Source organism: Aulonocara sp. 'chitande type north' Nkhata Bay, linkage group LG9, assembly GCF_057382095.1.
Source record: "Aulonocara sp. 'chitande type north' Nkhata Bay isolate Kocher_YH1m ecotype deep benthic linkage group LG9, A_spYH_male_GT1.1, whole genome shotgun sequence".
NCBI classification, from domain to species: domain Eukaryota; kingdom Metazoa; phylum Chordata; class Actinopteri; order Cichliformes; family Cichlidae; genus Aulonocara; species Aulonocara sp. 'chitande type north' Nkhata Bay.
The window spans coordinates 21,686,742-21,798,855 of NC_141352.1; the positions used below are offsets into that span (position 1 = coordinate 21,686,742).

A 112,114-nucleotide genomic window follows, 5' to 3' on the forward strand; every position below is an offset into this window, starting at 1 on the left:
TCAGACCTGTTACAGATCGTCAACTTTTCTTTATTATCAGGTGTGTTTCCAGAATCACTAAAAACTGCTGTAATCAAACCTATACTGAAAAAGGACAATCTTGACAAGACACAAATGAACAACTACAGGCCGAACTCAAATCTCCCATTTTTAAGTAAGATCATTGAAAAAGCAGTTTCTCAACAGCTTAGTTACTTCTTAAAACAGAATAACTGCTACGATGCCTTCCAGTCAGGTTTTAGACAGAACCACAGCACTGAAACCGCTCTGACCAAAGTGTTTAATGACATATGTCTGAATACAGACAGTGGAAAAATGTCAGTCTTAGTTTTACTGGATCTCAGTGCAGCATTTGATACAGTTGACCACAACATATTACTCAAACGACTGGAGAACTGGGCAGGTCTTTCAGGAACTGTACTAAACTGGTTCAAAACATACTTAGAAAACAGGAAATACTTTGTATCAATAGGTAACTTCACATCTGAGCAGACAAGCATCACATGTGGAGTTCCCCAAGGTTCCATCTTGGGACCCCTTCTGTTTAACATTTACATGCTCCCACTGGCACAGATTATAAAGAACAACAAAATAAACTATCATAGCTTTGCAGATGACACACAAATATATATCACAATGTCACCAGGAGACCAAGGCCCTGTACAGGCTCTTGGTAAATGCATTGAGGAAATTAACGACTGGTTATGAAGTAATAGTCTTTGGTGCCAAAGAAAAACGATTACAGGTCACCAGAGACAGTCTATACACCTAAAAACCACAAACCAGGCGAGAAATTTGGGTGTAGTGATGGATGCAGACCTAAACTTAGAAAAACACATTAAGACAATAACAAAGTCAGCTTACTATCACCTCAAGAATATATCAAGGATAAAAGATCTGATGTCTCAACAGGACCTGGAAAAACTAGTCCATGCATTCATCTTTAGTAGGCTTGATTACTGTAACAGCATCTTTACAGGTCTACCTAAAAAATCAGTCAGACAGCTGCAGCTCATTCAGAACTCTGCTGCTCGAGTCCTCACTAAGACCAAAAAAGTGGACCACATCAGTCCAGCTCTGAGGTCTTTACACTGGCTGCCTGTCCGTCAGAGGATAGACTTTAAAGTTCCGATGCTGGCCTATAAAGCTCTGAATGGTTTAGGACCAAAATACATCAGTGACCTCCTGACCCAGTATGAACCTTCCAGATCCCTCAGGTCATCTGGATCCGGTTTTTTTATCAGTTCCCAGAGTCAGAACCAGACACGGAGAAGCTGCATTCAGCTTTCATGCTCCATATATCTGGAACAAACTCCCAGAAAGCCTCAGATCAGCTGAAACACTCAGTTTATTTAAATCCAGGTTGAAGACTCACCTGTTCTCAGCTGCATTTGAATAAAGCACCAAATCCACACTTTTAAGCTTAAATTTCAAAACTTACATTTAACTACTGATTTTATCTACTGTTGTGATTTTATGTGTTTTGATTTTATATACTGTTGTTTGTTTGTTTGTTATTTAGTTAGTTTGTTTGTTTGCTTGCTTTAATCAATTTTAAATCATGCTTTTTATTTGTTTTTGTTTCTAATGTCTCTGTAAAGCACTTTGAATCACCTTGTTGTTGAATTGTGCTATACAAATAAATTTGCCTTGCCTTAATCGACCTCTGCAAATTTTACTCTTGTTCATCTGGATCATTTCTGCTCTGTTTCACAACAAGAATTTCTCATGTTTGCTTTATTCGTCCGTGCAAACTAGAGCGGCGCCTCTTTAAGCTGGAAAGCCTGCATCACTCTGTATATTCTTAAGAGTACAATATGGAGTACAAAGAAGTATAACAGCTCCTTTATTTAGGCAGATACAGCAAAAAGATACACACAGCATATTGAAAAACAGTATGTGGTTATTAAAATACTACCATCCCATTTCATTTAGTGTAAAGTGGAATATTGTTATTATTAATATGTTATGATAAGCCCACAGCAAAGTATATAATGGGTTTATATTCATTCAGTGATTTCAGGTTGTCTCAGCCACTGCTTCAGGCTTCTCTGCACTGTCTGCAGGTTGCTCAGAAGCTTCTGATTGGTCAACAGGCAGTGTTTGGTTGATCAAATCTACTTTTGCCTCTTTAGTTTGATCTGAATCTAAAGCAGGAACTTCTGCAGGGTCCCCCGCATTTTGTGCCTCGCTTTTTTTGCCCTGCTCTCTGTCTTCCACATTTTTCACAGTCGATGCCTTTGAAACAGATTCTGTAAGGAAATATTTATTAGTAAGCATTTCAGCCCGTCATGGGAAAATTGCACCATTCTGTAATTTTGCCAGTGTTTAAACAACAAACGAAAACTCCTCACCCTTTCGCTTCTGCATTTTAGTTCCAGTAAGTGTGGTTTTCATCTTTTCCTTTGGTGTGTTTGAGCCAAACACTACATTTCCCTCTTCATCAGTCCAATATGAAGTCACCCCCAAGTCAGGTGTCCCCTCTGTGACCTCCACCTGAGTTCATCCACAGTGAAGGGAGACATTGCAGTGTGGTAAAGCTCTACAATCATGAACTAATCACCATACAGTCATTCAGAAAGTGAAATCAACTACTTACCCATGAAGCTCAGTGAGATCACACCTACCGCTGAAGGCTAAAACAGTATCATCTCATAGAGAAAATGATAAAACCTGTCATAATTAAGCTATTTAGGCTACTAAAGTTTTTGCAAAATGTTAAATTTCAGCTTCACCTCAGTTTAATTTACATTAACACAAAAGTTTTTGTATTATTGCAACTTTCTAAAAAAAGAAAGAAGAGATCGCAATGAGAGATTCGCTGATGTATTGCAAAGAATTGTGTCTTTAATTTGATGCAAAAATATTATTTAATCTTTTCTCTTTAAAATGCTCTCAAGCTGAAACGTTCAATGAGTCCAACTCTGGTGCAAGTTGAACTGTGATCTCTTAGGATTTCTTAGTTATACAGTTACCCTTTGTTAAGTTTTTTATGGTTATGTGATATGATATGCACTCACTGGACACTTCATTAGGTACGCTTGTTCAAATGTTCATCATCAAACTAAAGCTGTAGCTCACATGGGTTCACCAAAATTGACAGAACATTGAAAAAATGTTACCTCCATTTCTGCAGTAACATTTGGCTGGTAGGAACTGAAGTGGATTTAAATAACATTAAACCATGCATTAATCCTTGATTGTATAGACAGTTCAGGCTGCTGCTACTGTTTCTGTAATGATGTGGGGGATATTTTTTTTGGCACACTTTGATTTAGCACTAACTAAATTAGGCCCACACAGCCGACCCGAGTATTGTTGCTGACCATTTCCATCCCTTTAGTTGTTCAAATAGGTTTCTCAAACTGTTTTTTTCATCATGACGATGACTTCACTGTAATCAAATGGCCTTCCCGGTCACCACATCTTAATCTAATAAGCGTCGTTGGGATCTGGTGGAACGGGAGATTCCTTCATAAATGTGCAGCTGACAAATCTGCAGCAGCTGTGTACCTAAAAAATTGACTGGTAAACATACTTAACCATTTGGCATACAGCTGGTGACTTAATAGTGCCTATGTATATATATATGGTAGAAATAGATTTGATTTAAACTTGTATAACTAATAGTTTTGTCACTTCAGGTAAGTATAAACAAAATGTGAAGCAAGAAGGATCTCATTACCAACTTAATAATGAGCTAACTTAAAAACTAAAAGTTATGTATTTATACATGCAGCAACTGATGCATAAGAAAAATATCTGGCCCCTAGGCTCTGAAATACACCCTTATGTTCTGTTATTACATTTCAGACTGAAGAACATAATAGTAAAAATGGCTTTTATCTAATTAGAAATGTTCTGGATATTTGTGCTCTATGACAAAAAGACAATACTTTTTTCGTGTCCCTCTTTTGTGCTCATTGTAAAGAGAGTGTCACGTTATCCTGAGGATACGGCAAATGATTGTCCTACAACAAATATCAGGATTACAGTGAAGGGGGTGAGTTGTGTCCATGCTGGTGGTGGATCTTCAGGCTGTCCAACTTCTACAGAAATAGTGATCGGGAGTGAAAACGGAACAACTCGACTGAAACAAGAGAGTGAAACGTAAAAGGTGAAGAATTGAAATCAAAGTGACACGACTCAGAAAGGAAAGACAGAAGGTGGAGGAGGTGGGGAAATACATGCTTTTTTTATTAGTCTCATCAAAAAATGGGAAAAGGAAGAGAAACAATAACCTCTATTGTTGGTATTAACAGTGACCTCACAGTTTTCACTGCATCAACATCCAGGATAATTACTAATTATGGGCTGGGGAAAATGGTGTGTTATATAAATAATAGTGAGTAGACAGTGAGCTGACTTGTACTGTTTTCTGCAGAAGATAACATTTAGAGTGAATGTGAATAAAGTGGAACACACATAAGTTTAAAATTTCACTGAAACGCACATTTTTAACTGTTTTGCTACAAATTATATTTACTTCCAAAGCACACCATCGGAATAAACCCCGGCACATCTGTCTTAACTAGTTTATTTCTTGCAGGTTGAGAAAGATAGAATTGAAATTTGTGCCGTCTCTGTGAGATTTTTCCCACAATTTAATGACACGGTTTCAGTAAATCTGACAGCTGCACGCAGTCTGAAGTACTTGTCTTGTCAGGTTTGCTGGGAAATCCACATAATTTGTAGCAAATGTAAAAACATTTATGTTTTTAATAGACATTCCACACTAACCGTGACATTTTTTCATAGTGGCAGCCACAAATAAGCTTCAGATTTTCAGTGAGATTTGTAATTATTGGACCAAATGTTCACATACAGTATTAATCATAATCTTAAGTAACTCTTTTCTTTGTACTTTTTTTGGTGTTCAGTTTCATCACCTCGGGAGTTTATTTGACTGATTTCTACACAAACCATCAAACACCACCTCTTTTTTTAAAATCTTTTTTTCTTTTTAACTTTTTCCAGTACGCATCATTTTTACATATTTACGACAAGATTTGGACCGCTTTTACTTTTTCTTGCCGCCCGCCTCTTCAGGGATGAACACACTTACGGTGAAGTCCCCGCTCTCTGTGCCGTACTTGTTCTTCACCAGGATGCTGTACTTGCCCGAGTCTGACGTGTTCACGCCGGTGATGGTGAAACTGGCGAACTTGCCCGACTCGAACTTCAGGATGCAGTGCTCATCAGACGTGATCTCTCTGTCGTTCTTCAGCCAGGTGACCTCTGGCACGGGGTTGCCCGAAATGTTGCAGGTGAGATTGAGAGCCTGAATGGAAAATAAGGCACAACTCAGTTACACTCAGGGCAGTCACTGTAAAGGTTAAGACTCTTAGTTGAAGACGTGCAAACCACATGAATTCAGCTAAAACTGTTTACCTTGCCCTCTTGTATGGTGACCACATCAGGGAGGCCTCCTGCTACTCGAGCACGATCTGAAAAGTAACAATATTAACTAATGAAAAATGATTTTCAAAAACAAAGCATGTTGCACACAGTGCACGCAAACTGTGTTTTTATCTAACATGAAAGACTTTATGTGGCTCAGAACAGTCTTCGGGTTAGTATTCATGTTCAGGGCTGTTGCTTGTTGTTTTTAACACATTCCAATTTTATTGCAATGGACTTAAATTTGCAATAAATATGGTAAACTGGCTTTTTAAATTACAATCTCTGATTTTTTTTTTTTTTTTTAAAAGAGTTTTTCTTAATGTTTTTAGAATAAACTATAGTACTAACTGGAGTTAATTTAAACTTCACAGAATAGAGCTCACTTTGACCCACTGAGTCATGATAAAAAGAAAATAGCTACACCCTCTCACTCTCAGGTTTTATGTATCAGGACATAATAAAAACAGTCTGGTTCTTAGCAGGTCTTAAAATACAACCTCAAATGAACACAGTATATTCTACAGTGAGACTCTCAGGGACCTGGATCTAAGCAATCCAGGGTCCCTGAGCATTTATGGACTTGTACGTTATATGTTTTTGGTGTTGCTGTCCTTCATTCTCCCTGCTTGCAGGTGTGTGTGTGTGTGTGTGTGTGTGTGTCTGGGAGCACCTGTTTACAGGTGCCTTCAGGCCTGGTAGGTGTGGCCTTGCCACACCTGAAGACAATCACACAGCTGATGAAGCCCCGTCGGAGGAGCTACTTAATGGTTAATGGTTAATGGCCTGTATTTGTATAGCGCTTTACTAGTCCCTAAGGACCCCAAAGCGCTTTACACATTCAGTCATCCACCCATTCACACACACATTCACACACTGGTGATGGCAAGCTACATTGTAGCCACAGCCACCCTGGGGCGCACTGTAAGAGTGTGGTGGAGCTCTCGCCGACGCTGGATCATTGCGTGACTTCACGTTAGTCTCTCGTCCAGTCAGTAAGGTTAGTCTGCCGCATTGCGTGTGTCTTACAGCTGCCTGCCCGTTATTTCCCCAGGAGAAGCGTGGAGACTAGAGGGCAGTGAGCACGGGGTGCTCAAACACTGAGAAGCGGAGACAGGAACACTGGCACTGGGAAGAGGACATGTCACGGGAGTCTGGAACGCACTGAGTATTTATTGTTGTGTTTTCCACTGTTTGCATTCAAAGCTCTGCGCCTGGGTCCTCCTTCCTCACATCCCCACAGTTGGCCAGCGGCAACCGTGACAGAGACAGGTTATTCACAAGCAGAAAACATTCAAGATTATTGCCAAATTCATTGTAAGATCAGACCGTGCAATGCTCAGAGATATTCCAGAAAACTCAAGAGCTGCATCTCAGACTCTATAGGCTAAGACTATGGGTTGTTTTGAAGAATTGCCAAGAGGAACATGGCACCACAGCTGAGCAAGTTCGATCTGAACAAATCACAAGACTTCCTTGGATAGACAAGACCGAAGTAGAATTGTTTGGTCATAATGCAAAGAGCCACATTTAGCAATAATCAACACCTCATACCGACTGTCGGCACAGTGGTGGAGGGGTGATGATTTGAGTTTGCTTTCCACCCACAGGAACCGGGCCTCTTGCAGTCAGTGAGTCCACCACTAACTCTTTGTATACCGAAGTATTCTAGAGTCAAATGTGAGGTCGTCTGTCTGACAGCTAAAGTTTGGCTGAAATTGAATCTTGCAACACGACAATGATCCCAAGCACAGCAGCAAATCTACAACAGATCAGCTGAATAAGAAAAAATATCAATGTGCTGCAGTGGTCCAGTCCAAGTCCAACCTTAAGAGAGTTGTGCATATACCAGTATATAACCACAGCGATGTGATGCACTGATGAAGTCATAGACAAAAGAATTACTTCAATGGCATTAAGTAATATGTCATGTGTTGTTGTCCATCTAAAGTTGCATTTAACTCATTTTTAGACCTTTTCTATGGATTAGATGAGTTTTTAAAATTGACAGAGGGTGTTTCTTTGTATCATGTCAGCACGTGACTTATCCTTTGTTACTTCTATAACTCAGTTTAAATAGTTGACACAAATCAAATACACAAATGACTCTAACTAGGAATGTAAAAATTTTTGCTTTCTACAACATGTTATACTTTAAGTCAACGGAAGTGGAGGAAGAAAATAAATTGAGGAACTGAAATCATATTAATAGTCAAGTTACTGAGCCCTGGTTGTACTTTTAGTCACAGTAAAGTTAGCTACATAATTTGAAACTGATTTAAAAGCAATATATTTGCAACCCGTCTTCATGAAGATTCAGCATCTTCATTATCAGATCTGAAAAGGCCAAATATTAAAGAAGTGGAGCTATTGTAAACAGAGTACTACTTACTTCTCTCTGCAATAGCAGCAGCTCTGAGGAGAGAATGACAAATTAGGTCAAAGTTGAGAATGACAAGTGACATTCTTTACATCATTTTTCCTTATATGAGAAAAGCTTTGCTGGGACTGTGGCTACATACAGAAAAGAAATGTTAGTTATAGGCTGGTTAATGACTTACTTGAGTCTCTGGAATTCTGCAAAAGCATCATCAAATGCTGTAAAACAAAAGTTGTAAGAATCAGTTTTACAGGCCAAGACACATCTTTGTGTCGCACAGCATACAATAATTGCAAAACATCACGTTAAAGAAATCTAACTGATAACTGAGGTGATAATTCCTACAAAAGAAAATCAAACTTTTCACATCATGTAAACATGTTGGAAGCTGGCAAGATGAAAAAAGTTTAAGATGTGAAATCAGCCCAGTTATAAAGTCACTTAGACACTCACCTTGACCAGAGAGGTCAACGGTCCTCCTGAGGCCACCTTTTCCATCGTAGAACTCGATGGCATATTTGCCCATGTCTTTCTCTGTGGGCTCTGTGATCTGAAGCCACAGCTGCTCCCCGACCACGCCGCTCTTTATGCGGTCAGAAAAGGCAATTGCTGAATCCCTGTCAGAGAGACGATATGAAAAACGTATATGTTAAAGGCCACTTTGTGACACAAAAGCACAGAAGCGTCTGATAAGATGAACACTTGGTTTAATCCTGACAACTCACAACTGAAAATTGAATATACATCAGGTATAGATTTGATTAAAAGTTGCTTGTTTTGTTCATGTCAATCAACCAAGAACCTACTTGTAGTGCCATGTGACTTGGAGCAAGTCGTTGTAGTAGCTGACAAAGGTGTAGAGTCTAATGCCCTCATCTGTGCTTGTGATCTTCAGTGGAGTGGAGGAATTGGCTGCAAAGACAAACATCCTTATTTAATGTGTGTTGGGTTAAATATGTACATCATCTGTGGACTAAATATTTCCTCTTACCGATAACACTGAAAACTTCATTCATCAAGTCTTTGAAACCTTAAAAAAAAGACACATTTTATCACCCTAAGTGGTTCATTTGCTGCATTTGTTTCTGATTTCATTGTTGTATTGCCATACAAAGTTACCTTGGTCTGTCAGATTCAGGGTGGAGGTGTCCTGTCCTCTGTTATCCTTCAGAATCACCTCATACACACCAGCATCCTTCTTGGAAATCTGACAGCAAAAATGCAACAGCAAATTAGCTCAGGAAGGTTTTGCAAAAGGAAATTAAGCGTATTCGTCTGAAAAAGGCAAGCGCTTCTCTTCAGCTAGGGGCGCTGCAGTGCACACGTATATGACGCAAAAGCAAAAATAAGAGGCGAACAACAGCTACGAAAAAAAAAGAAAAGCATTCTCAGGCAAAAACGGGAAAACCAGAGGTGGCCGTTGGCCCACGGTCACAACAGATAACTGATCCCAACTTTAAGTCTTCTCCAGATCGGGCTGTCGACAATGTCTGCTGTGTCTGCGGGGAGGTCGCGCTGCAATGGGACACATGTGACATCATGTTTATATGCTGAATTACCTGTGAGGAAAGCATGTCATAATTGGACAGACGTTTACAGACAATACGACACGATGGGATGTGAGGGGTTCGTGAGTTATACAGTAGATAAGGGACAGAGATGGGTTAGATGAAAAGAGAAGACAGAGATTGTGACAGAGCAGTTCAAATGTCTGGCTTGTTTCCTGTTTTATTTTGAAAATATTTATTTTCTCTTGACTTTTTTTCACCTGTGCCCAGTCAGCCCTCCATGTATATAGTACATATTCCTGTCTCTGTTGGAAGGTAAGGACAGAAAGATCCACACAGAGGGAAACAGAGCAGCACATTTACAGCCATATATGCAAATGAATTCAAAGGTGGTTATACAGTACAGAAATATACACACATATATACGGATATTCACACTTCACTTTCTCACACTCTCACCTGAGCAATTTCCAGTTTCAGCACTCCCTCTGCAAAGCTGAGGTGCTCGTCCACTTTGATCTGGTGTCTGTCTTTGTGCCACAGTGCAGAGGTCTCCTTCTTCATGTTGCCCACCTGAATTCCAGCACAGCAGGATGATGTTTTCAGAGCTCAGTTACATTAAAAAAGAAAAAAATGTACAAGTAAAATCTCTAAAACACAGGCTCACCTTGCATTTGAGTACAACGCAGCATTCTGGTGTCACTTCCCAACTCAAGTACTCGATAAAGTGAGGGCCTGGAACAAACGTCGCAGGTAAAATGATGACAATCGGGCAAATAATGAAAACTCAATTCTGTGAAAATTTTCATAGAGCTGTTAATCTGATTAATGAATCTTCATCACTTTTAAGCAAAAATTCCAAATTTGCTGGTTTCAGCATCTTCTGTGTGAGTTACTGTCAGCTTTTATATTTTTTGTTCTGTTTTAAATGTTGAAGAAAAAGATTAAGCCTCTGAGAATAACACAGATCCATCAGTCATTAAAATACTCTTGTGCTCAGGCGCTTACCTTGTTTTCGGAAATACTCCTTTCTCTGGAACTCTGATTCCTTCTGCAGCTGCTTGAACACTGAAAAATACACAAATGACAGTTTTCATAAATTGTGGTTTAAAACAACACAGATACCATTAAGTGCAATTAAATGAAATTAGAATTTAGCTGGAGCTATTACAACATGATTTCTAAAATGTTTCAGTGCCCTCTAGTGTTTATATGTTGCAGATGTTGAGTTCTCACCAGACACTTTATGAGCTAAACCTGTTAAACTGCTCTATCAAAATATCAAATAATTGCAGCAACTCAATGCATTTAGGCATGCAGACATGGTTAAGAAAAACTCTTGTTCAAATCAAGCATCAGAATGGAAAAGAATGATTTAAGTGACTTTGAATGTGTGGCTCAGTATTTTCAGAAACTGGTGGGATTTTACCCAAACAACCATCTCTAGGATGTGAGATAATGCCACTTTGATCTTAGAGGTCGGAAGAGAAAAGCCACCCTGCAGCTCAGGAAGTAGAGCAGGTCATCTGCTAATCAGAAGATTGTGTGTTTGATCCCTGGCTCATCTTCTGAACCTTGAGTTGCTCTCCGATGCATTTATTGGAGTGTGAATGTTAATTAGAAAACACTAGAAAAAAGTGCTTGCCTCAATGGACGAATAAGTATGTTATATAAATGTTTTTATATAGCACTTTTAATCCTCAACTATAATAGAAAAGCACTATATAAGTCCTTTTACCAATAACTATTTGTTATGACCAAGGTACGCAAAAGAGCATCTCAGAACACACAACGCGTCCAGTCTTGAAGCAGATGGGCTACAGTAGAAGATGTGCCACTCCTCTCTGCTAAGAACAAGAAACTAAGGCTACAGTTTGCACGGCCTCACCAAATCTGGACAACAGAAGATTGGAAAAACACTGTTGGTTTGTTATGTATCAATTTCTGGTGCAACATTCTGATGGTAGGGTCAGAATTTGGTTTTGTGCTTCCTACTAAAAGCCACTTTAACCATATTTAAGTGATCATGCCAATGAGAAACATGAAGAGGACTAATTGGGATTCAATATCTGGCCTTAGGACACTTATTTAATAATGCTTGCAGACAGACTGGAAGGAGCAGGTATCAAACCATCCACCACCTGAGCCATAATGGCCTCTGGTACAGTCTGCTTTACTGCTGAAAGTAAAATCGTTTTGGTTGTTTCACATGAGAGATATTATTTAATTTAATTTGTAGGGTTGCCACTTTCTATCAAACCTAATCAAAATATACCCAGCGTGGCAGAGTGTTAAATTATTTTATATGGATAACGTTCTGAGCTTTTTATCCTTGACTGTACACATTCATTCACAATTAAAAGTCACGTTTTCTTTTTTCTTTTTTTTTTTTAAATAAACATACCATCCCCTATCAGTACCAAGCTGGACTGGTTGGTAGCTTTTCCATCCTGCAGCTGGAAGGTGTACGTGCCCTCATCCGCCGGGGTCAGAGACTCCATGGTCATCTCAATCACACCGGTGTTCTTGTCAAAGTTCATCTTATATTTCTACCACCCCAAATAAAGCAGCAAATTTTTTACTTTAAAACACAGGTAGAGCACACAAGTAAAATATCTGAACGCAGATTCTCACTGACCTCCCCCTGAGAGACAACATTATCATTGAAAACATAATCGACTTTGCCGTTATTGGACATCTTCTCCGCCTGCAGCCAAAAGCGAACGCGGCCCTTTTCCAGCAGCTCCACAGCTAGATCTGACTTCAGAGGAATAACTGGTGTAAAGAAAGTGATGAAGAAATAGTTAGAAAGTCCGTCCAGTTCATGACAAACCACTAAATAAAGCAGAAATACCATGTGAAGCACTCACTGGGGAATTTGTGGTCATGACTGATCTCCAGCAGCCTCTTTAACTCTGAAAAGAAAACAAGAAGAGATTCAGGATTCAAGATGAGAAAAGCAACACATCATGTAATATGAAAAATCTTCTTTTCTCTCAATTTTCAAACCCACCTTCCTCAGAGAGAGTGTAGCTGGATGAAGCACCGTCAGTGTGAGTGACAAGACATGAGTAAACTCCAATGTCCTCCTCCCCGGGATGATTGAAAACAACTTTAGACCTGCAGAGGAAACACAGCATTCGTGACATGAGAGGTGAGAGGGATGCTCAAATAGTCTTAATGTTAAAAATGTTGCCATCTCACTTGGTTCCCTTGGTCTCTGTGGTCAGGCGGGAGGTGTCTGTGATGTCCTCGTAGTTTTTGGACCACACAAACTTGGAGTCGGGGGTCATGTTGCCACATTCAAAGTTCAGGGAGATGACACCGTCGTCGTCGACATCTACGACTATCTCTTTCGTGCCTAAAAAAACAAGAAGGTAAAAATCTCATCTGCTCAAATTTTGTAGTGTCACCTTCACTTGTTCCATCATTTCATCCCACCTGGTTTGGTCAGAGCGGGAACCGGCTCTGTCACGTCTGAGACTTTTCCTACTCCAGCTTTATTCTGAGCACGCACACGGAACACATACTTCTCTCCCTCCTTAAGATCCTTAATCTGCAAAAAAAAGAAAGAAAGAAATGTTGAAATATATTTGTGATATCCTGCTAAAACTTGGGAATCTCTCAGATAAATGCACTCCTGATTAGCACCTTTGTATATGTCTTTTCTAAGGCTTTGGTGTTGACTCCTCTCCACGCCTCCTCTGGTGCATCTGCTTCCTTGATGTCAACATAGAACCCGTTGACAGGATCGCGGCCCTGGTACACAGGTGGTTTCCATAGCAATACCAGAGAGTCGTTCCGCGCCTCTCTAATCTGCAGATCATGTGGAGGTCCTGCAGCCCAGAAAGATGACTGAGGCTAAATAACAAATCCTGTTTACTCAGTCACTTTCAAGGTTCTGTAAATCCCTAAAGTGATAGTGTTGTCAGAAACCGTGTCTATAACATGTAAATATTCAGTTCACAATTCCAATAGAATAGAATAGAATAGAACTTTATCGTAATTATACATGTACAACAAAATTGTGGGTACAGCAGGAATAAATGGCAAACAGGAGAAATATGTACAATTAAGACATTTTCATGGATGATGAACATTTGTTTTGGTATTTTTTCTTATATTTATAACATAAAGTGACTTTCTTCAACATTAAAAGTTACCAAATTATCTAATAATTCATTTTTTTTGTATCATTTACCATATTTCTCTGATATAGTTGTATTTATGTGCAACATCGGTGACAGAAAAATAAAGCAGTGTGCATTGGGAGGTTTTTTTTTTGTTTGTTTTTGTTCATCAAATGGTTCATTAAAATATTCTCTCAGTTGGTGAAACATGTGGCCCAACCAACCTGGGACAGCAATGGTCCATTCTTCACACAGGAAGGTATTACTGGGCAGCGACGGGATGCCGACACCAGCCATGTTGGCTGCTCGCACCTGAAACTGGTACTTCTTATTCTCCTTCAGATCGGACACCTGGAAACAAAGACACAAAGACACTCGCCCCTTGCACATTCAGCACATATAACTTCAGGCTCGGATGGTGTTTTTTCATATCAACCCACCCTGTAGGCCCTCTCGCTGACAGCCTTAATGTTGGCCTCGTGCCACTTTCCCGGCACGCCATCGATGACCTCACGGTAATCCACAAAGTAACCGGTGATGTCAGCGCCTCCGATGAAAGTTGGCTGTTTCCAGGCCAGCACCATGGAGTCGCGCACGCACTCCAGGATGGTGATGCCATAGGGTGGAGCGGGAGAGGCTGAGACGCAAATCGCAAATTAATACGGCAAAACCTCGGCGTGAAAACTGACGTAATGGGAAACTGAAGCGCCACAAAAGATTTGATACTTTTAATTCCCACACCTCTTTTTTCCCTGTGAAGAGCTTCAGTGTCCCATTATTGGAAACAGTTTACAGCAGGAACTCACCAGCAGTTACTCTCCTTACAATGTTAAAGATTACTGGATAGTGGGTTCAGAGACAGTTGTAGGTTAATACCTGCTGTAACAACATCTCGTCCAACCCAACACATTTGTAACCTTAATGCTCAGTGACATTGAGATTTTGGGAGTTAATTGTTATGTCTGCACTCTAACTATGAAGTCAGCAGCCGTAAGATTATTAAATTATTTTTCTCTAGTTCCAGATTCAAAAGATAAATACAGATTAGTCTAATTTAGAAACCACTGTTTTATACACTGAGTCAGAAAGTGTGCAGTTACATGTTGCTTGTTACACTGTATTCCTGGTAACAAAGGGCACAGCGATTTCAGAGACCAGGTTAAAGGAATGACTGGGAGCCAAAGGTCTCCACAAAAGCAGGATCAAGTAACACTGTGATAATAAAGCAGCCTGTCGAGTACAAATAGTCACATGAACTTTATACCCTCTCCTGATTAGGAGTGAGAATGTGGTCAAAGCGTCTGGGAGGTGTGTGTCTGATTAAGTCCAGAGTGCACTCCCAAAAAGGTCTCAGGTCACAAGTGTTCTCTTGGTTGGATGACCCACTTTTCGAGTACAGGGTGTGATTAAGGGGCTCCTGCCATGAATTGCTTTGGTGTCTTTGTGTGTTAAAGTGCTCTGGGTAATCAGAGGAGTGGCAGGTCCTGAGGTGATTGACACTACACATATAAGTTAGGGTTTTGGTGGCGGCCAGAAAGCATGAGTTAAACCCAGGTTTGGCGGTGAATTGGATTGACTTACCTTCAAAAAGAGCCAAGTTACTATTTGTACCTACAAAACTGATGTGAAGTCAAGGCAGAATATATTTTTATGGCTCTTAAGTGGGTAAAAACTGTACTTTTCTTTGTGGTTTTATTTGGATTTGACAAAAGGTTTTCCTCGGTGCTCACCTGCTGACTCTCTCTGGGGCTTCGCTTTCTCCCGATTACCATCTACTGAGAACTTACGTGCCTGCGAGGCGTCAGGCTCATCAGCTGTCTCCACAGCCTGATCCTGAGCCTCAGCAGTTACTGGGTCACAGTGTGCAGCTGTGATTGTGTCAGTATGTGATTCAGGAATTGGGCCTGACACAGGCTCTGAGTGCATGTCTTTTGCCAGCTCAGGGGCCCGGGACCCATCACCTCTCTTGCCCCACTTGTTTTTAGTCTCCCTGGGGTCAGGGTCTGTGAGGTCTGAGCTAGCAGCCCTGGCCCCTTCCCTGGATTCACTGTCAGCTTGAGCTTTATTGCGCTTTTGCATAGTGTTGGGAGGGAACTGGACAGTGTCATGCGTTCCCGTCCAGCGTGGCCTGTGCTCAGTTAGTTGTCCCACGTTACCCCCCGGCCCCATCTTCGGCAACACACCGTGTAGGATGCCGCCCCCTACGGGTGTTAGCAGAGAAAAGCAGAAGAAGCTTTTTAAAAAACAGGCACAAATCCATCCACAGCTCATTTCTCAATCGCACCACATTAAGAGAACAGAATAAGAAGAAACAAGCACAAAAACATTAAAAAGCAATATTTGCTGAACTGGCAGTCAAATACAGAACAATGTCTTCATCTGACTGGGAGTGGAAATGAAGACAAGATGACCAGCAGGTGACATCCATGTTAGCAGGCTTCAATTGGGATTATGAGAGCACGCAGGCACGTAACACAGAACAGCCGGCCAATAATGTGGGTGCGCGGCTTTGCTCTGGCCCTTAATGAAAAAACTCATGACTTTAGAAACAATGCCAACAGATTCCATCATCTCTTAGATTACAGCTCCAAAAGTGATGTAAGTTGTATATCGAGACCAAATGTAACAGCACACCATGATCTAATTCACGGGTGGTAGTGCTGTGTTTTAATTACTCTGAGTTTTCCTTCAGTTGCAAGTGAACTCAAAGGTTATTTCAGTGTTTTGGTGGCACATTGTAAAATTCCAGTACCAAAAAATGTAAATTAAAAGCAGAATGCATTGATTTACAAATCCCATAAATTTGTATTTTATACACAGTAGATCATAGTCTTCCTTCTCTCACCCCAACTGGTCGTAGCAGATGCCCCTCCCTGAACCTGGTTCTGCCGGAGGTTTCTTCCTGTTAAAAGGGAGTTTTTCCTTCCCACTGTCCCAAAGTACTTGCTCATAGGGGATCATATGATTGCTGGGTTTTTCTCTGTATGCATTATTGCAGGGTCTACCGCCTTGAGGTGACTGTTGTTGTGATTTGGCGCTATAAAAATAAAACTTAATTGAATTGAACTGAACTGAATGTCAAGTGTTTAAACTGAGAAAAAGTGCCTTTTTAAGAAGAAATAAGGTCAATTTGAATTTGATTGTTGCAACACATCTCAAAAAATTGGAACAGGGCCATGCTGTCCCATTCTTGTCTGATAAAGAACACTAGCTGATCAACAGTCCTGGGGCTTCTTTGCTGTATTTTTCATTTCATGATGTGTTGAATATGTTTTGACTTGGTGAAAGGCAGCACCTCGACCCTTCTCCTATGAAGCCATGCTGTTGTTCAGTAGATGCAGTGTGGGGTTTAGCATTGTCTTGCTGAAATACACGAGGGCTTCCCTGAAAAAGAATCTGGATGGGAATATTTGTTGCTCTACAACCTGTATATACCTTTCAGCATCTATAGTGTCTTCCCAGATGGGCAAGACGCCAATTCCATAGGCACTAATGGACCTCCATACCTTCACAGATGCAGGCTTTTGAACTGAGCACTGATAACAAGCTCGCTCTGCTTAGTGACCTGTATAACAGACAGTGATTTCAGTGAGGCCAACCCGCGACAGAATTATGTCTGTTTTTAATGCAGTGCCACTTGAGGGCCTGAAGCTCGCACACATCCAGATTTCTCCACACTCTCTGAATCTTTTGACTTCAAGTTGTACACCGATTTATCTTACAGATCTGACTGACTGACCCATCTCTATTTTTGAGAACCTCTAACTCTTTAAGATGATCTTTTTATACAGTCATACTACTTACCTGTTACCATCAAACTCAAAATGAACTAATATTTTTCATGAAATTAAATGTCTCACATTAAACACTCATTTTTTTATGTTCTATTGTGAATAAAATATGGTTTTATCAGATTTTAAAATCATTGCATCCTGTTTTTAATGGAGGTTTTACACAGCATTCCAGCTTTTTGGGAACTCGGGCTGTATAAATTTATAGGTTTGTCATATAAAAAACTGCTGATTGTTGTGCTGAAACAATCTATTTGCATTTGCTGCATCGGTCTGTGTGGTTTCAGTAACAGTTGTAAAATACCCCCCAAAAAGAATTTCCTTTGGAATCTCATCTTAGTTTTTTTGTTCTAAGAAAGTAAAACTATTCTGATTGTGAAAATGCCCAAATCTGACGTTTGTGTGCAAAAGTTCATGGTTTCCTTCAAAAACCAGCATAATCCTCCTCTTATGGGCACAATTTAGTTAAGCAGCAAAGTCTCAGGCACAGTAAGGCATCTATTTGTTAAACTAAATGGTAAATGGCCTGTATTTATATAGCGCTTTACTAGTCCCTAAGGACCCTGAAGTAACTGTCTCCTTGCACATATGAGCATCACAACTCGTTTTTCTAATGATGAATCAGCCTTGAAGACTGTGTTGAAGTAACACATTATTCCAGCAGAAAAGGATGTGTCATCAACAACACATCTTTCTTCTTAAAATATATGTGCACTGGCATTCTTGCTAAGAGTGTTTCACAAGGGATAACAAAGCATGCTGCTCAGCGCAAAGCCAGCCAGTGAATGAGTGACATCCAAAGGCTGAAAGTTGTGTTAGTATTAATGCAGAGAGATGTTACTGTTAGGGAACACGTGCAGGAATTTAGTAACAGCATCATTATTAAAACAGTAACACTGTTTCTGTTGCTGGCATGCAAAGTACGTGTTAGGGTGCAGTTTATTGACTTTGAGTTGAATGAAATAATGTAAAAATATTGAGTTATAAAGAATCAGATCAACGGAACAATAACATTGCTAGCTGATAACAGGGGGGGTTCGAATGGTGGTACCTTTAGCTCTAATGTGGGGTTGCCGACACATCCTGTGCCCGAGATAGGATAGGGGAGATGCAGGGAGGTGGTGGTGATAGTGGTGATGTGTGACACTGAGCTACTTTGTAACGACCGCTGAATTGGATCGCACTGACCCAAATTAGAGGAAGTCTACAAGTCCTGACCCCCAGCCCCGCCTCAGGCTGTGCAGGGAGGAGGAGGCGCTAGAGGAGATGTGGCCAGACAGGGTAGGAGGTAGGTAGAGCATACGACAGTGCAGAATAATGTGACAGGGTGACAGAGTGGAACAATGGTGGAGAAAGTGTGGGAGCTGAAGACATGTTTCAAGAGAACCGTAGCCTACAACACAATTCGTGGTAAAATATCAAGAAAAATCAGCTTGTTGCATTATTTCTTCCACATAGAGAGTCTGCTAATGATAGCAGTGATCAGTCTGTGGTGTTCAGTGCGTCCAAGAGGTGTGCCTTGTTGAAATTTCCAGCACAACTGGCTCAGAAATGCACAATATAACACCAACAGTTTAGTTTTTTTAACATCTCTAAACAAATCTTAATCTAAATAGCAGTAAACTGGAATTATTAACGTCCTCTGATTACTACATTACTTTGTTGTATTTAGATGTGATGGATCCACTGTACTCACCAATAGCAGCCTTCACCTCCACAGCCTCTGACTCCTGGGAGAACTGGCTGATCCCTGCAGCGTTCACCGCCCTCACCCTGAACACGTACTTCTCTCCTGTGATCAGACCGTGGCAGATGAACCTGTAAATGCAGAAAGTGCAGCAGCCATGAATTTGTATCAGAAATTGCTGAAAGAAAACAAGAGGGGTCATTTTTACCTGGTGACATTCACGGGCTTGTTGTTGCAGGGCTCCCACACGTTGCTCCCCACAATGCTGCCCTCGATGTAGTATCCCACTAACTCTTTGGCATTGCAAGACGCTTCCCAGGACACAACAACTGATGTGTCCGTGTTTCTGGTGGGAATAACCTTTCCTGGGGCAGATGGGATATCTGCACACAAGAATAGTTACATTTTGGGGCTGAGTCAGTGCTAACATAATATATTTGTACCGTGCAAATGTTCAGTTTCATCAGATCTGTGATGCAGGAGTCATGACTGCAAAACAGGTCTGGGACCAGTTTGCCTGATAGCATTGTGTGACAAATAAGATTCTTAATATCTAAAAGAGCTAATCTTCTCTATGTTTATGTTTATCTCTCTTCTGACCAAGCTTGTCTCCAACTGTGGTGGCCTCAGTCGGGTCAGATGGCTCGCCAACACCGGCAGAATTGCAGCAGCGGACACGGAAGCGGTAGGCTTTTCCCTCTGCGAGATCAAACAGCGCAAAGCGAGGAGACTTTACTGGGATCTCCGTGTTCACCCTCTGCCAGCTGTCTGTACCGGAAACACACTGATGGGCAAAGAGGAAAACGTCACACTGTCACTGAAACTCAGGCAATGTAACAATCTCATATGCAGGAAAACAGAAACGTTTAGTTAAAGTGCATCTGAGGAAAAGTGGAGGAATAATTTACCTTTTCCACATAGTACATGACACCCTCAAGCCCTTTCTCTCCGGGTGGCTTCCAGCTCAGCACCACATAGTTTTTGGTTGCCTCTGTCACCTGCAGATCACAGGGTTTGCTGGGAACAATGCCCTCTGATGGTCAAAAGGGAAAGAGTCAAGTCTCCAAAAAAGAAAGATTGACCCTTCAACACCAGATGGATGTATTAAGATCACATCCACCACTTATTGGAAAATGCATCTATTCAAGAAATGTTATCATTCCTTTCTTCTTTATTATTTTTTAATAATTACATTGATAATAAATAGAGCATAAATGAAAAAGCACAGGTGCTTCTTCTTCCCTGAATGTGGTTAATAAGCCTGAATCAGGTGGACTCAGAGTTGGAGAATTTTATAATCCCCTTCTACTTGAGTCACTCTCTGATATAAATCATCATGCAAAAGCATTTGACCTCCTACCTGCAGGCTCCTCCTCCGTGACAATGATTTGGCCAGTCCAGGGAGCAGAAGTACCTGCAAACATGTAGTAGATCAGTACAGACACATTGTCAGTCCTGCGATTTTCTGTGAGCTAAATGTTTTCTATATTTTGCTCCAGTGCCAAAACTAATGCCCAAACTACATCTTTTATTCTTCAAAATCCCTAAATATGTTTAAGAGTGTTTGTGCATCGGATGCTTTGATTCACGATACAGTCAAATTCCTCTCTGTGTCAACTACCTCTCATGCGGGCGCGGTCAGCTGGGTCCATTGCAGCCACTGGCTCCGAGACTCTGGATGGGCGGCTTATGCCACTTTTGTTTACAGCGCGCACACGGAAGATATAAGAGCGCCCCTCCACCAAACCAGTGACGGGGAATCGGGCAAACTTCACCGGGGTGTCATTGCACTGAATCCAGTGAGTGGTTCCGACCTCACACCTGTGCGTAAACATTAAAATATTAGTATGTCACATTCAGACTTTTGATTTTATTTCAAACACCTAAAGACTACTTGTTAGTCATGTTATCACCAACATTGTGTTGCCTTATTCCTCTGACATTCACTTGAGAAAGACTTTTATGTTTTGCATTGATAGCTCATTCTGTGGTGTCTATCCAGTTTAGCTTTGGAGGTTAGAGTAGCAGGAAGCGACGCATTGACCAACCTGTCCACAAAGTAGCCCAGGATGGAGTTGCCACCATCAACAGCTGGCTGCTTCCATGCAACAATGATATAATCCTTGTTGGCATCCAAACAGCGCACATCCAGAGGGGCTGCAGGAGCTCCTTCGACCTCAGCATCAGCATCTAACAGATACAAGAAGAATATCATCAGGACAGTATGAGCGCGCTCTCTGAACGTGCACGTTCTATTGTTTTATTCAGCTTTAGCTCAGCTTTATTTTTGCAATAAATTGACAGGATGTTTGATTTATAGCGAGTGGACCATGTGGGTGAACTTTGCAGCTGCAGGGTTCAATGCCAGGAATATTTCAGGTCAAGCAGGAGGACAGAATTAGCACAAGCCTGCGCTGAAGGGAAAAGGGATAAAAGAGGTGACTTTTAAATAAAGCAAACATGCCTGTCATCTGTAGGTAAAGTCAGGACACTAAGGAAAGAGACAAAGGTTTTAGAATAGAGAGACAGATTTATTTTAAACTGGATATGTGGGGGAATAACGTCTGGAATTTACATCCTTGTATATTGTAAAATTAAATATTCACTTTGTGTTTGTTTTTTATTTTGGTTGTTCATTGGCTCACACAGCTATCCAGAGAGCACTGAAATGAATCTGTTGTTCCTCCTTAAAGCAGATATTTACTAGGGGTGCAACGATACACAAAATTCACGGTTCGGTTCGATACTTTGTTGTCACGGTTCGATATTTTTTCGATACAAAAAAAATGTTCATGCCTTTTTAATTTGTCATTTATTAAAATTATAAATATATATTTTAACTCAAAAGTACAGTTTTTAAATTTAATGTTGCTGAAACAAAAGTAATTAAAAAAATAAATATATCTCAGGGCTCTCAAAATTTCAAAATCCCTGGTAGCCCTTCGGGCAGGGACTCTTCAGTTTTTGGTTGTCACGGTCCTGGGTCTTATGACCCAGTGTTTTGAGTTTCAGTTCTTTTGATGTTCATAGTGTATGTTTAAGCTTATCAGGTTTCCTAAGTTTATTTGTTATCATGCCTAAGTGTTTCTAGTTCTTATTATTTCCCCCTCGTGTTCCAACTATGTTAAATCTCCCTTGCCCTTCGTGTGTTTCATGTCTGTTGTCTTATGTTGTTATGTCTGCCTCTCATGTTCCTGTTTCATTTTGGAGAGATCTCGTGTTTTTATATTATGGATTATGTTTTGAGTCCTTTGTGGTACTGTTTCGTGTTTCCCTAGATCTCAGTTATGGTTATCTTAGGTTTTGCTCTTTGGCTTCGTCATATGGCTTCCCTGTGTTCCATGTTATGTCCACTGTGATGGTTTTGTACCATATTTCAGGTTCCTATATTCTGTCTCCCCAGTTGCTGTTAAGTTTGCATGTTTAGAATTCAGTCAGTGTGTTTCCTGTTTTACTTTGAAGGTCCATGTCTCATGTGAGTGTTTCTAGTTTTGCTTCCCTTGCCTCGTCCTGCTTTATTACCCTCAGCTGTTCCTCCATGTGTTCCCACTTCCCCTAATCACCTCCTGTGTATTTAAGTCCTCTGTTTTCAGTGTGTGATTGTCAGGTCGTCTGTTGTCCACGCCATGTTTCCCATGCCATGCTTCCAAGTTTCTTGCCTAGGTTTTTCTTATTGCTTGTTTAGATTCCCCAGTTTAGGTTTGTGTTAATTTTGCTTCAGTTTGCCTTGCCCTTTGTTTGTACCTCTTCTACTAGCCTTATTAAACGGCTCGCCTTTTGTTAACATTTCAAGTTCTGTTCCCTGTTCCTTGGCGTCTGCGTTTTGGGTCCTTTTTCAATTCATACAGTCTGCCCTCGCCAGACTGTGACATTGGTAGCCCAAAATAAATGTAAGTAGCCCGAATAAAAAAGAGAGCAATTTTTTGATTGATGTTTTGTTTCCTTTACAGTATTATACATTAAAGTATAATATTGTAAAGGAAACAAAACATTAATCAAAAAATTGTTGAAAAACAAATTACAACATTGTATAAAAATTACAATCATCAACTCAAATACTTGGTTCTAATTGAACAGAAATTTCTATGAACTTGTAAGAACTGTGTAGGACATGAATCAGTCTGTGTCAGATCCTGAATTTGAAATTTCCACTGAAGTCACGGGTAAGAGACAAGTGGAACCAAGATCGAGGCCATTTGCTTTTTGAAGTTTGCAAAGACTGCTAAATTGTGCCAGTGGTAGTTCACTCTTTGCAACATAGTACGCTGTTCTAAATAGATTTTTCAGGTTTATTTTTAGTATGTTATTTGCAATTGGTGTTTGTTCTGGGAAAGATATTGCAGACTGAGCAATAATGCATTTCTTGCATTTCTCATGGGTTCTAATGGGGCCTTTCTTAAAATGACTGGTCCCAGTAACAAAGGCGCTTGTCTCAGAAATCGAGAGAAAACCAACAACACACCCGGCAGAACATTATGTTATTTACACGGGTGCACATGTGCGCATTCGCTGTCAAAATAAAAGACGCGCACCAGATAAGAAGTTGCAACGCGCGTTTGCGTCCATATAAAAAGCACTGTTTTTGTCTGCTAGAGTGGGATTTTCACGGCACATTCCGCACCACATCTCTGTGCATTCATCATTTGTTTGAAGCCAGCTCACCTCCTGCAACCACTTTTCCGAGAATACGCGCTTCTTTTGTGGTTCGGACTCCTTCTGACATTTCTTTGGAGGTAGAGGAACACCAAAGTAATTGCTTAAAGGAGCTTCTTCGACATCTTTAAGAGTTCTAAACAAATGTCTGTCCTCCTCCAGAAAATCTTATGTATGCAAACACGCGTTGCAACTTCATATCTTGTGCGCGTTTTTTTTTTTTTTTTTTTTTTTTTTTTTTAAATTTTGACAGCGAATGCGCACCTGCGGACCACTTATGTGCAGCCCCGGTTATTTAGCTCGTCATATTGCAGCCACAGAAATTCTTTTGTCCATGAAACCATAAAGCTGCACTTTCGTTTTGCCTTATAGTCTGATTTGTCATAACTTTTCCGTTTTGTGGTAAGCTTTTCTTTGGCTGTTACTTCTTCACCCTGACCTGTCTTATTTGGCTCAGCAGAACTAAAATATATATCCTGCTGCTTTTACACGCACACACACATAACGGTCAGCGATTCTCTGCGCGATCAACCTCTCACATGTTTAAGCTTGCTGCAGGAGATTTCACTTGTCATTAGGGATGGGTACCGGTGTCCGGTGCCATGATGGCACCAGTTCTGACATAAACGGTAGTAACCAGACCGAAAAGCAGCGCACATTTCGGTGCTTTATTTCGGTGCTTTTTTTTCCTGAGCTGATTCTAGCCAATCATTTTACGTTTCCGAGGATAGTAGGCGGGGCCAGGTACGTACGTTCTGTTAGAGCAGAGCTACAGATTAAAAATGTCCAAGGCGAAGCGGTCAAAAGTCTGGCTGTACTTCATAGCAAAATATGCGAACTCAGCAGCAACAAGTGCTTTAAGCTGATACTGTGATACTGTCAAAGGAGGTAACACCTCAAATCCGATGAAACACCTGGCGACGCATAGCGTTTTTTTTAAAAGCCGAGAAATGCACGGTATTTGATAGCTTGCTGCGAGACCTCACACCGAGCACATCTACTGCGGGTGGGTTGCCTGTTATCGGACCCGGAGTTAGCAACATCCCCCAAAAACCCGAAGAGGAGAGTCCTCGCCCCTAGCCCTGCCAGTGTAGCAGAAATGATGACGGATGATGGTGGCAGCAGCAGCAGTTCTTCTCTGCGTGAGTAGCTAATTTACGTTGAGTAGGCTAACCACGTTATTACATTAATGCAGGTAAGGTGAACTAGCAAACATCATCATAGCTACATGCGGCTGTCCTCTTGTTTGATGGCAGATACTCCCTTCACCCTGGCCAAAAAGGCTAAAATGACCAAAGAAAAAGTGGAAAACAGTTAAACATGAGAGGTTTTTGGACAAAGTTTGTGTTTTTTCCATTGTTTAAGCACTGCTTCCAGCCAAGAGTGATACCATATATGCCCCATAGCTGCAGAAAAGGCTAACATTGTTATATTTTTTACAAAAAACAGCTGAACATGAGAGGTTTTTGGACCAATTTTGTGTTCTCCATTCTTTAAGCACCGGCTCTCTAAGAATAGCATGGCTGCAGCCATGATCGTCTAGTGTTTTGTTGTGGAGACTGTACCTGGATTCTTCTTTACCAAATGACCCTGAACTATAACAGAAGAATGAGCAGGATATTTTTCAGCCTCCTCATACTTAGCATGGTTCCTGTGTAGAAGCTGAAGCTTCAAAGGTCAGATTGTCTCTGAAGGCAGCAAAGATAAGCTGTGGTGACCTATTTTTCCATGCTATTTAAACAGATGCCAGAGAGTTGCCACTCAGTGGTGTATCTATTAGAGATATCCTATTTAAAACCATCACTAACATCCAAACACTTTGACTTTTAGATGCCATTGCATCATCGGGTGCCAGGGTTTAATCTGTTGTGACTTTGATCTAGATCTGATAGGCTTTAAAAACATTTTTTAAGGAAGTCCACTTGACTAATGTAAAAGAACTACAGTAGAAATATCTATGTGAACACATCTTAGATATATAACATTAGTTTTTATAATTTTACTAATATACTAAATCTTGTGTGATGTATGAAGGTTGGTCAGCAGGACCAACCTTCAGAGCTTAGCTAGTTTAGACTCAAAACTCAAACCTGGATCTGAATTATTAAGATTATTTGGACAAAACAGCTGAGATTAAAGCTGGAGGATATTTTTGTGCATGCTCTGTGAATCTGTGCATGTGTGCCAGATTCAGCTGGCAGCATAGGACCAAACAAATGGCATGTTTACAGATGAAGATAAAGCCTAATTTCTAAATCAGTCAAAAGATAATCTGAATAGAATAATTATGACTTAATGACAAGAAACCGTTCAGCGAGGATGTACCTACCTCTGACAAAGACGTAGGCTGAGTAGGTCTCATATCCAGACTTGGTGGTGACGCGCAGGGTATAGAGGCCCTCGTCTTCTTTGTTCAGGTGCGTGAGTGTCAGGGTGGCTCGATCTCCGCTCCAGTGCATGTGAGTCCATTTGGAGGGAGACAGCAGAACATCTGGAGTGCAGGTCATTAAGTATTAGCAAGGTGAGAAGTAAACATATTACAGTACAGAGAACAACTGATTTAAATCTACAAGAACTGTACATTACGGGCATTGTTCAGTATCACAGTAAGTCTTCCTACCATCTCTATACCACTCCACCTCTGGCTGGTAGCGATGCAGGGCAGGGTAGATGATGACTGTACACCCCAGACTCATGGTCTCACCCTCCCTTCCAAACGATACACCGAATTTATCAACAATGTGAGTCTGGAAGGTGATGCCGTACTCGGAAACTGGGCCAACTATACAAAAGGATGTGACAACAAAGTCACTGGCTGGTATCATTATTAAACAGTTTACACACACACACACACACACACACACAAATATATATAAAGAATCTCGCAAATTCAGACTACTGAGATTGAATTAAGTAGAACTACAGGTGTTGCACACATCAACTATCAAAGTTTTGCACCCAGATGGAAAACGGTGGAAAAGTGAGCGTGTATAAGATGTAAAAGGATAAAGGGCAAAAACAAATACAGACCAAAAGGGGGACTCTAAAACTTCACTGCAGCTCTCACAAAAACAACTGCTGAAATAATTCATGTTTTCATGCATTAAAAAATTAGTAGGCTACATTTTTGCACACTTACTATCTGCAGTTTAATTAGACTATTATGAATGTTACTGTGGATTTTTCTATTCAGACAAAAACGGCCATGCTTGGAGAAAATCGATTTCAGACCACACTCCCGACACCCTGTTACCTTCAGTAATGGCCCCTGCATTGTCAAAAAAGCAACAACAAAAATGTTAATGCAATAGCGCCCATTGTTCTTCTCCAAACATCCCACCACCCTGCTCCCCACTGGGGTTAGTTAGATTTATAACACAGCTGTTTACTATGCTGTGCTTTTAAATCCATTTGGACTCACTGGACGATCATCAATCATGTTGCAGGCATCTGTTTCATTAATAAAAAACTGTATGGTACATGCCCAGTTACACACCATGGAAAAAAATGGTAATCAGAAGGAAAAAATCTGCGTTTTCCCAGTGATTGCTTTGCTTTTCTTTTAATGTCAAAAACTGATTGCAAGTAGTTGTAATGGCCAACTGGACTCTGATTGTAATTAGCTGATGTGAATTTTTGTGTAAGTAGAAGGCAATAGATATACAAATTTCAAAGAACTTTGCTTCCACACTGTGTTTTTTGTCCTGTCTCTTCCCCCTCAGCCCTAACTGGTTGAGGCAGATGGCTCCCTGAGCCTCGGTTTGCTGGAGGTTTCTTCCTGTTGAAAGGGAGTTTTTCCTTCTCACTCTCGCCAAATGCTTGCTTATAGAGTAGTGTTTTCTGGTGGTTGGGATTTTCTCTTCATTATTGTAGGGCCTTTACCTTGCAATATAAAGAGCACTGAATCGACTGCTGTTGTGATTTGGCACTATATAAATAAAACTGAATTACACTCATTTGAAAAATGAAAAATAATTTGTGACTTTCGCTGATGTATCAGTTAATTGCTGTGTTATCAAAAGCAGATTGCATTCAAATACCAGCTTGATACTTGACTGCAGACTAATAGCAGACTGATTTTATCTTATTGCTGTTTGGATGCACCAACCTTGCTTTAAATACAACTGACCATGAGTGTTTTAACAGGCCTTAATCGTCATGTTCATAACCACCATTTTAAAAGCAGCAAGATCACAAGTTCATTGCACATGATCCCAGTCATTTTGGCCGTGCCAAGATCTCCACCCACTGTTTTCTGTAGCGTAACTGTTGCATCATTTTTTTCCAAAGACTGGAGGAGACCAAAACACAGCTCCAATGAAAGGACTTTATAAAAGAAGATAAATGTTGTTCAGAATCCGCTTATTTGCTAGTATAGCAATTTGCTGTTTAGAGTCTTTATTGACATATTTTACTTTCCAGTGGCCTGAAAAAAGTTCATTCATGAATTAAAACTGGCAGTAAATTCCAACTTACGCCTGGGTGCTGGCAGGAACTCATCCATTTCACCTTTGAACCCTATGAAGAACAGCAGGAGGCACTTTTAATACATTTCACATTTACAGATTGTTGTATGACTTTATCACACTGATGGAGAGAATTTTTGTTTTCATTTCACACACATGCAAATTTAAGTTGTCACACACTAATTTTAAACAGTTAATTAGGAAAATATAATTACTCTTGAGTTTTTTTTTTATATATGTTTTTGATGATCATGAGCATATTGGCATTAGCTGTGGAATTGGGTGAAACCTACTCTTGACAACAACGGAGGCAAATGCAGACAGCTCTCCCTGGGAGTTCATGGCAGAGACACGATACTGAGCTGTATCATCAAAATCACATCTGAAAGAGGAGAGCATCAGCTGATCAATGTCCATGATATGCACATGTTCGGTGTACTGTGTTAAGGATTCATGTGTACGGTGCCCCTCCCCCCAGCTCAACCTAATTCCTTTCAGCCATGTAAATAATACCAACTATGTGAGCCCAACTGTAAAACGTTCCATCACTCCTGGCCAGAAATACTCTGGCAAAAAATAGACACGCTGGTGATGTCACACGCATTAGGTGTTGTGGCTTTCTGTACATGAAGTGATCCGATGTGTGACGTGCCGACAGACTAGCAAGAAAGGTTAACTAATTTGATGGATAAGCAGTAGTTTAAAAAAAGAATAAATAAAGTAAAGCAATTTTATGACACTTTTTCCCCCTAGATGTTTTAATTTAAGAAAATGCAATTTCAACAGCACATCATAGGTTTTCTATGTGATAAAGAAATGCTGCTTTGGGATTAAACTGTAAGAGATAAATGTATAAAATTACAGAAAACACACAGATATAGGCTGTCCTAAAAGTCCTCCAGTTTTGGTGATTTGGTGAGTCAAGTTTATACTATTTAATTAGCCTGCACTAGAAAGTATTTGTGTATGTCTTCTATGCTCATAACGTTTAAGAGTACAGCTTGCTCACTGAACCTGCTAGCATTAGCAGCATTTTTAGCTTGAATGATGCATTATTAAACAGGCCATGTTATTAGATAAACATTTTAACATTGTCCACTGAATGTAACAGATATCCGTTAAACTGAATAGCAGCTTGTAGTAGTGGTTGAATTTATATTTTAAGCTGCATGTAATCTTAATGCTAGTGAATTGTTGTGCTACAAGTGATCAAACATGAAGCTCAACTCAGAGATGGGGTGCATCTGATGTAGACTAACTTCTACATAATACGGCTACATCTACTATCTTAGACTAGCTATCCTTAGACCACCTCTTTGTTATCAAGACCCTGGGCCTGTAGATTAAGTCATTTACACATAAGTCCATATATGGCTGAATGCTGAATCCAGGGCAAGATGCCTACTTTAAAAAATAACACTCAGTTTAAAGAATCCTAAATTTCAAAGTAAATATTTTAATTTTAACAAAGTATTTTTAATACATATACTACAAACCGAGGCCCAAGGAACATCAGTGTCAGCCTATCATATTTTGCCCCCAACAAACTTCTTTATTTCAACCCAATTTTGTGTCAGTCACTGGAAAACAGTGAAGATATTAAATAAACTTTATTTTCAGTATGTAATCATAACAAGTTCTTTGACTAATATATTTTATCTTAATGTCTAACATCTTAACTTCCATGATGTTCTGGTTACGTTTTTAAGTTAAACTTAATATACAGAGCTGTAGTATAGCACTATTTGGGATTCACAAGTTGCATGAAAATACCCTACCTTCTTTCAAAGGGCTCACTGGAAAATCTTCAAGGTGATGATGTGTATTGACATTAATTTATGGCATAAAATGTATGTGGACATCTACTTTAAGTACTGTGGATGGGAGAAACGACCTACTTGTTAATCTCCAGTGAGTGCACGCTGTATCTGCTCTCAATTTTGTACTTGCCAGGGTTGGCAAGCGGATCAAGCGCCACATTGTTTTTGTACCTTGAAAGACAAAAAAAGTTTGAAAAGAATAAAACAAAATCAAGCGAGGAAACATTAAAAACTAGATGGATCTAGATGGAATGGATAAAGATCATTTTTTGAAAGAACAGAGAGGAAAGACATAAGATTGTGTAGTTGGTGACCTACCAGACGACCCGTGGGTCGGGCCACCCACTGACAGTGCAGTGCAGCCGCACACACTGTTTCTCCCACACAGTGTGGGAGCGAGGTTTAATCACAAACTCTGGGGCGTGCATCAGGCTGTCTTCGTTCATACGCTTGAAGTGTTCCTCGTGTTCATGGATCTAAAGATAGAGCAAATCACTCAGGACAGTTTTTACCTTCTACCAACCACAACGTGCTCCACAATTACCATTTTCTTGTAGATACATTTAAATAAAACCAACACATCTACTTTAGATATTATCTTCACACATTACAACTGTAAGGATGTGTTCTTCCTTAGTCCTGTGAAAAGATGAGGTGTTGAGGTCTTGTCTGTTTGTTCACTATCCAGTATCTCAACACATAATACCACCAATGAGACACTGCTTCCCTCTGTCCGAAGAAACGTGATCTCCTGAAGAATTTGTCACCCAGTAGTAAGGCTGTGCGGCAGGGGAGGCATATAAATGCAGTGAGGGGGTAAGTGTGGTTTTTCATGATGCTCATTGAATGGCTGGGTACCAATTCACATAATCATCCAGGCACATAAATAACTTTCTTGTGTAAGGGGTAGTAATAACAACCACTTAGCCACAGACACTTTAAATTCCCAAGCACTGATGCAATCAACCATGGTCAGTTTTGCTACAATAAATAAATATTGTTGTGCTTTGTGGCCTGATATTGGCATTAGAATATGGATTTATTGTGATATTATAATAGAGGATGATCTACTATGATCCCACAAGTAATGAGCAATAAAAGCACAATATATAAGCACAGATGAATGGTGCAGATGATTCATTTGGATTAAGCATACTTCACCTATCTTGAGTTTCTTTGGAAAACCTTTTAACTAACAGCCAAAATCTTTTTTTCTTTTTTTAATCACATTATGTCAGTAAAATATAACTCAACACAATGGAAATGTTATACTTAATTGTTACTCAGTAGTTTAAGGACTACTTCACCACTACCCCATGTTTCCTCTGTTATGCCAAGCAATGCGAAGAGAAGAAGAATTAACAGTTATTCAGTAGTTACTCATTACTTAACCACTATTTAACCATTAACTACCATTTTTGTGTTCTCTTAAGTAAAGTGAAACCTGATAGTAAGTAATATTAGCTTATAATTATCTAAGCAGAATTACAGAATTATTCACTAATATACTCCCCAGCGACTGAGATGGCTGTACTGTGATTACAAAAGTACAAAAGCAAATTTGGCATGTCCTAAAGTTTACTGTAACATCACAAATACATAATGCTTATTTGTGATATCAAAGCTAAAGCCTAGCTTATACTTGGACAGCTTCCTGGTGCATTCTAATGTAAATTCTTCAAAGATGTCAACGTGGTCACAAAAAGTGGGCAGGCATATAGACGTCCGCATAGACCCTTGCACTCACCATTTGACGATGAAATTTGCATCACTCTGACCAGAGTGGACCTGAGTGGGCCCTAGCAGACTAACAGAAAGTATAATCCAGGCTCAAGAAACATTTTTCTGGGCTTTTGCAAAAGATATGTGCCATTATAATGCCACACAGGCATTTCCTTGACCCATGATACACTCTATGACCCTGTTATGGACTATGATATGTGCCTTAAATGTGAGAAGTGAGTCTGTAATGTCAAGAAGAAGACTGATTTACAAAAAAAATAAGTATGCAGGTTTTTGCAAGCGCATACAAACAACCAAACAGACCAAACCTAAGGCCCGTTTCTGTGATGTAAAATTCTAAGCAGTTCTCCATGTTTGCTTTAAAACTTTAAAGAACAGCACGGCTGCCTTGTGTGATCTCAAAACAGTGAGAACTGACCCTTTTATTCAGAGTGATGCGCTCAGCCGACTCGCGCATGGTCTCCTTCCTGGAGATGAGCTCAGACCTCTCCATCTCCAGGCCACTGGTGAACAAATCCCTGCGGGCCATGTATGCAGCAGTGTCTCTCACTCTTGCTTCCTCTGTATCTGAAAGTCCTGTAGCAAACTCTTGACTAGGAGGCAGCAAAGCAGAGCCAGGGATGGACGTGAAAGCAAGGCATGTTGTTAAAACTTTAGGCTGTTGAAAAGCAACCTTGGATTTCCAGTTCTACATAGAGGGATAGTTATTACCTGCCCCTGAAGATAGGCACTACATAGCCGATGATTTGGTTGTCTTTATCCACAGCCAAGTAAGTTGGCTTGGCTCTCTTGGGTGAGGGGCTTAGTCTGCTCTTCTCCAGGCCAGAGTGCGAAGACACGTTAAGTCTGAGACATACAGAGTACCATCAGCCTGGCACACAGCCAGACAGTGCAACCAACAACAGAAAAATGTGGGGACAAAGCCAAGGTCAGGGGTGGATGAGATGTGGATTAAAATTCAGTTGGAAAGTAGTGGAGATGGTTTAGTTGTAATTATTTTTTACAGCTTTGCACACCTCAGTTATTAAGTTTTCAACATCTATAACAACCATATGATGTGAAAGACAATACTGACACCGCTAACGACCACTAAAAGCAGCCAGTATTCGGTCATTAACAGATGAGTGTCCTTCATCTATGATGGTATCTCAGTGCATACCAAAATGTGAAACCCAGCTGTCCTACTGACTTCCATACTACATTTCATGTTTCTCTAAGAAAGATTTAGGGCAAAGTGAGAAATCCATCTTTAGTTTACGTAGAGCTTACAATCAATCAGTGGCCCAGTGGCCTAATGGATAAGGCATCAGCCTCCGGAGCTGGGGATTGTGGGTTCAAGTCCCACCTGGGTCGTAATCTTGTTCTGTAATGTTTATGCTAGAATCATTTATTACTGACAAACTGCTTTCAGGAAATGACTGTGGCTCATAGGGTGAAATATCCTGATGTAGGTAAGGAAATCTGTCCAGTGTCAACACTATAGCTTTGAATAGTTTTTGAGGATTCACAGAATGGCATAGCAAGTAGGACAGCTGCCCTCATTTTTCCTATGTCTATCTGAGTCAGTGTCCCTTTACCTCTGACCATTTCCAAGATTTTAATTGGAAAATCTCATAGAATTTGCGAGGGTGTGATATGAAGATTATCCCATATTACAAGAAACTCCTATAACCACATAAATGCAATCCTATCTTTGCCATAAAAGCAATGCTCCCTGCCTCCCCTCAGCACTGATCTGGGGTCTGGTGAGCTGCCTGAAGGGAAAGATGAGATAGTAAAATCTAAGCCCTCTGATGTGTTCACACTCTCCAGGCCAGAGTATTTAAGGATTTGCCAGATACCCTAATAGATAGGCTCACTATGGGAGCTTTGGTATTCCCTGGATAGAAAAGCTCAATATACTCCAAACTTTAAATGTCAGGAAATGTGAACTGATGACAAATCAGCAGCTCATGAACAGCTATCCTCTTAAAAATAAAGAGAAGCTGCCAAGTTTCCCACACTCACTAATTAAAAAGATTCACGGCACAGTGGATGAGTTTTCAAACGAACAAGACTGATAAACTATCTCTTCTTATTTTCATCCTAGTATGATACACAGGTCAAGATGCTATTTCAGTCAATTTATATAGCATATAGCTCTAATATAACATAACGTTGCATCCTTTCTAACGAATGCCATTCCTCTAAAGGTGACAGAAATTCCTGTAGCCCTTTTAGACACATTACTGTGTTAAAGGTAAGACTTGGTCAACATGCATGAAAACACAAAGGACATCTGTCAGGCTACATGCACAGGGCTTCATGCAGGACTCAAAGCTGTTTTCAATCCTCAGGTGTGTTTGAGGGGCGATCAAGGTGAAAGAAAACTCATGGGGGAGTAAGATGGTTACTTGGTGTCAAGGAAAGACGATCCCAGAGTTGTGTCAGGGAGGTGATCTCACAAGGGTGATGGAGGTGAACTTGATCAGCTGGGGTGGGGTAGGTGTTAGGGAGGTAGTAGGACTTTCCTGTCATAAAGAAAAAGGATTGATGAAGTTGATCCACCTCCCTTTCCTTCTCCTTACCCCCTGCTCCTGGTGGCGGCAGAGGCGCTGCCGCTAGCACTGTATCTGCTGCTGGCCTGGTACTGACTCACTTTAGACTGAGTCTCCTTGCTACGGTAGCCGCGGTCATAGTGGAGATGGTGCTTCTGGTAGAACGGTATAGATCCAGACATGCTGCAGGCCACTCCTCACACGAGCCCTGAGTTTCCGAGTTTCTTCCTGTCTATCTGCTTGTCTGTCAGGTTAGTTAGTGGTCAAGAGCATGTGGATTCACTGTCAATACAGGGTAGGTTCACAGCAAGCTTTTTGACTCTTTTTGCTGAACATAAATAGTTAATCTAATTGTCATAGTGGAAAAAATTAGACTGTACTAAGTGTACTAAAGGTATGATGGCCAAAAACTACAAATAGTTTCTTGATCAACAAAGACAGTTTAAGGGAACCATCATAAAACCTTTCAAATCAAACCTGCAACATCAGCTACAAAGACATGATATACAGTTTCAGGCAATCAGGCACTTTCTCGGCATGCTTACACAGACATATGCAACAACTACAACCTTGCATATCACATCTTACCCCCAAAGTAGTCACTTACTCTGGACAAACTCTCTCAATTCTAAGCTTTAAATGAAAAGATGGTCCAACTCCACACACTCTTAAGTTTGATATCCCAAGCAAACCCGCAGGTAGGCACACACACGGCTGCGGTCTACACAACAAAAATAATATTGGCCTTAGTCAGAGTCCAAGCAGCAGTCACAGCCTTTTATGGTGAGAGTGGAGATAAATATAGCTAGGAGCAGAGCTGGGGGGCAAGTCAACTCCCATAGTGCAAAACACTTATGGGTGCAGGTCTCTGCCAGTGGGCTTGATATGCAGGTAAATACAAGGCTAGTGTTTGAAGTTTAAATTGCCAATTAATGTCAAGGTTAAATTGTTAATATCACTTTTAGTGTTGCATTAAATCTATATAATATTAATTTTTTTACATGTTTTGTATTTATGAATGCTGCTTATTTATATTTGTCATTTTTAAATATTTACTACCACTTTTTTTTAAATTGAAATTGTGCCACACCACCAAAGCACCTCATCAACCAGCTTTTCCTCGAGGCCAAGCTTCCCCAGAGGTTCCCAAGGTTTTTCAGTATTCTTTAGTCAGTGTCTGATATCTTCTAATTTTGTTTTAAGTCTGTTAAGACTGTGATGGCTCAAAGCCCAAAGTGTGGCATTGCTGGTTAGCCTCCAGCAGCTTTTTATCTTGGCTTTTGACTGTAGCGGTCTCAGCTGTGACCGTTGCTAACTTTAGCAATGCTATTGTTATGCTCATTGCATACAACAAATGCCAGTTAATGTCTCTTTGTCACTCTCTCTTTCAGTGTCACTGTCATTTGGAGAAGTGCATGAGTGTCTCCTCTTGGTCACTCTGCTCATAAACAGCTACTAAGAAGGTCAAATAAATAAAACTCAGAATCCAGTGGCTAATAGAGCACATAAACATAAACTAACATGTTTCTATTTACATGCAAATGTAATCTACCTCGGGAGTTCAGTCATGTGATCTGTGTGTGTGTTTACATCCCTCCGAGGGCCGACGCAACAGCTGCCTGTGAGAAAATACACACAGTCACAGCAAGACTTCAGACACAAAACCCCGAGGCTTTCATTATTATATCTGGAGACTTTAACCATGCCACACTGGATTCTACTCTGGCTGCTTTTCACCAGTTTGTGAATTGTCCCACAAGGAGCAACAGGACAATTGACCTACTGTATGCTAATGTGAGAGATGCATACAGAGCCACCCCCCTCCCCCCACTAGGGAAGTCAGACCACAACCTGGTTTACCTACAGCCACAATACACACCCCTCGTCCAAAGGCAGCCTGTCACAACGCGCTCCATCCGGAGATGGACCCCAGAAAAGGAGGATGCTCTGAGAGACTGCTATGACACCACAGACTGGGATGTGCTCCTGAGCCCACATGGTGAGGACATAGAGGGGGCGACACACTGTCTTACAGACTACCTCAACTTTTGTGTGGACACAGTCGCCCCTGCTAAGACGGTACGGTGTTATCCTAATAACAAACCGTGGGTAACACAGGAAGTCAAAGCTGTCCTCAACATGAAGAAGAAGGCTTTCAGGAGCAAAGTGAAGGAGGAGATGAAAGCAGCACAGCGGGAGGTGAAACGCTGCCTGAGGGAAGCAAAGGACACCTACAGGAGGAAGGTGGAGCAGAAGTTGGAGAGGAACAATATGAGGGAGGTCTGGAATGGTGTGAAAACCATCACAGGCCACAACACCAAGAAAAGCACAGTGGGGGGGACTGTGGAGAAGGCAAACGAACTCAACAACTTCTTCAACAGGTTTGACCAGCCCACAACCCCCCCACCCTCACCCTCACCTTCACTACAGAGTCCTCTCCCCACTCTCCTGCCTCCCTCGCTTCCCCCCCTTCCTGACACCATGACACCCCCCTCCTTCAATCCCTCTCTCAGCAGCAAGACATCTCCCCCCCTCCCCTCCTCCCAAACATCTCCCAGTGTCACAGTGGATCAGGTCAGGAGGCAACTGAGGAAGCTTCGCCCCAGAAAGGCAGCAGGCCCAGACAAGGTGTGTCCTAGGATGCTAAAGGCGTGTGCTGCTGAACTTGGGGAGCCGCTACAACGAGTCTTCAACCTCAGTCTGCGACTGGGGAGAGTGCCCGCCCTATGGAAGACATCCTGCATCGTCCCGGTCCCCAAAAAGAACCGGCCCAATGAGCTGAATGACTTCCGACCGGTGGCACTGACGTCACATCTTATGAAGACTCTAGAGCGGCTCTTCCTCAACCTCCTCCGACCACAGGTACAACATGCCCAGGACCCACTACAGTTTGCATACAAGGTGGGTGTCGGAGTGGAGGATGCCATCCTGTACCTCCTACACAGAGCCCACTCACACCTGGATGGGGGAAAAGGCACGGTCAGGATCCTGTTTCTTGACTTTTCCAGTGCCTTTAATACCATCCGGCCCTGTATGCTTCAGGAAAAACTGAACAGGATGGAGGTGGACCCCTGCCTGGTGGCTTGGATCTCCGACTACCTCACCGACAGACCACAGTACGTCAGGCTGAAGGACATCACGTCTGACACTGTGGTCAGCAGCACAGGAGCACCACAGGGAACTGTGCTGTCCCCTCTTCTCTTCACCCTGTACACCTCTGACTTCTGCTACAACTCTGAATTATGCCACATTCAGAAGTTTGCAGACGACACAGCCATCATGGGGTGTATCTGGGATGATCAGGAAGAGGAGTACAGAAGTCTGGTGAGGAACTTTGTCGCATGGAGTCACACAAACCACCTGCAACTCAACACCTCAAAGACTAAGGAACTGGTTGTGGACTTCGGGAGGTCCAGAGAAGGTCCACTGCCAGTTCAGATAGAGGGGGAGGAGGTGGAGGTGGTCAACAAGTACAAGTACCTCGGGCTGTGGGTGGACAATAAACTGGACTGGTCATGCAACACAGAGCACCTGTATAAAAAAGCCCAAAGCCGACTGTACTTCCTCAGGAGGCTGAGGTCTTTTAACATCTGCAGGAAGCTCCTGAGGATGTTTTACCAGTCAGTGGTTGCTGGAGTACTTTTCTATGCTGTGGTGTGCTGGGGGAGCAGCACAGCAAAGAAGGACTCATCCAGGCTGGAGAAACTGATCAGGAGGGCTAGCTCTGTGGTCGGCAGAAGCTGGACACTCTGGTGACAGTGGCAGAGAAAAGGACATTAAAGAAACTGATGGACATTATGGACAATGCCAGGCATCCTCTGCACACGGCCATAAACAATCAGAAGAGTCTGTTCAGTGACAGGTTGCTTCTCCCCAAGACAAGAACTAACAGACTTAAAAACTCCTTTGTCCCACACGCCATCAAACTGTTTAACTCCTCTCTGGAGGGGAGAGGGAGGGGAAACAGGAGGACAAAGGAGGGGGGAACAACTAAGCTGTAGTGCCTCTTCACCTCACTGTACAATACCTTGTGCAATACTTTTTGTAAATAGTCAACAGTGCAATAGACTCAATACTTGAAATGTGCAATTCACTTGTATTTTTATTTTTTATTCCTATTTATTCTATTTATCCCCTTTGTATATTTTATTTATATTTGTCTCTGTATTTATGTGTGTGTGTGTGTGTGTGTGTGTGTGTGTGTGTGTGTGTGTGTGTGTGTGTGTGTGTGTGTGTGTGTATATATATAACAGTTCTGTAACTGTAACTTTGGTCGTTGCTGTGCTTTTTTTGGAAGTCGAATTTCCCAGAGGAACCCACCCGAGGGATTAATAAAGTTCTATCTTATCTTATCTTATCTTATCTTATCTTATCTTAAATATAGTGAGCTTTACGTCATTTGCCTGGTGGAGATAATTTGAGCTCTATCTGTGTTTGGACTTTGTTCTGGAATTTGACTTCAGGTCAAACATCTGACAATTTCCATGGCAAAAATATCATGTCAGTGGGCACTTCAGGGGCTTTTGTTCTGACCATTCTTTCCTTTTTGGCTCTCACTCATCAGTGTTCAACATAATACGGTCAGCAATCAGCATGACAGCATACCTTAAACATTATGGCAGCAACATGAAGTGTGAGCCCATTAAAAGAGATAAGCCCACCTCTGTACACTGAGGGAGCTAGTACAAGACATTAAGCAGGGTCACAGTACTTCATTCTGTCTAATGAAAATAGCTTACCCACTAAACAAGCCTCCAAGGTGATAGATTTGAACTGGTTGCATTAACTGAAAAACAAGGGAGTTGCAGAAATCATCAGATAAACAGCAAGTTTGTCTGCGACTGGTTTCACGTGTGAACATCCAGCTCCAAATCAAATCAAACACAACTTTTCATTATGCATTAAATCAAAGTTCAAACTCCATCCAAACTCCGGAGGCCCTGGCGGACTGACCCCCGGGTGCCAAGACTGGCAATAGGGACAAAGTTCAAACTAATTAACATATTGTTTCAATTTGCCTAGTCTTAATCAGTTTATTATAACTTGTGTGTACAAGTGTGTATTTCATAAGTGTGTGCTGTTTAGGGAATCTGCAGATTTTCTCTTTTCAGTCAAACTTGTCTTGTTTACTTTGTATCGAGGCCTCAGTTTCAATAGAAAACCTCTCAACAAGACAAAGAAAATTACATTTCTTTTTTCATTTTAATGAACTGAGTGCTAATAACAAGTTAGATGGTTTCTCTCCTTTTTAGTCTAGATGATGTGATGTCTATGTTTTTCAAAAAAGAACTCAAATTTTGATGTGTCTCAGCACAGAACTGTTTAAAACTTTCACATAATTTGGCTTCTTTGCACGATAAAGTTTGATTCTGCATTTTAGGATGGCACGATCTACTGTGTGCACAGACACAGTTTTCTGGGCCAATGTTCAACACAGGTCTAACTGAGCTGATGATACAACCATTCACACCTGCAGTCAATTTAGAAGCTCCCGTAAACTCAACATACATGTCTTTGTACAGTTGGAAGAAGTGTGAGTACCTGAAGAGGAAAATGTGCAAAACCAGCATTTAAAGACCCGACCATGGCAGCAGATCCATACCCAGAACCTCCTTGCTAGGAGCTAACACAGTGCTAGCCGCTGCTCCACCATGCCACATATAAATTCATAGTTCATATTCATATTTTCTTAAGTATTCAAACAGTATGAAAATCCCTCCATTGTTGGATTCATCTGGCTTGCACAGAACTGTTATAGTATTTTTTTTTCTAATTATCCTTTTACATTATATTCTACACACAGACCTTCATCATCCCCTCCATACTCACCAATGCTACATTTTAAAGCCGCTGTGTTACACCACAAGCTACAGTAAACTGCATAATTAGTGCGTATGACTGAGCATCAAAGAACAGCATGTAGCTGCTCAGTATCTCCTACCAAAAACATCTAAATAGCCCTGAAAATAAGCCCCATTCACCAAACAGCTGCCACCCACAGCTGATAAACTCTTCCTCAAAATACTAGCTTGTTTGAAAGTTTAAAGTTTGTATTGGCACAGTGAAGTCCCCATGGTATATGAAGAGTATCATAGTCTACATAAATATGTTTTACAGAATACAGTTGATTTTATCACCTTATTGAAACAGTTTGCACTTAGTTATTATGACTGTAAGTAAAGCACAAAACTGGTAAATATAAAGCCTGTGAAGTCTTGTATTATTGACACGTTTGAATGACCACAAAGGTGTAGGTGTATTCAACTCAAGGTTACAGTTTTGAGGTTATGGTTAGCTCTGGTGTAATGGTACATTATACTGAGAGGTTTTTCTAGTGTTGTGTGGGGTTCCCACTTCAAAAACAGAAATGATTTGCTTAACCACAATATTACTCTGACTCACTAAGATTTGAACAGAAAGACAGTTCACAGCAATGAACTGAGTTTAGCTGTCCAGGAAATTCCCACTGTATGGATATCAGGGGATCTGTTGAGGCTATTTTTATCTTCTGTGTTTGTGCTGCATCAATGCTTTGAAGCTATATAAAGTTCGGAGATATGAACATATTCAGTTCACACGAAGTGACACTCTAAGAAAGGTAAGTAAATATCTCAAGAAGTGTTTAAATATGCATGAGAAGTTTCATATGTAAGTAGCAGCCTCTAGTGGGTGAATGCAGTACTGCAATTCTAAGTAAAAATAAATAAATAAATGCAAAACTTAAAATACAATCGTAAAATATTTTCCAACATTAATTTTCTCTTTTCATTTTGAGTGGCTCGGTTGTGTCTCTCCTAAACACAGAGGAGGAGTAGAAACTAACAGTTTGGTATCTATATGTATAATTGTAAAAGTCTGGTTATTGTAAAATATATAAATATTCATGAGTCATGACACTCATTTTGTTATCAGCTTTGAAAGTGCAGTGCTAAAGGTAAGTGAACCATGCACAGTTTAAATTTGTTGTAGCTTTTTTTTTTAGATAATTATTTTGTAAACAAAATTAGTTTAACTACTAAAATCACAAATTAAGTGTGGCATACAACGAAAAAAATGATTTTACTGTTACTTATCTTCTGTAACCGGACCCACTCAATGAGCCACATTCCCCTTTTCGGGCATGCCTGGGCAATGCGTTCATGAGGCAGCACACAACCATATGCTTCACCTCTTTGTATGTTTGAAGCTTTAAACTAGGCTTCTTCCTCTGGCTTTGCTGCGAGTAAAACTTTTTCCAGTGTGAAGCTGTTTCCCTAACACTGAAACTGATATGACAGGTGGACAACAAAGGCAGACGTGGCCTGTTTTAACTGTGAGTCAATAGTTCCACGTGTTGCTTTTGAAGCCCTGCAGCAGTAATCCTCTGTTTACAGCAATGACTGTGGTACCAACTGTTGTCTGACCCATCGTCGGACAGGTCGGACTATAATTATCCTCTATGTCAACATTTCTTCATTTTGTTATGGTTTAGTATTTGACTTCCTTCAATATTTCATTATCTTTTCCTGTTCGATTTACCTATTCAAATCTTCAACGAGGACGTTCCCAGGAAGACATCATAACATATTCTTCAACAATAAATAACACGTAAACAACATTAAAAGCCCAATGATAATGCAACAAAGGAGAATCATAAATAACAAATGATCAGTGTCAACGTAGTTTAGTTATGAGGATGACCCAAATATGACCCAAATATGACCAAATTTCTGTTTTTCCATTAAAGGAATGAATGAAATCAGCTGTTAGAAACGTGTTTAAAAAATACATTAAAGATAAATTTATGTGTTGAATAGTTTAGAAAATAAGAGAAACGTTAGAATAAATAAAATATGGAATTTAAAAAATTCCATCCTCCCACGGGGATCATTGAAACTACACACCTTTCCTTAATTGCTCATCGCAGGGAGGATGTATGTCGCTATTTCCTTAAAAGGACATATCCTTGAAAGTCAATGCAGGCAGAGAGTGGAAGTTACAATTACTCCAAAGAGGGAAGTGTTAAAAATTATTTTGTATTTTATTGCTAATAATGCTAGAATTATTTAGATATGTTTTCAAACGGAGTTTTAGACAAGTTATTTAAGAATTACAATTAGACTGAAACATGCAATTAATTCCAAATGAGAAATAATGGCTTCATTCTTGACCGGCACCCCCATAGTTCTTCATTGGTTTGGTCTGGTGTTCTGTACGGAACCCAGCAATATTATGAGGAAGTGAAGGGCGGTGGTTGAGAAAAAGAACGGCACAGGGCTAGCTGACGGTTTTCTGGAAGTTGTCAGGTAAGTCTGTGTTTATATCTTATTTTAAAGAGCTATTTAGTTGCATTAAACACACTCTGATATATACAAAACACGGATTTAATCCCGCTGCTAAAACTTCATATCTTAAAAGAAAACGTAATGTGTTGCTCACTCGTTGGTAGCCTTGAAAACACGGCTAACAGTTAGCCGCGTAGCTAATGGCTCTGTTACGAAATTGGTCGCAAGTAAAGAAATATTTTCAGCTAGTAAATCCCGCGGTTAGCTTCGTGAGTTGAAAATGTGTTTGTGAATTGGGTTATCGCCAGTGACTGTTGGGTATTTCATATAAATTATGTTGGTTAATACAGGCCGCAAACCAGAAGAGTGTGCAGGTACGGTCAGCTTTTTAAATCATATAAATATCGTGTTTAACTTTTTTGGCTTATTCGAAGTTAATTAATGTCAATTGTGCATTTGTATGACCGCTGGGGAGAAGAGAACATTTAATTAAAAACGCGTAAATATGATATATGCGTAAATCAGCTTTAGTTGTTAGTCAGTCGACACGGTTAACCAACAATCACCAGCTGTCTTCAGTCAGCTTTTCAGATTCATTCTCAGTAGGCATAACATTTGTCATTTTATTCTATTTTTTTATTTAATAAGTTATAGGGTAAGACGTTGCTCATATTTTCTTTCCTTTTTTGTTGCACTTGTCAGTGTTTCAGATAATATCAGCCCACATCACTGTTTTTACAGGGCATCACATGCATAGCGAGATAATACTTGCTGCCTGAGCTGGTTGAATCCATTTTCCATGAGCGCAGAGCAGCAAAACCCAAAGTGTCTGTCAACATAAAGATGTTAACGTGGGGACAGTTCAACTCTTTATTCAAGACTTTGCCTGATAAGGGCATCTGTCCTCACATCGGTAGTTTTCCTACCCTCTTTGAAAGCAGTGAGCTGATCAACCTAGAAAGATGAGGAACATTTCCATTTATAGCTCAGTGAGGGACACCTCACTGGGGATTTGCTGCCAGAGAATTATATTACCCTGCTACTCATGTGTGGATGTGACTGACAAACTCTTATTTTGAATAATGGCATCATCTACTTTGATCTAAATGCTGAATTGTGCTGCCAACTTTTGTCTGTCTTGTGGTGTTTTCTTCCACATTGTGCCTTGGCAAATGATGCTGTTTCCTGTAAATGGGGAATAAGTTGGCATTCATCCCTATAACATTGCATCCTGATTGGAATTCTTGAAGTCTTTTCAATCAAATGAAAAGTCTTTTAGTTTAGTCTTATCAGATGTAGAAATCAACCCAACCTAAATCAGTTTCCAGTTTGTTTCTCAGTAGTTAATCAAATGGAGCTGTAATTCAAAAAGATGTGTAACCTGATGTCTGTTAATTTCCACAGAAACAAAACATTCACAATGTCTAGCAAAAGGGCTAAGGGAAAGACCACGAAGAAGCGCCCTCAGCGCGCCACTTCCAATGTCTTCGCCATGTTTGACCAGTCCCAGATTCAGGAGTTTAAGGAGGCCTTCAACATGATCGACCAGAACCGAGATGGGTTTGTCGACAAAGAGGACCTCCACGACATGCTTGCCTCGCTGGGTGAGTAAAATTCTCAGACGTCTTAAGGAGGTCTAATGTATGCCATTCATGCTCTGTTCGTATTCATTTGGGTGTGTACTGATGTTAGCTGTGCTTAAACTGGTTCTACAGGCACACGTATTTAAATTTGCTTTTAGCTGTTAATAAAAATAATGATTGCCTCTATCATTTGAGCCTTTCAGGTTTATGAGTAGAGAAAAGGTGCTCTTCATAGATCTATACTGGTTCATTAGAAGAAAATGGTGCAGTAACTGCTGTGTGACCTGTTCCTGCCAATGCTACTGCTATGCAGGGTTTCCACCCATGTATTTCAAGCTCCTAAACGGAGCCGCCTACCCAGTCTAATGTCTGAAAACAGCTGGTAATTTTAAGCTTGGCTTTAGGACGAGAAGTACAGCTGCTGTTTAATATACCTTTTTATTTTAACACATTCAGTAAGCTGTGAAAGGGTTAGAACTGCTAAGCAAAAGACCCAGGCAAATGTTACAACTTATTACTCTTTTACTCTTGGTCTTATAACTTGTCCGGCAGAAACCCTACACTTAAAAGGCTTCACTCTGCTTCTTTGATAGGAAGCACAATGAAAATAATAATGGTTTGAAGCTGGGATTAGCTGGCTGAAGTTGCTTTATAGAGAAATAAACACAGGGCTCTCGGTACAGAGAACATTGAAGGCAGTAAGATGTTTGCCCAATTTAGTTTTGTTCCTATTAGGATAAGAAGTTGTTTGAAAATAGAAAAGTCTCCTCTGAATTCAGTTTGCATCACATATGTTTATCTACACAGGCAAAAATCCCAATGAGGACTACCTGGAGGCCATGATGAATGAAGCTCCTGGGCCCATCAACTTCACCATGTTCCTCACCATGTTTGGAGAGAAGCTCAATGGCACAGACCCCGAGGATGTGATCAGGAATGCATTTGCTTGCTTTGATGAGGAGGGGACAGGTAACTTCCTGTTGGTGACCCACAGTCTCATGGGGTTTTTTTTGTTTTTGCTTTTTTTAATTTGAAGAGGGAACTGTTGCAGTTTCTTATCTGATTTTGACCATTATCCACTTCAGGTTTCATCCAGGAAGATTACCTCAGAGAGCTGCTCACAACAATGGGTGACCGGTTTACAGATGAGGAGGTGGATGAGCTCTTCAGGGAGGCCCCCATTGACAAGAAGAATAATTTCAACTATGTGGAGTTCACACGCATCCTAAAGCACGGAGCCAAGGATAAGGACGATTAAGGAGCTACACCAGCGTTCTCTCTGTGCCCTCCACCTCTCTGTCGTCAGCTAGATCACCATGCTGCATGTCTCAACTCCAGTTTAAACCCTATTTTAAACAAACCAAAGCAATAACTATCAACACGGTTTGCTGTGAACTTCCAGTATTGCCAAATTTACACATCTTAGAAGAAAAATCTGAATAGTGTTGTTTTGTCATGTAAAGATGTGAAGTGGCAGCACTTGGAAAGCTCTAAGGAAATGCATCTTTGCAATTCATGTGATTGGGTTTAGCTGAGTTTTTACATTTTCTAATATAAACTTTTTAAATAAAAGCCCTCTATCAAGTTGTATTTTGCTGTTTCCCTTCCATAAATGACAACTGAAATAAGTGTTGCATTATCTTGTCTTTATTTTATTGCCTCGGGTGAAACAAAATTCTTAAGCAACAGATTTCCCCCCCCCCCCCCCTCATTGGGATTTTTGTCAAGTCTCTACAAGCCTGCTCTTCCTCCGATCCAATTCAATCAGCATGTGCAGGCTAGCACTAGGTGATGTTTGTGCAAAGTCCAGTGCAAACAGTAAAATCTGACCTTTATAAAAATGAAAGGAAAACTGCTCAGTACATACCTGCATGCTGTCTGCTTCATATCAGGGAGTGATCTAGTATAATAAAAATGCTTATCTATGAAACATATACAAAAGGATGCTAACCTACCAGATGAGAAGGACGGGCTTAAATCCATCCTGGAACTAAATTTTCTTTGGTTTTTGGCAGAACTACATTTACAGTGTTCATTTCCCAAAATCTTGTTTGAGCGATGACGCTAAATCAGTCTGCACTTTACAGCTGCGCCCTCTTTAAATGACAGTCCATGCTTTAAATGGCAGGTTAAAATACAAAATTAAGACCACTTAACCCTCCTGTTATGTTGCGGGTCAGATTGACCCAGAACAGAAGAGATGTCATCTGCATCACTACAGAAAACGAAAATAAAAAATCTAAATTGTAAAATAATCAATGGCAGTATTTCTGACACTTTTGGATGAGTAAATTTGTCCCGGGTCAAATTAACCCAGGAGCATAATTGGTGTTCCTGGAAACCAACATAACAGGAGGGTTAAGCTATGACGACCGGCCGCAAACTCAAAACGTTATTTTGAATAGGCTTGTGCAGTGATAATGTCGCCCTCTAGTGTCTGAGTGGAAGGTTCAAACCACATGACGCTGCCTTCAATGATGCCTCGATTATTGGACATACAAAACCTATGAAGGTCAGAAAACTATTAAAACGAGTTATCGGAAATGAACATTTATTGCGAAGAGACTAAGAGAAGTGAAGGTTACAGTGAAAGTATGGATTTCAGACACTGCTTCTTTCGTCTGCTCCCTTTAGGGGTTTCATACAAATTTAATAATAAAAGAAAGAAATATATATCTTTTTCTACACCACGAATTTCAGATGTGTGAAGAGCTATGCTAATTACAGCAATTCTCTTGTTATATGCTAATTTAAGAATTACTTCTTGATTTGGAACATCAAGACGCGTGTGAAATTAAGAAGAACAGACTTTGAGGGTGCCTTGAACGCCTCGTGCTCCTTACGGAGTCACGTTTGGTAGCATCTCCGGTGTCAGCGGTTATTTTACCCTTTTCCGCTGTTGGAAGGTCCAGGTACGAACTTTTTCAGTTTACTGTCGTCACATTTTTGTTTTTATTTATATTTCCGAAGTGTCAGCCCTATGAAAAGTTAGTACAAAGAGCAGTGCGGCTCTGCTAGGTTACACATGAGGCTAGCACCTATGCTAACGTTAGCTAACAGCAACCTTCAAGGTTGGTTCGCTAAAAGAAACTAAGACAGACGTTTCCCGGTATTTAAAACATTTTGGTGAATACCAGAGACATTTTAGTTTTCTATCAATATATATATTTAAATTTTGTAAGTAAGGTGGCATTTACGCAAGGATAATATTGTCAATGGCCAAAAATAACAGATGTTATCTTTGCCTTGAATTATTTGCATACCAGTCTAGCGTCTTTGAAAAAGCCACCCATGAACTGCTCATTTTAAACAGGAAAACGTTTGGAAGGAGTCTCTGACTCTTGGTGTTTTTTTTTTTTTTGTTCTCTCACTTATTTAAAAATAGCCTTAATAATTTTGTGTTTTTATTTCGTTTTAGCTCAGCTGGGACCGGTGAGTCCCGGACCAGGGTCATGGCTCTGAAGCTGATTCAGAGGATTCCGTTCAGGATCCGATGTTATCCTGCTGGATCCGTCAGGCCTCTGAGTACCAGCAGCCAGGTCTTATGTGTAACTTGCCTGTGTACATCAGCCGGCCGGTGTATCAGGATATGGGGCTGCCGGAAGCTACTACAGGACAGCGTGACGAGGAGTCTGACCACCATCGTCAGGGAGCCTGCATTCATCACCAGCAGCTCAGTGGGAATCCACAGAGATTCGGTCCCGCGGTTTTGTCTGACCCAGCTGCACCGACCCACAGCTATAGAGGAGCAAAGTTTCCTGCACCGTCTAGAGACCTGCTCCTCCTCCAGGCAGGTTTTCAGACTGCTGCGCTCAGTGGAAATCATGTCTGACACCATGGCCGCAGCAGCCCTTCACCGTGTGGCCGACTTGGAGCAGGAGGGTGGTGCTCTGACCAACCCCACTGTGTTGGAGGAGGCCACTATCAGGGCCCTGTGCTTCCAGCTGGAGCAGGACTCTGGACGGTTGACTAATGCTGGACTGGTTTCGGCTCTCTTGGCTTGCACACGGCTTTACTTGGATCCCTGGAGCACACTGATGGTAAGGCTCATGTCTGAGAGCCAGGCAAGGCTTGACAGGGGGGAGATGACCATAGGGGAACTGTGTACTCTGGGGCAGGCGATGCTGGCCATAGAGGGTCCAGGCAGTGTGATGTTGGAGCAGTTGATGGAGCAAATCCAGAGGCAGGAGCTTTCCAATTGGAGCCTAGCAGACCTTGTTGCTGTTTATAGACTTCTGCAAGGTGGTGTGGGTGTAGATGGAAAATACAGGGACCTCCTGAATGCCATGCACAGCCACGCTGTGACTGTTACTTCCCGTATGGATCCTGCTGCTGTCAGCGGGGTGCTCGGCGCTCTCGTAACCCTGAATCAGATGCAGGCCATGCCTCTTGTGATCAATCTGTGTAAGCAGGCTGTGCGGCATGTGCCTCACTTCACCGATGAGGAGCTCACCCATGTACTTGGGGCACTAATGCACTTTGGTCACAGTGATCATTACTTTATGGGGGCGATGGAGAAATATGTTCCTACAGTGGCCTTCACCTCCCACCCAGAGACAATTACTAAAGTGATGCAGTTCTTTGGACGCAGGAACATCCTTTCCCCGCCCGTCTTTGATGCCATCGCTGAGAGCTTTGTGTACCGAGCAGATGACTACAGCACCAGCCAGGTGGCTAGGCAGATCATGGCTTTTGGGAAGCTGGGATACCTCCCACCCAATGCGGGCCAGGTGTTCGGGAAAGTAGAAACTATCCTACACACGCGTTTCTCACACTTCCAGCCTCGAACGCTGCTCAACCTGCTCCATGCCTGCACCCTGGTGGAGAGGTTCCCTGTTAATTTTGTCTCCAAAGTTTTCAGCAGTTACTTCCTCCAGCAGCTGCAAGGTAAATCGTAATGCCAACACATGCTGTGTCATGAGTGCATGATTTAACAAAATATTGCTGACGTCATTTCCTGCTGTGTGTTTTTGTCCTGTAGAGCAAAGCATGGGAATTGACCGGGCTGCTCTGGCACAACTGACTCAGCTCTACATGACTGTGAAGTTGGAGTGTCCCTTCTATGAGGTAAAGTATTTAGAACAATGTGAGGGTTAGACACTTGGAAAGCTGAATGACACAGGAACAATGCAAAACCTGAATACACACCCACATGCTTAACTCATCATCGGTGTGTGAGCTTCAGTGCATTTTAGTTATGTGGCATTAGGAGCAAATTATTTATCAATTTACTTATCTAGGGTCACTTTATTGTTTCTACAGTGTTCAGTTGTATTTTATTTAAATTTGACTTACCAACCTCCAATTCCGGTCTTTTATCTAGTTTTCATTTTTTGAGATCCAAAAAGACAAACTAACAAATGTATACACGTTCTGTGAGCTTTTATAAAAACAGGATGATGTGTTTTTATTGTGTTTTTCTCATTTCAAATGGATAGAAAACACACGTAAAGGTAAACAAAAAGAAGTGAATACTAATAACATTTATACTGCTCAGTGTTTTGTTTTCAAATAAATGAAAATCTGTAAGTCACACGTCATAGCAGGCTATATGAACACTTTCCTGTGTCAACCTTTGTTTTTCTTTAATCAGGGTCCCAAACTCCTTCCAAAATACCGCGTCAAGTCTTTCCTCATGTCTGGACGCTCTCTGGAGACACCAGTGGATCCACATCTGTACAACTCTGTGAAAACTGGATTGGTGGATTTGCTCGGGGATCGTTCATACTTTGGATCGAAAGTTCTGACGCCATACTGCTACACACTCGGTAACGCACACACGCTGGTCTGCACCAGTGGTTTACTTCATAAATGTTTCCTGTAGCTTATCTACTGAAGGCTTCGTTCTTTTCTTGTTGCAGATGTTGAAATAAAACTTGATGAAGAGGGATATGTGCTGCCTGCCAGCCAAACTGATGACGTATACAAAAGGTAAACCAGTTTCATGTTTTCGATGTCAAAGCAGTGAAAGTAAAGCTCGTATTTGAGAGCTGTATGGTGACGTTGCAGGATCGCTCTGTGTATTGATGGACAAAAGAGGTTCACGTCAAACTTGAGGCAGCTTCTTGGAAAAGAGGCCATCAAGCAGCGGCATCTGCGCCTTCTGGGATATGAAGTTGTTCAGGTTAGATCCTCAACAGTTCTTAGATTTGTGTAGATCAGTAAATCCTAAAATTCAAACGAAATAGCCGAATTTGTGTTTTTCTTTCTAGATTCCTTACTTTGAGTTTGAAAAGCTGCAAAGCAAGACCAGCATGGTGGAGTATCTACACCAAAAGATCTTCCCTCACACCTACAGGCTCAGCTGGTGACCGAGAAACAGTTTCGCTGTGGTTGGAACTTCAGGGCTTTTAAAAAGGAAAAACTCCATATTTATTTTTGCTAACAGTAATTGCCAAGTTAATGTGTTTTAAGTTATCACCTGCACATGCACAAATTTAACTGGACAATAAACTGTCTTTTGTACAAAAAAATGACTTGATGGAATGATTTCTATATCACACAAGGATGAGTATTGTTTGAAAAATATAATTTATTTTGTTTTTTGCAACAGGGTGCCGCAAAAACTGTACAAAGATAATAGAAACCTAATTCCAGCAATCACAAGCTTAGTTATAAAGAGTCATAAGCACAACCTTGAATTAAAGACGCCCGATTTTTACCTTACAGTTTCTACCATTCATTGGACACAAGATGCTTTGGTTTTTATTGCTGCCTTTTTCGGCCAGGAGTGTCAGTTGGATAAATAGAAAAAAAGGGCTATGATACATGTAAAACTAGGATGATGTATTTTCCTTTACGAAGCTGGGATCTGAGGAAGGCCAAACTCGTCTACCAGGACACCATCCTGAAAGAAAAAGAAGGAATTCCCATGAATAATGAAAGCATAACAAACCAAGAAGCTATAAACTAAATAGAAATTTCACAGGAAACTGTAAAAATCTTGTGATCAGTACCCTGTTTGACTTGTCGCCGGGCAGGCCCTCTGGGATGGAAGGAGCAGATGAGGCCTCATCGAGGTAGGAGCTGTCGTCATCCATCAGCAGCTCGTCTCCCAGAGCGTCCAGCTCTGTGGACAGAACAGCATTTAAAGATCAGGAGCTCTATCACTTTAGATCTGTGTTTAAACTGTCTACACACGTGAATCCTTAAAGTCCTGTGTGTGCACAGGGATGTCAGTGGAAAAACTAGAAGCCTTTTTTATGAAATCCACACACTGGTCACATATGCTGCAAAGATAAGTCTTGACCAGAACTGCTGCAGCTTTGTACACTGTAATGTTTTCTTTTTTAATGCTGTATATGTGAAATCCAGGCATATTTGTGTTTTCCTGACCTGCTTCCAAGTCGTCCTCGTCGATGTCAGGTGTGCCATAGCTCCTGCTCATCGCTTCCTGGATCTCGTTGGCATCCTCCATCATGTCCTCCAGCTGGTCTTGGAGATCCTGAATATTTAAAAAAAAAAGTTTGAAGCATTACATTTGTGTCAGCAGCATCTTTGGTAATTTGATAACCTGCACACTCTGCTCATATTTAATCTGGGCTGTTATTAATCCCTGCTGGCCAATCACCATTAAGGATCTTTCCTTTACAGGACTTATCTAACATGTGTATTTGACAACCAATACAATAGTTTCTGGGTTTATCTGGATGTAGCTGCACAGGCAGAGACCACCCTCACTAATTTGTGATGCACAGCGACTCGTTTTGTTCTATCAGCAAACCTTCAAGGGTTAAAGAGTTAGCACCTAAGACTGGTAACTGAATTTCAATAATAATAATTAATTAGTTAATTATTAACTAACAGCCAAGTAGCTACATTAACTGCTGTTAAAATAACCTGAAAGCATACCTCAATTTTATCAATCTTCACATTCTTGTAAGCCTTCTTCATGTCTTTGAGGCCAACTTTCATGGCATCAACCTAAAAGAAAAAAAACAAAACATGTTAGCACACAAAGTATTTTCTTCTGTAACTAAGATCTGGTCCAGTTCCTGTTCTCTTACTGTAGTTTTAGTGTCTTTCAGGTTTTGGATCGCGTAGTTTGTTTGCTCCATGTTGAACGACTGCTGCATAAGATTGTCTCTCTGGCCTTCATACCTTGGAGCCGTGAAGAAATAAAGTTATGAGAGCAATCAAGGCAGCAGCTTAAATAACTTACCCTTTCTTTAGGAAGTAAAAGTACTCACATTCTCTTCTGCTTTAGCACTCTCATTGCCTTTTGCTTGACCATGTTCTAGTGGGGGAGAAAAAGGACAAACTTGTGGAAAACCCCCTCACAAACTGTAGGAATTCTTTTAGAGAGGTTTATTTTGATCTTGAAAGTTTTTAAGAGACACCAGCCTCTTTGTCTTACAGTACAACCGGACAACAAGACTCACCTTTGAAGGCCCATCTCTCATCTTTTTCATCTGATCTTTGTACTTCACAAGTTCAGCATCTAGTCTGGCGATTTTCTTATCAATGGACTCCGCCCGAGAATCCACCTGAAAGTAGAAACATGACATCAATTTTAGTTGATCTTTGACAGTAGGACCATATTATTATTGGAGCTCTTTTTAAAGAAGAACACAGTAATGAATTCAGGGTTTTTCCTGGTTCAGAATAGGCCACTAAATGGTCCTACAGATGTTGAAGGGCATCTACAGACTATGCTGCCTATGTTTTATACCTCCGTGGTTGCAATAGTGGTCTTGTATGCGACAGTGTGCTGGGGCAGCTGGGTGAAGGCAGTTGATGGCAACAGATTGAACAAATTGATCGAGAAGGCTGGTTCAACTCCTCAGCATCTTGGACAATCCATCCAAGCATGACCCTCTTGATTAGTCACCACAGCACACGAGTCAAATGACTCACTGCCACAAGGTGCAGGCCTGAGGACTACAGGAAGTTCCTTTCTACCTGTGGCTATTAGACAGTACAACTCCTCCCTCATGTGATGCATGAAAAATATACACATGCACAGCAACACTTCCTAACCCATCGACTCTTTACCAGATGGGACAATTATTATTATTATTAATACAGTATCATTTGTAGTTCTCCATTGTCACATGCTACAATTCCCTATAGCATTAAAAATATTATTTAAAACACCACTTTCTGCCTATTTACTAATCATACTGACATTTATACTGTCCTGTAGACATTTTGCTGTTGTTCTCACCTGTGTCTTATCTTTCCAGCAGCCGTTCAGTAGTTGATCATAATTTTTTTTTTGTGTGAGAATGCTTTTTCTCATTGTACCGAGCATCTAAAAAGGCACTAGGGATTTCCCTTGGGATCTATTTTATCTCATCTTATCAGAAACTAAGCATTTTCCTGTTATTTCAGGCCATTTGGTGGACACTGTAAATGTATTTTATGCTACAGTAAATTAAAAACAAAATATTTTTCTATCACAGCCGTGGTAATTTTTCTGCGGTGGGCGCTAAAACTCATCATCGTTAAACACGTCCTTCATCTGCAGTCTGACAACCAGTTTAACTGGTTCATGTCTGCTTATTCTCTTTGTTTTACTCGGAGAACAACATGGTTTGAGCTCAATCATAGTCAAATGGCTCAAATTCCTGCCCAACGTTACACAATGATGACCCATTACCCACACTGAGAACTGATTGTTTTCTTTGAGAACCTTATTTACCAACTGACACTGTCAACTCAAGGCGTTAGGTTTTAAGTCTACGAGACATTAAAAACATAAAAAAAATAACATACGATTAATCTAGAAAATAATGTATATTTCCGAAAATTATATCTCCAATTAAATATGTGAACCCGTGGCCTGTTTGGTCCCCAGAAACTTGGCTAACACTTAGCTAACTGTCTTTGTTTACTTCGTTTAAAGATCCTTCCGAAAAGTTATTTCCGCCTCATACTTACGCTTCCGATGCAGTCCGTCAGGTTCGGTGGCGGACCTTTTGCTTTTCCCATGCCAAATATGCGATTCATTTCGGCAAAAATAAGGTGAAAAGTGTAAAAGAAGAGCTACGTTTGTTTGTCTGTCAAGAGTTCAGTGTCCAACTAAACACCCGGAAAAGCCCTTCCCATGACGTAAGGGGAGTCACATGGGCTTGACTCACCCGGCCACGCCCTCCTCAGATTACTGTTGTGCTGTTGTATGTGTGCTTGATTACTGGCCTGCCTCGTCTTTATATGGCGCAATTAAGTTCTTCAACTAATTCTTTTTCTCTCTCTCTTTTTGCCGTTTAGATAGCACTAATTCTAAAAATTAAACACAACTACACAAAATTTGTACAAAATTCGGGGTCCTAAATTAACTTGATATGATATATATGAAATATTCTATCATTTCATATATTATGTCTATTAGTAAGCTCAAGTATTCCAGTTATCCACACCGCAGCTTGTAACTAAAAGCTTTATGCCCCCCACTCCGCCCACACACTCTGATAATATTAAAATTAGGTACATCTTTGTAGACATAGCCTCGCCAGCCTGTTTAGTTCATTTTCTTTTATTTTCGTTATGCTTGCTGCCTTCAAACAAACATGCTGTTAAAAGCCATCTGCTTTTTCCATAAAAGCACTTATTATTTGTAGAGCCCTTTTCAAAACACAAGTCATTTATGAAGGAGAATACAACAGAACATGTAAATTAGGAAAAAAGTGTTAGTGGCTCAGAACCTGAATATTTCCTTGTTTTACTTCACTGATAAAAAGTTTAGAAGAGTTTGTCCTTATCCAAACAAACAGAAATTTCATATGGATTGTTTAAAGCAAAATGATGCATATTTTCAGTATCAGACTACCGACTACAGACTCGGTACTCTGTATGTAAATAAAATTCCTTTGACCTGAACTTAGAACATGAACCTACATGAATCTAGTCTGTCTGTTCTTCTTATGGCTTATTTCTACACATACAGAAATAGTCCAAAAACACTAAGTGCTGGAATTTGCCTACAGTAATTCATACACTGCCATGATAAGTCAAATCAATTTAGTAATGTTGAAATATGAACAAATCAAAAATGAGGTTACTAATACTAATAATAATAATAAACGATTACGATTTTGTATCAGGTGCATTAATGGGTGAATAATGATCAAATGATCTGGAGGTCTTGTGGATGTATTATAATGAACATAATAAAAGAAGTCTGAGACAGAAGCTTGTAATGTGGGAGAAATCATCAATCATCACCTGATGTATCTTCTTATCCCGTAGTCTTGCAGAGGTGGCACAATTGAGATCCAGTATGTGAACACTAATATGGACTGCTATACAGAAGCTTCTGTTTATGCCAAGTTATGTGAATGCAGCTATTAATCATTGCAGTTTCTTTAAAATAAAAAACAAAACAAAGACCCCACATTGCATCCTCTTCCCTCTGGGGGGAGCTGATGGCTTACAGTAAAAAACTCTTAAACTGTAGAAGTCTGCAGAGTCACTGCCTCCAATAAGAATTTCTTCAAGGCTTCAAAATCTATTAAAACAAGTCACCAAAAAGGAGAGAGATTTGTTTTCCTTAAAACAAACAAACAATGAGTATCCGCTATCCCCGAGCTTGTCACACTCCAAGGAAAGAATCATTGTGTATTTGTTAAACTTGTTTTATTAAGCTCTTCACAGACAAGTTTTAATCGATCAGTACACGTCCTGCTCGAATGACGGCAGGAGAAGCCAATGTACAGCATTAAACTGTGAGCACAGAGATGAAAAAGAAATAAATAAAAACTACAACGATGCCTCGATCACAGTGTTGATTCTTAGAATAACGTCTCTTATTTTTAGAACATCTGTGCTTTATCTATTTTTGTGTCCATATACATGTGTCAGCAAGAGATTTATCAACAAGTATTAGCTAAAGATGCTTTTTTTTAAAATGAGATAGATGACTTTCATGTAGTATTTGCAGTACATTCAAAATAACAGCACAGTCCATGAAGCTTATGGCTGCTGATGTTGCCTTTACTATCATAGCAGTGATGATTAACATGCTACAAATACAGTATATTTTCATAAAGTCTGTGCAAAGATTTTCATTTTGTAGTCTATACAAAATAAGTCTTTGTATAGAGACTGAGATACTGTACAGTTGTTAGAATATTCTGTATTTTTACTTGTTGAAAGAGCTAATCGGCTTATCAGACTGCACAACAATAACAGTATGACAGTTCAGCAGGACTACAGTATGTGTATCATGGTAAAAGCCATATACAAAGCACATATCATTATTAGTTATATACCATAAAGTTAACAACTTATCAGTCTGGACACAAAGCCAGGGTCAAAGCTGATAGAGAGCCCTCTGTCAAATTTTAAATGCACATTCAAGTCCAGGATCTTCCCTCCACATTCTCTCATTGATTAACTTGCTTTGATGCAGCTGAATGTTGCTTTTTGTTTTTTTCTTTGACTCTTACACAACTTCAAAGTCCAACACGAGTCAGTGAGTGCTCTCACACTGTGGTCAATCAGCACCATTCAGGCTCTGCACAGATGTGAAAATGTTTTTGGCACATGTCTGCTGTCAGCGATTCATGCAAATATCACCGGCATGTCAAATGCATTGAATAAAAATAGCAAACATTATAATATGAAGTGCTGTTTGACCCCTATCTAGTAATCATTCCTGAAGTCATTTTTCTGCCGCCACAAACATTTTTTCCTGGACTTGTAAAGGCACATTTGGCAAATGAAAAATGATAGGAGGAAATTTTGGGAATAAACAGCATTTGAGAGACAAATGAATCAAAACTGATGAAACTTGATATGGGCCAAGTGATTTTAATCAGTCTCCTGCTCGTTTACCCTTTAAATAATCATCAGTTCTCCTAAGATATCTTCACATAATTATCTCATGACCGTGTGTGCAATATTGTGTAATGATGATTTTATGAAATGCTAATCTGCTGATTATTTTGCCCGTAAGCTCAATACCCATCTATCCATCTCCTACTTATTCAATTCAGGGTTGTAGAGGTGATGTAACGTATCTCAGCTGTCAGTACACCCTGGGAAGGTTGGCAGTCTAAATTAAACTTATGGCTAAATAAATCATCATTAAAACAGTAAGCGATCATAAATTTGTTTTAAAAATGTTTAATTAACTGTCACGTATGAAATCAAAATCTTATTTAGGATGCTGGATGGTGCGAATGTTTAATTTTTCCTAAAAAAAAAACCCCTCCCTGAATAATTACTTAGTCATCAAAATAAATGGGGATTCATGCAATAATTGGTTAATCAACTAATTGTTGGACCTCCATCAACAGTAATCCATATTAATTATAAGCAGCACTTTCTTCTTTGACCTACTTAAACAGAAACAGTGTTTGGTTTACATCCACCTGCCAGGTTAAACCATAAATGCACAATCTTTGTCTCGACCTACAATCACAGGCTGCTGTGAAGGAAAGTGTCAGAAGTCAGAGGACACTAGGATGGATTGATTTGGATTTATGGACAACCACATCGATGATTATACCCTGGGTGATAATGAAAATGAAGTGAATCCAAAACCCAGTCTACATTGCTGTTGTGATGTGGGTTAAGCCCAGGTATTGTGAGTCTTCTTTTCCAGTGTGGGAGATTGAAGACAGTTCCACTGCTAGTCATGTCGGCTTACCAGTCCCATCTGGGTTCTCCAGGGGAACAGCGGCCTCTCGCACAGTGCTGGGGGCCTTTTTGCTCCCTGACACCTTCTCCCCCTTCAGTCTGGCTGACAGGCAGAAGTCTTTGAAGCAGCGTTTGAAGTTCTCATCCAGAAAGGCGTAGAGGACAGGATTGAGGCTGCTGTTGGTGTAACCCAGAGCCACGCAGAAGAAGTAGGCGGCCATGATGGCGGTGGTTTCCGGCACGGTGACGAGAGCTTTGACCAGGATGAAGATGTGAATGGGCGTCCAGCAGACCACAAACACGGCCACCACGACCACCACCAACCGCGTGATCCGGCGCAAGTTGCGATCCTTCTCCCTCGAGCCGGACAACATTCGGACGCTCTTCAGCCTCAGGACCATGAGGGAGTAGCACACGGTGATAATGAGCACAGGCACGACGAAGGCAAAGACAAACACTAAAATCTTCATCAGTGTGTCCCACTTTGCGTAGGGATCGGGGAACTGCAGCGCGCACTCTGTTATGTCTGTGGAAGAACAGTGGAGAGAAAATAAAGTGGCAATTTTATTTATATGACATGTTTTATGAAACTCAATGTAATTAACACTGAAAATAAAAACAGAAAAACCTGTAGGTTTGATTATGTCTTAAGTCAGTGAAAACTTAAAAAAAGGCATTCACACACAGCTGCCAAGTATGAACAAAAAGGTTTTGAGTCTATTTTTGAAGTGCACTTTATGATAAATGAAATTCCACTTCACAATTTTCTGCAATCAATTTAGCAAGTTGCTGTAGAATAGCTAATCTGCACTCAACAAGGGAACATTTTGCTCTAAACGCTTTTTTATTTCTTACGTCATCTATATTCAGGAAGGATGTGCTCAATTTGTAGCTAATGAAAAACTCTTCAGTGACGGATGGATTTGATATATTGAATATATTTCTGTTATTAACATTTTATTAGTACATGCTTGGAGAGTATTTGCTATGCATAGAAAGTGGACAGAGACTCTTAAACTTTTTGTTAGACATCGGGGAAAGACTTCCTCACCGCTATTCGTCTGAGTACCGCCCAGCACAAAAGCCGGTATCCCTGCAGCCGAGGACAAGATCCAGATGCACACGTTTATCATCTTGGCCTTGAGGGGAGTGCGGAAATCCAGGGCTTTCACGGGGTGGCACACGGCCACGTAGCGGTCCACACTCATCATGGTGAGGGTGAAGATACTGGTGAACATGTTGTAGTAGTCGATGGAGATGAAGACCTTGCATACCACCTCGCCGAAGGGCCACGTATTCAGAAGGTAGTCAGTGCTCTGGAATGGCATCGTGGTGGTGACGAGGGCGTCGGCGAGTGCCAGGTTGAAAATATAAATATTGGTGGCCGTCTTCATCTTCGTGTACCTGTTAAATATGCACAACACAAAGTTGTCCTGTGAGGAGAGATACGGCACTGTCTCGGCAGCTGTTATTGCTTCGCGACTCAGTGGAAGACCTTTGTTCTGGGCTCTTTGTGAATTAAACATTGTCCATTAGTCCACAGTGCTTTCTTGAATTTGTAATGCAATCTTTCAGGCTCACACTTCATTGTTATATGTAAAGTGGTGCTGGATTGAAACCATATCCAATGAGCTTTATACAATTGTGTATTTACAGATTTTTACTTGTGGTAGCACCAATGCAAAATACATGCAGAATTTTGGGGTTTGGGTAGAAATTTTAAAAAGTTGATATTTACTTGCTATAGTATGATCTGCAAGAACCTAGAAGATTCACCTAAAAGAATGAACTTCTGTTCAAGATTACAGCAAAATTATCATAAAGAGCGTCAGTGTTTCACAAGCAAACTTTGGTTAGAATAAACTGCATTCGTGTTATGTTGGAGTAATCAGAAAAATTTGTTTCCAACTGGAAAAATTAATGTGAACTCCCCTCCATTTGAGATCAACCTGAAAATAGACGTTATTTTGCACAATTTGCAGAGTTGCTGGTATTATATACCACAATATAGTGGGCTAAAGTAATTCAATTACTTATAAATGGTCTACTATTCACAAGCAGTAATCCAGAAAAAGAGACAGGTAAAACAATATTTCTTTATAATACAGCCCTCTGAAACCAGATATCATCGAGTTGCTTAAACAATGTACTTTTTAATTTAAGGAACCTATTAGCAACCAGTTACTTTAGCTAATCATGAAGACAAAAAACCCAAGAAAATAGTTGTGACCAGAAAAAAGAAGTTCAGTCTACCAGAAGTTCACTATTGAACACACTGCATGTCTTTTATTTATGGTGTGATTAACCCAAAATGTAGAAGCAGTAAATTAAATTTCAAGCTAACTAGCTGCTAGCTTCAGCTTTATATTCATAGATAAAGCTCAGTCCTCTGAGCAAAAGAGAAATTTATTTGTCATGATATCAAAGTTTTTTTCAAGTTTACTTTTAGCCACTTGGGTTTAGTTCAGCAGGCACTGACTTTGATATGTGGATTAATGTGTTAGCAAGCAGCTATTGTGTTTTTTATACACATATAGCAGAGAATAAGCGACATTATATTCACTGGGAGTTGTAAATACATTCAGTGGCTTTACTTCAGTATGTAACGTGTTCAAGTGCAGTTGTATACCAAATATCTAATCAGCCAATCATATGGCAGCAACTCAGCGGATCTAGACATTGTAGTGGATCTAGTTCAATCTGAGAATAAGACTGGAGAAAAATGTGATTTAAGTCCCATTTTTGTGTCAGATGGGGTAGTCTGAGTATTTCAGAAACTGCTGATCTACAAAGGACAACCAGTATAGGATTTACCAAAAAGAGAAACTATCCAAATCAGCAGTTCACTGATTGAAAATATCTTGTTGATACAAGAAGCCAGAGCAGAATACCCTGACTTTTTCAAACTGACAGGTGAGTAACAGTAATTCAAGTATCCACTTGTTGCGACCAAAGTATGCAGAAGAGTGTCTTTGAATGGATAACATATCAAACCTTGAGGCAAATGGGCTACAGCAGCAGAAGACCACAACGGCTGCTACTTCTGTCAGATAAGAACAGGAAACTGAGGCTACATTTCACATAGACTCATCAAAAGTGAAAAATAGATTGGAAAAACCTTGCCTGGTTTGATGAGTAAGTGTTACTGCTTCTCCGACTTTTGCATGGTAGGGTCAGAACATGAAAACCCTTATCCACCTTGCCTTGTATCAGCTGATCAGGCTGGTGATGTATAATGATGTAGGACATATTTTCTTGTCCCCCTTTGAACTCCTCTGAGCACTGCAGCCTACCTGAGTATTGTTGCTGACCGTCCCTTTACGACCAAAATGTAGCCGTCTCCTGATGGCTTCTTCCAGCAGGATAATGCACAAAGTTCAAATCATCTCATACTGGTTTCCTGAACATGACAATGAGTTCACTGTACTCAAATGGCCATTTAGAGGCCAGGGGGTGGAATGGCAGATTCACATCATGGATGTGCAGCTGAAAAATCTGCAGTAACTGTGTGACGCTATCATGGCAAAATCGACCAAAATCTCTGAGGAGCTTATGTCAGATTGTTGAATCTGACATAAGGAATAAGAGCACACCTAAAAGCGAAAGATGGTAAAACGGGCAGTTTGGCTATATAAAACATGACATGTCTGAAAATCAGACAAGCGGCCTAAAACATCTATTTTGTGACCCAAATGGACTTTATTACATTTGAATAATTGCATATATTTCTTCCCAATAAATCAGCATTAAGCATCCTCTTCCTTCAGCTGTTCTCTGTGGAGAAACAGTAAAATGTACACTCTTGTCTGTAAAGTGACGTGAAAAAGCTGACTCCTGCAGACAGGCGAAGCCATCAACCTGATTTGAGGTAATTGTTGTCGAGGAATTGAAGCATTCTGGATGGCACTGCAGCAGTTCACGTTACGTCAGATAAGATTTGTTGCTCACACAGACCATAAATAAAGCCCAATGAGGTGTAAGCATGTTATTGGGTTGACAAAGCACCACTGGTTTCAGATGTAATTAATTTTATGCCTGCCAGGCCAGACTTGATGAGAAATGTATAGAAACCCATTATATATCTGGGAGGTCTTGCTGGAGAGTTGCCATTCATAAAGTTGGCATGTTTCATTTTCTGGAGGAGGTAGAATTAGCTCCCTGTCACCAAGCTTTTGAACATTTAATGTCAGGTTAGAAATGACGACATTCCCTTTCTTTGCCAAAATGACGTCTTGTTTTCTTTTTTGAGACTTGGGGGTTTAAAAAAGATCGTTCTCTATCTGGATGCTGTCTCATACCATTTTAAATGCCCATTTTGTCAATTCTTTCATGAGCTTAGAGCATCACACCTTTTTTTCAGTGTCTCTGAAGCGCATCCAAAAACAAAATGCAGGCAAAAACAAGAACTGTGACTAACACCAGATGGCCTGGAGGTCACTGTGTAAGCCCAAGTCTGGGTGCTCTTATTCCCAAGCAATAACATTTGCAAAGGCAGAGAAGAAAAACATTCCTCTGGCTGGATCTTGATTTCTTAAAAAAAAAAAAAAAAGACACAATAGCATCTTTTCTCTTTTCTTTTCTCCATAGAAACAGAGAAGTGATTTCTGGCACACATGCGGATTTATTATTTATACTTTATGGTAAATGGCCTGTATTTATATAGCGCTTTACTAGTCCCTAAGGACCCCAAAGCGCTTTACACATTCAGTCATCCACCCATTCACACACACATTCACACACTTTATGATGTTATACAAAGTGGGGAGAAAAATCCTTACCTAATAATCACATACATAACGAGGCAGTTGCCCAACAAGCCGACCACAAACACCACGGAGTACACTGCGGTGATGATGGGGATGATGGGAGACATGCTCTCCTGCTCCCAGCTATCATCATCGTGGGTCACATTGCGGCTGTCAGAGTATCCGGATACCCAAGCAGTTGAATTCGCCGGACAGTCTTCCAGCAGCGAGGAGAGGCACTTGGTGTCTTCTTTGTAAATTTCAATCGGAGTGCTTTCCATTTTGACACCTGTTTGTTGTTGGGCTTGGAGGAAAAAAATCCTTTCTGGTTAAGACTTTTAAAATCGAGTTACTGATAAATTCTGCGTGTTGAATTCAGAGATGTAACATACGGCAGGCAAAAAAAAAAAAAAAGATATGGTGATATCGGAGCAACTGAGCTGCAAAAAAAGCATCTAGAACATCTTTACTCAGTTATAAAAAGGAAAAAAGTTTGCACGATCAATTAATTAATGCAAAAACATCACACCTACACAAACTTCACTTTGGTTGTGGAGACGCGCGCAGATCTGGCAAAACACGTCCGGTAAAATACGCGCTGTGCTGCGAATCGTTGAGGGGAAAACGCGCACTGTAATGTGAAGCTTGCAGTTTACTCACCTTAATCACTCAGAAAAAGAGAGAGGGGGGGGGGAGAAAGAGACGACGCTGTTTTTATTTTTAATATATCCTCGCAGGTATAATTCAGCCCGGCTTGTTTTGTTGCCCTGGTGAAGGTTACGGCTCATCAAAGTTTGGGGATGGTACTGCGCGCCCGGAGAGGAGCAGCGGCACCTTTGCGGACCCTCGTGCACACGCACTGATGGAGAAGTGGCGCGCAATCAGGCTAGACCCACCACACACACACACACACACACACACACACACACACACACACACACACACACACACACACGCCTACAACATTCACCCAAAATATGAGATGACAGAGCGATGACAATAACCTGCAGGCAAGCGCACAGCTTCCCACAATCACCATGTCACAGCCGAGTAAAAACTGTTGAGCATAATGAAGTAAGATTTGTGCATTAGAAGCACTGAAAAGGTTTAGACGAGATTAAAATTGCATCTATGTTGCAGTTTATTAAAAAATGGTCCTATAACGATGTACAGGGGCTCGAGGAAATTCTCCGTGGGCAAAGAAAACACGTTTTTCCTTTTAAGTTGTGAATTCAGGCGAGAGTGCAACAAATACAGCCTCGCTGATGTTTAGGAGTGTGTGTGTGTGTGTGTGTGTGTGTGTGTGTGTGTGTGTGTGTGTGTGTGTGTGTGTGTGTGTTCAATGATGGAGGTCATAAACACTTTAACTGGACACAGCACTGCGCATTTCGGGCCATTTCTGCTTTGGTGGACAGAGGAGCTACAACCCGGGGACAGAAAAGGGGGGGTGATATATGACCAAGGTCCAGCACAGCCAGCACTCAGACCACTCCAACAAACAACCAGAATGACCCATCATTTCACCCTCAGTGAAAGGAAAAGCCATTGGCACTGGATCTCATTTTGCTTCCTAGCATTTCAAATGTTCTTGATTCAAAGTCTAATTTTGATCATTTTTAGAATCCATGTTTGTTTTTGGTTTTTTTAAAGATGTTTAAAAAAACAAAAAAACATCAGTTGTAGTGTACACTGTTGTTTTAGACCTCTCTCAGTCTGATGCATTGTGCTTAGCTCTGTTTTTATAAAGGATCTCCTTCACTGCGAGTGCCAAAAACAGCTCTCTTGGCTCTATGGCTTCTGACACTACAGGCTGTTGGTAGAATAACTATGATGAGAGAAGAGTGTTAAATGGCAGATTTCTGCAGCTCTCTTCTTTAATCCTTTAAAAAAAGATAAAACCTGCTCAGAGTTGCTTTATGAACTGGATACTGAATGATAATGACAGTAACTTGTATACAATAAACCGAAGTTTAAACTGAAAGAAAATTGCTTCTGTTTGTCTAAAGAAAAATCAGAGAAATCACTGAACATAAAGGGATTTCCTCCCATCTGTTGGTGTGGTTGATCATAGCCCCTTTTAACAGAGTGTTGTTATTCCAGAATAGACTATGTAGCATACTATTCATTGCTTATCAGTTAATGATGACTCATGGGTTAATAATAGGTGTTTGAACTATAAAACTGCTCGAGACTAATGCACAGCAAGCTAGATTAGAAAAACATTAACTGGATAATAGGTAGTGGATAAACAGTCAAATATGGATATAATTAAATGAATTTCATTTTAATGGTTCACCTTCCAATGAAAACAAAAACCTGGCTACGAGGTCTAACATGGGGATAATATAGTGTGCATTTGCTAAGAGAAAAATTATGGAACCACTTTCACAGTTTAGCCAGGTTTAGGCACCAAATCTACTTGCTGTAGTTAATTTGGGGAATTAACTTTGCTTTGCTTTTTAGATTAGATTCACATTTTTGCAACCTTAAGTATGTGAAAGTGTGAATTTGCATCTAAAGGGTGCTTACTGGATTGTAATATCTGCTTGCACAAATTACCTCTCGAGTCATTTTCTGGGAGAACAGAGTGTAATTTTGTCACTTTTGTCTGCTGCAGTTTGTGTTCAAGTGAAAAATTACCAAGACCGTCATTTTCAAAAGCATGATAATAAAAAAAATCTATTTTCTTGTTATTCTTTTTTGCACATACTGCAGTGGGTCTATGCAATCCCAACATTAAAGAATAAAAACATAAACAGATGCTTCACTGTCATCTTTTTTACTTATTGCAAATAAGCATCTTATTGATTTATTCACTCGGGCTGAGGTTTGCACTGCTCCATTGCAACTCCTTGATTTTACTTCTTTTTCAGCCATTCTGTTATAGATTTGCTGCTGCAACTCAGTCTAGGCCAAGACAGACCGCTGGACAGGTGGCCTCATATTTGACTGGAATACTTTGTTATACAGAGGAGTTCACGGTCAACTTAATGACTGCAGACTTCCCGGGTTCTTTGGCTGCAAAACAAGCCTAAATTATCACATGTCCACCACCATGTTCCACAGTTGGAGTATTTGTGCTGATATGCTGTGTTTGGTACATTATGGCCAAACATCTTCACTTTGGTCTCATCTGTCCAGACGTCTTGTAGTTTGTTCAGATGCAATTCTGCCATGCTGCCATTGTTGTTTTTAGTGAGAAGAGACTTTCTCCTGCAAACACTTTTAAATCATTATTTTTCAATCACTTTCTAATTTCACTGTCATGAACTTTAACATTTAACATGCTAACTGAGGCCTGTAGAGTCTGAGATGTAGCTCTTGAGTTTTTCTTTGGGGCAAATTTGCTAGGATGTCCACTCGTAGGAAGATTGGTAACTTGCCAGTAAACTGCCAAAACGTCAGCTTTTATTGAGGTGCTCACGTTTGGTGATGCTCGATTAATCCACTTGTTTTCAATGAGCAACATCTGCCTGCTAATTAGCTTCCTGTAAAGTCAGCGCTGAGATGCTAGAAGCAGAGGCTCCGTGTTTGAGGCTTGTTACTGTGCTCAAGAGGATCGAGTTTTGTGGATTTGGAATTGAGCTTTTTGGTTTGTTTCTCTGGCATGAGCCATTTTTGTGGTGTGGTGTGGGGCATGCTGTCCCATTCTGAATGACCATGACTGTGGGGAAGTGCTGCCAACATGGGGGGATGTGCTTTGTCCACAGTGATATTTACATGGGTGGTACATGTCAAAGCAATATCCAGTTAATTTCCAGGCTCCCCAGCAAAATCTTCTTTTGTAAGCAGATTATAAGCAATATTTAACTACCTTAATAGCATCAATCGGTGCTTTTAATGTTATAGCTGATCAACAGTAAACCTCATTACCAGGCTACACTGACTCAAGTATTAAACAATCAGAAATGCAGAGCTAAATTTTAACATTAGAGGCTTTGTGTGATCATAATATAAAGTTTCACGATGGATCATAATCATCCTAAGCATGTCATCTACGGCGCAGCTACGCAATGTCCCAGGCCCTCGGGAAACTGAGCTTCTGCAAGCTTCATTAATTATCGCAAACTTGAGGACTAAGATAATATAAAAGTCAAGAGTCATTAAATAATTTAAGCTGTTTTGTAGCTAATCCAAACAATAACAAATGAACTCATTTCTGCTACTTGTATCCTTTCATTACATTTCTACTTTAGTCTGAAATTTCTCCACATAGGAAAGAGGTCGAGTTAGTCATCTGCTGTTCATAGTTTCTTATCTACTCGCAATAACTTTTATTTACTTTGTAGTGCATTTTTCTCATTAGATCCCATAAAATGCACTGTTTTTAAGTTTTTAAGTATTTTTAATCAGTTCACATGAATAGTGAGCTTTAATTGTGAGGCACTTAAATTGATTACTCCATTTGTCATCCGTGGAGGAGATCATTTTATCATTTTGTTGACAGATGAAATCCTCTGACTCAGGAAATGTTTATACATGGTTCACAAACGCTGGCCGAACCCATCCCGGGGGATCAGAGAAAACATGGGCAAATATTTGAAAAGCAGAAAAAGCTACAGTACACCCCCAGTGTTTTCATACAGGAGGGCAAAATGAATTTGGGAAATTCACTTCTTGCCTGGTGCATTCTGGGGAAGGCTATAGCACTGAGAAAGGTATAGAAAATCAATGAATGAAAAAAAGAAGAAATCCAGCAAGGACAGCGAAAATGGCTTTTGTGAAGAGGAAAGAAACAGTTACATATTAGAGTCACTCTTGGGGTGAAGTGATTTGGTTTTTATAAGTTTATAACGGTGCTAGACAAACATGAGACCATACATAGAAGATTATTTAAGACTTAGATTTACGAGATTGCACTCTGTCATCCGCAACGCATATTGAACTAAGAAGATTGATCGCTGTACCTCCAGAACTTCCGTAGAGAAAAACAGAGCTTGAACAGAGCCTGTGCTGCACATTTGTGTTAGATTGCAGAAAAAAGCGTTGCATATGAGAAGTGTGTATGATAACCTAGCAAATGATGAGAAACTACTTGAAATCTGTTAAGTATATTAATCTGAATTCAATAAATACGTGTAACTTTTTGCACTGAATAACAACAAGTGAAAGGGAAAAGTAAGAAGATCCTTAAAGTAATTAGGATTCATCCTCTGGGAGCTACGAGTGTCCACAAAAATCAATCTGTAATCATCTGACATAAGCTATAGACCGATTGCTATTGTATCTCTCTGCAGCTACCAACCCGTCAGTGGAACTGGAATTCTCCTACGTTGGTGGCGATTATGTAACAGATGAGCATGTGATTGTCATTTTTAAATCTTGCACAGAGTTGCCAAAGAGCCAGACCTTTGCTTTAATCTGCTGGAGATCCCTGCTGTAATCATCTGCACACATCTGTTCTGAGCCAAGACCAGTGCGGAGAGACATGAATGCGGCTCACGTGGCTTTGTTAAACACCAGGTGCTCTTGAGCAAATCACCAGACCTTTTCTAGCATTCCTTCTCTAGCTGGTCCTGACCTCTGACCCCAACTGTAGATGAGCAAGCTCAGGAGGATTCCCCTTCAGGAGTCCATACAATGCATTAATATTCCAGATCCGCCCCGGCCTTCCTGCACACCAACCTGTACTCTGCTGAGCTCAAGGAAAAAAAAAAGCTCACGTACGTGTGACCGAACACAACTCAACCAGTGTTTGCGAACCGCAGCGAGGGATTAAAAGGACTTAGAAAAAGATTACATTGTAAAGTCTGTGTCTGTGCTCAGAAGTAAACAGCGTCAGATGTGACTATTCGAAGAGCAAAAAATAAAAAAAAAAATATATTTTTTTCTCTGTTTTTTTGGGTCAGTGATGGAACCTAAAAAAGTAAACTTCCACTCCAAACATGATCTCAAAACAGGCTCACAGTGCAGCAGAGATTATTGCTGACCGGCTCCATCTGCTAATGACTGCGCTCAGCAGCTTGGTATTTTTAACTTTGACTCCATGGTGTGAAAACTTATTGATCTGCCTCTGACAGGAGCCGTGATTGATCTCGCCGTTTACAAGTGTACAACTCCGAAGATGACATTCACAGTTTGCTGATAATTTGCAGCTTTTGTGAAGATGTGTGGGAGGTCGGCGGAGCATCTTTCACAGCTTCGCCCGAACTTGCAGGCATGAAAGGACAGATGGATGCCGTCGTCGCGTGTTTCGTTTGCTGGCGTGGAGACGCGAGTGGGTCAGAGAGGAATACTGGATCTGATTTAAGTTCAGATTAAATAAGCACAGTCGTGAGTTTAAAGCATCGATTTTCTCAGGATCTCTCAGACAGGCCAGTTAAAGTATGCAAGAATCAAATTCAAATTTCAAATGAGAAAATTGTAATTACTGTTGTTTTTAAATGTCAGAATCTCTCAGAGGCTGTCAAAGGTTTATTGTTCTGATGTCCTTCTGAATTACTGCAACACTCCCGCTCCCACCAGTCTTTATTTTGGTTTAATCAAACCCCACCCTGCTGGTCTTTCTCCCATAATCTGAACAAAAAGAGCAGAGCTGTGGTCATTATGTGTCGTGAATCACTTTTCCTGCCTGATTTACAAACTCCACGGGCATCAAAACCCATTTTCCAACCAGCAGTGATCCGTTCTCCTTTTTGTTTTTCTTTTCATAAATCATTTCACCAGAAACGCACAGTAATAGAGGTCATCGCCGTGATGCCTGCTAATGAATCAACTCTTCGTATTTGTGTGTTGTAAGTGTTTACCTTTAGTGTTTTCACTCGATAACATGAAGCAGAGATGGAAAATGTGTAGGTTCAGATGTGAGAGCTGCTATTTCTGGCTCGAGGTTTTCCCTGCTGGATTCGTACAATAAATGTGGGAAACTGAACGCGTTGTTCTGTTGTGAGAATTATGAGACTTCCACCCAACACAGAAAGGCATTTTGGCATCGCTGGAAAAAACAAAAAGTGTGGCAATAATCTCCCATCCCTGAGGTCAAAGGGATAAATTGTTTCTCCAAACTGTATCAGTCTGAGCTGCTGAGTCAAAGGCTGCTTTGTCACGATGCGGACTAAATCAACCATGTTGCTGCCAACCTTCTGTTGTTTTAGATATGTAATGGAAAGTAATAAGAAAAAAGACCTCCTTTGATTCGAATTCTTAAACAAGCAATGTGTCTGCCAAGTACTGACCATTTATAGTTAATTATCTACTTTCAGATTAAACCAGTAAATCAATTTTAAATAACACGCAGTGTTCTTCCCTTTGTTGCACACAGCTGCACATGAATACAATGCAAGGGGGTAGACAGCGTGCACACAACATTTTTGAAGTTGTGTTGATTGTCATGTCGTGAATGAATGTTTTTTTGTTGTTGTTATTTTTGCTTACTTTTGGTCTCCTCCAGCTCCTGAGAGAAAGATTTGTCCCATTCAGGTTATAAATCTTCAGAAGTTCTCCTAATATTTTCATCCAAACTTTGACCTTTCACTGGATGTAACCAAGCCCCCTTTGTGCTTAAAGTGATCTGTAACTACATTACTGTCACATCAACAAAAACAAGAACAAATATTTTCTCTATATATTTAATTTGTTTTGTTTTATACAACATTGTACTTTGAGGTTTGCAGTGCAGTAAACATCAGTGCAAAGTGAAGAGTTTTGTGACTTTCCACACAAAAACGCATTTTTAAATTTTAAGTGCCATTCTGTTTTATTATGTTTTATCTGGCTGTTGTACGTTTCATTTCCTTCATTTTTCATAGCCTAGTAAAATTCTTTTCACCACCACATTTCCAGTGATTCTTTTCTTGCAAACATGCGTGATGTGATGCAGATTCTAAGATTTTAGACACATAGCCCGCTAACACCACCAATAAAATTCGAAGATCTCGGCCTGCATGCACTGCATTATCCCGGCAATTTGCGTGTGTTCAGGTGTTAATGGAGAAAATCCAAAGTAAGTATTAAGGCTTGGTCTGTTTTACACTGCTGGTACTGCAGCTGAGGAAGCACGGGTTAGAATATTCAGCCATTAAAATCAGTTTTGCTTTGCTTTGGGCAAAGACTGTGATTATGAGGTTCTCTTCTTCGGGCGATGTGACAGCATCACAGCTGTATGCACTTCTTGAGAGTCATGTTTAAATGTATACGTTTCAGAGCTCTAATGTGCAGCTATCACTGAGAGCACACCCAGCAATAAAATTCACGCAAGATTAGTTTTCTGCAGCACTGGTCTCTTGTCTTATTTTAGCAACCCCTGTTTGCCATTTTGCCTTCATATTTTTCCTATTCTTCATATCCCCCCCAGCCCTCTGATAATATTCTGTCTGCCTTAAGTAGGCGGCACTAAGACACTTCCTTTTATGTGACCAAAGAGCCTGAAGCAGAAAGCCGGAGTTAACAAAGAAAGCCAATAAGTACTGTGCTGATACCCGTTATCTCTATCTGTGTTAGGATGCCTGGGTCGTCGACCCAGGGTTTTTGAGTTTTTGATATTATTTTATAATTTCTAGTTTTTGGTTTCTTTGAGTTCCGTCTTATGGCTTATGTCTCTGTCGTCTTTAGTTGCTCTGTCTCCCCTATCACCTGCATCCCCTTGTCTAGTTCGCGTCTATGTGTATCTTAAGTTCCTATATCCCCGTGTTCAGTCAGTGTTTGTGTCTGCCCTGTTCCCACGTCTCTGTTCCCTTTGTAGTGCCTGCATATGAGTCTGTGTCTTTGTTCAGTCTGTGTTATGTGTTTCCTGTTTTACTTTGAAAGTCCATGTCTGATGTTAATGTGTCTGGTTTTGCTTCCTCTTGTCTCGTTAGGCCTGATTTGCCCCAGCTGTGTTTCCCTCCTGTTACCCATTCCCTGATTGCTCCCTCTGTGTATTTAAGCCCAGTGTTTCTCTGTGTCCGTGTCGCGATCTACCGTTTATTTTGCTGTGTGTTTTGTCTGTCCACCGGTGTAAGTTTATTTAGAGTTTTTTCAAGTTATGTCATGTTGTGTTCAGAATTAAAGCCTTTTTTGAGTTCACGTCTGTCTCCGGAGTCTGCACCTTGGGTCCTATTCCTGCCTGCACACAGCCACACCCAACAATCTGGGGTCTTAGGTTTGGTTTGGTCCTGGCAGTTAATGACAAAAAAGCCAAGCTATGTTGAACTCACTTCAAAGTAAATCCTCCTGATAGAGGCATCAAGTCAAACATGCTTCTTTGTGAAATTCATATTCTTCTTCTTTTTTTAAATTCAGAGAAACTGATTGTCCTTGTTTGGGGAAAAAAGTGGACCCAAGGACCAGATTCGAGCAATAGTTGGGTGAGGAAAGTGTTTGTTGACAGAGAGTGAACAGTTTTCAGGTAGTAGGTTGGAGGTGCACCACTGCTGGTTCACACACAGAAGCTCTGCCAGTAGATAATAAGTTAGAGTCCAAATAGAGAGTACTGTTTGCAGAGAGGAACTTGATTGTTTGTGACAGTTCTGCTTCAGTTGTTTAAGAGCAAAGACTTATTGCACCAATAAACCTTCCACGTTGCATCGTGCCCCGCCATAATATCATGACGCAGTCATTTCTATTTATGCCTTCCTTTAAAGCACAGGAAGCTGCTGCAGTATTCTCCTGAATGATTGGTGTCACCGCTTGAGATGTTTTCCACAAAGTCTTAAGTTTTCAAACAGTTGCAACATCTTCCTCTGTATAATCTGTGTATCTCTGAGCTGGAATATCATTAAAATGGCAGTAAAATACGAGACAGTTGTACTGTTGTGTAGCTGGTTAGAAAAAACCAGAGGTGCATGACTGGCTGTGCCACAAATAAAGTTGTGCATGCCGTAACATGTGACGTCAAACTCGGATGTGCACGATGTTAGCAGCTCGGGGTAACAAATATGTTGGTAGAGGTGACAGGCAGAGTAAGTCCTTTCTTAGGTGATAAAGCAAATAAATTAGGGTGGATGATTCCACAGGAAACAGGTGAATGTGTTTCGAAGGTGGTGATGTTTCAAAGGGAGCATGGAGCAGGCAACTAGAAGAGGCAAAGAGAGACTCCATTAATACGGGCGGAAGATTGCAAGCAACAGATAACAGAAGTAGCCTAATGGTCACCACAATGGCACAAAAATATGGCAGACAACTGTTGCAACTTCCAGGCTTAATATATATTATACTCAATTATCACATGTAGAGCAGATGCTGGAAGAACAGCGTGGTGCCAAAAAGCAACATTTGGTATTTTTGGAACAACCTGCATGTGCAAAAAAAATCCAGGTTCAATTATTATTGCAAGAAATATAAAATCATCGTTCTGTATTTCTACTGATCTGACCTGGGTAATATACTAGGAAGGAAATGATGCTGCATTGTTTGATGAAAATGATCAACCTACAGAGAGCCAAATTCAAAGAGACCTTGAAAATCAAAGTGATCAAACGATGCAGGAGGCTAGTCCACTTTGCCTAAATTTCATTGAAGTGACTCAAAATATTACTCAGTAGTTTGTATTGCTACCATGTGCTGATATTTATGCCTGATAACGTCTTACTCTGATTGAGATGACGGGTCTCGTCCTCCCAGATATGGACCAGAGCATCAATGTGCTCCTGGATAGTCTGAGGTGCAACCTGGCAAACCAGAAAGATGATGTCCCAGCTTGTGCTCTATTGGGTTTAGCAAGCATGGGGACCAATGGTATCAATTCTTTCACCCTTCAGGAACTACCTGCATGCACAAGGAGGAACCCAGGGCCCACCTCACCAGCATAGGGTCTGACATTGGGTCTAAGGTGTCATTGCCTAGCGTGTAGAGGCCTGTGCGTCCCTCCATGTATGTGCCTCCCCATCGCTGACTTACCACCAAACTGGTCTTGCTGAATGATGTTGCAGGCAGCACAATGTTCTCCACAGAGACTCCGGGGGCTTTCGCGTCTGCCACATGTGCTCAGGGTGAACCTGCTCTCATCTGTGAAAAGAATATTGCAGGTAATGGACCTGCCAATTCTGGTATTCTATGGCAAATGCCAGTCGGCTCCATGGTGCTGGGCATCAAGCACGGTGCCAAACAGAGGATGTTGAAACTCTAGTTGGCCACACATATGGAGTCATCGTTGTTGGGGTTACTGATTGCTTGGTCAGAGATATTCACACCAGTGCCCTGCTGGAGGATATTTTATAGCAATAGCAGTGCTCATCCTGTTCTTTCTTGCACAAAGGAGCAGATACCAGTCCTGCTCATGGGTTAAGGACCTTCTACTGCCCTGTCCAGCTCGCCTAAAATAACAGCTTGTCTCCATGCTACTGAGACAGCAAACCTTCTGGCAATGGCACGTATTCATGTGATTACCTCTGCAACAACTGTGAGGTTCAGGTATCACCTCATGATATCAGTAGTGACTCTGACCCAATCCAAATACATTATACAATACATTACATAATTTCCTTAGGGATTAATAAAGTATTCAGATTCTGATTCTGAAATACAAAACTAGTGAGAAAGCAGTCAGAAAAGATGAGAAGGGACCTCCGCCTGTAAAACCATTCCTTTGGGGGAAGGGGTAATTTTCGTTGCAACACTATAAATATGATAATGGTATCTTCAATAGTATTTGGCCCCAAAGAAACCACACACACTCCTTTTTGATTCTATTCTATCTATTTAAATTCTTTGTATTATATTCCTCTGTTCAGCACTTTGGGCAACACTTGATGTCTTTTAAATGTGCTATATAAATAAAGATGACTTGACTTGATTCATAAAGATTGCGTGGGTGATCGATGTGGCCAACACTTAGAAGAAAGAGAAAAAAATTGTAGGCAATACAGAAAAAAGAAAATCTATTTTTGTGTGAATGATAATGTGTAAGTTAATTGGCCCAGCTTCATTATCAATCTCCCACACAAGCAAATATGTGATCATAACAAATAATCCCCCTGAAGCTGCTTCGTATTGCAGATGTTTGCGTGATTCACTTTGAGGTGTGCAGCCAGAGGGGCTCACTGTTTTTGATCTATGACTCAGGGGAACAGCTGATCATCTTCAGAAATGCTGAATGTGCACTGTGAGTGAGCGGGACATTTACAATCAATGGCCGGGGGATTGGAAGGCACGCTGGCGGTCCTCTACATCAAGGTAAGAGAGAAAAAGATGGGGGCAAAGTTGGAAAATTTAGGTGATGATGAAGTGAAAATGTTGGACAAAGAGGCAAAAGTGATGGAAGATTTCAACAGAAGCTAAAATGATGAGATGGGTGAGGACTTTTACTCAGTAAATCCTTATGTACAGTGTAATAACTTAGTATAATCCATAATAACTTCACTTAAATGAGACAGTTGCTATTTAACCACAAAACACTGTAAATACGATCAACTCTAATGTTTTTAGATTTAAGCCTGTCGTCACAGAAAATGCATCTTTGCATTAAATGATGAAAAGCATCATGTTTGTGTAATTCAGCATAACTGCAGATTGAAAAAACTGATGCAAAGAAGTGATGATGCTGATTTCAAAAGCTTCTGCAGATTGATACACTCTCCCATCGGGCTTGTACTTGAAATCTGCTTTCCATATATAAATCTTAACATACTAGAAATGAAAATGGACATAGAAATACAAAATAAAAAGCAAAATGACAAATAAAGAAAACAAATCAATTAAGCAGCTCCTGAGAAACTGAACCAGCAGGTGTTTCAACTGATTAGATCCCAGAAAAATAAATGAAGTACAAAAAAAGACAAACATATTCTGAAAGAAATACACAACTAGTGAGCATAAATGAAAGATAAAGTTTGTCTGATAATCTTCTCATGTATTATTTTTTTCTTTCCCAGAAACTGTGAAAACTGTTTGCTGTTATTTTAACTGCAGTTCTGTCCTCTAATCATCTGTGACTTTCAGTAGGGTTGCAGTCATGGCTGGACATCTCTTTAGGAGCCAGCTTATTTTGTGCTGCCCACATGTTCTGTGTCACTTCATGACATCTTTGTCATTTTTGTGTAAAATTATAAAATAATGATAAAAGCAAAAAAATATATATCAAGGCAAAAGAATTCTGAAAATTGCCCTCCACCCATTTCCCCCAGCTATATAGTCCTTTTTTAGCCTCTATTGTTGAATTTCTTTTATATGTGGTAGTTTCCATCATTCTCTTAGAAATCTGCATAGCTCCTGACTATGTGGTGAAATTTGAAATTTTCCCCATTGAGCGTAATAACAGCCTTTCCTGCTTTCTTCACAGCCACTGGATAAAAGCCAAACTTTAGAAAAGTGCCTGTCCAGCAGGGTCGACTTTTCAATACTTGAGCCATTTATAATGCAGGACATTGTCTCAGTATGTGGCAGTCCCAAAGAGTAGGACACCTGGTCCCCCGAAGGCTATTCTTTCATCACCATAACTGAGTTTTGTCCAAATCCATGAAATTCAACTTTTGATGTAGCTCCTGGTTTCTAAGCAGTCTTCAGCCATGTTTAGCCTATGAACACCTGCTTTAAGGCTTATGGATATTGAGGTTTCTCATGTGTTGTCCACCACATTGGACTTGATACATCCACCCAGTACCTTGTTGGGAATTAACATGTTTTCTCTGACTGGTTGGCAGAGGTTTCTGGAGTTTTTTGGTTCTTTTTGGGTAAAATCAGAGTCACAGAAGGCGCTGCACCAAAAACCTCCCATAGTGTTTACTTTTCTAGTAGATTGGAATTGGATGCACAATTCAAAAAAGCATAAATGTAAACTGGAAATGGACAAGCACTGCAGTGAGCATGTTTCAAAGGGCACAACCTTTACTTTGAAGGTGGATGGCCTCCAGTTTTCTGGCTTGTGTTGTTATTTTCACAGTTTCACTAAAGTTTGGAGAGTCGCACCTGCCATCAGTTTCCATCAACCACAACAGGTCACATGGGGGATCTTTGCATCCATTGTTTTTCCACTTACCAATGATGATCATTATTAGAGGCAAAAGGAAAGATTTTCCAGGGTGTGCTAATTGGCTATTGACTTCTCAGTCTTACATCATTAGCCAATGAGAGCACAGTATCACAGTCGGATCCACTTCTTATTTTTCACATCCAGTTTGAAAGCAGGAAAAGATAAAGAACAAAAGATAAGAGAAAATTAAAAAAACAAAACAAAACAAAACAGAGGCATCGCCCCCTGCTGGCCATTAGTAAGAAATATACAAAAAGGGCACTGCTATTTTGCCTTAGCTTTTCTGAGTCAATGGAAACATTTGTTTTTACATACAGTGTATGCAACAAACACGTGAAATGAACCACTTACACGTAGGTACAGAGGTACAGAGGTGCTTCAAACTCTATATTCAACATAGAATTTTTTAAAATGCCAGTAAAATGTATATTTTCTCACATCTGCAACAGAATCAGCAGTTTTGCACGTTTCTTTCATTAATTTTGATCAAATTTAGCTCTTATTTATGATTAATTCCAAACTGTTAGTCATGAACATCCACCACAGACAGTGTCTTAGATCATTCAGATAAAGGTCTCCTGAATCCTCTCATTTATCTCTCCTATCTTCGCATCGAGATGAGCAACACTGACCTGATACCAAGATAATACGCTTCTGTATATAAAACAATCAGACTGGAGACAGATCACAAACCTACTGGAGCCTGATATTACATAAAGAAAACAGCCACGCTCTGTAGAAATTCGACTGTCTCACGGCATCAGAAGTCATCCGTCTACTGATTTGCCCTCCGGCCTTAAAACATGCTTGGCATCAGTGGGTTGTACAGAGGCTCCCTACTGTGTGTTTTATACACACACACAGAGGCAGGCACGTAGTATAGGTCCACACAACCTTGACACATACTTTTAGATATGAGGCAAATCTATTCTGCAACCGCCTCTGCATGTCAGCTGTGGTACTCTGGCGCTTCTCCTCACGATCCTCCACTAACCGTCACCCAGGGAACCTCTAGCTTTGTGATGGATGCCTACGACTTAATGAGAAGTGAAAGCCGTCAATAGACACGATCGATACATGTCTCAGCATCATCACTTTACTGGCAGATTTGTACCCAATTATATATGCACACATCTTTCAGAAGACGTCATCTTGAATTCTGTGAAAAATTGCAGTTTCTGACTATTTGAGGACAATTGAGACTTTCTTTTCTCCTTCTTTTCCGTTTCAATTACTGGGCCAGTAATTTATTTTATTTTTTACGATAACAATTAACATCCTGCAGGCGGTGTGGCTGAACGTGCACCAGGCAGCACATGCATCACAGGCAGTTTGATGTATTAAGTCGTCTGCTAACGATCAGAAACATTAAAAAAACGAGTAAATTACTACAACTGACCTTAAAATTAAATGTATATAGGAAACATTTTCACATACTTGACATGTGAATATGAATAAATCAAATGTCTGACTTTTTTGGCATTTCCCTCATAAAAATTTTACAAACCACCATTTGCAAATATTTAATTTTGGGACATATATTAATAGGACATTTTCTGTTCCTCTTATGACACATTCATTATCGTTCCTGTAATAGTTGTAACTTTCTGCATATTTTTTGTTTTAACAGCTGGGTGTCACTAGCACACTCAGTGCTGGGTTTAATAGCACTATTAGCTGTATCCAGTGGTGCAGTTGGGGTTGTGACCATGTTTTAGGATAGCTTTGAATGAAATGTAGCTGCAAGCAATTGTATTTTATCCTCAACAATTCATAAATGATGATTTGTGGCATCAATATGAGACTGTGAACAACACCCACTCACAGGAGAGCAACAATTTAACATAATATTAATGTAATAAATGCTCCCTTTTTTCTTAAGTGGTAATGTCTTTTAAAAATTAATGCATGAAAAAAAGAATCACAGCTGTGCTTTTGGAGATACAGTCATGCTAACATTTGGCATCAGGTGTGCATGTGTTCTACATTTGAGCTTAGGGAATTGTGCAGGTGATGGCATATTTCGAACAGATGGCTAAAATAAAGTGAAAGCACCCTTTGTCTCTAATCTGTGAAGATACATTTGAGAAAATATTAAATGTATTGCTTTATAATGATAGTGAATAAACTGGAAGCATGATCATGACTAGCCATTTTCCCTTCATAGACATAAATACTAGGGGTGCAACGATACACAAAATTCACGGTTCGGTTCAATACTTTGGTGTCACGGTTCGATATTTTTCGATACAAAAAAAATGTTCATGCCTTTTTAATTTGTCATTTATTAAAATTATAAATATATATTTTAACTCAAAAGTACAGTTTTTAAATTTAATGTTGCTGAAACAAAAGTAATATATCTCAGGGCTCTCAAAATTTCAAAATCCCTGGTAGCCCTTCGGGCAGGGACTCTTCAGTTTTTGGTAGCCCAAAATAAATGTAAGTAGCCCGAATAAAAAAGAGAGCAATTTTTTGATTGATGTTTTGTTTCCTTTACAATATTATACATTAAAGTATAATATTGTAAAGGAAACAAAACATTAATCAAAAAATTGTTGAAAAACAAATTACAACATTGCATAAAAATTACAATCATCAACTCAAATACTTGGTTCTAATTGAACAGAAATTTCTATGAACTTGTAAGAACTGTGTAGGACATGAATCAGTCTGTGTCAGATCCTGAATTTGAAATTTCCACTGAAGTCACGGGTAAGAGACAAGTGGAACCAAGATCGAGGCCATTTGCTTTTTAAAGTTTGCAAAGACTGCTAAATTTTGCCAGTGGTAGTTCACTCTTTGCAACATAGTACGCTGTTCTAAACAGATTTTTCAGGTTTATTTTTAGTATGTTATTTACAATTGGTGTTTGTTCTGGGAAAGATATTGCAGACTGAGCAATAATGCATTTCTTGCATTTCTCATGGGTTCTAATGGGGCCTTTCTTAAAATGACTGGTCCCAGTAACAAAGGCGCTTGTCGACTCAGAAATCGAGAGAAAACCAACAACACACCCGGCAGAACATCATGTTATTTACATGGGTGCACATAAGTGGTCCGCATGTGCGCATTCGCTGTCAAAATAAAAGACGCGCACCAGATAAGAAGTTGCAACGCGCGTTTGCGTCCATATAAAAAGCACTGTTTTTGTCTGCTAGAGTGGGATTTTCACGGCACATTCCGCACCACATCTCTGTGCGTTCATCATTTGTTTGAAGCCAGCTCACCTCCTGCAACCACTTTTCCGAGAATACGTGCTTCTTTTGTGGTTCGGACTCCTTCTGACAATTGTTTGGAGGTGGAGGAACACCAAAGTAATTGCTTAAAGGAGCTTCTTCGACATCTTTAAGAGTTCTAAACAAATGTCTGTCCTCCTCCAGAAAATCTTATGTATGCAAACACGCGTTGCAACTTCATATCTTGTGCGTGTTTTTTTTTTTTTTTTTTTGACAGTGAATGCGCACCTGCGGACCACTTATGTGCAGCCCCGGTTATATAGCTCCTCATATTGCAGCCACAGAAATTATTTTGTCCATGGAACCATAAAGCTGCACTTTCTTTTTGCCTTATAGTCTGATTTGTCATAACTTTTCTGTTTTGTGGTAAGCTTTTCTTTGGCTGTTACTTCTTCACCCTGACCTGTCTTATTTGGCTCAGCAGAACTAAAATATATATCCTGCTGCTTTTACACGCGCGCACACACACATAACGGTCAGCGATTCTCTGCGCGATCAACCTCTCACATGTTTAAGCATGCTGCAGGAGATTTCACTTGTCATGTTTGCATAGTAAACTAACGATTGATAAGACGATGTCAGAGGAATTGGTGCACAAATTATCATCACTCACCAATCAGTGCTGTCGCTCTCTATACACAGTTCGTGCGATTGCAAAGTGAAAGCAAAAAACAAGCGCAAATTCAAACGGGATTTCAATATGTCACATATTGACAGTGGCTCACCGATGCCAATGACATAATTACCCAGCTACATTTCCGAAAGAATGCAAAAGCATTGACATATATTTTTCCTTCCTACAATAGCCCGACTGGCAGGGCAGAGATAGATTTTGCGAGCCCTGTATCTGATTGAGGAATCACTCATCTTTGGAAAAGAGAGTTTATTACAGAGAAATGGCTCTTTCCAAAATAAAAGCTATACTATACGCTTCTTCTTGGCTATATTCTCAGCAGCATATTGTAGCAGGTCAGGGCTGTTTGGGGTTCTGTTTGTACAGTTATGTTTTGTTTACGTTGCCATAGTGACGGGTGACGCCCTCTCGCTGCGACGGTGTGTCCTTCCGGGGTCAGAGGGCGCCCTGTGTGTTGTTGTTGCTGTGCGGTTGCCGCGCTGAGCAGTTAGCTAGCGGCAGTGTTCTTCTGCAGATGTCAATAAATGGCTGTGCTCCCTGGCTAGCTCACGGGAAGCAAGACCAAACGACACCTCCGTCTCCTCCTTGTCTGAGCTCGCCACAATATTAAACATATCAGGTCCCCATAAGGAGAATCATGTGCTAACAGCTGTCTAAATGACTCGGGTAAAGTTTGTAGCATGCATGCTTGTTGTTTTTGTCTGCTTCCACTTGTCTTTGCACTAGGATGATGTCGGCGTAAATGTGCAGTCATATTCGTTGTGTTCCCACTAGTGCTGTCAGCGTTAATCTCGTTGAAATGACCTTAACGCCACAACACGGCAAATCTCCGTTAACGAGCTACCCCTGATCGCCCCGTGCGTGGGGCTAGACGGCCAACACGTTAACGAAATAACTGCGCTAACACACTATAGTTCCCACCCATGTAATTGAGCATTGCGTGGCACGTCCAACATACTGTTTTACTTTAGTCCATGACACGCTTACCTTCAGGGTCATACGTCACATGAAAACCAAAATAATTCCAAACGCCAGATCTGAATGAGGGTGGGGGAGGTTCAATTTGCCATGTTGCAAGGAGAGCTTAACTTCTGTCTTGCTAGCTTGCCCTGCGCTCTTCCGTCTGACAATGCTGTCTGTGTTAAGCGCTCAGTGGATCTGCGCTCGACAGTGCAGCCTAGGCGGAGTAGTCGAACGCAGATTCACTGAGTGCTCAACACAGACAGCATCGTCAGAAGGAAAATTGATAAAATAAATTACAAATGTTGTATTGTTCGATACATATGCGTACCGAACCGAAAGCACTGTATCGAACGGTTCAATATCGATACGAATATTGTTGCACCCCTAATAAATACATGCAGAGGGGGAAAAAAAAGAAAAGTTTTCCACGAAGGATATCACTAATTACAGCTGGCTCCTGTGCTGTGATCTGTAAAATTGATTTCTGCTACTAATTTGCAAAGCTATTAATGATTTAGTAGTTACCTGCTGCTCTTTTTATACACCAGCAAGGTAACTCATCTTGTATCGGAGGATTAAATACACAAGGAAGAAGCAAGGAAACATTTGTTTTAATATGTTTAATATGTAGCTTCGGTTTTATATTTTATGCGGTTTTCTTCTCAGTTGTTTTGTCATTTTTATTTTTTAATAATGTTTATTTAAATCTAGAGAAAGTATATGAGAAGGTGACAGAAAAAAAAAAGAGTGTGGTAGTGCACGAGGAAGGTAGGAAAGGAAGAGAAAGGCATGAGGATGGTGCAGAACATGAGGACAGTGAGACATTGCTGCAGCTGGAGTGAATGAGAGGTTTGAGGGCTGTGAGCTCCTTGTTTGCAGTGGTGATGTTTGGATATGACATTGCGATCTGTAGCAAGAACAGGAAGCAGGTGGAAGAGAGTCTGGACTGGTGGAGGTATATGTCGGAGAGAAGAGGAATGAACGTGAGTACGGGAGGGGGGAGATGTAGAGAAGCTGTTGATCTCATGGTACCTGGATGCTGGACCCAGGGCTTTGAGTTTTGGGAGTTCATGATTCCTTTTTTTCCTGACAGTGCTTCTTGTTTGAGTTTTTGCTTCTTTTTAAGTCACCAGTGTTTTTTTTAGATTCTTTGTTTTTCATTTATTGTACCTCTCCAGTGACCCTTGCATGTACTGTATTTAGCCTGTCATTTGAGTCTTGCATTCTCTGTGTTAGTTACTTAGTTTTAGTTACAGATGACTCTGAGGCTTTTACTTGTGTTTCCGTTCTGTTATGGCACATCTCTGTTTGTCTTTTTGTCTTTCAGTGTTGTGTTCCTGTTGTTTTCCTGATGGGGCAGGGATAGCTCTGTAAGTAAAGTCATTACCCCATGATTGGAAGGTCGGGTGTTCAAATCCACTGGACGGCTACCCTGAGAGCCCCCTGAGGTAGCGTCCCTACACACTGCCTCCTGGGTGCTGGATTGGTTGCTGCTCACTGCTTCAAGGTTCAAGGTTCTTTATTTGTCACATGCATAGTTATACAAGTATAACACACAGTGAAATGTAGCCTGACACGCTCCTCGACATGTGCAAAAATTGGGGGGGGTAGAGGAAGAACATATATATATATATATATATATATACACATACATACACACACACATATATATATACATATATGTGTGTGTGTGTGTGTGTGTGTGTGTGTGTGTGTGTGTGTGTGTGTGTGTGTGTGTGTATATATATATATATATATATATATATATATATATATATATATATATATATATATATATATATATATAAAAAAAAAACAAAACACCCAGCACGCCCCTGCGGGCGGTTTATCCTTCAAGCTCGGGTCCTCTACCAGAGGCCTGGGAGCTTGAGGGTCCTGCGCAGTATCTTAGCTGTTCCCAGGACTGCGCTCTTCTGGACAGAGATCTCCGATGTTGTTCCCGGGATCTGCTGGAGCCACTCGCCTAGCTTGGGAGTCACCGCACCTAGTGCTCCGATTACCACGGGGACCACCGTTACCTTCACCCTCCACATCCTCTCCAGCTCTTCTCTGAGCCCTTGGTATTTCTCCAGCTTCTCGTGTTCCTTCTTCCTGATATTGCTGTCATTCGGAACCGCTACATCGATCACTACGGCCGTCTTCTTCTGTTTGTCTACCACCACTATGTCCGGTTGGTTAGCCACCACCATTTTGTCCGTCTGTATCTGGAAGTCCCACAGGATCTTAGCTCGGTCATTCTCCACCACCCTTGGGGGCATCTCCCATTTTGACCTCGGGACTTCCAGGTTATACTCGGCACAGATGTTCCTGTACACTATGCCGGCCACTTGGTTATGGCGTTCCATGTATGCCTTGCCTGCTAGCATCTTGCACCCTGCTGTTATGTGCTGGATTGTCTCTGGGGCATCTTTACACAGCCTGCACCTGGGGTCTTGCCTGGTGTGATAGACCCCAGCCTCTATGGATCTTGTGCTCAGAGCTTGTTCTTGTGCTGCCATGATTAGTGCCTCTGTGCTGTCTTTCAGTCCACCTTTGTCCAGCCACTGGTAGGATTTCTGGATATCAGCCACCTCCTCTATCTGCCGGTGGTACATACCGTGCAGGGGCCTGTCCTTCCATGATGGTTCCTCGTCTCCCTCCTCTTTCTTGGGTTTCTGCTGCCTGAGGTATTCACTGAGCACTCGGTCAGTTGGGGCCATCTTCCCAATGTATTCTTGGATGTTCGTTGTCTCATCCTGGACTGTGGTGCTGACACTCACCAGTCCCCGGCCCCCTTCCTTCCGCTTAGCGTACAGCCTCAGGGTGCTGGACTTGGGGTGAAACCCTCCATGCATGGTAAGGAGCTTTCTTGTCTTTATGTCAGTGGCTTCTATCTCCTCCTTTGGCCAGCCTATTACCCCAGCAGGGTACCTGATCACGGGCAGGGCGTACGTGTTGATGGCCCGGATCTTGTTCTTACCATTCAGCTGACTCCTCAGGACTTGCCTGACCCTCTGCAGGTACTTGGTGGTTGCAGCTTTTCTAGCGGCCTCTTCATGGTTCCCATTCGCCTGCGGGATCCCCAAGTACTTGTAACTGTCCTCTATGTCTGCAATGTTGCCTTCTGGTAGTTCAATCCCCTCAGTTCTGACTACCTTCCCTCTCTTTGTTACCATCCGACTACACTTCTCCAGTCCGAACGACATTCCAATGTCATTGCTGTATAGCCTGGTAGTGTGGATCAGTGAATCGATGTCTCGTTCACTCTTGGCATACAGCTTGATGTCATCCATGTACAGGAGGTGGCTGACAACTTCTCCGTTCCGTAGTCGGTATCCGTAGCCAGTCTTGTTAATGATCTCACTGAGGGGGTTCAGGCCTATGCAGAACAGCAGTGGGGACAGAGCATCTCCTTGGTAGATCCCTCACTTGATGGTGACTTGTGCTATGGGCTTGGAGTTGGCCTCTAGTGTTGTACGCCACATCCCCATTGAGTTCCTGATGAAGGCTCTTAGGGTCCCATTGATCTTGTACAATTCTAGGCATTCCAGTATCCAGCTGTGGGGCATTGAGTCATAGGCCTTCTTGTAATCAATCCAGGCAGTGCACAGGTTGGTCAGTCTGGTCTTGCAGTCTCGGCTGATTGTTCTGTCTACCAGTAGCTGGTGTTTTGCGCCTCTGGTATTCTTGCCAATTCCTTTCTGTGTCCCGCTCATGTATTGACCCATGTGCCTGTTCATCTTAGCCGATATGATGCCTGACAGGAGCTTCCATGTAGTACTGAGGCAGGTTATTGGTCGGTAGTTGGAGGGGACCGGTCCCTTCTTGGGGTCCTTGGGGATCAGGACCGTCCGGCCTTCAGTTAGCCATTCCGGGTGTCTCTCGTTAACTAGCAGCTGGTTCATTTGTGCTGCCAGACGCTCGTGGAGTGCAGTTAGCTTCTTCAGCCAGTAGGCGTGAACCATGTCGGGCCCTGGTGCTGTCCAACTCTTCATACTGGAGACCCTTTCTTGGATATCTGCCACTGTGATGGTTACTGGACCCTGTTCAGGGAGGTCGCTGTGGTCTGCCCTCAGATCCTCTAGCCACTGAGCATTGCCGTTATGGGTTGCATCCTTCTCCCATATGCTCTTCCAGTATTGCTCCGTCTCCAGCCTTGGTGGTGCTGTTCTCTTATTGTTCCCTTGCCACTGAGAGTACACCTTTGCTGGTTCTGTGGAGAACAGCTGGTTTATTCTCCTGCCTTCTATCTCTCTGGTGTACCTCCTCAAGCGGCTGGCCAAGGCTGTGAGTCTTTGCTTGGCAGTTTCCAAGGCCTCAGGTATGGACAGCTTGCTGTATTTCTTAGGCACCTTATTCGTCGCACCTTTCTGCAACTCCGTTAGTTGGCTAACCTCTCTCCGTGCTACTTTGATCTTGCCCTCTAGCCTCCTTCTCCATGGAGGGTACTGCCCCTTGTGGCTGTTCAACTTGTAGCCAAGCATCTCACTGATCACTGCTGCCGTATTGTAGATCAGCTTGTTAGTGTCGGTAATCGTGGTTGTAGGTATTGCCCGTAGTGCTGCATTAACATCATCTAGCAGACCTTCTGAGGGTACTTCACGTAATCTTGGTAACCGGCTACGGGGGATCCAGGTTTCAAGCTTGGCCATGATCCTATTTTTCAGGTCAGTTCCTCTCGCACTCAACGATCCTTCTCCTATCACACTTGGGGCTATGTACCCAATCTTGGGTGGGGGTGATGATATCTCCCCCCTGACCTGGCGTCCTGACTCCTCCTTGCCGTAGCATTTGTGTTGTACCTCATCAATCTCTAGCTGTGAGAGCAGTCCCTTCTTTCGAATGTTGGAACACTGAGCTACTAGTTGTTTCGCCGTCATTGTGGATGTTGGGTATCGAAGAATCCATAGGTCCGTCATCCTATTCATGTAGCCCCTTCCGCCGGGGTTACTTGCGTAGTAGCATTCCAACAACGCCCTGTTTTCGTCCCTTGCCCACCGATGCCTTCTTGTTCCAGTAGCCCACTTTTCGTCAGGGTGCCCTGGTTCCTCAACACCTGACGCAGACCTTGTTGATCCGGGCGACGTCCGAGCCGGCATGCCTTCATATTTATCTGTCTCGCTCATGTCTGCGGTAGGCTTGCTTAGCATAGGGGGTCTAGCCTTAGGACCCTTACTGGATACAGACGCCCCAGGCAGGAATCGAACTTGCGATCCCAAACAGAATCCAGGGAAAGTGTTGAAATAGTGAAGGAGAAGGGATGTCCTCTGTTCCAAAGGCGTGTAGTCTAACCACTACGCTATCCAGCTGCTATATATATATATATATATATATACACACACACACACACACACACACACACACTATACATTGGGTGAATGTGCAGTAGTAGCAGCAGCAAGCAGGTGAATTCTGTACATTAATATGAATAGACATCTGACTATTTTACAGGATAGACAATATAAACATATTTAAAATTAAAGGAATTTAAAATGTACATTGTGCCTTGGTTTAGTGTCTGGAAGAGAGTCCTGTCTCAGTCAATTATAGATGATGTGAGAGGGCGGGTGTGTGTGTTTAGGGCCCGGATGGCTTGGGGATAGAAGCTCCTCTTGAGTCTCTCTGTCCTTGCCCGGAGGATGCGGAACCTTCTACCAGATTGCAGAAGTTGGAACAGTTTGTTGCCAGGATGGGACGGGTCCTTCAGTATCTGCGCTGCTCTAGTCCGGCATCTCCTGGTGTAGGTGTCCTGAAGTGGGGGGAGAGCAATCCTGCAGCAGCGTTCTGCTGTACGGATCACTCTCTGGAGAGCTTTTTGGTCCTTCACACAGCTGTGCCCAAACCACGATGTCATGTTCTGTGTGAGGATGCTCTCCACAGCGCCTGTATAGAAAATCCTGAGGATCTCTGGAGAGACCCTGAACTTCCTCAGTTGTCGTAGGTGATACAGGCGCTGCCTAGCCTTTTTGGTCTGGACCTGAATGTGGGCAGCCCATGTCAGGTCTGAGGAGATGTGGACACCAAGATACTTGAAGGACTGCACCCTCTCCACTGGAGCTCCATTGATGATAATGGGCTTGTGCTGCCCCTTTAAGGCAGGCATGATCATTTGGGTGTGTGTTTTTTGTACCAGCAGACTTGCCATAGTACCTCACCAGTGAAAAACAGTCCTTTAGACAAACTGTCGTCTGTTCCACTTTTTGTTCACTTTTTCTCGCCGAGTCTGAGAGAGCACATGCCTGTAAGTAGTTGCTATCTGTTTTGTAAGCTTTCCCGCGATAGTTTTGTGTAGCAGTTTAGAGGTTTGTGTGGAAAACTTTCTTTTGTGAGGAAAAACGGCCGCGATGCTAACACGTTAGCCCGTCTATGGGATTTCCCATGTAATGTTAGCATTAAGCTAATCGCTAAATGCGTGAGCCTGATAACCAGTGAAAGGGTTTGGATAAGTTTGTGTTTATGTGTTATATACATTGTAGTGCATGGCTTAATGTTTGATGTTGTAAAGAGAATGCAATTACAGCAGAAATGTAATATTTTATTTTTGTTTCTGTACCAGTTTTACAGTGCTTCAACAGTAAACATCTAAAACGTATCTGCTGACTCCTGGATGTTTATTGTGGACCTGTTAGCTATCTGCCAAGCTAGAAACCAGCTTTACACCCTAGTGAGGGCAGAATAGGGCTTGTAGTCTCTGTGCTGACTCCTTCTGAAGTCCACCACGTTCAGCTGGAGGTGGTTGTCCTGGCACCATGATGCCAGATTCTTCACTTCATCCATGTAGGCCGCCTCATCGTTGTTGGAGATGGCACCCAACACCACTGTGTCGTCAGCAAACTTCACAATGGTGTTGGAGCCATGGGTGGCCACACAGTCTGAAGTGTAGAGGGAGTAGAGCAGTGGCCAGAGGACACATCCCTGAGGTGCTCCTGTGTTGATGGTGATGCTGTTAGAGACGCATCTACCCACCCTCACCACCTGAGTTCTGCCAGTGAGGAAGTCCAACACCCATGCACACAGACGGCTGTTAAGTCCCAGATCCCTGAGCTGTGTGAACAGTCTGCAGGGCACTATTGTGTTAAACGCTGAACTGTAATCAACAAACAGCATTCGCACATAGTTACCCTGTTTCTTGTCCACGTGGCTAAGAGTGGTGTGTAGGACGTGGGCGATGGCATCCTCTGTGGATCTGTTGGATCTGTAGGCGAACTGCAGTGGATCTGTGGTGTCTGGGATGGAGGAGGAGATGATGTTCTTCAGCAGCCTCTCAAACACCTTCATTACTACCGAGGTCAGTGCAACTGGCCGGTAATCGTTCAGGGATGTGGGTTTGCTGTTCTTGGGCACAGGGATGATGGTGGATCTTTTGAAGCATGTGGGGACCACAGACTTCGCCAGGGACTCGTTGAAGATGTAAGTGAACACACCTGCTAGCTGGTCAACACAGCAGACGGCCGGTGATGCCGTCAGGCCCCGCCGCTTTCCTTGTGTTCACTCTCCTCAATGCCGCTCGGACGTCATGCTCCACGATGCTGGTCACCGGTCTCTCGCTGATGACGTCACTGTCCTCAGTAGTCAGGCGGTAGATAGCATTAGTCCTTGTTTTGAAGCGAGCTCAGCACATCATGTAATTCGGACAAAGCCATACCTGTGTCCGCTTGGGGTGGGATGTAGACCACCGTGGCGATGACCGAGGTGAACTCACGGGGCAGATAGAAAGGGCGGCACTTAATGCTCAGGAACTCCAGCTGTGGCGAGCAGCCGCTGGAGAGAGTAGAAATGCTCCTGGCATCACACCACTTTCTGTTTACCATGAAACACACTCCTCCACCTTTGGTGAATGGGTTAAATGCAGAGAGTAATTTCCCTACAGGGGGTTAATAAAGTATACATTAGCTATTTCTTGTTTAAGTTTGCTAGCTGCGTCATCTTCTGTAGTTGTCTTGATTGTTGACAGCTGCTGACTTCTTCCCTCACTGCCTCAGTCTTCCTTTGTCCTTTCCCATGTTAGCTGTGTGTTTCCAAGCCATGCATTCCTGGGAAATTCTCTTTTCTCCTTGTGTATTCTTGTTAGAAAGCCCACTGTTTACATGTTGTTCACTTGGCTAAAGTGCTGTGGTTCGTTTATTGATAGTATTTCACCATAGAAATTGATGTGTCCTAGATCACTGAACTCATCATGTCAACCTGTGTTTTCTTGGTTTATTGCTGTGTGTGAATGCCAGAAGAAAACCACTTTGTGAATAAACACAGAGTGGAGCTGATCCAGAGAGTGAGCAACTTTGGGCCGATTCTGGATGAACTCCTGAAAGAAAAAGTTATCCTGCAGGAACGTTGTGACAGAATCAGAGCTCTGCAGATCTCTCAGGAAAAGATGAGGGAACTCTACAACAAAAGATGTCTTCTACGAAATCCTTCAGACACACGAGAGACAACTTGTTAATGACCTCTGCTGAAAGACTTTTGTGGTGAAATCCGTTTAGTGTTCTAAAGTTAAAGTATTTACAAAAGGGAAATGCTTACATTATGACTCTGTGGGTGTCTGATATAAACATAAGACAAATATGACTTTTTAAAAATGCTTAAATATGAAAGCTGACAGATTTATAATGCTGGTTATTATTTGTACCTGGTGACATCACACAGCTGAATAAATCAACCAAACTTGGAATCTGTCTTTGGATTTTAGCCTTTGTGACTCTGCATTAAATGTATACTTTATGTTTTGATTGTTATATTATGATGTTTATGGAAGATGAAATGCTAAAAAAGAGAAACAATTACTGTCAGTCAAACAGCAGGAGAAAAGTCCAGCATTTTGGAAAATCCTGCACCCATCACGGCGTTCCCCCGATTTTCCATCCATCATAATTACTCTGCCCAGTAGAAGCCACCCACAAAGAAATGTAGAGATTAGTTATATTAAGCAACATGTCTAGCATGCATACAAATGAATAGTTTTCTACATTTGTATTACTGCTCACAGAAAATAATTCATGTAAACGTACTTATTCACAATTTATCAGTGGAAATGGATAAATCTCTTCATGTCACTGCTAGTAAAATAGGTCTCATGAGTACACTATTTCTATGTGTAAATTAATACAATATTTTAATTTTAATAAAATGTGTTTCATTATGAAACACAATAATACAATTAGTGAAGTCTTTTGTATTAAACTAGTTCCACATGTCAAGTTCCTCATAAAAATGGAGGCCAGACGATTTGATATACTATTTTATGGTATGATTAAATCTATTAAAAACAGTTTCTCACTGGAACAACACAACAGTACTAGTTGACCCACCACCGAACGTGCCATGACTGGCAAGCCTCTACAACTATATTCAGTTCAATTTTATTTGGCACAAAATGTGTCATCTCAAAGCACTTTATGTAATAAGGCCAAAATGATGTTGTGGAGAGAAACTCAGTGATTCCCTGTAGAGCAGGAACTTGGTGAAAGTGAGGAGGAAAGTTCTTATTTAGAAAGCAGAAACCTCTGACTGATCCAGACTCTGGGGGAGGATGCCTGTCTGCTACAAACGATTGGGGTGAGACGAGGGCAGAGAGAGAGAAAAGATGACACAAAAGATGTGTGTGTGTGTGTGTGTAAGGCCACCAACCTGAGATCAGAAACATACTGCCTCAGAGCCAGAGACACCTGCAGAGAGGTAGGGGAGTGAAATATCACACTTTAAGCATAACATAGAGGGTGTCTGCGAGCTGCATCTACAGAAGAGCCTGACAGCTGAAGGCTCTGCCTCCCAATGCACTTGTGGAAACTTTAGGAACAACAAGTACACCTGTTCCAGTTTTAGAAAAAGAACAGGTGGACTCAGCACACAGACGGTGTCACGAGTTATAAAGATTGTACAGCGTTACTGTCAGGTGAGAATTTAGAGGGAAGGGAAAATGACTGATTACTCTCCAGGTAAGAGCCCCTATGCCTGCAGATGGGGAGTCTGCAGGCAGGAAAGGCTTTCAGGTAGGAGTCCTTTTCCCATTTTCTTTCCATGAGATCACTAAAAAGCGTCTGGTAAGCTATCACAGGTTAAGAAGTGTTTTTCTGGGAAGCAGTACAAAACTGCCTGACACAAACAGGAAGGAACTGGGGAAGAAAATATTTAAATTGCTGGATTTAAGCAACACATACAGAAAACACAAGAACCTCGTTATCACTTTTGGAGATTTACCTGGATGATTGCGAATGCATCAAGACGTCACTGGATTAGGTTTGAGGAGGCATGAGGAGAACATGAACTCTCCGCACAGAAAGGCCTGAGGCAGGATTTGAACCCAGGACCTCCTTGCTGTGCCTTGGAACAGTGCTAACCACCAAGCTGCCGGTCAATAACCAAAGGGCGGACTGAAGCCCAGAGACAGCTGCTGCTCATGTGGCCCTCCAGCAGCATTCACCCTACACAGAGAGAGCCTGCAAGAGAGTGAGGGACTGGGGGAGTGAGAGAGAGGAGCAGAGAGAAAGACAGTGCCTGTCGGGGCCGTGACAAACACACAAGTTCAATTACAACATTTGGACATTTGATGAGCTGTGTCACTTTGTCTTGTTTGTGTGTTGATTTTATTTGAGCCTGAGTTCATATGACCTCATTATGTGGCTCAGAGCTTTATCATTTGACTTAAAAAATATTTTTCAGAGCTTTAAAACTTGCCTGTGGCTTCTTGTTGTTTTCCTGCTCAGCTGCTGGTTACAGCTTAGCTGCAGGGAGGTTTCAGTGGTGCAACGCTGCATAGCTTCTTCTTTTTCCAGTCCTGGCCACAAATCGAATTACTTTCTGTTGTATGTTGTAGAGGAAATGCAAAGTGCTTAAATTACCAGCAATTTCCCACAGTGCTTTGTAATTTTCAACTTTTGCTTCAATCTCATTCACTCAGCCTCTTATTTGATGTATGGGGCAGAAACCCTCCACTGTAGCTTGCTGAATTAAATTAAGATTTCTCAGGATAGATGCCCGCTTTTTGCATCTACATTTTGATGACAAACGTGGGCAGCAGTGACCTTTAAACAAAAATTAAATACAGCACATTGCTTAATTTAAATAGAAATGCTTTTTGAAGAGCTCATGAGCAAAATACGCAGGTTTTCAAATGAAAAGAAGAAAGACTGAATAAACAAACAGCCAGCCACTGTACGCCTGAGCCAAACAAACTTGAAGAAATGAAGCTCAGAAGGCAGCACCGCTTAATAATTAACGTTGCCATATACGTTTAAGGTTACATGTGTGCTTTTTGGTGGTGGCTTGTCAAAAAAAAAAACAAAAAAAAAAAAACGAGGAATTAACTTGGTAAATCACCGTTGATGCTGAGCTGCGAGGCTGTTTTTCCAATCTGCACCTAATAACACAGGGCTGGACCAGCTCTGATTTGACTTTGCGTTTTATAATGGAAGCACTGAGGCTAATGCTGCTGTGCATTAGGCCAAGAGAATAAGTGACCAGCCTGAAAAGCTTTTGTGTTGCCACATTATTAATATGGTTTCATCAACACCTCCACTGACGCATTGAAGCTGGGGGGGCATTATCAGGGATAACGAAACGTGTTAATAAGAGTCTGCGGTATTGTGCTGCTGATAATTCTAATGTTCCCATTTCATTTGATGAGTTTCCTCAGAGAAAATGAATGTAATTTTAACATTTGTCCTGAAATGTCCTCAGATCTGAAAAAAAAAAAAAAAAAAAAAAAAAGCGCTGCATAATCACCTTGAGAGTGCTGCTGACAATGACAAAACAAACGTAGTTATTTCATGATGTTTTGTCGTTGTAATGTACTAGGACAGAGGCTTGCTAAATTTGAACATGCTGAAGTACCGTTACTGTACTCTTGAAATCTGCGCTTGTGCTCTCAGGGTCTGCAGTCAATACTGCAAGTTAAAAACACATAATGAGGCAAAAACAATGATCCATTTCCCCATATGGCTCATTAAGGTTGAAATCCAAAGAGTTTCCACAGTTCTCCAGAAGCATAAGTAGCTGGAAACTGACATATGCATGTTTGACTCCAGTCGCGCACCAGACAGCTGTTTCTGGGAAACTACATGGAACTCAAGAGGCAAGTATTAATAAATATATCAGGCAGAGAGGGGAGTTAAAGGTACTGGAAGTGCATTTCTATTAAGTCCTGTCAGCAGCACTTGAATTATCAGACTGTAAAGATGTTCAGTAGAGCAGCATGGGGGCCTGGTTTAAAGTGTCGTTATAGATTCATACATACTCTTTACAACCCTTAAAATCTGACTAATAGAGGCGCACAGGCTGTAATATGGGAAGATCGAGCACACTGTTTATTAAATGGCAACTTAAAAATGGAAAAATGTACTGGTAGCAAGACGCAGAGTGGCCAGAGACAACTCTTCACTCATATTAATTAAAATGTACCTCAAGCTACGGTTTAATGAAGTACCTTGTGAAATACAAGTAGCCTGTATAATGTGAAGTTGTGAAGTTTGACCATGAACAAGGCTTTCGCCCCAGCACCCAGAATCTTAGATCCTAAAAAAGCGCTGCAAACAATAAGCTCATTAAAACACAGTATGTTTTGCATGTTGTCGCTCAGCAGGAGCTATTTGAAAACAGAAAATAATAAACAGCAACCAGAGGAACCAAGGTTTAAGTTGTCATTAGGTCTGTACACCGTAACCACGCTCCAACATAAAAAACAAAAACAGGCCACTGACATTTTTCCCTCCTCATCTTTTCTGACTGTTTTTCCCCCACTAGTGTTGCATTTGGCAAGGGTCAGAGTCACTAATGGTAGCATGAGGGGATACATGGACCTCCTAGAGGCTGCACAGTAGTCCAACTCCTGCAGGATGGCCATGTCTAGAAAGTTTGGTGTCTCCTAGCACAGTCTCAGAAGTATGGAGACTGGCTGTTACACTCGGAGAGCTGGACAGGACTTTAGACAGCACTTACCAATTATCAGGGCCAGTATCTGCTGTTTTGTGCAAGGAGGAAGAGGATGAACACTGCCAGTGCCCTACAAAAAGACCTCCAATAGGCCACTGGTGTGAATGCCTCTGACCAAACAATCAGAAACAGATTTCATGAGGGTGGTGTGGAGGTTCAACATCGTCCAGTGGGCCCTGTGTTCACTGCCCAGCACCATAACGCATGGATGGGATTTGCTATGGAATACCAGCATTGGCTGGTCCACCACTGGTGCCCTGCGATGACTTGAGAAATCATATCCATGGGGGGAGGCATCTACAGGCTAAGCAACAACACCCTGACTGTCATTAGGGTGGTGCACGCTGGTGCAGTGGGTCTAGGGTTCTTGGTAAAGGATCTTGTATGACGAGAGTATGCAGGAAGTTTTTGGAGGATGCAGGAATTGATACCATTGACCTGTCCCTATGCTTGCCTAACCTGACCAGAGGTGCCAGGTTAGGCCAGTTTTAGTCTATCCTAGGGCTGCCACAAACGATTATTTTGATAGTCGACTAGTCACCGATTATTTTTGCGATTAGTCGACTAATCAGATCATGCATCCATTGAACGTACAACCTACAGCTTATTAATAATAATAATAATAATGGATACTTTATTGATCCCCATGGGGAAATTACTTGTTTTTCTCTGCATTTGACCCATTCACTCAGTGAAGCAGTGGGCAGCCCACTAAGCAGGCGCCCGGGGAGCAGTGTGTAGGGACGGTACCTTGCTCAGGGGTACCTCAGGGTAGCCGTTAAGTGGATTCGAACCGCCGACCTTCCGATCATGGGGCGACCACTTTACCTACTGAGCTATCCCTGCCCCTATTGCACCAGCATGCATCTGCTCTTATATAACTATTAGCTTACAGCTTTAAGTGTTTAAGGTATGTGCTAACTAAAAATAAAGACAAGATGATAGTTTACTAAATTTTAATGAAATTTGCAGATTGTTTCGGTTTAATAAACTCCTTGCTATCTAAAATATAACAGGACACCGGAGTATATTCTCGAGCATCTCACACTTCTGATAATCAGTTGTCTGCTTGACGTTTATTCAGCTGTGTAAAAACTATAACTTTAATCTCAGCCAAACAGATTTACTCAGGAACAAATAAAATACTAAAAAAAGCCAAACAATAACATTTTTAAGTTATCTAAGTGACTTATGTTTCACCTGAGTAGTGAAAGACGGCGGTGGGTTTGAAAACGATTTGCTGGGAGTCCGGTGTTCTCACGGGCTCTAGTGAGCCTAGCCCCCGGCTAGCTATCAAGCTAGTGGGTAACAGACGTCTCCGAAAACGTCGGAGCGCTTTTAAAAATATGTGGTGTCTTGATAAACTGAGCAGATATTTGAGGTTTACACAGTTACAGTCTCGCCTAAAAATATGTTAAACGTTTATTTTGTGACCCAGAAAGAATAATAAGAGTAATATTAAAACTAACTAGCTGCCGCCATTGTTGTAAACTGAGCTGGGCTGTGCTATGAATTCTGGGACACAGCTACTTCTTCGGGGTTTAACAGCAGCTGGCATCCTTGTACATTAGTGATGGGTCGTTTGCGAACGAAATGGCTCTTAGAGCCGGCTCTTTGACGTGAACGACGCGAGCCGGCTCCTTATCGCGAGCCGTCACGTGGTTTTTTTTGTTTTTTTTTTCTCTCTCCCCTCTTTCTCTCACCCTCTCTCTCTCGCACTTTTTTTCCGCTTCACTCTGCACGCGAGCCTTGTGCTTTACGCTGGGCAGAGGGGGGGAGGGGCGGTAGTTACACTCAGTAGCACAGGAACAGAGCCAGAGAGAGAGAAAGAGAGGCAGGGACAACAACATTAGAAAGATATAGTAATCATCCACAACTATTTTCGGTTGCAGATGATAAAGGATTCAGAAAGTTTATTCATGCAGGTCCATGTGACAGAGAATATGCATGTTCTTTTAGTTTTCATATTATAATTTATATTTAATTGTGTTGTGGTTTGCAGTGTTTTGTGTTCTTTTCACTTTAAATTTGTAAAAGGAAAAAGCTTAAAATTTAAATAGTTAAAAGTTGAAATGTGAATAGTTGATTTTTGTATTATATGATTTGTTTATTACATTTATGTGGAGTGAATAAATAAAAGTATATTTACGGTGGCCCCTAGAGACAAAGCACATACAAACTTCAAATCACGTACAAACTCCGAAGCACGTAAAAACACGTACAAACTCCGAAGCACGTAAAAACACGTACAAACTCCGAAGCACGTAAAAACTCCGAAGCACGTAAAAACTCCGAAGCACGTAAAAACTCCGAAGCACGTAAAAACTCCGAAGCACGTAAAAACTCAGAAGCACATAAAAACTCAAAACACGTACAAAAGACAACAGAAGTGCTCCAGGATGCTGGGCACAGTGTTGAGCCTTTGTTATCTTGTGGCTACACAAGCCAGCAAGTACCAACGACTGGATTTGGTGTGTGGTAATAACAGGTAAATGAACTTTTTTTTTAAATTATTTGAATATATATATATATATATATATATATATATGAGTGCCTGTGTATAAATACACAAACAATACACATATGCTTTCAATTGTGTAATTTAAGTGATCTAGTAGCTCTGCTTTGGAAGTTCAGTTCATGCTAGAAATGTGTTTTGGAGTTTGTACGTGTTTTGTCTCTAGGGGCCACCGCATATATTTATATATAAACATATATAAATAAAACCACTTTTTTTTTTTACGTTAGTAATTCCTTTTGTGCATAATTTTATATTATTGTTAATAATAATAATAATAATAATAATAATGGATACTTTATTGATCCCCATGGGGAAATTACTTGTTTTTCTCTGCATTTGACCCATTCACTCAGTGAAGCAGTGGGCAGCCCACTAAGCAGGCGCCCGGGGAGCAGTGTGTAGGGACGGTACCTTGCTCAGGGGTACCTCAGGGTAGCCGTTAAGTGGATTCGAACCGCCGACCTTCCGATCATGGGGCGACCACTTTACCTACTGAGCTATCCCTGCCCCATAAATAAAATAAAGCAACAAAACAACCTGAAGAGCCGGCTCTTTTTAGTGAGCCGAACCAAAAGAGCCGGTTCTCTAAAAAGAGCCGGAAATCCCATCACTATTGTACATGCAGTGCTACCATCTTCTGTTTCAGTCCGTTATTACACTCTTAAATCCTACTATTTATTCCTGTGTCTTTTGTGATCTTACAAAGCTTCAAACGATGCGTCGACTATTAAATTAGTCGTCGACGATTTTGATAGTCGACGTAATCGTGACTAGTCGACTAATCGTGGCAGCCCTAATCTATCCAATACTGCCAGGTTGCAGAGTGTCCACGAGCTCAGTGATACCCTGGTCCAGATGGGGAAATCCCACCAAGACACCACCCATTTTAAATTGCTGCAATAACATTTTGCAGAATGGGCAAGCCTGTAGTATTTTCCACTTTGATTAACCATTACCAGTATAGCTATCCAGCCTGATTTCATTTTCCCCTATTAAAATCTGATGTGTTTTCAAAGTGTTGCTTTAATTTTATGAGCAGTATATTATGATTGCTTATGGGATATCGCTCATGATTTGCTTCACTTCAGGATGATGCTTGTAAGGATTCAGTGTGTGGCTCAGGGACAAATCAGTGGGCCTTGAGGCAGTGCTACAGGTGGCCTAGTCACACTGCTGCCTTTGAAAGTCTACCCGCAGGGCTGTCAGACAAAAACCCAATTTGAGCCCCATTTCTGTCATATGTAACCCTCCTACAACCTCATAATCCTTTGTCCGAGTTCTATATGAAACTGATAAATCAGAGCGAACTACGTCAGCCACGGTGAGACAAATCAGGGTGATGGTTTTGTTAAACGTATTGTCTGGATTACTTTTTCTTGACCTCGGGTTGTCGAGCTGACAAGCCACCTAAAGTCAAGAAAGAACAGAGGACTAAAAATGCCAGCACTTAAAGGTCACAGATATGATGTTTGAAATGTAGCAGCTGAATAACGCTTTCTTTTCTCCCTCCCTTTTGCTCGGTGCTGAATGATGTCAGCTTTGCCAAACGTCTTCTTCTCTTCTAAAGTTTCAACAAACTCTTAAATGATCGATGCATGTAAATCAGCAGCAGATTGCAGAAACAGATTCGACACAGAAAGGAAAACTGCTTAAAATGGATTTCAGGAGTGAGGATGGACTCAAAGTAGTCACGATCAGCAGGATATTTGGAGCAACATAATAGCATCATTATGTTATTTTAGTGCAATTTGGCAATGCGGTCGGCCAAATACAGAGATGATTATGAAGTCTTAAAAGCAAGAGGATGTGAGAGAGAGATGGCTAATTTCTGAACATGATGTTCAAATTTTGGGACAAACATCTTTATTGGATTCATTTGGTGTATCATGGAGTGTTCCCTGACACTCAGTTTTTAAATTTAATTAAACTGTGCCAGAATAAATCGTATGTCTTAAAAATCTCTGGAACATTTTAAATGGTTAAGTTGCGACACAACTTAATTCAAGTATAAGAAGCATTACAAGGTGTTTGCTCCAGGACGAATCCAGGAGGCTGGGTCAGAGGTGCCTCCATCTTTCTTTTCGGTGGAAGATGTTTGATTAATTATGGACCACCTACAATCATCTACAGCTGCAACGGTGCGTTTGTGGATAACACAGTTTAACACTGTATGTGGATTAAATGTTTTTGTACATCTTTTTTTTTGAAATTTCAATTAATAAATGATAATGTCCTCAAATTACAACCGTAAAAGCTGCTGTTAGCAGCAGTAACTTGAAGTTATTATTTTCCGTATGACTTTCAGTCTCACACTCTTCCTTACAACAGCTCAATGAGGTTTGCAGGGATTTCAATCAGGTTGAGGTCTGGACTTTGACTTAGTCACTGCAACACCTTCCTTTTTCATCGATTGTGGTCGACTCAACGACTAAAAGGTGTACAGGTCCTGTGGCTGCAGAACAAGCCCAAATCATAACCCCACTGTGCTTGAAAGCTGCTACAAGGCATTTGTGCTGATGCGCCGTGTTTGGTTTTCTCCAAACTTGGTGCTGTGTGTTATGGCCAAACAGCTCCACTTTGGTCTCGCCTGTTCAAAGGACATTGTTCCAAAAGTCTGTTTGTTCGAGGTTGGTCATTGCAAATCTAAGCTGTGCTGCCTTTTTCTTTTTTAGAGAGATAGAAAAGGCTTTTTTCTGGTAACCCATTCTAAACAAGCCATACTTGTTCAGTCTTTTTCAAATTGTACTGTCATCAACTTTAACATTTAGCATACTAACAGCAGCCTGCAGAGTCGGTTTTTACGATTCTACAGTCTCTGAACATTGCAGTCTCTCTCCTTGAGCCACATTTGCTTTTAATCGCAGCATTGTGTTAACACACACCTTACGTGAAAGCTCTGGCTCAGCAAACTGCCAGAACCTTTATAGAGAGACTCACACTTGCTGATGATCAGTTAATCAAGTGCATTTGATTGGCAGCACCTGACTGCCACCTATCCTCTTTGGGTCAAATTTACTAAACGGGGAAAAACAGCCTCAAATAGCTCTCACAGGTGTGGTTGGACTTACGGCTCATTTAGAGAAGTTGTGCTGTTTTCTAATCGTAGGTGCACTCAGTTCATTTCAATCTCAAGTGCAAAAAAAGAAGTTTGGGAGTTTTTTTGTTTTTTAAAATTAAATTATGGCCCTTAATTGCTATGGAAGCAGTATGGGTGTACTTCACAGTGCTGAACAGGAACCCGTGAAAAATGGTTTCACATGACTTTATTAGACTATTGGTGGGAGAGAATAATATATGTGTGTGTGCTATCAAATGTCCACTGAAGCACAGTGGAAATGATGAACAAAGAACATTCTCTGAGTTTCTGTACATGAACCACGATCAACTAATGTAGAGTTTTTTTTAATTATCAAATGAATTTCTAGGTAATCTAACAGTACTGCAACATAACATCTTTTTTTAAAAAATCAAAATCTCTTTTTCATCTAGTTCACCTGTTGAGGGAAAGCCGAACAATGTGACTCTCCAGAGCACAAAGAAGTGTCCCCACCCTTTCAAAATACTGTCTGATCTCAGGAGGGGAAGCGGAGGAGAAAAGATCATTCCCTTGTGAAATACTCTTTGAAGTTGCAACAAAAGCATAAAGCAGAGGCCTCTCGGGAACCTCCACTGCACAGTCATACACGTTCATTTTTTTTACTACTTTTCAGCCAGAATACAGACAGGATGAAATATACAATGTCCCTTTTCACCTGACTCATAATTTAACTTTGCGTCCCCTCTGGGTTTTGAAGTACAGTCGTTATTTTTGCTCTTGAAAGGAAACCTTAAATCGGGTCAAAATGGGCAGTGATGGGGTTATAAGTCACATTTTGAAGTGCCACAGACAAAAAGAAAGTCATGATGGCTTCTTGGAGGCTGCAATGAGTTCTTTTTGATCTAGTCTTGAAAATGTGAAATCCTCTTCTGTACAGTGTTTCTTTCTAAAAGCCCAGCTGCTCCAACAATTAAATCTAAACATGGAGTCGACACATCAGCTGCATCTGCTTCTGATCAACGGAGGCTTTGGCTCCAGTAGTCCTGACTCTTATCTCAAATGGTACAGGGAGCTGTTAATGGCCAGAGAGTGCTTCTGACGGAATAATGATAGGATGCTGAGCGACTGTGACCAGAAAGGGTGAAAGCATCTGAATACAGTAGGGAGACATTAAAAGACTGAAAAAGGTGACATCAAAACTCGAAATTCAACTAAGATGTTAGAAAAGAGGTTTGCAAAATAGAGTCCAAAGCTGGGGATGTGGCATTTTTGCTTCCACTTTAAATGTCAAAGAACATTTAAAGATCATACAGCTGAGCAAATTTTAGTTGTAAAACGTATGTTTGTCATACACATGTAGGGCATGAAATGCTAGCTTAACTAACTTACTTGTACACTCCTTCTGTTCTAACCTCAAATAAAGCCAATGCATGAGTGCCAAAAACTGTGTGCCCCATTTTAAAATGACTGTCTTAGTTAACACATTCAGTTTGCATGTGATAGATGCACAACTGATATTAAGGGGCTCGAAATGTGCAAAGAAAACATCCCCCACAACATTACACCACCTTCTGGTAATATATATATATATATATATATATATATATATATATATATATATATATATATATATATATATATATTTATTTTGGCAAAATATATATTATTTGGCAACAAAAGGTGTTTGTTGAACCTTTTGCCAAAGGTTCAACAAACACTCCAGTTTCAAAATCTTTAAGAAAAAAAATTTCTGGCAATTATTTCAAGGTTCAGGTTACATGGTTAATACTGTTAGGCTGTCTGACAGATAATGGATTGCTGTGTGGTTAATTGCGCTAACATCCTGTCAAAGAAGTATATGCTCCAGTTCCTGGGAGGGAGAAATTCTAACATTACTTCATGTATGTTAGACAAGTTGCTTGTTAGCTGACAACTTATAATTCATCACTCTTGTCTGTGGTTGAATCAACTCTTCATCCGCCCTGATTGGGGGAAAAATTGATTTGAGGACGCAGGACAACAGAAACTACGTGATGTGTTTTAACTACAGGGCTCTGAGGCTGTGATTCATCACCATGCATTTTTAATATGTAGTTTGATATAAGTCATAAAAGAGAACAACCAGTGAAAAATCTCTCTTCATTTCAGAGGTTTTAATTTTGAAGAAGTAGCAATATATAGCCCATAAAGTGAAATGAAATGCTTGTCAAATTGAGATTAGTTGGCTCTTTCCATCAACTCATATCATGCTTCCTGCTGGAGAAATGAGCCGGTGTACCTCCTGCCTTTATTGAGGCTTTCTGTGACTGAGGAGAAAGTAATTAATGTTAATCCTTAAAGGCTGCCAATATAACAACGCTCAAACTGATGCTATGGTGAAGCTGATTACTATAATATAGAGCTTTAAAAATCTTTGTGAGGGAACTTCAGACGAAGCAGATTTTATTAGTGTAAAATTCATGGTTCACCTTTGGGTTTGACAGAACTGGTCACAACAGATCAGCAGGTTATGGCATGACATGAAAAAACAGCCTCTTAGTTAACCTTTCATGATCTGTGAAACTTATCAGTTACATTGATTGTTGGTTTTTGTGAATTATGGTGTATCATCGTGATCGTAAGATGGTTTTATCTACAGCGCTGAGAAAAAGTATTTGAACCCCTTCCTGATGCCTTAGTTTTTTGCTTATTTGCTACATATTAGCCCCCCTCATGTGTCATCGTCCTAGTTCTTTGTATTTTAAGTCTGTTCTGGACTTTTGTTTCATTTCTTTGAAATTATGAGACACTTATATTCAAGCTCTTGGGTGCCTTTGTGTTTTGTTATTTGTATTTCTAGGTCTTGTGTTAGTTCCCTTTTTGTGTCCAGTCTGTCCTAGCTTTGTACCTCGGCTGTGTATTCAATGTCTCTCGTGTTATATCATGCGTTTTGTCTTGTCGGTCATGTCCATGTCTGTCTGGTCTCTCCCTGTTCCTTGTACCTCAAGGTTCAACAGGGCATCTTGGGTTATGCAGCAGTGATCCAAAACACACCAGCAAGTCCACTTCTGAAAGGCTAAAAAAGAAAAACGCAATGGAGGTTTTGAAGTACCCAGTCTTAATCTGGACTTAAATTGAGATGCTTTGACATGACTTTAAACAGGCCGTTCATGCTTCCAACATGAACGGCGTACAAAGAAGAGTGGGCCACAATTCCCTCCTGTGTCCACAGCAATGTCTAAGAAATCAGAAAGGGGGCAAATACTTTTTCATAGCACTGTGAGTTACTTTGAGTATTCAACTGAAGCCATGGTTACTTCTGACACTAAAAAACACCAACATGGTGACAGCAAAAATTCCAAAATCTCAGGGTGATGTCAGAATGGCTACATCCATCTTTTATATACAGGTTACGATGAGGCAGTAAAAGTGAGTGCACCTTTGCACATATGCATTACATTCACTGACAGCTAGTGTCCTATTATAATATATCAACACATAGTGACCGCACTGAAGGCAGCTAAAACACCAGCTACTGCTCTTTAGCAGGTTCAAATCGTGTAGTTCTCTGCATTCCTGACACTAGTAAATGTGTAAACTAGCAACTGTAAACTAACACAAAATTGACTTTAGCAACATAAACACAAGTTTGCTGAAGAGATACAGAAAGTGAACAGACACTTTTGAACACAGAAGTCCTTCAGTCATGCCGAGCCCGCTACAACCTCCAATTACAAGTAAAAGTTATCATATAAGATCTTTGAAGTCGTCCTTTTGGACTCCTTCTAGATAGCGCCTTATCATCTTGTGTTCTTCCTCATTAACTACCTCGAGCTGTCGTTCTGATCCAGCAGAATGCCACTTAATGCACAAAAGCACTTTAGAGCCACTGAATGCATCACAGAATCAACTTTCGCTGAGCCATTCAGAATAAGGAGAAACCTGAAATAATCAAGGGCATGACTGGCCTTTGCCCAACACAGCTGGATTGCTATCGTCATGTGCCGGGGCAGATCAAAGGATTTCTCATTTTGACGCCACAGACTTCTTGCACCACTCATCGCCTTTCACTAAGGCACCGGTTGAAATCAATGATCAAGGAAACGCCCTCAGGGACTTTGATTGCAGTGCCTCTATGTTTTCAATGAGAGCCCAGTGAACTGATGGAGAATACTGTTATTTAGTCACAGAAGCACAAATGTTTTAGTGCAGATCAGTTCACAGAACTAGCAAATATTGAGTAAATGCATTGTACTGAGAATTTAGAATGATGACTTATAGCTTTGCACAGCTACAAACAGGCCCTTTACAATTAAGTGGTGAGAAAACATTTCCTGCCTGACTCATTTTTGTCTGTTCAAGCTTTCTGAACAAGCTGCACTCAGTTTTTGCATGAAAACACATCTTTCATCATTTCAGGCTGCTGCGGTGCTTTGTGTTAAATATTACACACAACAAACGATGTTAAACCTGGTACAAACATCATGTTCTTGGAGTCAGTGGGGGAAAAAAAATCCATAATCACCTTTCAGCCTATTGTAATTTAAGCCCAGTAGAAGTAATCAGACTCAGGCTTTAGAAATTGTAGCAGTGATGGAAGACTTGCCAGGCAGGAGAAAAAGCAAATGTTTTCCCGCCTTTCTGCATCCTTAGTTCTGATTGGATCTCCTCCCTCTGTGTCTTTAGACGTGGATTAAAGTGTCAATACATTTCATCATAGTTTTTGTCATCATGCGTTAGTTTTTATTAAGTTATCGTCTCTTTTGAATGAGAGATATTCTTCCTTCATGGCTTTTCCTCATATATATACCCTTTCATTTGTGTTTCAGGTGGCGAGCCCGCCTAGAATTATCTGTCAAGCAGTTGGATTGAGCAGGTGGAGACTGCATGTAAAATATCAAAACGACAGAAAACACACCAAACAATAAAAATATTTCCACCAGATGGCTATAAAGGTACGACACCTGGCATTCAAAGTGTGCAGATTGTTGTGGGGAAACATCACCGCAGTAATGCTGACAGATTTGCGTATATTCTCCAATATTCGCTCTCCTTTAATGCTGTTTTAGATCTTAACTAACATCTAATTTTACAACTTTTCAGACGCTAAGTGCTCCACAATGCTCACCAGCTGGTTAATACTCTCTGTCATTTGGTGCACAGCAAGTAGCACACAGTTTTGCTTTTTAGCAGCAACGAGCTGCTGTCTGCGGTGAGGATGAAGCAGAACAGTGAGGCTGACGTTCAGAAAACCAAACCAGTGAGCTCTGGGATGATTTAAAGAACTTTAGAGCTGGATGATAATTTTATACAAGGGATTTCCTTTGCATTAATCATCATGTGATCCATTACTAATATGAGAACGATAATTATAGCTGCTTTAATACACCTACAGAACACCTCCAGAGGTGTTTCATTTTCCCATGACTGGAGCTCTTAAGTGTAGTTCCGATTCACTCCAATTCATGCTTGGTAAAATACAAGGTATTTTTTTCATTGCAATTACCACGTCCACCGGTCATAGCTCACCTGTGTTCAGTTCTGTTGTATAAATTTGAAATGTTTCACCTTCATAAAAGTTAAGACCACAGAGTTTTTCATCAGTCATCGACACTTGGAAAAATTAGTTATTACGAGGTTAATTTAAGCACCACTACACTAAAAAGCTGTAATAAGCTGTAATTACACTTAAACTGTCAGGGTCTTGGGACTGGGCGACCCAGGATCCCTGAGCAGTTATTTATTATTATTATTATTATTATTATATGTATTTTGTAGGGGTGCAACGATACACAAAATTCACGGTTCGGTTCGGTTCGATACTTTGGTGTCACGGTTCGATATTTTTTCGATACAAAAAAAATGTTCATGCATTTTTAATTTGTCATTTATTAAAATTATAAATATATATTTTAACTCAAAAGTACAGTTTTTAAATTTAACCCTAACCCTTGTGCGTGTTTTTTATTTTGACAGCGAATGCGCACCTGCGGACCACTTATGTGCAGCCCTGGTTATTTAGCTCGTCATATTGCAGCCACAGAAATTCTTTTGTCCATGAAACCATAAAGCTGCACTTTCTTTTTGCCTCATAGTCTGATTTGTCATAACTTCTCCGTTTTGTGGTAAGCTTTTCTTTGGCTGTCACTTCTTCACCCTGACCTGTCTTATTTGGCTCAGCAGAACTGAAATGCTTTTACACACTCACTCACATAAGCTCAGCGATTCTCTGCACGATCAACCTCTCACATGTTTAAGCTTGCTGCGGGAGATTTCACTTGTCATGTTTGCATAGTAAGCTAACGATTAATAAGACGATGTCAGAGGAATTGGTGCACAAATTATCATCACTCACAGATCAGTGCTGTCGCTCTCTATACACAGTTCGCACGATTGCAAAGTGAAAGCAAAAAAACAAGCGCAAATTCAAACGCGACTTCAATATGTCACATATTGACAGTGGCTCACCGATGCCAATGACATAATTACCCAGCTACATTTCTGAAAGAATGCAAAAGCATTGACATATATTTTTCCTACAATAGCCCGACGGGCAGGGAAGAGATAGATTTTGGTAGCCCGACTGAAAAAATCGCTAGCTCCGGGACGTCGGGCTAGCGATATTGCGAGCCCTGTATCTGATTGAGGAATCACTCATCTTTGGAAAAGAGAGTTTATTACAGAGAAATGGCTCTTTCCAAAATAAAAGCTATACTATCCGCTTCTTCTGGGCTATATTCTCAGCAGCATAAGGAGAATCATGTGCTAACAGCTGTCTAAATGACTCGGCTAAAGTTAGTAGCATGCTTGTTGTATTTGTCTTTGCACTAGGATGATGTCGGCGTAAATGTGCAGTCATATTCGTTGTGTTCCCACTAGTGCTTTCAGGTTAATCTCGTTGAAATGACCTTAACGCCACAACACGGCAAATCTCCGTTAACGAGCTACCGCCGATCGCTCCGTGCATGGGGCTAGACGGCCAACACGTTAACGAGCTAACTGCGCTAACACACTAGTTCACACCAATGTAATTGAGCATTGCATGGCACATCCAACATACTGTTTTACTTTAGTCCATGACTCGCTTACCTTCAGGGTCATACGTCACATGAAAACCAAAATAATTCCAAACGCCAGATCTGAATGAGGTTCAATTTGCCTGTTGCAAGTAGAGCTTAACTTCTGTCTCTGAGGAGGGTTTAGATTATTGCTTGTACTTGTTTTTGTCATATATTTGCATTATTAATTTTCTTAAATATCACCTTACTGTTAATTAACTGGTAATTTCTCTTTTTTTTTTTTTTTTTTTTTTTTTTAAATGACATCAGAAACAGCAGTATGCGACATTACGTGATGGCAGAGCTTCAGTTCATCCTTTGTCATTTTTTTTTTTTTTTTTTTTTTAATAAATAGGACAGGGGGAATGAATGAGAGAAAGAGGGGGAGAGAAAGAAAGAAAACCAAAGAGGAGAAGAGACGGTGAGAAGGGGGGGGAAGAGAGAGAAAAAAAAAAAGAACTCCTGGGTCACCTGTATGGAGAAAAAAAAACAAAAACAAACAAACAAAAAAAACAAACAGAGGAGACAGCAAACAACAATGAGCAACATAATAATAGAGAAAACAAAGCACCATCACAATAAACTAGCTAGTCATAGATATCAATATTTACTAAATAATAAACGATATTGTGCAGCACGCAAGATAGACAGCGCACAGTGTGCTTTGAGGCAGCAGCCAAGAAAGCTTTAGTCCGTGTCTGTGAATACCCATGTGTGCATACCTGTGTGGATCAGCATGCTTGCATTCCAAAGGTTTCTCCATGTAATGATCTGCTAGGGAGTGTGGGGGGGCCACAGCCCCGTCCTCCAGGGTGTGAAGTGGGTATGGAGGAGATCAAAACTCCAGACATCCAGAGGCCCCCAGAACACAAGAGACCATGGAAGACCAACAGAGGGGCAGCCGCGCCACTGTCCCAGTAAGAGCTGAGGAGAGTCCCAGATGAGGGCTCGCCCAGCAGCCGCGGAGCAGAAGTCAGGGGGAGTTGCAGTGACGCGCCCGTGAGCTCCGCCGGCCCCCAGCTGCGCCTGAGTGACCGAGCCCTAGGCCGAGAGGCCGGGGGCACCCCACCTCCAAAGGGGCCCGAGCGAGCCCCAGGCCCCAGGCCCCGACAAGCGGCCGCCAAGGAGTGAGCCGGTGTGTACCCGGACGCCCACCCCCAGACACAAAGAACCACCAACACACCGACACCTGAGGGAGTCCGCCACCGGCAGGGGAAGTGGTGGTGGGTGGAGATAGGCCTCCAAACCTTGGAGGGCCTGAGGTGTCCCCAGAGAGGTGGCGTCTGATACCCAACCTGACATATAGACACAGACATACAGGCACACACAGACACAAACATCCATTCCCACCCTCATGCTCTCATATGCACTCACTCCACACTCAACCAACGTGGAGACAGACATAAAGAGACGCTGTACACACAATCACACTCCCCAAGCGTACTCTACAAACCGGGTCTAGGTACCCTTGCCCCTGGAGGGGGGAATTGCACCCAGACCCAGGTGGTGTTACCCTTTTCCCTGCGGTGGGGAGAGGCAGACCACCCCGACTCCGCAGCAGCAGGGAGGCCCCACACCCCAGACCGCAGTCGGACGGCCAACTCCTCCTACTAGCCCTCCCGCTCCAGCAGGCCGCAGAGAATGGGGGTGGGAGAAGACTCCAAACCTCCCTCCACCCGCTCATTGTAGTGTTGATGCATATGTGTTCTAAGGTGCAATTAAAACCCAGGAGGGCATGGAGCTACCTACCTGAAACTGGTAATTTCTCTTCTGAAATTGAGATATTTTAGACTTGTACAAATTCTACCTTCAAACGAATGCGTTTCCATTTGTTTTCCAACAGTAAATTAAGTGACTGGTTGGGTTCAATCCATCACCGTGAATAAGTAACAAAACCCCATTTTGCAGAGCAGCATCACAATGGTGTAATTAATCTGTTTTGAAAGGAGCCAGCCAGCTAAGAGCCATGACAAGATTTCTGCCGTCTGAGTCTGTCTCAGATTTTTACATTTTCCTCTGCCAAATAAATCTAAATATTTGACCTCGTAATCTGATTAAAGCTTTGGAAAGTGATGTGCACCTTCTTAAGGTGAGGGGAATAGAGTGAAAGGTAAAAAACAAAACCGTGACTTTTATGGCTCCCCTGTAGAGAAACCAAATACTTCAGGGAGGAGAATATAAAGCATTTGATATAATAAAACTGGCATTTTCTGTATTATATTTTCTGGTTTTGCTGTACTCATTTGTGTTTCCTTCAGGCTCTTGTGTAATCTGATCTCTGTCCCCATGTTTGCCCATATGAGTTCTTGGTCTGTTTGCCTTCCTGCTTTAAAGATTAGTTTCTCTATGTGCCTTATTTTGTTTTCACTTTGGTCCTTTCCCTCTTTTCATGATATTCTTGTTCTCACCTGCATCTTATTTCCCAATCGTCCCTCTCTGACTTTATTGGAGTTTTAAATCCCGTGCCATCCTGATGTAGTGCATTGGATATCTCAGGGAAATAATGGGTGTGTTAGTGGGAGGTGCTTAAGTAACTAAAAGTAACCAAGGATGCCGACTGTGCAATGTGTTCAAGTTAAACAACATTATGCACAATATAAACAAGATATTATAAAAATAAGTATGGGACTTAAATTTTATACTCAACCTTAATTTGAATTTTCTCTTGGTTAAATTTTGTGCTAATAGCATAATTACCTAACTGCTCTGCACTTTCACTATAAAGCAAAACAGTTTATTTTGCTGGTGAGGCATAATGGGAGGAAAATACAATAAAATCTTTTTCATACTCCAACTTCATTCAGGGTATTTGTCAAAAGTCTCTGGCATCGCAATAGTCTTTTGGGTGCTTTATCAGAAGCTTTACTTTTATGTGTCTGGTTTGGTGTAAAATAACTTGGTTATGGGAGTGAGAATGGGCTAAGTGACCATGGCGGTAGGACTGTAAGCAGCTCTGGAAAATAATCAGCAGAAGCAGACTCTGCCTCAAGTGCAGATTAAAAAATATATATATAATTAAACATGTATTCAAATTTCTTTCCACTTTAATAAAAAGCATGAAAAAACTGGAGAAATCTCTCTTTGAGTTTTCCTTTTGGCTGTGCAATGTGAGTTCTTTACACACTCTTTATGCAACAAGTACAAGAACTATATAAACTATAATTTAGTGTTATGTCAGAGTCCCATTGGTATTATAACAACTCTTTTGACAGTGATAATATAAAACAGGAGAGCTGGATTCATTGTAGACAAACAGTTGCATTTAAAAGTCAGAACACCTTTCACTTGTAAATTCTGTATGTGGGGCAGATGTGGCAGAAAGTGGAGTGGAGAGAGAGAGCAGAGTGCCAGGTGCATCCCGAGAGGATAATGAGTCACACCTGTGCCAATTAAGCTCTTTGTGCATCCTTCAGTAAAGGAGACTGATGAGGGCTGATGGCAGAGAGACGTACAATTTACACCTGAAAGCATCCAACATGGTTTCAGCGAAGACTCTTCTGTTGCACTGACAGAGCAGATTTGATGTTGGTTTGTTAATCAACTTGTTTTCAGTCACAGATGCAAACCAGAACAGTTGTTTTAAAAAAAAAATTGTTCAGCTGCTCGTTAAGGTAAATATCTAATCAGCCAATCATGTGGCTGCAACTCAATGTATTTAGGCACACAAAATGATCTGCTGAAATTCAATCTGGGCATCAGCGTGGGGAAGAAATGGTGATTTAAGGGATCTGAGCATTTAAGAATGTAGTAGGATTATCCCACAGAACCATTTCTGGGGTTTACAGTGGATGGTCTGCATAAGAGAAAATACCTATCGAGAAGCGGTTCTCAGAAAAATGAGCAGACTACTTTGAGCCAGTAGGAAGCCAACAGAAACGTGTGCAGAAGAGCATCTCTGAATGCACAACACATCAAACCTTGAGGGAGACGAGCTGCAGCAGCAGAAGACTACACAGGGTGCCTTCACGCAAGAATTGGACAACAGAAGATTGGAAAAATGTTGCTGATGAGTCTCGAATTCTGCTGTGACATTTGAATGGGACGAGAGGGTCAGAATCCTGGATAAAAGGCATGGATCTATTCATGCCTTATGAATAGAGAAAAATGTCAGGGGGGATGTCAACAACGTTAAAGATTCCAAGATGGCGCGGCCACGTCCAGACGCCTTCCTGACTGCTCCGCTCCGACTATCCACTTTTCTTGTTTTTTACTTATTTTTTGCTCTGGTTTACATCCCAAAATCCTCTACTAGTCTTATAGTATACGACAGCGGATCACTTGTAAACATCGGTGCCAAGGTTGCACATCTAATCTTGGACACTTTTAAACCTGACCCTTCCTGGCCGCCAGAGATTCTACGCGGCGCGGAGAACAACAAAGGACGGGCCGCTCATCCGAGGCGCAGAACAAAGAAGCGCCGGGGAAAACGCGCTGGTATTAGGAACAGACTGAGACAGCAGGCGCATCGCGCACCACTGCCCAGTATCCTACTGGCCAATGTACAATCCATGGAGAACAAGCTCGATGACCTAAGAGCAAGGGTCACCTTCCAACGTGACATGAGGGACTGCAACATTCTGTGCTTCACGGAGACATGGCTGACCCCCACCGTGCCGGACCAGGCCGTAACTCCATCGGATTCATTCTTTGTGCTCCGCGCGGACAGAACGGCAGAGTCAAACAAAACCAAAGGTGGGGGAGTGTGTTTCATGGTAAACAGAAAGTGGTGTGATGCCAGGAGCATTTCTACTCTCTCCAGCGGCTGCTCGCCACATCTGGAGTTCCTGAGCATTAAGTGCCGCCCTTTCTATCTGCCCCGTGAGTTCACCTCGGTCATCGCCACGGTGGTCTACATCCCACCCCAAGCGGACACAGGTATGGCTTTGTCCGAATTACATGATGTGCTGAGCTCGCTTCAAAACAAGGACCCGGGCGCAGCCCTCATTGTAGCAGGAGACTTTAACAAAGCGAACCTCAGACAAGTCATGCCAAACTTTTACCAGCATGTCTCGTGTCCAACGAGAGGGGATCGGATTTTGGACCACTGCTACACGCCATACAAGCAGGGCTACAAAGCTGTCTCACACCCGGCTTTTGGGAAGTCTGACCACAACGCCATCTTCCTCATTCCCCAGTATAAACAAAGCATACGGAGGGAAGACGTGACCACGAAGGAAGTAAAACGGTGGACTGCCCAATCAGAAGCTACGCTACAGGACGCACTCAACGACGTAGACTGGGACATGTTCAGAGCATGCGCAGTCGACATCAAAGAGTTTACGGAAGTAGCAGTATGCTTCGTCAATATGCTAGTGGAGGAGATTATCCCCACTGCGAGAGTCGCCACATTCCCAAACCAGAAACCGTGGATGGACAGATCGATCCGCACTGCAGTAAACGCCAGGACCGCCTCCTACAACGCGGGTCTCGCCACTGGCGATATGAGCGCCTACAAAGCGGCCTCATACGGCGTGCGGCGCGCGGTGAGAGATGCCAAACGCAGGTACCGGGAACGTGTGGAGTCCCGCTTCCACCAGGGCGACACACGGAGTATGTGGCACGGACTACGCACCATTACGGACT

The 112,114-nt window shown here is 41.3% G+C and overlaps 5 protein-coding genes, 1 long non-coding RNA gene and 1 other non-coding gene across 14 annotated transcripts; 4 read left to right on the plus strand and 3 right to left on the minus strand.

The window, feature by feature from the left end:
* Nucleotides 1–1,830: 1,830 nt before the first annotated feature.
* Nucleotides 1,831–34,881, minus strand: myom1b (myomesin 1b). Of its 7 annotated transcripts, none has more exons than XM_086306505.1 (41): nt 34,723–34,881; nt 34,146–34,359; nt 32,290–32,424; nt 31,997–32,171; nt 30,154–30,311; nt 29,914–30,006; nt 28,309–28,397; nt 28,026–28,067; nt 26,803–26,817; nt 26,170–26,331; nt 25,879–26,040; nt 20,945–21,086; nt 20,518–20,717; nt 20,257–20,310; nt 19,805–19,929; nt 19,497–19,680; nt 19,105–19,279; nt 18,906–19,027; nt 15,602–15,619; nt 13,859–14,055; nt 13,643–13,769; nt 12,940–13,124; nt 12,730–12,844; nt 12,493–12,649; nt 12,302–12,408; nt 12,159–12,203; nt 11,927–12,063; nt 11,693–11,837; nt 10,297–10,356; nt 9,956–10,023; nt 9,748–9,861; nt 8,900–8,987; nt 8,772–8,810; nt 8,587–8,692; nt 8,234–8,397; nt 7,962–7,998; nt 7,793–7,815; nt 5,392–5,447; nt 5,066–5,281; nt 2,355–2,496; nt 1,831–2,252 (listed from the first exon to the last, which is right to left on the minus strand). In XM_086306505.1, the coding sequence occupies exons 2-41, from the start codon at nt 34,295–34,297 to the stop codon at nt 2,020–2,022; spliced, it is 4,764 nt and encodes a 1,587-aa protein (XP_086162631.1). In that variant the 5' UTR covers nt 34,298–34,359; nt 34,723–34,881; the 3' UTR covers nt 1,831–2,019. The 7 variants fall into 7 exon arrangements, with proteins under 7 accessions (XP_086162631.1, XP_086162632.1, XP_086162633.1 ...); XM_086306506.1 differs by having other exon boundaries at nt 34,704–34,862; XM_086306507.1 differs by lacking the exon at nt 26,803–26,817.
* On the plus strand, nt 32,859–32,931 carry trnar-ccg (transfer RNA arginine (anticodon CCG)). Its single transcript has one exon. It is a non-coding gene; the product is annotated as a tRNA-Arg (tRNA).
* A 7,361-nt stretch (nt 34,882–42,242) lies between the features above and the next one.
* myl12.1 (myosin, light chain 12, genome duplicate 1) lies at nt 42,243–45,590 on the plus strand. Its single transcript, XM_086306513.1, has 4 exons — nt 42,243–42,400; nt 43,784–43,983; nt 44,770–44,931; nt 45,048–45,590. The coding sequence occupies exons 2-4, from the start codon at nt 43,800–43,802 to the stop codon at nt 45,218–45,220; spliced, it is 519 nt and encodes a 172-aa protein (XP_086162639.1). The 5' UTR covers nt 42,243–42,400; nt 43,784–43,799; the 3' UTR covers nt 45,221–45,590.
* A 1,143-nt stretch (nt 45,591–46,733) lies between these two features.
* On the plus strand, nt 46,734–50,435 carry fastkd3 (FAST kinase domains 3). Of its 2 annotated transcripts, none has more exons than XM_086306514.1 (7): nt 46,734–46,874; nt 47,381–48,849; nt 48,944–49,029; nt 49,556–49,730; nt 49,824–49,893; nt 49,972–50,086; nt 50,175–50,435. In XM_086306514.1, the coding sequence occupies exons 2-7, from the start codon at nt 47,415–47,417 to the stop codon at nt 50,271–50,273; spliced, it is 1,980 nt and encodes a 659-aa protein (XP_086162640.1). In that variant the 5' UTR covers nt 46,734–46,874; nt 47,381–47,414; the 3' UTR covers nt 50,274–50,435. The 2 variants fall into 2 exon arrangements, with proteins under 2 accessions (XP_086162640.1, XP_086162641.1); XM_086306515.1 differs by having other exon boundaries at nt 46,772–46,874; nt 47,386–48,849.
* A 39-nt stretch (nt 50,436–50,474) lies between these two features.
* On the minus strand, nt 50,475–54,031 carry chmp5b (charged multivesicular body protein 5b). Its single transcript, XM_086306516.1, has 8 exons — nt 53,845–54,031; nt 52,344–52,448; nt 52,152–52,198; nt 51,969–52,062; nt 51,814–51,885; nt 51,298–51,406; nt 50,919–51,031; nt 50,475–50,809 (listed from the first exon to the last, which is right to left on the minus strand). The coding sequence occupies exons 1-8, from the start codon at nt 53,911–53,913 to the stop codon at nt 50,759–50,761; spliced, it is 660 nt and encodes a 219-aa protein (XP_086162642.1). The 5' UTR covers nt 53,914–54,031; the 3' UTR covers nt 50,475–50,758.
* Nucleotides 54,032–55,532: 1,501 nt separating this feature from the next.
* LOC147322125 (delta-type opioid receptor-like) lies at nt 55,533–63,248 on the minus strand. The gene is made up of 4 exons (XM_086306517.1): nt 62,952–63,248; nt 62,325–62,595; nt 58,598–58,950; nt 55,533–58,072 (listed from the first exon to the last, which is right to left on the minus strand). The coding sequence occupies exons 2-4, from the start codon at nt 62,570–62,572 to the stop codon at nt 57,543–57,545; spliced, it is 1,131 nt and encodes a 376-aa protein (XP_086162643.1). The 5' UTR covers nt 62,573–62,595; nt 62,952–63,248; the 3' UTR covers nt 55,533–57,542.
* A 23,910-nt stretch (nt 63,249–87,158) lies between these two features.
* On the plus strand, nt 87,159–89,680 carry LOC147322126 (uncharacterized). Its single transcript, XR_015130898.1, has 2 exons — nt 87,159–87,253; nt 87,569–89,680. It is a non-coding gene; the product is annotated as an uncharacterized LOC147322126 (long non-coding RNA).
* Nucleotides 89,681–112,114: the final 22,434 nt, after the last annotated feature.

Excerpts from the sequence above, each read along its gene's own strand:
- myom1b (XM_086306505.1), bottom strand. The coding sequence starts at position 34,297 with ATGTCTGGATCTATACCGTTCTACCAGAAGCACCATCTCCACTATGAC. Across the intron at positions 13,770-13,858 it reads TCAGCGAGAGGGCCTACAGG|GTGTCCGATCTGAAGGAGAA; the intron begins GTGGGTTGATAT and ends CTTTGTTTCCAG. Across the intron at positions 13,125-13,642 it reads ATGGACCATTGCTGTCCCAG|GACCTCCACATGATCTGCAG; the intron begins GTTGGTTGGGCC and ends TCTGGGCTGCAG.
- myl12.1 (XM_086306513.1), top strand. The coding sequence starts at position 43,800 with ATGTCTAGCAAAAGGGCTAAGGGAAAGACCACGAAGAAGCGCCCTCAG. Across the intron at positions 43,984-44,769 it reads CGACATGCTTGCCTCGCTGG|GCAAAAATCCCAATGAGGAC; the intron begins GTGAGTAAAATT and ends TTATCTACACAG. Across the intron at positions 44,932-45,047 it reads CTTTGATGAGGAGGGGACAG|GTTTCATCCAGGAAGATTAC; the intron begins GTAACTTCCTGT and ends TATCCACTTCAG.
- fastkd3 (XM_086306514.1), top strand. The coding sequence starts at position 47,415 with ATGGCTCTGAAGCTGATTCAGAGGATTCCGTTCAGGATCCGATGTTAT. Across the intron at positions 49,894-49,971 it reads ACTGATGACGTATACAAAAG|GATCGCTCTGTGTATTGATG; the intron begins GTAAACCAGTTT and ends GTGACGTTGCAG. Across the intron at positions 50,087-50,174 it reads TGGGATATGAAGTTGTTCAG|ATTCCTTACTTTGAGTTTGA; the intron begins GTTAGATCCTCA and ends TTTTCTTTCTAG.
- chmp5b (XM_086306516.1), bottom strand. The coding sequence starts at position 53,913 with ATGAATCGCATATTTGGCATGGGAAAAGCAAAAGGTCCGCCACCGAAC. Across the intron at positions 52,199-52,343 it reads TGAGAGATGGGCCTTCAAAG|AACATGGTCAAGCAAAAGGC; the intron begins GTGAGTCTTGTT and ends CTCCCCCACTAG. Across the intron at positions 52,063-52,151 it reads GTGCTAAAGCAGAAGAGAAT|GTATGAAGGCCAGAGAGACA; the intron begins GTGAGTACTTTT and ends CACGGCTCCAAG.
- LOC147322125 (XM_086306517.1), bottom strand. The coding sequence starts at position 62,572 with ATGGAAAGCACTCCGATTGAAATTTACAAAGAAGACACCAAGTGCCTC. Across the intron at positions 58,951-62,324 it reads GTTATGTATGTGATTATTAG|GTACACGAAGATGAAGACGG; the intron begins GTAAGGATTTTT and ends CATATTTAACAG. Across the intron at positions 58,073-58,597 it reads CGGTACTCAGACGAATAGCG|ACATAACAGAGTGCGCGCTG; the intron begins GTGAGGAAGTCT and ends GTTCTTCCACAG.